This window comes from Tetrao urogallus (assembly GCF_951394365.1).
Source record: "Tetrao urogallus genome assembly, chromosome: 4".
Classification (NCBI taxonomy): Eukaryota; Metazoa; Chordata; class Aves; order Galliformes; family Phasianidae; genus Tetrao; species Tetrao urogallus.
The window spans coordinates 15,793,876-15,899,477 of NC_136817.1; the positions used below are offsets into that span (position 1 = coordinate 15,793,876).

General features: G+C 39.0%; 1 protein-coding gene across 3 annotated transcripts; it reads right to left on the bottom strand.

Moving 5' to 3' along the window:
* Positions 1–18,504: 18,504 nt before the first annotated feature.
* On the bottom strand, positions 18,505–84,233 carry SNCA (synuclein alpha; the record flags this gene model as incomplete). 3 transcript variants are annotated; one of them, XM_079535040.1, is made up of 5 exons in its annotated part: positions 18,505–18,537; positions 19,972–20,061; positions 70,128–70,270; positions 76,113–76,154; positions 84,113–84,233. In XM_079535040.1, the coding sequence occupies 5 exons, from the start codon at positions 84,231–84,233 to the stop codon at positions 18,505–18,507; spliced, it is 429 nt and encodes a 142-aa protein (XP_079391166.1). The 3 variants fall into 3 exon arrangements, with proteins under 3 accessions (XP_079391166.1, XP_079391167.1, XP_079391165.1); XM_079535041.1 differs by having other exon boundaries at positions 19,972–20,058; positions 70,125–70,270; XM_079535039.1 differs by having other exon boundaries at positions 70,125–70,270.
* Positions 84,234–105,602: the final 21,369 nt, after the last annotated feature.

Below are 105,602 nucleotides of genomic sequence, written 5' to 3' on the forward strand. Positions count from 1 at the left end.
ACTGCACTACAAAATTCAATCGACACACAGTTAAAGATGAAATTAATGCCATCAGCACTGCTTCGAAGAAAACATTTATGAAATCTGTGGTTTAACAGCGAAATCTGCATGTGTGCAGTGTAGCCTACTTAGTTCTTATTCAAGTGCTCAGTTTATCTTTGCAGCAAATTAGATAAATAAAAATGAGCTCACACAAATAGATTTGGTCAGATTTCAAGAACACAGTTTTATGAAAGAACAGCAATTGAAGTCAGTGTGATATTTTGGATATCACAATATTTTGCAGTATATGGAACATATTAGGTCTGATAAAACTCAAGTTTTTCCACCAGTGATCCAAAAGTACTTCCAAAAACTTTGTTGATCAAACTGTCAGATAACAAATATGGGTACTATGAAAGTTCTGTGACTGAAAAGCAGTCACACAGAACGCCAGAAATAACCTGAGAAATTGGTCCTAGCCATGAAGTTTTTTTTCTAAAAGTCTGTGGTGCAAAGTACCACATATAGATGCACAGAACATAGAAGACAGAACAAGCTTAGAAGATGGTGGCCTCCACTCCGGAGCAGCAGCTCAGGGAAGACTGCATGATATTTAGAAATTGCACCCTAAGGTCACGGTGTCAGTATAAAGAAAAAAATGACCTGCAGCAGAAAGAGGAGAGTAAGCTAAAGACACTGAGGTAGGTGTTACATACTCCTTTGCAGAGGTTTGGAAAACATGCAGAAAAGACTTTCCACAGTGATCCAGGAGACAAAGAACACACTTTGCTCTTGCAAGAGATAAGGAGAATAATGTTTAGTAAGCATGAAAAATGAAGACTGAAGGGTGATGGGATTACAATGTACAAACACCTCCCTGAAAAGAAACAAGGATTTCCTGAAGTGCTCTTCAATTTAGCAAGGAAGGGCATAACTTGAATTACTTGATGGGAGCTAATGCCAGGGAAAATCAAATAGAAAGTACAAATCTTCATCATGACAGTCATTAATCAAAGCAAATTATGAATGAAAGCAACTGATTCTGCAGCTCTGGATACCTTCATCCAGACAGTGTACCCTGCAGGAGCATATATGAATGCAGCAGAACTCAAACAGTGGCTAAACTAGCATCATAGCCAGAGCCAAGGTAGTACAAAAAGGACTCTCACCATGGTCCAGACACTGAGAGGAGTGCCAGCATCCAGGAGCAGGAGCCATACTTACATCTGCTGGTGATGGATTAGGGCACTGCTTTGTTTTTCTCCTCAGACGTGGACCCTGCCCATATTATCCTGCCAGCAGCACTCACTGAGAAATAACTTTGAAAATGAGAGTTGCGGTCCCACATTCTCTCTGCCTCTCAGGTTTTCCTCACGCTGGTACATAAAATGAAGGGAAAATAGTTGAATGCTCACTCTGCTAGTTCTGTTACCTCCTAAGGGCATCTTTCCTGCTCTGGTAGCTCAGGTCCAAGAGATACCCAGAGCTGCCATTCAACTTCAGGAGCATGAACGCTGTTATGTCTCCAGTGCTTCATAAACACAGAACAAATGGTACCCCTGGAAATTAAAGATCATCAATAAAACAGATGCCAGCTTACTTGCGAGTGGAAACAAGCATTCTCACTGTTCCAATTTTTCTGCAGTATTCACTGCAGAATCTACTTGGACAACAAAGTAGGACATCAGATAACAAATTAAATGTGTCAGAAGCATAAAGATAAAGCTTTCATAGGAAAAGGAGTGGGCACAGCAGTATAAACTCAGCTGTGTTTTTCAAGGGGAACAAAGAGAAACTGTACGAAGACAAAGGTGTCCCAAACAAAGCCCCACGATTTGAGTCAGTTCAGACTGAATGATCACGGCATAAATGATCCTGGCTTCTGGGCAAATCTGGCATCTTGTACAACAGATACAAGAGCCAACTGGACAAGCATCAACTCTGAGAGCAACAGCAGCATGTGCTACAGATGGAAATGACTAATGCTGAGAAGTTCAAGAATGAAATGTTAACCCACACTGCACTGTTTTAGATTTCATCCCTTCCAGCCCTTTGGTTAATTCCTTCTTGGCAAGATTTCCCCAAATTATTCTCCAGGTTGATATCCACGGTTTAGGTCTGATCTGAATGAAAGGTATCTTAACAGAAGGCAAAGCAATGGGAGTTTCAGAAGTCACGTTTCAGCCATAGCAGCTCCAGTCCTGGCAGTAACTCAGAGCATGTAACCAATTAGGACCACTACGGGACCTCTGACCAACAGAGATTTGGCATCTGTATGAAGTGCTCCCCTACCCCACTCTCATTCATCCTTCCAACATGCTGCCTTCTCAGTGTCCTACAGTAACAGGAATATGTTGATGGTCCAAAGCACAAACAAAGGGGTCAGGCATGAACGCATTTTACTTTTTCAGGAAGTCTTCCTGAAGAAGACAGCAACAGACTCTTTCCTCTTCCACAGATCGATTGAGCTGTGAAGAGTTACCTGCAGCACAGTAAGAGATCTGGTATGCTGCCATCTCTGAAACACATAGTGAAGTTTTGCTTATACAAATTCAATTTTTGGTCAGCTACTCTTTCCTAAAGCAATGATACTTGCTCTTGTTCGACACATAATAATGGTAATTTGTATCCTGTGTACATGTGATGGAGAGTGGGGAAAAAATATTTGTGCCATCTTATTCTACTGAAAAAATCACAGAAAGATAAAAGAGTAGCCAACACTTTCCCCTGGGTAATAAGAGTATTTGTGAATTCATGTTTAATCCGTTCTTTTACTTCATTTCTACTGCTTTGATTCTACTTCTTTCCTTCCTGGATGTTACCTAGCTCACGCACAGATCCATGGAACATATTCAGCTGACAGCAGAAGACAGCAGCCATTTTTGACCATGTAAAAAGGATGCTGTGTAATGCCTATCACGCACCTTGCTATAGTGTTCATCTGCGTCAGTGAAGTAACCAGAGGCAGCTCTGTGTTACATTTACCTGGAATAACACTAGATGATGCCTTATGCCATCTCTCCTATCTGTGACAGCCACCTGGGGCAAACACAAAGTTGTGCCCACTCCTTCCCAATCCATGAAGCAGGACACAGGGTTGAAAGGTCCTGTAGGAGATGACTGAGCACTGAACTCACTGCTTCCATATCTCTCCAGGAGAACATCCTTTCTCCACAGAATACATCCGATTCCTTCAGATCCCCCAAGTATGACAGGTTTAGAATAGTGATTGGTGGCATAGATATCAGTCAAGTGTTTCTCATAATTCCTGAATTTCTAAGCAGGTGACAGATCTGACTATGTTAGCACAGACACCGGATGTTTGCTCTTCACTGGACTCAACCAGACTCACTCATGCTTATGCGAAGCAAATCCAGGTGTGTGCCAGGGCTGAGATGACAAGCTGTACTGATGCCTTTAAACATACATGCCATATTGCTATGTTTTTCACAATCTAAAGTATATAAAGAAATAATAACTAGCCAGTATCCAAAGTGCCATTGTCAGTGATGTCTATAGGCAGACAGCATCACTGCTTAAGAGCAGGTTAGCCTTATACTCTTCCAAGGAAGGTGTCCTCAAGCTCTGTAACAATTCCCTTTTCTGGGAGACCCACTGAGCCTTTAGTTTCATCTGAAAAAGATACAAATCTTAGCTCATGAAGAAAAGCTCTACAGCTATGCTTATGCAGGACAATTATTATATTACATAAAATTAATTGACCTTCAATAAATGAAACCAGGAGACATGTTTTACTTTACTGTGCAACAGATTGGTACAATATATTCCTTCCATTTCCCATTACTGTGACAGGAGAGCACTTAGTAATGCAGGTTTGCCTTAAAGTACTATAAAAAGTAAGCATCTGCCACTCATTGATTCCTGGAAAGAGTGTAATACTTGGCTCTCCAAAAATGCCCTCTGAAATAAACAAAAGCAGTTGGTAAATATGGGCGCTACTTACCAATCCAATACTCCAGTGGAGCTATTGGAAAGAATTTTAGGCAGGAAAGATGCGTTTATGACTGGACAGCACTGAGGACATTAGAATTTCAAATACGCACTGAGCTGAAATGTTTATGCACTGCCACAGTCTGATTAATAACATTATCAGCAGGGTTGACAATGTTATTAATTGTAGGGATGAGCACCAGCTGATCAGGAGCTGCTATGGAAGCTGTTTCATCATCTTGGACATAGGGCATCCAGATCCCACTTCTCAGATGCGAAGTCACAGGCCACGAGATGAGAGAAACATTCTTGTTCACTTCATTCTGACCTGAGTCAACTACAGACTAGCTTAAAGGTCTAAAGCCTAAGTTTTAATATCCTTTTCAACCTCCACTATCACATTCTCAAATAGAGTTGTGGTCGCATTATCTGGCTGCTTTTCAGGCTAAACTGCACAGTGTAACTGCAAGAACACAACTTTCATGGCACAGGAAGGGTAAGGCTATGATGCATTTCAAAGCAAACGTAATGTAATGGAAAACACCAGCCCACAATAGAAAAGGGTGGACCAGGAAGCCTTCAAACAGCTGTCACAACGCAGCACAGGCAGGCAGTTCAACTGCCCCATATTAAAGGTGCCTTGTTGAGTACCTGCATGGGTGTCCTCAAGCTACATACTTTGTCAACATACCATAACTGAGAATATGATGAAAAATATATGGGAATAAAAAAATGAAAACAAATTAGTTACAAAAATAAACAGTTTGCTTGGTAAAAAAGCAAAATATATTATTGCTTTAGTATCTGCACTGATCATTTTCTTGACTGCTAACACATCCAACAGTATTACTATAAGAGCAATGGAAAGAAGAAAAATTGAGTGGGAAAACAGAAGACAGGTGCAATACTGTGATACAATGGAAAACACAGCAATGACAGCAAAGTCCTAGGCTGAGGACTTTGAACATTTGCCCAAATGCAACAGCCACATGCACAAAAACAAAGAAAAGAAAATGCTTACCTTCAGTAGGCCTGTGTAAGGCAGGGATCTCCAGCAAAATATCCTTGCCTCCTCTGCCAACCCTTAAATGAGGTCTGCTAAGGGGTGATCCTGGCTCCACTCCTTCTGGTCACATTGCATGCACCTGAGCTCCCCTGGGTTGGCCCTGCCTTCCACCAGGTATTCAATCACTGCTTCAGGCTGTGACTTAGCATTTCTGCTACAGTGGGTAAATATACATGCTAATTTAAATTTTTTTAAAAACACAAACCTGCCATTTTGAGAGAAACTATGGCCTTCCGTTTTTGGTTTGAAAATGAAAGCTGTAAGCTACATCAAAATAAACAACGTAAGTGATTAAGAGGTGCTGTCCTTTACTAAAAATTTATATATCATTAAGGCAGAGAGAGATCTGTAAGAACAAGATATCCTGTGAATTCTCTTTTGTCACTGTGTTACCACCTGGTAATATCAAATCAGGTCATGTAGAGCTGTGCCTGTGCTTCACTGTTACTTAGAGGAAGGAGACAACTTGAGTGATGACACAAGGCTTTCGAAACTATGGCTTACTGAGGCACTGACTGACCAAAAGCTTGTAAAAGTTGGCTTTATTTTTGTGTGTGTGAAAGAATTTAAGCTAACCAGAATGGTCGTGGTCTTCAATTATCATGAGCATTATCAGGAAAAGATCTTAAAAGACTTGCTTTGAGACATGTGTTATTCTTCAGGCAGTCTAAAGTACCAACCAGTCAGTCTTGAGAAATCACAGTGATTTTTTTTTTTTGCGTGTATGTTTAACACATACCCCACCGTAACAGCTGAGTGCTTTTAGACTTCAGTTACAGCCTAGAAAATTAAAAAAAATAAGAAGTTTACAATAAGGTTAGAAGAAAATATACACTGCAAGACAGTGGAATAGAGCTTGCAAAAGGATTTTGGACAAATGAAACGGAAAGCTGTGCACGAGAACAATTATCCTGCAATAATATTTTCTATGATTTATTTTCAAGAAAATCTCCTTGTTTAAAAGGGTGGAAAAAAACATGATTCGTTTTCACAGTACATATTGTCTCATATGTGGTTTAGGAAGTCCTTGAATCCTTATTCTCTCTCTTTTCAAGAGTGGGAGGCAGGAGTTGAATTAGTACCTCTGCTCAGGTCATTGTTGCTCCTCATTTTTGGGACAGGTTTCTTGGTGACTTCTTCCAGCCCTATAGTTCATGGCACCACACCTTCTCCTAGCCTGCCCCAACACACTGGCTGCTCCTCATGTTCCATGCAACATCTGAAAATGAGAGAGGATGTCAAGAACCTACTGCTGCAGAGACTGAATCCTAAATGACAATCCTGCACACTGAACAAGGCAGGAAGAAGCTGCTGTTATCCTTGCTTCACTGATGGCATTGGCAAACAGTGGTGGAGGAGATATTTTAAGCCCTGTGCTCTAAAATAGAAGAAGTTGCCCTTTCTTTCATTGATTTCCTTAGGGGTACTTTTCTCAAGGTACTGATAGAGTACGATACAAACTGTCTTGCTGTAAAGGCAGGAGAATGCAAAGACTACATGGAGACAATCTTTCTGAATGAGACGGAGGTCAGGCAGAAAATAAGACACATATTCAATTGAAATATGAATGGCTGACTATGCATTAATACAAAGGAGGCAAAACAATACTAAGTATTTCTTTCTTTTCTTGCTTTCTTTCTTTTTTTTTTTTTCTCAAGCCCTGTTTGGCTTTGAAATCTTTTTATATGCTTTCATATATAGTCTGATATCTTTTGTTATTAGGATTTCTAAATAATTTTTGTTTCTTTATTATTTTTCATCCCCTCAGGAACAGTTAGTTATTACCTTCTCAGCAGTTCCCAAGATTATTTGCAAATAGTCTTAGATTGCCTGCCTCTGTGAATTGTAGGAGCAAAATTAAGCACTTTGCAGGTAAACTTAATAGATAGAAAGATGCTGGGTAGGCTTAGGAAATGATGGAGTTAGTTTAGGAAGGAAATGAGCTGATAGAAAGAAAAATGTTTTTGCTTCCTTTTTCCTACAAAGCAGTTCATCTCCAGAGAAAAAAATAGCTTTCATCTTCTGACAGAAACCTGCTTTGACAGTTCTTGGGGGGGTTGCCTTACAGAGCATCCTTCAGATGCACTTGTACCTCAGAGTCCTTTACTGATTTCTGTTTGTATTGTTTTTGCAGCTACTGGAAATTTCCTAATGTGTACCATGAGCTGTCCTCCAGCAGAAGTGATTAATGTTTTATACAGGAAACATTCTGGTGGTTTGGGAGGCTTTTTTTTTTTTTTTTTTTTTTTTTGTGCTAACAAGCTCCTGTGTTGGCTTTTCCTCAGAACTGTAGCTGGAACTCTCATTCTGTCACTTCTTCTGCACTACTACGTCACGTCTTTTCACCAGAGTCATCTCTATGATGTTGAGGCTGTACACCTCCTTTTGATATACTTCATCATTCCTTAAAGACACACTTTTATAGCATTTTACCTACCAGCTCTCAGTCCTGCCCTGTGCAGAATTACAATGCACACAGCCAAGAGCTGTGCTGTCCACCAGGTGAACAGCTGGATTTTAAAAGCAGATGCCTAATGAATTGCATCTTTCTCCATTCTCATTCCAGTTGTGTTTTGTTTTTTGTTTGTTTGTTTGTTTTTCCGCTGGACAGGATTAATATTCATTTAAACCCTAGAGGTTATGGAAACTTTTCAGAAGATTAAAGCCTTATATAAGCCCAAAGGCCTCAGACAACTAGAAAACATTTTCACAACAGACAGAAAAAAATGTTGTTTAAAGCAGCAAATAATTTTCCATTTAAAAACAACACCATTGGTAAGATCAGTTTTTCATCCTGTCTGCTATCTCCCCTCTGGGGAGACTCCACTGTTTCACCTTGCTCTTGGAGCTAGGCCTAAAATGCAAAGAGAAGACTGTAAGAGTGAGAAGATTGTAACTGTTCCTTGGAGTAAATTGAACAGTTCAGTCTGTTGCATTACAGAGCCTGGTGTGCATTTAAACCTCATTGAATCCCTTGAAAAATCCCATGATGTATAGAATACTGGCCAGCAAGTCTATTTCTCCTTTTATTACCCTGAATTTTATACATTTTAAGGGTCGTTGACTAAAAATAGTTTTACCCAAGACCTAACCATCAGGTGCTCTATGGTGGTGATTACTGAACCCAAATCAAAACAGTATCCTTGGTATTTCCTATAGTTTCATATAGTAGTAGATTTACAGCTTATGGATACGTGATGTTCTACATGTAATGTTTGTGTGTATATACGTACAGATGTAGTGTTTTTTTTTCAACTGTCCAATATGGCATGGAAGTATAATTGTATACATCGATTGGGGAAGTTTTAATTTTAGCCATCTTTTAACTATCAGATCAATGTATAAGAGTAATGATATACCTAAAAATCATCCTTAATAAACTTAATAGACTTGTTTTGCTAAGATAAGTCATGCATTTCCAACATAACAGAAGCTGAGCATCATAAACTGCTGACCAATGATTATTAATAAAAATACAAGGAAAAAGGGAAAAAGGAAATAACAAAAAAAAGTAATATTTTTAAGAAAAAATACGATTGGAAAACAATTATGAGCTTAACAATGCTACTATTCCAGCCATTTCAACTGATTAAAATATCAAATTGTTTTAGGGAAAATGACACTGGGGAATAGACATCTGGAAAAAAAGAATATCAGCAGAATTATCTCAGCTGAAGACATGAGTAGGGAGGTCAAGCCAATTCTTTGAGTGGCAGGCTATACTGAACAAAGTTTTTATTTGGAAAGCTAACTTACCATTTATATTTGGTAGGCAATCTTCCAGTAATTGGGCTCACTGCATAACTCTTTTTTTCTAATATTTTCAGTGTTCTGCAGAATGGATTTGAGGCAGTAAGACAGACAGTGCAGGAGTCTCTGTCTCCATGACCTCCATGCTGATTCTACAGCAGTTCAGGACTCCCAGCCCTCCATTCAGCTGCCTCAGCACAATGCCTGGGATTGAAGCCCAGAGCAGACAACATGTGCAATGAGCAAAACCTCAGGAAGTCTGAATTTTCTGTCTGAGCAAGTAAGTGAGGTTTATTTTTCAGTTATCTTTGGAGTTAAAACTTCGGTACAACCAAATTAATATGCTTGAGAAGAACCAGACCAGGCTTGAAATAGCCAGTTCAAGGGCTATAAAAAACTGAATTGAAGCAACAGAAACCTTCCCCCACCATGTTTTCTGGACTTCATTCCAGCAAAGAGGTATGTGGGAACTTAGTAACAATGAGAAATCAGCACTGACAAGCCAAAAGCCAAAGCTGAGTTATTTTACTGACTAAGAGCACTTGAGAAATCAAATACTCCATCAGCAAATCTTTTCTCGTTCTAGGATTAAAAGCCGAGTTTGTATTGCAACTCTCCAGCCCTCTCCCCTCTCTCCATTTAGAAGTAAACTCATTAGCCAAAAATGGGAATGGTGATAAAAATATATAAAGGGGTAAGAGTAGGGTAAGAGAACAATAATGCTCCCTTAAACATAGTCTATCTTCAGATTTCCCCAGATGCTAAGGAAAAAACAATGAATTTTATGGAGGCAAAGAGAAAACAAAGATAATTAAAAACAAACTCCTTCACCATCCTGACGCTGTTGTAATAGCTTCACTACAGGAAAACAAAGGAACTACTATCCATGTATGGGGAAAGAAAGTTGTATTTCTCTCAGGACCAGAAATAAGTGATAAGTGTTTTCTGCCTTAATGTTTCTATGCACCAAAGAGATCCTATCCAAGCTATTGCAAGTCTAGAAACATTCTAGTAGCACTGGTTTCCACTCACCAAGCAAATATTGTGTTGACAAAGCCCTGGTATGGTACTTCATGAGTTTTTCCCCACAGTACTGAGAAGTATAAGGACGTTCAAACATTTTAGGTCTGTGGAGAAGAACTATTACAGTTCTGCAGAAACTGATTTTATTGAGCTGGTTCCTTCCCTGTTGCTTTTGCAGCATGAGCACTGTGACTGTGCCGTGTACAGAAATCTGACAGTGCTGAAATAGCAGGAGGCTTCCTCGGAAGTGGCTGAGCCTCAAAGGGCAATTTCAGAAAGCGAGTGTGCTGTAACCATGCATGCCAGGATGTCTTTAAAGACTGTTTGCTTTTATTTTACATTCTCTTATTATTAACAATGCACCTAAGATTTAAGTACTGTACGCAAAGTCTCTGTTGAGAAGTAAAGTCTTTGCAGATGAAACAGTTTAAACCAACAGTTTCCATTCCTGCAAATTTCACCAAGCCACCAGCTCTATTTGGCAGAGCGACTGTTGCCTTAAATAGCTCCTTTCAAGACAGTTAAGGTGAAGCTGGTAACAAGACAGATCTTCCTGGATTGAGTTAAAAAAAAATATCCAATAGTCTACAAAAGCTTTTTAGAAGTGGGAATTTTAGCTTTGTTCCTGTGTTGCTTGCAACTTTATGCCAGGGCCATCCTCTGCCACTGCTTCCCTTCCTGACTTCTTAGAGCCTCTCTTCTTCCTTTCAGCCGGCGATTCTCTTTGGTCAAGCATCTGCCCTCCTTGTTCTGCCCAAATAGCTCTCAAAGCCTCTGCTGTGCTGGCCCTTGGCTTCTTCAATTGTGCTCATTTCTGTAGCTACTTGTGTCTCTGAAGTGAAATGGCCCAAGCCTTGTGTAGGGAACAAATGCATAGCACCTGTCCTCTGAGAAATACAATCTGATACATTGCTGATGCACAACTGAGAAGTACTTCATGCTTTTTATCATTTTTAAATAAAGTCTGCAAGATATTAACCTAAAGATTTGTATTTTTGGATGATAACTAGAGCAAGCTAGCTGACTTTTTTTTCAGAACGTTCACCTTTTGTTTGTTCCCCAAACAAATTGTTGGCAAAGGAGATTAAAATAGAAAGAAAACCCTTTCTTTTCCAGTCATCACAAAAACATCAATTGCTATTCTTCAAACTCTTCAAGAAGCATTTCCAATCAATTTAGCAATGCAATTTAGGTTAAGATGCATAAAAAAACTGAGAAAGTGATCCAGAATACAAAGAATTTGTTCTCCACCTCTCAGCCACCAACAAAATCAGACCTGCAGCCCCACTCACTTGAAGTCATCTTCAAGTTCCAAACAGTCCCTACTGTAAAATATAGTTTAAGTCCAAATAGAAGACTATTCATTTAAGATACTTATCACTCATCTACAGTGAAGGAACCACAAAACTGTAGTTTCTACAAGAGGGTTCCTGCCTTCTGCTCCTTTGCACAGCTCTGTTCCAAGATGAAATAACTATGCTATCAGAGAGATGAGCAGGGCTTCTAACTCATGGAGTACCAATTCACACAGTCTTCTGTTACAAAGAAAATAACAGTAAGTCTCAGTAGCTCCCTCATTAGGATAATTGCTTGCCAACAGGACAGAAGGAATGCTTGACCTATTTATTGTATGTAGCTGGGAATAAAGGTGAACCTCACAGTGCTGCCTTAACCTAAGTTTTCATCTTAGCACTGAGCAAATACCCTAAAGCCCAAAGAAGCCAATCATGACTTGGAAAACCTTGGCTTGTATAAATGTGTTTTCATAGACAAGGTAGTTATTAGGTTCTATTCTATTTTGCAGTCCCCAAATACATGCTGTTAACATTCATCTTCTTCTAAGAATATCAAAGCATTGCAAGACAGAAGAAAAATTATTCTACACCTTCATATATTTAATAATTTCCAGACTTAGGGTCTTTATTACAAAACTTTTGTAGTTAAGAAGAGACAGAAAAATTCCAAATGAGTGAATCTATGTTTGTGCAGTCTTTCAGAAGAGCACATCTGGAGCTGAGAGGGAGACAGAAATTGTGAAAAGAAAAACCTCTAATAGATTGGTTGCATGTCAGAATCTGTCAGCAGTGTGACTCATTTGTACTGCAATAAATTACTCCTTTTCTAGGCTTGAATTTTCCCACTTGATGTTTCACGACAGCACTACATGAAGTAAACCAGCGCTGATCCTCCCACTGCAGGAATGCCATGTGGGGTTAATAATTAGCAATATAATTTTAGAAACGGCTGGAGAAGGGTGGTGCAATGCACAAATAAAATATTAAACAAATAAATAAAAACAAGCAGGAGGTGGATTAGAAATGAATGGCATGGCCTAACTGCAGTATGCTATTTCACATTGTCATCAACGTTTCCTTTAAAATGCCACTTAAGAGCCAAATAGTCCAATTTGAGTGTGACAGGGAAGAGACTTGCTGAAACTCAGGAGCTGATGCAAGAAATATGATTCATTAATATGAAATAAAGGCTTTTGATACACTTAGTGCAGAGTTAAATACTTGTTTTTAGAGCTGCTTAAATAGAGCGTGCCTCTTTTGTTCCATACAGGCAGATGTTGTTTTCCATCTGAGTTACAGACAACATTTGACAAAAGTATCACGTCTTTTAATCAACATTAATTTAAGAAATCAAGTACACTCTCTTTGGTGCGACTGCACAAAAGCACTGAGCAAGCTTCTAAGAGCGTGACCTCCCCTCAAATGTAACAGAAACCAAGAAAATCATGCTAGTCTTCTTCCTTGCCTGTGTCAGAGATAAAAAATTACAAGACTTTTTTAAAGTACCCATATAAATATGCTATTTAAGTAAAGGTGAAGTGTTCTAGGTGACAGCACAATTATCCTTCACCAGAAGGTGCTTAGGCAAAAGGTTTTATCTGTCTGTAACCCTGATATCCGTGTTTCTGTGTCCAGCAGCAAATGACCTAAAGTCTTGACCTGGAAATTCCCAAGATTCGTTAAACTCCTCATCAGCTGTGTAAGACACTTCATTTTGAGTATGCACATATGGCACATACAGCAGGAAATGTGGGGCAGGAAGAGCATCAACAAAGAAGGTTGAGTGGGCACTGCACTTAATATGCAGTGCTTCACCTCCACTGAGTCTGCCTTACTGGGAATTAATCTCATACAATTTTACTGCTAGATATTAGGGGAAAATAAATGGTATATGATCATTTGGTGAATCATTTATTCAAAAAGATCTTGTACCTAATTAGATTCTCTGCTCTTCAGCTCTTCATCTGCTGACCTGAGTGCTTAATAACATTTAGGGAAACATAAGTAGGCATGTTGGTGCTACAAATCGGATGATTTTAAGTTCTTACTAAGAAGAACCTATTCAAAACCTGTACGCCCAAAGTAGGTAAATTTTAAGGTATAATCATGCATGCTGTTGAAAGGTGTTATTGGTGTTTAAGGTACCCTTCCTAACAGCATTAGATTCAGAATTTGGGGAAGTCTTTGTCTACAATAACAGCAAAGATAAATATACACAGCAGTATTTGTTCTGACAAGGAGAATGGGCGTAAATAGTTCTGTACAGATAATAAGGCAGGCAGTTGTAAATTAGATTCTTATTGCAGAGGACAAATACTGGCAAGATATTATAAGAGTATGTGGTGCTAGAAGTAATATGAACAATTTCACAGATTTCCACTCATTTAAATCCCTTAGGGTACTGAATGAATTTTGCCAAAATCTCACTGAGCAGAAAAAAGCGTGTATTGATAAATATATATTTTTTTATCTTTGTATTTCCTTTCTGTTTTGAAACCTTCCAGCTTTTATACATCTAGACTTCATCATAAAACCCATTTTTTTTTTACTCAGCCCTTATATCTCAAAGGGCTGGCATATATTTTATTCAGGACCAGCGGTACCACACTGGTTTTTAGCAATTTACTCACTGAAGCTTAGGACGGGAAACCTGACCTTGCTGTGACATCTTAACACAATGAGCACTGTCTTGTCCTGCTACTTGATGCTTGATTGTTAAACATACTCTCCTGTTTACCTACTCTGGCACCAGCATGCACAATATAGTCAAACATGTACCACAAATAGAGATAGCACAATTACAAGAACATTGTATGGAGAGCCTGTACTCCACCCCCAGCAGGTCAGTCTACAATCTAGTTTTTTTTTTGCAATTGATTCTAAAAAAACATCTCCCTCACTCTCACGCATAGGTAATTTGAGGCAAATAATGAACTTCTGACATTTAAAACTAGCAATGCATGTTTTTTCCCTGCAATGTTGTTGTTTATTTGCATGACACTGGAGATGTGCCAGATGTTCTAAAAAGTCACAAAAAACACATCTTCCCTTCAGCTTTGTAAATAGCAGCAAATCCATTTAAACTCTTTGTCAAATCTCTTTCTTGAACTTGGTATTGGGCTCCTATCACAGTCTTATCTAGGGCCTGTAGGTATTCTTGTAGTAGAGACAATAAATAACACAACCCAAAGTATCTGGGAGTTCATGGATATGTAACTGCTATGACACTGAGATCTGAAATAAGCTGCAGGCCTGCTGAGAATTCACAATCTCATCAGAAAACAGATAAATAACACCAATGAGTTGGCCAATAAACTGTACAGTCACAAACATTGCTTTTCTATTCACCAGTAGGTGAATATGGGTGAATGCCAATGGGAAAGTGGTAAGTCTCTCAGCTTCAGTAATCTTCTCTCTCAAGCAATAGATAAAGACTTGCATACCCATAAAGACTGTTGCAAAGCTCCCTTGAGAAGATAGTCCTGTTTTCAATGTAACTGACTACATGAGGCATCTGTGCCTGAAAGTGTTGTAAAACCCCATACTATTCTTTGTCATTAGCTTCGGGACCAAAAAGCAAAATCCAGCAGAGGGAGGCAGGGCAACAGAAGCTCTCACGCCTCTTATGTTTCTCTGCCTACCCTACGCAGCCACAGGGCCTCTCTAACTCAATAGTCACCATGTCTTTGGATAACAGTCATGGAAGCATCCTGACGAGGATATGAGCTGTGGTCTTTCAGCTATGTAGAAGAAGGGTCAAAGAGCAAAGCTCAGCTCTCCAAGCATACTAGACACAATGACTAAAATAAGATTTTCTACTAAAAGTGACATCTGGCTACAGGGATAAGGTGCAACGAAATTCTTTGAAAATTAGGCAGATGAATGTAAGGAAATGAAATGTGAGACTGGTGAATAGAGAGAAAAAGAATATAAGTTGAGAAAGAAAGATCCATGTTTCCCTGCAAGTTTCTTGCTCATAACAACATCCTTCTTGTTAAATCCCTTAAAGTTAACCAACAGAAACAAATAGGTGCTGTGGCATCTTGCAAGCAGCTCAAACAAGCACAGTTGTCAATTTCACCTGTTCACCCGATACAAATATTAACAGAAAACGCCAAAAATCCACTTTTAAGCCTCCACTGGAGGAAGCATTTTCAAAGCTTTTCTTCCAATGTGGAAGAAATCTCAGCTGACCTAGTTTCCTACCCTGTTTGTTACCTCTTGGCTGTCTCATCTGAGGTCCACCTGCTGTCTCTCCATCTGCCAGCCTTTTTTAGATCAGATGAACCTCCAGAGTTACACATTAAATGTCAGGCAGGCTCGAGAAAAGTTGTTTATGTCTGCTTTTAAGCAGATTGTATTTTCCATTAAAAATGCAGCACAGAGACACTAAAAACTAAGATCTCATTTGTTTTTAGTTAGCATAATTCAAAAACAAGCCTGCTTACATGAAAACTGATGGTATTTGTTCAGAACTGTGGATATCCGTACAGAAAGTAAGTCAGTGGAAATACTCCCTTTGTTTTCAGGGAGTTAGGGAGCAGAACACTGTGTTATCAATTCCACTGTGTACCATCAGTCTGACAAAAAGGTGCAGCACAATCACTACTCCTGGAAATCCCCAAAAGTTTCAAGGATTTTCTCCCTAAATAGCATAGAAAGAAAGATGGGAAATTCATCACATGAGCATGCGCTGCTATGCGGTGCTAAACTTGTGCTGGCTCTACAGACGTTGTAAAGCCTCCATGTTAAGGCAAAAGGAAGCTTCAACGTACGTTGCATCACGTCTTAGAGGTAACTAAGAATTTAAGATTTTTAACATTTTTTGAGTAGGCAGAAACCTCTACCTATCCTCTATTTTCCTCTTGGATGAATTTCAGCCATCAGATGCACAGCCCCGCATGCTCGAGTCTCCCAGTTCTTGGAGAGAGTAGTCTCACCCCTGATCCTCATGGAGCTGATGGACCCTCTATCCGTGTCAGATGATTCTCTACAAGAACCACAAAGTCTAGAGTGCCCAAGATATGAAACCAAGAATGAAGTTCTTGAAGAGATGCAGACATAACACTTCCTGAGTTTAAGACACCGTAAATTACCTTAACTTTTCTACAGCTATCTTGAGGAAATAAAGAGAAGTCACAGTGGGGGGAAGAGAGCATTTCTTGCCCTATTCCTCATGCAAATATAATAACTTGAATGTCATTATAACAAAAGCACATAGCAGAAGTATTAACACTATAATTTACAGTAATAAAAGCATTATTACAAGTGTTCAATTAGTAGCCATTATAAGACCAATTAAGGCTGTCAAAATAGAAAGGAAACAAAATGTGATTTTTCCCCTGGAGAACTAGGATATGGTGGGACTCATTGTTAACTCACAGATTGAGGACAGAAAACTGCTTTCAGTTAGAAATAAAATCTAGACTCCCAGAGAAAAGTGAGCTGAGAGGTACATTGCTCTCCAATAGACATTACTTAAGCCAATATTATCACAACACAGTAGAAGCATTTTTAATACCCTTTAAAAATTTTGAATACAGAAATAGCTATTCAGTTTAGCTTTAGCATCATTCTGACATTTGCAATCCACACGTCATCGTTAATTTCACTGCAGGAAATAAGACAAAAAAGGCATTTACTCTACCTGGAAAGGATGGCTGAACAGCCCTTAAGGAATCTAATTAGAACACAGCTTGTTACCAGAGCAGTGTATCACACTGTGCTACCATAGTTACCAGGATCCCATGGACCATCAGGGTCATCTGAGGGCATGGTGGCAAGAGGCATGAGAACTACACCAAATGCCGATGATACATTTTGAAGGAACAACTTGAAAACTCTGAATAACTTGCTGATATTAGTCTATGAAAGAAAAGAGTCTCTACATGCTCAGAAAATTGTCATGTCTCAAGAATCAATTTATTCTTATTACTCCTTTTTAGAACATGCTGCTTCCCAGATCTTATTTAAGAAGCATGTGACTTATCTGCAATATCTGAGCAACAAAGTAGTTTGACTCCCTAATACAGGAACAACACAGCAGTTGAGACCTGGGAAAGACTAATGTCAGAACTGTATTTTATATCTAGATGCTGTTTCCAGTGTCTGCTGTAGTACACCAGGCATCTGACCAATAATCAGGGTGGCAGCTCTGTTACTGCTTTTGGTGGCCAAGACTCCACTAGCTCACTAGGGAAAAAAAAAACATCCCAAAAGACTGCATCACTGAGCTTTTCTTGCCAATTCCTTCACATAGAAAGATACTTTAACAATATTAATAATTACAGAAGCATGATCATACATTGTATGCCATCCTGCTATTTATTTACCATGGAAGCAAACAATAGACATTAAAATGTATTATAACAGTAAATATGTCTGTGTCGAGAAATTCTTTTGACACACTGTGTCAAGGACTGCAGACCGCAAACTGACTATGGTTTGTTGCAGGTTGCCATGAAAAAGTTCTGCAGAAAAGCAGAAGGCTTTAGTCTTCATTATGCACTTTAAGTATTGCTGAAAATATTCACAAATTGTTTGGAATGATCAAGGAGATGGTAACAGTTTTTAAACAAGAGTTTGATTGAAATTCTTTTGAATAATAATTTTCCCTAGATAGTTTCTCTTGAGGCTTGAGGACAACAATGGAAATTGCAACACCAGTTTTCAAAGCACGTAAGGCCAGTCCTGATACTCACATTCTCCATTCTACTTTTAGTATAGAGCAGGCTTGTTTGCTTTTGTTCCCCCCGTTCCTTCTCAGGAAGCCAGAAAACCTGAATTCTTCAATGCAAGCTCTTGGAGAGAAAATTAGCCGTTATAAATAATGACAAGCCTAGAAATTCATTTTTAACAGGTTACATTTTATTTGCTTCAGTTGAACACCATTATTTACAGACACAAGTTAATAAAACACATCACACAACAATAAGATTTCAACAGTTAATATTTATAGGTGCATAGTTCATGCTCAGTTACTTTTTTTATATATAATACATAACATTTACATAAAGCTTTCACAATAAGTCTTTTCTGCACAGAAATAATAGTCATAGGAAACAAATAAAAATCGTATCATAAACAATATCAAATTACTGACAGCCTATCAACAAAACATGTACAGAGTTAGAAATAAGCAGTAGACACTTAGGTGTTTTTATTTAGTATTTTGTTTTTAACTTTTAAAAGTGAAGCCACAATATCCACAGCACAACAATGACCCTGCCAACCAGCTTTCATTTCAGCAGGAGGGAAATGCTGAAACAAGGTGGATGCAGTCACAGATACTCCAATCATTGCTGATGGAAGACTTCAAAATACACTGTAAAAACTGTAAAAAAATTTTACGACTGGGCACATTGGAACTCAGCACTTGTACAGGATGGGACATCTTTGTTAGTAGATTTCAGGAGATATAAAGGAAGAAAAGATTTCTCATGCTTCAGGTTCATAATCTTGATACTCTTCCTATGAAGGAGAGCAGAAATCAGTGCTACAATTTCAGACAAATATATCCTAACATGTATCTTAACTTTTACTGATTGTCCTAGTCACAATGATGCAGCAAAAAAATAAGGATTTGTGTGTGATGAAAATCTTGTCTAGTATTTACTGTTTTGTCCCATTTTCCAGATACTCTATTTGACAAAGTGTGGCGTTAACAGGAGTATAAGCTTTTACAGTGGTTAACATACCATTCACAGTTATCACAAAGACTTACAGCAATGTATTTGTGACTAATTCCCAGCAGAGAAGGAAAAAAAACCCAAAAAATAACCTGCTTGTAGTTTACCTACACTACTCTTTATCCTTTTTTAATTAATTTATTTTTTTAATCCCATTCATGTGGGTGGAAACAAGCTGCTACGTTTAAGCCGGAATCCAGCAAAACAATTCGACATGTTCTTCAATGATGAAGATCACAAATATTTGAGAGCATGTAACTGGGCTCTTCAGTCTGCTTACGGTGAATTAAATGAGTCTCTTTTTGAAGGGTCAGAAGTGCAAACTGTTTTTACAAAGGCCCACTGCAAAACACTTCATTCCTTACGTGCTTTACTGAAGCAATAGAGGCAGTTAAACTGTATATCTGTGCGGAGCTGTTAACATACATTTTTTTCAGGCTCATTATCTATGTGAATACAGGACTTGATTCAGCTCACTCGGAACTACAAAATGCTCTCTTCTGGTCCCCATTGACATTGCCAGAATTCCGTGAGACAGCCCACGTCAACTCACTTAGGACAGGAGAAGAACCTTTGAACAGCACACCAGGTGCTGCAAATACTCTGGAAAACTGAAGAGCACTCAAAGTTCAGGTGCCCTTTTAAGTCTTTCACTGCATCAATTTCTAGATGCCTAACATCTCTGGTTTTCAGCCTGATTATCTGCACTACTATAAAACTGCCACTCCAAATGCCAATGCATCATAGTATCATATACTGTTGTAAAGTTCCAGAGAGCATAATCAGGATTAGCTCAAAACCCTAAATAATTTACTCCTATATTTGCATTAAGCTGTAAATGTAATAACTATGTTTTACGAAGCATGGTGCAAAGAAATACATTAAATGTCCAACCTATTAAAAGAATCTATGGAGAGGTAGAAGTTTCTCTCCACAGTTTGTATCAAATATGAGAAGAAGTTACTGCTGATTACTCAAAAAGTGAAGCATGCATGTTTTGAAACAAAGATAGTATTTTCTCATTAAACCTCAAGAAATGGATTTTTTTTTCCCCCAGCACTGCACCTCAGAGAGATTTTGGCCAGAGACTTATTTCTCCTTTGACCCTGCAGCTCATAGTACCAGTCTGTGCCACATTAACGCAACTCCAGCTTTCAGTACCCTGTCTTTGCCTTTCTCCTATGGGCTTGAACAGCAAATACCACAACAGATTTACCTCTGGAGGCATTTCATAAGCCTCATTCTCAGGATCCACAGGAACATCAGTATTATTCACCACCCCTTCCTGCAGGAAACCTTCTTCATTCTACATGTAAAACAGGGAGAGAAAAAGAAAATAATAAAGTGTCAGATCATAATAAAGTGTCAAGGGATGCTTGCCCTCTCGTATTCCAAAGCATGTCTTTCTTCCCCAAGTGGAGGATACTGACTATAAAGGCATGCAGAATTAAGAGGAGGCCAAAAGGAATTTGACAGCATCAAGACATGGAAATAAAACAGTAATTGTTTTATGTATTTTGTAATAGGCAGATAACTCATCCTCCCACCCCTTTATTCCATTTTACAGTTTTCACCCTTCTCATATTATATTTCGAAGTGGCCAAAGGAAGAACAACTGTAATTTATTGTATGCTTTTTCCTCCCTACAGTTTTAGTACCTAATGATATAAACATTTTTCCCTTAACGAGTCATAGTTTTAATCCTTTATTATGTCGAGTAGCACCTCACTGTATGCAGTATATGTATGACACACGACACTGCCTCCCACACAACTTCTTACACGCTTCTCTAGAGATCTGTTATTGACCATTAAAGAAGCACTTCTAATGCCCCCTCCCACCCATCCCCCTTAGCAGTTGTTAATGCTGAAGGTCACAGAGAAGAAATGAAAGTTTTACCAGAACAAAGACTGCTGGAGTTAACCCTAGAAAATTGATATGAAAACCAGAAGATTATCTCAGTGGAACTATTTTGACTATACTGATTTATAGCAGTTGTCAATCTACACAGAAAAGTACTAGAAAAATCCTAACAAACTCAGGAAGAAATTCACTGAAAAAAAACCGCACAGTCCTGAGGCTACAAGTGTGGAAAGGAATACAAAATTAATTCTGTCACAAACAAGACTAATGAGGAAACTCTTCAAAATTCATAATTTATAGGACAGTTCCGCTAAACTGAATTTAGGATGTAGATAAAAAATGAACAAAAGAGCACTTAAGTTGGAAACTCACCTTTGCCAGTTTAACAGAAGATATGAAGTAATACACAAAAGCGGCGGCATTAAAACTTCTTTACCTTAATGCACTATTTGTCATGCTCCCTTAACAATTCCTGATGACTATCTTAATTTTATGACACATGAAGGGCATGGAGTGAGCACCACATACTGAAGAAATATTATCTTCACTGGAAAAACTGGATTTAAGACTTTTTCTTCCCTCTGCCAAACAATTATTTGGAATGAACACGAGGGAAGACTAAATAAAAAGGTGCACGCATTAATCTACAATGTTATAACACGTAGCTCAGCACTGCAAACCACTTCCCCATGGTCCTTAACAAGTGTGGTGGTTGGGCAGAATGTTTGGAATGAATTCCTAGTATATGAAAACATACAGCGCATCTGAACTTAATTAACTATCTTCATTGCATTTCCTTAGGTGGACAAATTCATAACGAGCTACTAGACCTCAAGGATACACTGAGATTGATGAAGTACATGCAAAATTTCATATTGAATTTGAAAATGCTTAGCACACAACCAAAATTTCGCTAACATTGTAACTGAATTCAATTAATTTCTTCGCTCTTTTTGATACTTCCTAATCTTTATCCTTTCCTTTAGTCTTCTTTTATTAACTTCTTCATATGAACATTTTGCACATCATAATCATAACATGTATTCAGTACTACTAACAAGTCTACAATGTTAAAACTCTACAAACGCAGGAGAAAAGAGTTAAGTCTTGAAAACCTCATTTTCAGACACTCAGTATCAAATACCTTTTATTTCTCATATCGCCCACACTTTAGATACAATTTTTAAATGATTACTCTTCTTTCACATCTTTATATTCTCACACAGCATTTAGCACTGACTTTCAGCTTAGTCTGCTCCCTCTTTCAGCTGGTACTCCCTTTCACCATTTCCCCTCAGGGATCAGCAGAAGTGTGAAGGCTATTTACTTAATTCCAGGCTCTCTGTGGCGTAACCAGCTGTCCTCAGTCATACTCAATTCTTAGCTTGCTATATCTCTCCATGCAGCAATAGTGACCTTTCCCACCAGAAATCCTGCTCTTCCTCAGTTTGGTCATATCTTTTCTTTGGCACCCTTGCCTGTACATTGACATCTTTAACCCTCATCTTCCAAGCACATTATGGGCAGATTTTATTTCTATTATGTGAATTTCTCTCTCACTCTTATTTCAGACTACTATTATAAGAGTGACCAGCATCAGTTAGCAGCTCTACTGACTGATTTTCCTTTCTGAGAGAAGTTACAATAGGACACGTCTGTTCTCTTGGCAAGAGAAGCACACAGTCTTCTGGTGAAATTCTCATATGTACCCAAGCATAAAAAGATTTAGAGCAAGTCACCAGTGTAACTTGAAAGGTCCAGTAAGAAGACAAACCTTGCTCCTACATGGTATCAGGCATCATTTTTCATGTGGAGGTAAGCAAAACAGTTTGTGCAGAGCCAATGCATAGTATTCTGCCCAGCTCCCACCCCACGTGCTTGCTATAAAGCATGCTTTTTTTTTTGTCTGTGCTGCTATTTATCACAGACAACGTGAATAAATTCCGTAACTGAAAAGACAGATAAACAGAGTTGCTAATACCTTTCTTTAGCCCTGTGTTTTCCAGAATTAATTATTCTGGATGCTCAACATGACATGCAGCATTTCAAGCATAAAACTATCAGAAAATAACAGGACTACTTACAGTTCTACCCTGGTTTATCAAAACGCTCAAACTCCAATTGAGCATTGAGTTTATTTGATGTGCAATATTTAATTACCATATTTTTAAAGCATATTTTCACAGCAATTCATGCCTGATTACTTCTCTGAGAAGTAGACTCAATCCCTACAAGCTTTGACTGAAATAGCTAAATTGTGTGTGTGTGATGCAAATATTAAAGCTGCCTCATCTGACGCATTAGATCTAAGGGCCTTCAGCTCCTTTTTGCTCTCACTCTTATTCCAAAATGCCATTCAATTTCTGCTATCACCCAAGGACAGCTTCGGCTAACAATTGGTGCATCAAGTGAAAGTGTGCCCCAAATTCTCCCAGCGGCTGCACAAGGAACAATAAAATGTAGTTCAATGTTATCTGCAGCAGGAAAACACACAGCAAGTGATACTGCCAGAACTGCTAGTAATAGCAAGGCAAAAGATTTGCCAGCAGAATTTCTAAGTAGAGTTTCAATGCTCATATGCTGCTTGCTTTTAGCTCTGAACTACCCATCAGAGTTACAGAGAAACAGTGATTAAAAGTGGCAGAATTTATCTTCCCAACTTCCTTTATCGAATTCCAATGGTAAGTTCAGGATGAAGAATTATGTATGGCTTCAGATAGAAGAACCAGTAGCACTAATAAAATAGAGATCACAACATCAATATTTTTCAAATTCACAAACAGTATCAAACCAACAAGGGAACTCTGCCTAGTAATGGTTTGTCACCTTCATAACCGAAACTCTACCTCTCATCTCGATGTCACTGCAACTCAGATGAGAATGCTGTTACTAAAGGTTACTTCTGCTATATTTAACTACATAGCACAGGTGGCACATCAGTTTTAATGGCTGCTCTCTCTGCTTCTCATGTATTTTCTCTAAAGTTAGGACATCACAAAAACAAAAAACCTCCCCCAGTAACACAGAGCCGCTTACAGTACACCTTATATCATTACTTATTTCCTTTAGAACAAACCAATGCAATTTTGCTTTCTTGTGATCAATACTTTCATGTCTCAATCTAATTATAGAAGAGGAAAGCCACCTTACAGAACAATGTTCATCTTATTACGAAAAATTTATTTTCTTGAAGCTGCCACTTGTCCTTTTTAAACCATACAGAAAAGCAACTCTAGAGGGAAAACTTTTAGCAGAAAATGTGAAAAGCTAAACATTAAGCATCTGAGAAGTGAAATCAATTTTTAAATTGGGAATTCAAACTTTTTGCAGGTATGGTATTAAAAGAATGGTGAGGTGAATGCCTGCTTGTCCCCCAGAGGCCTCCCTGAAGAATAAGCAAGGTGCCTGTCTTTATCTTGTTTTGAAATAAAAAAGCTCTGGGAGAGACTTGTACTTCAGCATTCTCCAGTCTTCTGGAATCACGTAACTTAGGAATTCCTCCCTTGACAAAGCTTTGAGATTATCAACCTTGGAGAGCCCAAGACCTACCTGCCACCAGACAGCCTTGCCAGCCCTCATTCACTTTCTACAGGAATGAAGGGCTCTCTTCCAAAATTTGCTGTTCTCAAGCAATTTAACAACACTTTGTAAATGAACTTAACAACATAAATGTAAATGGAGAGAGCAGCATGCCATGGTAAAATTGCATATCTGCATGAACCCGAACATCAGTTCTAAACTAAACAGACACAACTGCTGTACAAAAACAGTAAAAGTCAGATATGAAGCGGAACTTATAACATTATTTAGTACAATAGCTCCTAACGATTGACTCCTCCTTCACTATAGGGACAAGCCCTGATAAGCAGTGTGCATGACAGTGCTAATTGACCCACATTTGCAATACAATATTAAGCTAACATTAAGAAAGCCTCCCTTGCCCTTTCTTTGTATAAGCCAGGGAAAAGTAAACAAAAGGGTTTCTCTTATTTCACTGCCTTTTGTTAAAATGACACCCTTCACTCGCTTAACACTCTTGAGCTAGAAGTAGAAAAATTGTTGAAGATTGTCTACACTTGGAAAACAAATCAAGTGGTCTGCTCATGCTCCAGCAGTTTAGGCAGCACCAGGTAGCAAAATGGTAACATTTGGTCTTCTCAGTGATGTGTCTTTGAATGCTCAGTTAGTTTCATCGCAAATAAATAAAATATTTTATTTCAAGCCACAGACAAAAGCAATATTAAATAGAAGCAGCATAACTACAACCTAACCTAGCAGTAAATGCGAGTATTGTAATTTACTATCTCCCTGGGCTATCAGCACTTTTTTTTTTTCCCATTATAAATCCTGAAAAAGTCTTACAATCACATATAGCCTCATAATTACTGGAGAGTAATTCCACCTGGAACACTTCTGTATTCTGAGATAAGTAAAACAGAGAAGCTGCATGGCAGGAAATAAGCATGTGTAACTGCCTTCAGCCAGTTTTCAGATAACCCAAGAAAGGTGTTATCTAGAATCCAACACCAAAGAAGGAAAAGCTTACCCCACTCCCAAGGTAAGGGCCCATTAAAAAACTCCTAGAAGGAAGTAGTATCCAAGTAGAAAATTTCCTTACAGTTGCCAGCCTGTAAATGAGGTTAAGGAGTGGTGCACCCTAGTCATGCAAGTGAATTGTTCACACCTGTGTTCCCAGGGCTGGCTATGCCACCTCACCAGATGCTCAATCACTAGTTCAGGCTGCGACTGAACAGTTCTCATACCCATCTGTCAGCTCCTCTAATGCTTATACTGTCAAGAGGAGACTGCTTGGGAGGTCAGTCCCACTGTTCACCGAGGTAGGAAGGCACCACTGGAGTCCAGACCCCTGCTCACAGGGCTATTCAGGTGCCTGGTTAGGTTTTGACTGTTCCTACAACCTGCAATTAAGCAGGGCTACCTTAAGAATGGTAAAAACCCATCTCATTTTGTTATTATGCACTTGCAAGAGCTTCACTAACAATTTTCATTACATAGTTAATAAGGAAAATCTGGGGATTCCTGAATGAAAGATTATCTTTCAGTTGTTTTGCCTGATGTCCAAACGTATCTCTTGATACAAGATGAATTGCATTTTGCTCTACCAGTGAGGTTAAAATTCCCCTTTGAAAAGGAAATCAGTTATATTTTTTCTTTTCCACCAAATGTCAGATTATTTTAGGGGCTGGATACTGGAGCTAAGTGAACCAGTAACTGCTGTTTCCATTTAATAACTCATCTTTTACAGCTACTTTGACCATAAAGCCCAACTTACCTCAAAGGTGAAAAATCCCTTAACAAAACAGCAAATACCAAACAACACGCATAAGAAAGAAGTGTTAAAATGGCCTTAATTCATTTGCTTTCTTAGTCCTAATGTATTCGCTGTGATAAGCTGATGGGTCAGCTTGCCGGTTTAGTTTATGATGCCCTAAAGTCCCTGCCCACCAGCTACAACAGCTGATGCTGCGCATGGCTGGAAGCCCCAGCTGTGAATGACACAGCACTAGAGGCAGTCTGGTGATTTTATTCCAGTGGCAGCAGGACACGGAGAGCAAATATACCACTGCAATGCCTAGAAAGAAACAAATGTTTTTAATTAACCCTATGCTAAACACCCAGGTGAAGAAAATGAGGAGAAAGCACCATGCTTGCATGCAGCCTGAGTGTAAAGGAATTATCTGTCCCAGTGCATCACTCAGAATACAAATAGTGACAAGTGGCTGCTACTGTCCTCCTTAAACAGATAGAGTGAGTGAAGAAGAGATAAATGTCAGAGCAATAGCATGAGTCCAACATTTTCGTGGACTCCTGCTGGGAATCGTGAGAATGACAAATAAGTGAAAACAGTAAAGACTGAGGCCTCTGGATAGATGAAAAAATGTTATGACTCCCTAAATGTAGTTACATCTATCATGATGTCTACAAGTAAGTGTAAACACCATTCACAAAAGTTTATCAACTGCTGCAAAATCCTAAAATCAAATTTCAATACAACACAAAATGTGTTTATTTTATTTCTTCCTCTTAAAATCCCCCATTTGTAAAGATGGGGCTGAGCTCATTTCAGAATACAACAGGAATATTTTTGTGAGCAATCAAATTTCCTAAAACCCAGATAGGTGTTTTGCTCTAACAAGGCTCATAAAGTTACCCAGTTAAAAGTGCTGATATTTTGTTACTTGTTAAGAAATGTCCGTGGTTGACAAGGCAGGAGCTGCCCATCACCTACGTCAGACCAGCAAGTGACACCCATTCAAAAGTGACAGCCAGTGCACTAGTGACTTCAGTGACATGAAGTTTAGTTTGAGTTTAGTGACATGACTTCAAATAACCAGTTGCGTGGGGCTGACTCAGCGTGCTATTTGTAATGCATGCAAATGCATCCAGAACACACAACACTCCCAGCTTTACAAACAGCTTTATCCTCATCAGCCTTGGAACATTCCGAATCCCACTGAAAACATCAAGCATCCTCAGTGGAAACTGCACTGCTAAGGAAAGGAAAAGCTAGGGCTTTCTTTTTTAGTAGCAGGAATACTGGCTAGCTAAATATCAGATCAGGGGGCATTGTGCAGAGCTGTGGAAAAGCCCCAAACTCTCAGAATGACCAGGGTTACTCTGGCCTCGTGAAAGCTGCACAGACTTCAGAGCTCTCTCAGCAACATCACTGAAGTGAAGGCTGAGAGGAACAAACATCAGATTTTTCCATTTCCTTAAAAACCTTCATATTCACATTGTTAGTGCCACTGCCTCAAGCCCTTTTTACTTTAGTAACAAAGAGAAAGATTAGAGGCTGTGAGAAGAGTCCTTGCTGACTTCTGTTCCTCTCCGTGCAAAACAGCTTAGCAGGTTCCTCGCTGCAATTGTCATGAGCTCCCCAAAATGAACTCAGACAGAGATGCCTGCACTCTCCTCAGAACCCTGTGGGACCAAGGCTGCTTTGCATCCGCCATGCTTGCACAGTAAGAAGACAGAAATCCCTGAGGCTTTACTGAATGGAAATGAGGGACTGGTATTTTGGGAAAGAGCCAACTTGCACTCATCTTTGCAATGAAAAGAAAAAAGAGTGGAGCTGAAATACAGAAGAGTCAGCTAAGCTTAATGGCTAGAGAAATACCCAAATAAAAACAACTGTTTGAAGCCAAAAAGAGAAAATAGAGAAATGAATTCAAGCCAAAATCAAAACAAATAGTCAAACTAAACTATTTTTTTCTCCTCAGTCAGTATAATTTTCCTAGTGGACGTCAGATAACTTTATTTTACTAAAGGCTTTGCTACGTCACACTTGACATTCTCCTGAACAACGTAGAAAAGCATAGGTCAATAAAAACATTTTAGAGTGATTGTAAGTAGCTGTGTTGATGACAGACACTCAAGCAGATAATTCTCAAAATGGAAGTCTCTATCACATATAATTTCACAGACACCCTGTGTTCAATAACACTAACACATTCAATAAGGATTTAGAAGAAATACTGAAGTCCGTACTTACTGTATGTTTGCTCTTCAGCATTAAAGTGGGACAATAAACATCCTAAATTTATTTTAGTGATGTAACTACAATTCAAAACTATCAGGACAAAATTGAACAAGTGACTGAAATAGCTAAGATGCAGCTCAACGTGTCAAAATGCTGCACTTAGGCACTCATCAAAGCAAAGGAAAGCAAACTGTGCACAGAGAAGTATTATGAAGTCAAAGAATAACATTAGCCAACAGTGTCATGTTATTGCAAAAAGGGCAGACCATTCTCTCAAGTCTTAACAAGGCCTAGTGGGTAATTGTCTGGGACAATTACAAGCATGCTTCCTGAATACAGACTGCAGGCTGCAGTATGTGTGTTAAGAAAGATGTTGGGAGATCTCAAAGGAGAACAGCAGGAATGATCATGTCCTGGAATAGGGAGGAAAGATGAAGGTACCTGGCAGGAAAATTGAAGTGAATTAGGTTCGTACAGTCCTAAAGGAATCACCTTAATTTAAGTGTTTAAGAGGTCGGTGTGCTATAGGAGGTGTATGGGATTAGCTAAACCCATCTGACCCGTACACAGTGGAGGATTCTCTGATCTGTATTAATTTATCAAGAATGACCTCCACGTGTGACACCTGAGCTCTGTCTTCATTAAGTAGAACATAATTATTAGATTAGAACAAATTAGAACATAATACTAAATAATATTGATTGATCATATTAACTAAAGCAATGACTTTGAAGTCAGCATAGAAACGAGCAACTATGTTCACACATGTCTCTGTCAGAATTTGTTGGCAAAGATTATTTAAAATAGAATAGTCCCAGTCTATGCTTCAAAGTTACACTTTACTGAAGACCACTTAAAGATCATGATCGCATTCCAACATCCCATAAACTTTTAGTGCAGATAAATTCTACAATTAATTGTACAAGCTCCTCAAGTACACGTTCTCTTTACTAAGAGAATAAATTAAATAAGAATAAGTTCATTTTAAAAAGGTCTCTACCTCCTACAAATATTATTATAATAAGTAGTATTATCTAAAAGAAAAATCTCTGAAAAGCGTTTATCTACAAAAAGCCCCCTGTACTGAGCTGCAGGACCAGCAATCCTCTAGCACAGTGAACAACACTAGCTCTGACTGTTACACATTGCCATGCAGACAGTATGCATTTCAATTCTGTACCACATACATTTTATATGAGTGTTTTCACTGAGCAATTTCAGTAACATGCACCAAATTGACTTTGTAGGTCCCCTTCAACTGAAACTATTCAATTCTAACTTTGATGCATTGCCAAACTTCATATTAAAAAAAAAATTACACTAAGTATAAATGCACACACACAGGCATACACACAAGCACGTATGTGCTTATGAGAGCAGGTATAGAGTTGAATAAAATCCCATTTGCTTTTCACCTAATCGGATCTTTCCAAAACGCAAAATATTATAAATGCAGGATCAAATGCATTTCAGATAAAGTCCCACTGAAGTGGAATATGAGGAAATGGAGAAATGAGGAACTTAGGTATGATGTCTGAGTCATCACAACTCTGAGTGGAGTACCCTCTCATCCAAGCTGACTTTAGAATTCTGCAATATCCATGTAAGAACAGTCACATCAGTCTCTTTATAGCTAATACAGACAGACAGGCAGTTTTAGGGCATAGGATGGGACAGATCTCTACCCACATGTCCACTCTGGAAGGAGCACCTTGAATCTCACAGGGACCTGTTCTGAAACAGAACATATCTAAGTAAAGAGGAAGATGGCTCCATGAGAGATAGAAAGAGGATAGGGTATGAATAGGCAAGCAAATGCAACCAGCACTGATTCATTTGCTGTTAACTCTCTGTGAGGATGAGAGGAGAGCTAATGACAGCACAGTCACGTCCAGATGTTTCATAACTGATTCACAGAATGTTATTCACAGCAGATCAAATATTACAAATGACTACACAATTGACCTGTGTTATCAAATTTATATTCCTCAAAAATTTAGCTTAATCTGAAATTAAGCATCTGAACTATTCAGAGCTTTCACTTGCATTGGGAAGGATTACTTGTCATCTCACTGGTACAAAACACAAACAAACTGAACTCTTGTTTCCAGTAAAAGTAGTAACAATTTACTTATACAAGTAGAAAGTATTATTTAATAAATCTTACTTAGAAAACCATAGAAGACGAGCAGAGTCCTAAAGGACTAGATCCTAAATACACAGTAGCTAAGTATTCCTGTTTTCTTTTTCTCTTCCTTAGACTTCATTACTGTTATCTTTGTTTTTTTCTTAGATAAAGATCTTAGACTTAGATAAAGGAAAGAGCAGATTGAATTCTCCTGCCTTACAGATTGTATGAGAATGGTGTTCAAGGTAAAAATGACCTTTCCCAGACTAAATCTTTCTTTTACAATGTCAGTATAAACCTGGTCAGACCTGTACCCGTGGAGAATAGCCCATCTTTATGAACGTATTTTCAGACATCTTCTACTCTTCCAAAAGTGATACATAGCATAGGAGTCTTTACTACTCCTCCATATATAGAATATCTTCATAGTGCAAGTTTGGAAGGGTCTTCAGGTGTTTTCTAACTCGAACCTCTGCTTCAAGTAGGTTCAACATAACTTAAATCATTCCCAACTGATGTCTGGGAAAGCTTCTTGTTACAAAAATTCCATGGCATGATCATGATTAGTTCCTGCACTCAATTGCTATTACCAGTAGTGTTTTACCTGGTGCCTAACCTCAACCTCCTTTGCATCCATTCCTGGTCCTAATGCCAGTATTTCTAGAACTATTTCCACTGAACACAATTCCCTTTCTCTTTTAGCAGTTGTTTGATACAAGATGGACCATCCCGATGTCATCTGAAATTCAGGAATGAAGTCACTAATTCCAGTCAGTGGTATTATTAAGTAGGCATTCTTTGCTCTTTATGTTGGATGCATGAGGGGATATCTTTGCCCTAACTATGCATACCTTGAACAAAAGAACTTCAGCTTATATATATCACTTGTATTACATATGCAAAAGGTTTTCCTGGTGAGTATATACATACATACTCAATACCCTCTCCCAAAATCATTAACATAGGGTTTCACCTCCTTGCACATGTTCATTCATATGGGGTGGGGGTCTCAAGACCCTCAGAGATGAAGCAAGCCATATTCCTCTTCATGACCACTAGCTGCCCTCCTCTTGCGTTTTTTCCAAGTTGGCAGTTTTAGAGAGATACACTGGAAAGGGCAACCACACTGACCTAGGCATACTGGGCTTCCTGAGTATATAAGGGATGTTCTGCTTAGCATCATGTATGTTTTGTTAGCATTAGCAAGTTTTGTGAAAGCAAGGATTATTTAATTAAGGATATCATTAACTCCTTTCAGTCTCCTCTTCCCTGGACTATGCAGCCTGGTTCTGTTCATACAGCACAGTTTGCTAACCTACTGAGCATCTGCTGTTCTGTCTCTCTGGTGCTTGTTTCACAGATGCACGTAAGGTACTTTTTGATGTAGTCGGGATGCAGCTGCTTGGCATTTGGCAAGGAGTCAAGTAGGTCAGATGCCACTCTGCTAGAGGAGGAGGGCAAGCCCCATCTATCTGTAAAGCAGGAAAACCACTATGTGGATCTCTTCAGCCACAGATGGAGTTCCACAACAGTATTGTTACTAGCACCATTCTTACCAGAAAGAGCCTTCTACAGATAAGCTCTGCCAAAGCATTTGAAATTGATAACTTCTCTTAAATAATCAAAGAAACATGAAAAATTAGTTGTCAGAATTGTTAGAATGACACTTTCCCTCCAGTCACTCCTTGTTATTAGACACAATAGCTTATTAAAATTCATCTTTTAGTCTGGGATCTCTGCATCTGGGAATGAACTGGCGTAAAAGCACAGTGACAGAGCAAAGTGATCACCACAAATGGCTACAGTTCACAAATATCAGTTGGTCACACAGCTACATGGAGCGTAACAAAAGGGAAATGTTCTTTTCTCCACAGCTGCCTTTATGGCTTGAAAGCAGGGACTCTGATCATAATACAGCCATCACCCCACTACTATTTGAACACCTAAGTGGAAAAAAAGATGCATGCTCCCCATACGGATGATGCACAAATAGCAGTTGAGGCAAAAACATGAATTCTGTTCACTACTTCCAGAACAACAGACAAGCCACGTTTATGCCAGGAAATTGTGAGTGAAATAGTACTAGCACAGCAATTGCATTCATTATACCCTTCACTTTGAGCATTACTAGAAAACAGCAAACCAAACCTAAACAAAAAACCTGGACCACTTTTCTCCAAATTATAAATCACATGTGATTTACAGAAGTTCAGTTGAAATAAAGAACAATTTCATTTATGTCATGCCAATGAGGATGATGACCCAAACTTACTTGATATTAATGAAGGGGCTCAGTTAAAATGCTGAGGAGGAACTGAAATAACACGCAGTTCATACATGGCAAACTATAGTTGATACAATTTTTTATCCTACAACTCACATTTGCAGTTCCTGGAATCAAGATTAATGTACTTCCCCAGAGCAGTAAAACATCTTCAGCATTTAGATTCTCACTGTTTACAGCCCTTTCGTATATTAAAGCTTTACAGAGCTTTTCAGTGCTGAGCATGATGGAAAAAAGGCTGCCAAAACCACTCCATGCTTCAGAAAATGATGGTACATTTCCAACATGGCTCCTTGCAATCTGAAAGCAACACAAAATCTGTTACCACCACAAAAAATTTCTTTGCACGCAGTTTGTGTGGTGAAAATTTAGATAACAACAAAAGCCATACCTTGAGAATTACTTATGCAGAACTAAGTGTGAGCAACACACTTGCATGGTACCACAGCCAGATACCAAAGCGTTTGCAAATGCTCAAGCAATATTATCAGTTAGATGCCCAGCTGGTCAGTTTATGCACAAATACTGTTTTAAAATTGAGCCAAATTTATAAAATTATTAAGTGTAATATGAGGCAAAAAGTATAGTTTGCCATAAATTTGGATGATAAATAAAGATGAGGGGTTTGGTGGTAACCAATATGGCTTCACCAAGGGCAAGTCATGCCTGACAAACTTGGTGTTACACTGTTACACTGGAGTTACACTGTTAGTGGATAAAGAAAGAGCAATGGACATCACCTACCCAGAGTTATACAAAGTATTTGATACTGTCCCACGTGACATTCTGGTTAAAAATTCTGGTCTAGAGAAAAATGAATTTGATAGATGGAGCACTCACTAGATAAGGAGTTGACTGGATGGTTGCACTCAGAGTGTTGCAATCAGTAACTCAAATGTCCAAGTGGAGACTGATAATGAGTGGCATTACTCAAGGATTGGTGCTGGGACTGGTATTATCTAACATCTTTGCAGGTGATATGGACAGCGGGATTGAGTGCACCCTCAGCGAGTTTGCAGATGACAATGAGCTGTGTGGTACAGTTGACACAAGAGAAGGAAGAGATGCCATCTTGAGGGACCCGGACAGGCTTAAGAAGTGGATCTGTGCCAACTTCATGAAGTCAACAAGGCCAAGTGCAAGGTCCCACACCTAGGTCAGGGCAATTCCAAGTACAGATACAGGTTGCGTGAAAAATAGCTTAAGAGGAGCCCAGAGGAGAAAGATTTGGGAGCAATGGTTGATGAATGATTCAACATGAGCCAACAACATGCACTCACAGCCTAGAAGGCCAACAGTATCCTGGGTTGCATCAAGAGAAGTATGACCTGCAGGTTGAGGGAAGTGACTTTGACCCTCTGTTCTCGTGAGACCACAAGTGGAACACTGTCTCTATTTCTGGAGCCCCCAGCACAACAAGGACATGGAGCTGTTGGAGCAGTTCCAGAGGACTGGAGCACCTCCCTTATGAGGACAGGCTAAAGGAACTGGGGATCCTCAGCCTGGAGAAAAGTCCTGAAGGACCTTCCAGTAACCTTCCAGTACTTGGAGGGGCCTACAGGAAAGCTGGGAAGGACTTTTTGTAAAGGCATATAGCAACAGGATGAGGGGAAGCGATTTTAAACTGGAAGATGGGAGATTTAGACTAGCTATTAGGAAGAAACTCTTCACTGTAAGGGTAGTGAGACCATGGAAGAGGTTGCTTAATAAGGTTGTGGATGCCTGCTCCCTGGAAATGCTCAAGGCCAGCCTGGATGGGGCTGTGAACAACCTAATCTATAGGAGGCATTGCTGCTTACACCTAGTGGTTTGGAACTGCATGATCTTTATGGTCCCTTCCAACTCAAAACATTCTATGATCCTGTGATAAACAAAATAGCATTTGTCAGTATGTTTTCTTATCTTTTAATTATAATTTTCAAATAATTTCTCTTAATTTTTGTTCCAGTTATCTGACAACAAATATATGCATGACCCCATAATGGGGGGTACTTCAACAGCCGTCACTGAATTATAACTTTTTCAGTGCTCCAGCTTGAAGCTGGTTGTTGCGTTTACTATTTCATGAAAAACATTATTTAGCAAGTGGATTTAATGAGGAATCATGCTACTGAATGACATATTGGCCAAAAATCGTACCACTTAATATGAACTGTGACACTGCTTTGAAATCTGATGTAAATAATTTTATCTAGTGAGATGGACAGGCTCAACATCCATTCACCTGTAGTTATATAATTAAATCAATGAGAAGATAACTTGTCTACTGTATCTATGCGGAAGAAGCTTGTTGATTCACATATAAAGGGAAAGCATTCAAGTAAAGTGTATTCCTAACACATTTCAAGACACTGTGGTAAAGAATTAACATGAGTCAGAGAAATCTTTTGGAAAGGGAATGCGAGACAATATTTTTCCAATTACTACTGCAGAAGCAAAACCAATTAAGACTGAATTTGTTTTTTTTTTTTATACTGCTGGTGATCACCTCACACGAAAGAAAAATGCTCCAGAGCATTTTCTTTTTTTGTGGGTGATACTCCCATTTCCCAACTGAGTTAGACTGAATGTTTATAGCAGGGATAAAGTGTTCTAAATTGGTTTGTATCAGTACAATGACTCCCACAGAAGTGGGAGGATTTCAAGCATTTGACATTGCTTCTCATATTCTTGATGTCACAAAAGCAGATGCGGGAGAATTTAAATTCATTTTTATCATGTTATTTTAAAATCATAAAAGGGACTTTGATCATTCAAGAGCCTGTTAAATATTTAGTAGTCAGAAAGAGAATATTTTTTCCATGAATGTTTAGTCACTTTCAAGTACAATACTCATTTCTTCACATGAATACAATGTATCATCATTTGCCCATTTCTCAAAAAAATCCTATAATTAAAAATTTATGTTTCTATTCAACTTCAATGAAAAGACAATTAATACAAGCAGACACAAGATGGGGCTGTGAACTCTGTGAACTATGCCATCTGTTTGCACAGAACATGTGCACATCTTTCGGACTTTCATGAAATAAACTTAATTACTGTGCCATCCTTCAAAGTTTAAGTGCCTTGCAAATAGTGGCAGAATCAATGCTACAATCTTGAAACATAGGATGCTTGTCCTGTTGGCAGCAATACACTAAAAGCACTTAAGTATGTCAATCCCATTGAAGCGTACTTGATTGTGTTTTACCATACTATGAATCACACACTATTAGTATTTCTTTCATTTTAACCAATGGGCTGAAATTAAGCACCTGGGAGCACTGTGACTCAACTCACTCTGTTGGCTAGGTTTTCCTTTGCTCATAACCTAAGTCAAGGTGGCTTCTTCACTCTCTCACACGCACACTTTCCACTGCTCCTGGCTGCAAGCTGCTTGCTATGTTAATGACTCATCCGCATTGTAAAGCATCCGTTCAGACTTCTCACCAATCAGCTTAAGCACGCTGGGTTTTGCAGAGAGCTCAAACCCTCTTGGAATCGCCAGTTTATGAACAATTTAAGTTTGAGCGTTAACACAGGGAAGGAATTTGGACACCTCAGAGCAGGATGTTGGCAGTGACACTTAATATTCACACAAAATACCTTGTGATCATGAGCCTTTCTTTCATGAGCCCACTTCAGGGCATTTCCTGGATATTTTTCATCAGTCAAAATACTGCTTTCAAAATGTGATTGCTAAACCTTGTGAATGGCCAGGCAGTCACCTCAGGTGACATGCTTGTGGAGAGATATAGTTCTACATCACTGCCTAGTCTAACCTTCCTGCAGAAAAGCCACTATCTCATTCAACAGTGTGAAAAACCTAGAATAAATAACGAGGGCACCGTACTGCAAATACAGTAGAGGAAGAAGAAAAATATCCCTTAAAGCATACTCCAAAAGGCACTGAATGTTCTATATAAATGAAACAAACAGGAAAAAAAAAAAACAAAAACATTTTAAGTTGTGGAGACGAGTGTTTACTTGTAATGGACTATTGCTATTTTCTCCCAATGTTATCATGATGCTATCTCAACTGTACAAGAAATTGGGCACTGCTTGGGTAGGACTTTTCTTTTTGATAATGAGTAAGATAAACTAGAAAGCAAACATCACCATCATAAGCAAGTTAAAAAATATTATTTATATAGCTCTGAGGGTTTTTAGGAGCAAGGTTTAAGAGGCTGAGGTCTGCCCCTTACAGAAGTCAGACTATATACATTACAGAACCAGAGAACCACATGATAACATCGTGAGGCCGAAGGGACTCATAAGGGTGAAAGCTGGGGATCCTCAACCTCCAATTTAAGATCTCTTTGCTCTCAAAAGCTATCACCAACCGCTTTCTGATGTTTGCTCATCCATGCACTTACTTAGTATACATTCAAGATCTGTATCCAAGTTACTGATGAAAACATTAAAAAAAAACACCAGGCCCTGAAATGGAGCCCCGTGGAACAACATAAATGTCTGGCAATCAGCCTGATGTCACTCCTATTATTCTAATCCTTTGAGCAAGTCCCATCAGTCAACTGTTCACCCATCTCATTATGTTTTTGCCTGTATACTGTATATAGTCCAGCTGTATAGTGGACATTTTGTCCAGAAGTACATACTATGAAGAACAGTATCAAAAACTTCACTGAAATGAAAATTACACCACTGGCTTCCCTTAGTCAATTAGGTCAGTAACTTTGCCATAAAATGAGCTTAAGTTCATTAAGCATGACTTCCCCTTGTTAATCTGTTCTGGCTATGACCAATGACTACACTGTCTTTCAGGTGTTCAGTTTTACAGCTTGGGAAACAAGGGGAAGCAGGCCAGCCCATCTGGTTTGCAGCGATCTCGGATTTACTACAGCCATCTCCGCCCCCCTTAGAAGAGCCAGGGCTAAGGCTATAGAGTCAGACACTGTCACTCTCAGCCAAATCCTCCCTGGTCACCCTGTGACATTATGCCAACTCCTCCTTTGTTCCCTTCTGTCTGCTATGGTTGTAGCCCTAACCTCAGCCTGGTGCTGGCAAACATCAATCAAAGATAAATACAAATTCTCCTACTAGCAGGAGACATACATTTAGTATGTTATTCCCTCACAGCAAACATATTAGGTTAGATTCACCGCTTCTTCTTTACACTCCTTTCAATTTCAATTAACTGTTTCTTAGTTATTTCTGCAATAACTTCATTTTACTTTATTTGAAAAAAAATGACTTATTTCTATTACTAACCACAGAATAACTTGGCTTTGCACTGTACACCGAAACAATTTTCACACAAACAAACCCTAGGGTAAAGAGCACTGTTAGCAAAACTGTATGTATAACTCATGTAAATTTACATTCACCCACAAGTCAGGCTGTCAGTTTGTCCTCTGCTGAAACTTCAAAACACTCTCAGTCACGCTGACATCCCAAGAGGCTTTACCACTGAGTAACAAAATAATTCTCCCTTCTAACTTCTTACACTGATCAATGAATCATTTCATATAGAAATTAGAGCTAAGACACAGCAGCTCAAGAAATTTGGTTGATATGTACGTGATGCATCAAGGCTGTATAACAACTTGACATACAGCTTAATATTTATTTATTATCTTCTCTAGGTATTGAAAATCATGTATTCAGCAGGTATATATCAGAGCAGTTGCACTGACTTTCCTACCATGATCAATCACTGTTTATCTATCTTGACTGTATTTTTCCATAAATCATTGTAGATCTATCATTGTAGATCTACATGCAAAATTTGTTAAGGAAGATTTTTATGTAGTTCTAATTGAGCAGTTGGATATAAAAACTAACTGGAATGTAAGCTACTGATACATTTTCAGAGAAGGGCTGATCAATCAGTCACTGTCTCATTTGACTTCTCTCAGTATACGTACACAACAAAGAGCTGAGGTTGTATGCCTGCACTGTAAGTAGATCATTTTCAGAGGAGGCTTTGTTCTGAACAAGCATACTTTTTTTCTTTTTCCCCTCTGAAAAACAGATAGATCCTGCTCAACAGCAACTGATAGTTTTGGCTGTCCACATCCCAAATTCAGTTTATAACGTGGAAGAGGACACAACCAAAGAAACTCTATCAGGATTAAAGTCCATGTTAAGGAATATATAGACAGAAGTTCATGAAAGAACAGTCAATATTTTAAAGCTGATAAACCTCTGTAATGCTGAAGAAAGAGTAATTTGCATCAGGTGTAATGATGAGAATGATCCTAGGAAAGGAAATATGTTCATGTCCATTTGTGAGGGCTCATACTGCTGCTGTTCATCACTTCGTTGGTTTTGCGTTGTGAAAAAAATACTAACAGTATGGAAATCTTCTCTCTCCCTTCTCAGTAACTATTTCTCATTCCACTATAACTAGTTTTTATTTTTCTATGAGACAGTTTTAAACTTTAAAAAAGTTATTTTAATTTTTAAAAATCTGATCAGCAATCTCCACTTCCAGACTATTAACTTGAGTGTATACAGCCCTAATGCTTATCTTAGACTTTCTAGTGCACGAACTCAAAGGAAAAAATGACAATAGCAATGTACATATGTTTGGGAGAGATGTAGACTTCATAGCAACTAAGTATGAAAACACAGATGTTGTTAGATATTTGGTCTAAAACATTGCAGAAAAGTTTGTCTTAACCCCACCAAGATTTTTTCAGATATTTTTGGCCTCCATTAATACTGGCTTTGTGTCCTACAGTCAGGCCACAATATTTACTGCTCTACCTGAAGGCTTTACAGCATCAACTGGTTATTCAGCTGTCACTCTGCAACAAGCAACTAGCCAAGTTTAATTTCAGAAATATTTCCCTGTAGTGTGACAGGCAAGACAGATGGAAATAAATTGCCTTCTGAGCATGAAAATATATATTTACTGATGAAGTAGTCTGGACCTAAGTGAAACAGTTTTTTCTCCTTATGGGCACCAGCTCTCACAGAGTTAGTTTATTTCAGCTCATGCAGTTTGTATCAGCCAAACCAAAGGCACAGATCTTCATAGCTCACTCTGTAAAGGAAGGGCAAAGCTTACCTCTTGCCAGTGACTGCCAGAATCAAAATCCTATATTACAATTAAGACTGGATATACGAGGTTCAGTGAGTAATTCTCTATTCTCATCTCTCTAATGCTCATGTCTTGGAAACACTGCTTTATTTCTTTCAGGTGGACAAGCAGCCACAGCTTTCCCAGTGAAAGTGTTTGTCCCTAAATAAATACCTTTCTGGCACAAAATGGTTGAGCAAAGAAAACAACATACTTTCACTGATGCTACATACAGATGGCATCTCACTGTCAGACAGCAGCCTCAGACCTCAGCTCATCACCAAAAGGGGCTGCCCACAGTTGACAAAAATCCCAACAATTCAGTTAGGCTCACTTCTAGAAAGTCTGTTTTTCTGCCTGAAATACATTTTCTTCTCCCTTCTGTTTTTTTTTTTTTTTTTTTTTAAAGCTTCACGATCACAGACTGCAAACCCAGCAACCATTCGATGGCTGCACAATATTATCTCACTGGCCTTTTCCAGCCTTAATAATTTTTATGATTTGTTGCCTGTTTCTCAAAGTTCTGGTTCTTCTGGCCACTGCCCCCTCAGTTAGAGCCTCAGTCCCAGTCACACCATGCTTTTCAATCTACCAAGGCCAGCTCTCATCTGGTGTCCAGCCAGTACCAACCTGTTGTAATGAATGGTCCCATGCCATCACATAGGAACACATCCTGGCTGCAGACGCTAGAACTTTGGCAGTGACTGGGCTTCTCTTTTCCATATGCTGAATAGATTGTCTATGCTGGTACCAAGTTAAATGGTCAGTGCTGGACCTCTTGCATCACAGCTCCTGGTAGATCAAGTCTGCCAAAATGCGTTATTGACCAGATCTGCGAGAACTCTCAACACTCATTCAGGGAATATCACTGTTTCTGCTCCACCATTTAGATTTTACATTTAAACTGACCCCAAGACATCTTTGTTAACTACCTATGAGGTATTTAGGAACTCTTACCACACTACTGTACTCATCAAAATACTAAAGGAGATTGCCAGTTTTCAAGTTAAACTTTTTTTTTATCCCCTCCCATAACAAATTTCTTTGCTTTATTCATGGCAATCTGACACTACTCACTAGTCCATATCCAACAATTTGTGAATAGCTGTCTTCCTACATAGGAATTTAACAAAGTAATTAACTCTAAAGGCTCAGCTTGTCAAAATTCACAGTGAAATCACTATGCAGAAGTCTTACCCTGAGTTTCCACTGGAAAATTTGTCTGGAGTAGTTCTATACATTCGTATCACAAAACCAGTCTGTCTTTACCTGATATGACTGCCAGAAACAACACCCATTAATATAGTTATTTCACCAGTACGACATACTCTGAGACATTTCCTTAAACTTCTGTGTTTTTAAACAACAAAAGCTGTGTTGACACTTAGGACGAAGTTGCTTAGAGAACAATGTCAGTTTGTCCCTGCCTTCTAAATATAATCAGCTCCTCTATCATAACCTCTCACATACACATCAAATCTGTCCATACTTCCCATACATTCAGAGACAAATTTAACCTTGCTGGGGTAGTATTGATCTGCCAATGCTTCTCTGACATTTCTTTTCCTTTACCATCAGTTTCTAGACTGTATTAAGTTTATCCCCTCCAGTGCAATGTGACTGCTGAGAAAGAGCCTATTTTGAAGTCTGTAAAGTTCATAAGCAAAAGATGTGCTTTGATGCTTTCTCTTCTTCTAAAACTGTACAGCAAGAACTGGCTCCCAGTCTCTACTCTGGACCACTTCTAAATTTCACAGACAACTTAGTGAGGTCCATTTGAAGCATGGAGTGATGAGCCTTGCACCACTACAAAGCCAAACAGTTCCAGAGATTGCCACGGTTCTGAAGTCAAGAGCTTTCCATGGTTATTTAAAATTTCTGTTTCCTTCACAGAACCACAGAATCAAAGTTGGAAAAGACCTACAAGATCACCCAGTCCAACCATAGCCAACAGTTCTCACTAAACCATGTCCCTCAACACAACATCCAAATGTTCCTTGAACACATCCAGGGTTGGTGACTCCACCACCTTCCCGGGCAGCCCAGTCCAGTGCCTGACCATTCTTCAGAGAAGAGAACATTGTGGAGGGAAGAGTTAAAAAGAAAAAATAAAATACTGCTGATACAAAGCAGTGCCTTCTAAGTGCAAACAGTAAGTGCATAAGAAGATGCTTTAGACACCATGACATGACACTAACAAATGTGATCATAATAATCTATGCTTCTGTACTTGGAAAAAGTAACTGCTTTTCTTTTTTGGGGATGGGTGGGAAGGCATTAGTAGGAAAAAATAGCCACAATTTAGGTAATACCCTTTGAAGGGCTATCCTAAAGATATGAAGGCAAGAAAAGCACTCAAGTAACATGAAACACCATCTGCTCTCCTTTAGGCTTCTCAAGAGTAGCAGCATTGTCAATATTGCAAACATTATTCACTCTCCTCATAGTACGGGATGTTTTTCTTATGCTCTCAGCTCTCAATCAAAGTCACACAACTACATTTTATCTAAAAGAAATTAAGAACAACCTGATACTTCGAAAAACTGTAAGAAGTCACAAGCTCAGAAAAAAGCAAGTTAAAACTACATATTCAGACAGTTAAATGTGTATATTTAAACAGATTTGAACCAGCTAACTAATTACGATAAATACATTGATAAGATTATTAATAGATTAATAAGCATACTCCAGGGAACATTTCTCCAAGTAGTTGCCACATATTCAAAGGAAGAATATAGGTCATTGAGTTACAATCAGATTTTTGAATATAGCCACAGAATATTTCCAAGATCTAGTTCTAAGCCCCATTTTAATACTGAGATCGCTTGTGAAATGAATGGGACAGCCTGACTTCATAAGCCACAGCGTTCAAGCACTGTCTCACCTTCATCACAGGTCTCACTTCCTCCTCATTCAAGGACAGCTTGTATTCCTGCCTAGGAGAGAAGAATGAAAACTCTGCCTTTCCTGCATACTTTACACTTACCAGTATTTTGTGCGACTCAGCAGCCTCACACCGTTTTTATTTTTATGCAAAGTGAAGTTTTGCTATTCTTAAGCAAAAAGTATGTCATAGGACTGCCTATTAACAGCACCCAATGAATGTTATGGGCACTGTGCTCCAGCCAGACATCAGCACATCTTCAACTGGCAGGCAGAGAAGGGCAGTCCAGGCCATGCTACTCACAGGTGCTTTTAGTTAGACTTTGCACACTGAGCCCAGAGTGATTTGGACCCCATTCAGTGCAGAGATCACCTGAAGCCAGGAGCTGCTCCTGGAGACACATGCTCAGTTGCATCTGTACAGTAACATCAATCAAAACATCAGTCTAGGCCTTCAGTAAGAGGCAAAAAGACAGCAACAAAGTCCTGTCATTCTGTTCATGTCTGAACTGGAAAGTAAAGGCTGCACTGTGTTACAACTTGTATCTTCGAAAGACTTGAGGACACCATGACTACGTAAGCCACGGAAGGCCCATATCACCAACCATACCCACCAGACACAAAACACAATGTGAAGACCCTCACATAGCCATGCATCCAGGGCTTCCATGGGAGCTTGGGCACAGGTGGTGAGATGCCTCAGGCCAGGATGGAATGCTAGGATGCTTCCCTCATGTCAGCTATGTCTGAATTTTAATAAGGGCACTTCAGAATCTTGTGCCAGTTCTTAAATTCCATGCAGCACTAGGGACTGAGAAGCCAAGTGAGAAAAAGAGAACTGTCAAGTATATTATTTCTTGCACCACATGCTATCATAGTTGATGGATATACCAACGTAACATAACCAACAGCACTCAAGGGAGCATCACCCAACTTCCGTCAACTGAAGGATTAAGTAATTAAGGCTCAGCTTCTCAGGTTTTTGAATTCTCCATTTCTTATTACTTAAAGCACCAAATACAGTTTCAACTGAGTGGTCCTCTAGCTCACCCTGTTTTAACACCAGCCACAATGTCCTGATCCCGCCTAGGACTTGGCATACACATGCTTAAATTAACACACTCACACTGAAGAACCAACACAAGCATACACATGGTACTTCACAGGAAACAAAATGTATTTTTCTCAGCCTCATTTGTGGGAGGCAGTTCTCAGAGTCACTTATCTTTTGCTTTCCTTTTCCTTCATCCTTGTGGATGAATTATCAGAGAGTATTTGGATATTCAAAATGAGACAGCTTTTAGAAACAATTCTCACAAAACACGAAGTTAATTCTCTGAAAAATCAGGCCTTCTTGGATGTCAGTGCAGATAATCTGAAGCACTCAGTTAAGCCGTGCTTACTTTCAAACCATTAATTTTAAAACTTAGAGAGAGATTATGAGATCATCCACTTTGCTCACCTCCAGCTGCTACTGTCACTACAGATGTTGGGGAGAGGAGACAAGCATATGACACATGAGCAATCTATTCTCTTAATTTACTACAAATCACGTCAACAGCTACTATTAACAGTGGTCACCAACACATGCCCAGATGTCATCTCTAAGCTCATTCATCACTGAACACCCAGACTTCAGCATCTTTCTAAAAATAAAACAAACTTCTATTACACTGCCATAGTTCCAAGTTTATATTTTACCAGTCAAAAACACATGAGGTTGAAGTGCTTGGAATTAAGTAAACTGTCCAGAGTCACAGGCATTGTTTTCTAAAAGCCTTTCTATCAGGCTTTATGGCTGCAAGATTTTCATGAGTAGAATCATCGTTTATCTCTTTGGTTTATGCTATTGAAATCTTTAAAATTATAATAAAAAACAAAATGTGAGGCCACCAGGCTTACTACATATCATTTATATCACAGGGATCCCTCTAGCATCACCAAAATCCTTAACTTATATCCAGAAAAAGCTGAAGTGAGAGCACTTAGCAAACAAGCAGCAGTATTAGAAAGCATCTTCGTTTCAGGAAACAGCATTGCAGCAAGTATAGACAGAGCCAAGAACATAAAGAAGAAAAGCACTAGCACCATATAATTTCTATGTTACCAAGCCTTCAATTACCCTGCAGACAATGACCAAATTTCATCATTCACTGTAGAAGAGAGACTGAGGAACAAAGGAAATGTTTTAGAGAGCAATCATGTAAGTGGAGCAAGCAACTAGTAAGAAGATAAAGAATTACAAGAGACCAAATGAGATTGAATCACTGCCCCAGGTTAAAAAAAAAAACAAAATCTGCTGCCCTGTCTTCCTGTAGTGGCATTCCCTGCACCCAAATGAAAACCAGATGTCCTGCTCTTCTTGCCCGTAAAATAGAAACAAGGGACACTATACACTATTTCTCTGCAACAATACTACAGAGAAAACTAACCTTCCTTCCTTGTTCCCTTTCACCCCCTAAATTTTTATTTATTAAGAAAAAAATGATCACTGCATTCACATTTCCAGTTTTCAAATTAGCACTGCAATTTTTTTTTCTTTTTAGTTATCTCCTGCTTATTAAATGTTTCTTTAGAACAAACAATATTTAAATATAGAACATAACTGCTCTATTTGGCATCCAAGAATTAGGTATTAAAAAAGAACAGAACAAAATACAGCTAAGCACACATCACAGCATGATAGACAGTCTAAGAACCCACAGTAAATAGAAAAAACCAATTTGAGAAAAGGAATAAACTGACAAAATCTTTCATCACTAACCCAAATTTCATAGACTAATGAAAGGAAATGTCTCATGGTACTTTTAGTGAAACTACTAAGACCTTCTTCTTAATCATTTTGTTGCCATACCATTTCTGGTAAGTAATGTTTGAACTAAGTGAGGAGACAGATTCTTCAACCACTCAAATCAAATAAAGAAATGTAAAGAAAAACAAAGCTAATGGAGACAGCTTCAGACATTCCTATATTCAAGCCATTTTCCCATCACTTGCTTGTAATGCTTCAATACATGTATTCTCCTAATGCTACTTTTTTTGGTAACAGCTGAGTTACCTAAAAGCTGATGTCACTGCGGGAACTGGACTCTGTTTTCACTTATCACTTTCTAAAAAGTAGATCAACATAGCACAGATTATCAAGCATTAACCTGTCATGCATAGAAGTAGTTTTGGGGCAGAATGGTTCTCAAGGATTGCAGCAAAGATTACAAGCCACTGTCAACCATATCCATGAATTTCCACATTCTGAACACTTCACACTGTGATGTATTCACTTGCGCAAAAGCCTTCAACTTGCTTACAACAAGAGCATAACAAACTCATACATTTTACATACATAGACAAAGCAGAAACATATTACAAGCTCTACAGGTAGGGAAACAGGTCTTATCAAATCCTCAGTAACTCAGTGCAAAGTCTCAGGAAATTTATGATGGAACAAACCCATTCCTTCAACTTCTGCAGCAGTCACTGATAGATTTCAGAACACATCGAAATGCATCACAGGCATTTTAAGTTCAAGGAGTTAGAAATTCATTTTTCCTAGGTATGAGCCCTTGTAGCATTTTAATTCCACAGAAATTACATGAGTGAACGTTTTCACTATGGAAACAGCTAGCATTCAGTATTAACAATTTTGTTTATGAAGGATCCTGGAAGAACCTGGAAAAATCTTCACTCAAACCATGCAACCTTGAATTTTCTTTTCGAATTTTCAAATGAATGCCACTATCCTCATTTCCACAAACAAAAATTACTTAGCATTTCTTTGCAATGCAAATATTTTTTATTTTCTTTTGACATCTTAGGAGGAAGGACAGACTTCACTGAGGAGTCACCACTTGCAAATATCACTCTTTTTGTTAATTTTCTCTTGACCAGTTGTTTGTCGGCTGACAGACTATCATAGAATCATTGGATGTGCTTCTTACCATAGGAAAACATCAAATTCTTAGTGATCACCTCTTAGAAATGTAGCAGCTTCAGAAGTATCTCTCAATTCAAGTAGAGATACCCTGGCAAAGTCTTTAGACGTTCTGTATTCCCCAGTCTCATCATACCATACAATCACTGAATCCCTAGAGTTGGACTAATGACTTCCAACTCCCCTCCAACAAACAGGGACATGCACAGATATATCATGCTGCCCAAGGCCTGGTTCAGCCTCACCTAGAAAGTTTTCAGGGACCAGGCATCCACCACATATCGGGGCAACCTGTCCCAGTGCCTCACCACCCTCACTGTCAAAGACTTCTTTCTAGATCCTGCTAAACAGTCTATCCCCTTCTTTCCTGTAGCTCCCCACTACATAACAAAAGGCTGCTATCATGTCACCTCAGAGCCTTTTCTTCTCCAGGTTGAACAACCCCAGCTCTCTCAGCCTGTCCTCACAGGAGACACGTTTAATCCCTTGAACCCTGTTGTGAGCCTCCTCTGGTCACTCTCTGACAGACCTGTCTTTCCTGTACTGAGGACTCTACATCTGGACACAGTACTGCACCTAAGGCCTCACTAGCACAGAGTAGAGTGGCAGGATCACCTCTGCAACCAGCAGGTCACTCTTCTTTTTGTGCACACCAGGATACAGTTGGTTTCTAGACTTTGAGACCACATCACTGACTCATGTCCAGTTTGCCATCCACCAGAATTCCCAGATCTTATCTGGCAGGGCTGCACTCAATCCTTCCATCCCCCAGCTTGTATTACTAGAGAAGGTTGTCTCAACCCAGGTGCAAGATCTTGCATTTGTGTTTAACCTCATGTGGTTCACCTTGGCCCACTATGCAAGCTTGTCTAAGTTCTTCTAGATGGCATCTCATCCTACTGGTGTGTTGACTGCAACTTAAAGCCTGGCATCATCAGCAAGCCTGCTAAACATGCACTCAAACCCGCTATCAATGTCACTGATCAAGATATTGAAGAGTACTGGTCCCAAAACTGACTCCTGTGGGACACCACTCGTCACTGGTTTCCATCCAGTCATGGAGCCATCAACCATAATTCTTTGAAATCAATCCTGCAGCCAGTTTTGTCCATTGAATAGTCCATCCATCAAATCCATATCTTTCCAGTTTGGAGAGGATGTTGCAGGGATACTGTGTCAAAAGCCTTACTGTGAACTGCTACAAATAAAACCTACCTTTGCATGTTTCACATACATAGCATCCTCAGCTTTCAGCAAGGAAAAAGGACACACGACAGAAAAAAAGCTTTCCTTTCCTAAGTAACAAAATAATGCTGCTTAAGGTAAAGATTTAATTTATTATAATTATTTTATCATTTCATCCCCACTCCCACACCCCCAAAAGCAGTTGTCATTAGGGAAAAAAAACCTAGCTATTTTTCAGGCACTTTCCGCACTTTGTACACCTTGCTGGTTCCATCTTTTATCTGTTGAACTCACGTTTTGCTAGGTGTTTATTTCCACATGCTGTCCCTTTTTTTGAGTAACACAGGTTGCTTCTCCACCATATATTTCTTCCCCCACTACTTTAGCCACTGTTTCCATATAGCTGTTTTGGGTCCATTATTTAGGCTAGCTTACAACCTACATTATCGATTACACTCCCATGCAGACCTTTAAAACATAAAAATAGCCCAACAATCACTTATCTTTAGTGTCTCATTGTATTAAGTACACTTTCTGTCCTCCTGTAATCTCTGGCATATTATCCTCACTTCTGTTCATTGCTCTTAATAAATAATACAGGAAAAAGCATACTATCGTTGAATTCTCTTCTGCTTGAATGACTAAGAGTTATTTTTTTTCCTGCAGGAAGATTTGAAACAGAGTCCTCAAAGCATAGTAAACATACCGCTTGTCATTCATTGGCTCCTCCTTGAGAGATTTGGTAGATGTACAACCAAAGTGAAGCTCTAGGACAAAGCTTCATCTAGTTTCTTGTGTTATTAGAAAAACCCAAACAAAACATTCATAATAGAATCACATACTTGTGGAATTATGCATCAAAACATAATTTAATGGGGGGCAAGTTAATTGAAACATAACAGGTGCTGAATGTTCAATAAAGGCACAGAAACATTAGGCCAATATGGTGGACAACATCTTCTGAAGTTCTCAAATAAGGATCATTCCTTGTGATGTAGCTACTGTACATACAGACACGCAAAATCTTATGGCTTTAAATTCTTTTCTCTGCCTTCTCTCAGATGCTCTATAGCACATTTGTTTTTATAAAACTGGACTTTCATCTATCTTCCTCAGAGGCCTAAAGAAACAAAACACCAATGATGGGGGTTGGACTCAATGACACCCAGAGATCCCTTCCAACTCCTAAGATTGTATGATCTCATAATCTAATTTCAGGGCTACATTGTAGTTTGTGGAACAGTACGTCTTACAAACTAAGCATTGAGAAATTGCTTCTCCAGCAATATACTGCATAATGCAAGACTCAGATTTACTATGTTTGTCGGAAGTCTTTACATACTGTACTTGTCTATTCACACTGTACTGAATTCTCCTTTTTAGAAAAGTTTCCTACATGCTCTCTACTAACAAAGATGACATTTACAAGTCTTACCATGAGCCTTTTTTCTCCTCAACTAATTTTATCATGGGTGGGAGTATGTCAGTTATTTACGGCATGCATTTGGGTGGAGTGTGGGGTTTTGATTGCCAACTTGAGGAACTTTTGTTGTTGGACCTCTTGGCCAACTCCCTGATCATTTAAATGTGGATTAGGCTTACTAACACCAAAAAGCCCAGTGGAATGCATGTTAAAAATACCTATTTTTGGGTAGTTCTAATAAATTTCAAGTTACTCATCTTAAACTTAGAATCTTAATTACAAGTCACTCAAATATCAATGAACAATATCTTAATTTTTAATTCTGAAGCGATTTATTTTACTGCTTCTGAGAAGGAAGCTGTTGCCCTCCAAAACACAGTAAGAAAGAACAACTTAAGTTTCCTTTTTAATTGGAAACATTAAAATTTCTCGAGTTACGTGCAAATAAAGCTTCCCTGAATTACTTTCTCCACATCAATGACAGGGTTCCACTACACAGGCTGCAATATCTGATTTTGACAGAGTACATTATTTCACTTCTTCAAGCAAACACTGCTTTTTCCCTTTCATAGTTTTTAAACTTACAGTAAGAACATCAGATCCAAAGGCAGTCTTCCCTATACTCACTTCTGAGAAGGAAGTAAAATAACCAGGACAAGCCTACATTAGCTCTTATGTTCTAGGTTTTGGAGAACTGATTTTTGTCTGTTTTTCCACGGAAAGTCATCTGCAGAGAACAAAAAAAATCTCAAGGAGTGTTTCAAGTTCATCAGAAGAACAGGTTCTAATTCCTGCCTATGTTTTCCTCATGAAATTTTGGGAAGCTGGAGTTTTAAGGATTAGCATCCCTTCTAGTATTCCCTTTTAAGAGCAACACAATAACAGCATACCTCCAACCATCTTAGTTACAGCACTGCAAACAGTAAACAGCTTCTGAAACCCCAAATCTCTGAAGTCTAGCTACTCTCCTACTACATTTTCTAGGGAATACTTGACCAGACCTTCGGGTGGCGTAAAGTAAGAGTCAGTGAAGATCAATAGACAACCACAGGCAGTCACATGGTACTCTGGCAAAATAATGAGACATCTACCGAGAGCATTTCAGAAGAACTCCACACAGGTCTTAAAGCTACTCTCACAGAACAGAAGAGTAAATCTCCAATTGACTGCATGGATAAAAGATGTAGGCCACCACTACACACAACTGAAAATCCTAGGCCCAAGGGGGAAACTGAATCACGAGCAATAAAACACAATGCACTGTTACGTGACAATCTTTCCTGACAAGTCTGCTTCATTTGCACAGAAATAAAATCGGTGGATTAAGGGGACACAATTTAGCTGATGCATTTAGATTTTAATGAAGCAGACAGTTTTGTACCTCAGAATTTTAAGTAAAAAAAATTTGAATAAAAACAAGTTCAGAATCAAAACTGAAAGCCTAGAAAGAAAGAATACTAATAAATGACAATGCTTCAATTTGAAGGAAGATGCCTCACACCAGTTACTGAAGAGATTTTTAAAAACTTTCTCATCATGATCAGTGGCAGAAAAGATCGTTTACTGTTCACAAGTTTAGAAGTGGTAATGAAGTGGAAGGAATTCAGAGTACTCAACAGATCAGGAACACAAAAATCTAGAAATTGAATCCCAAGAGCAAAAACTGGAGAGTTTATCACAACAGTCCTATATTTTTTGATCAACTCACTTAAATAAGAACAACCTGTCTAGCACTTGGTAGCAGAAAACCTTGAAATTATGAGCCATGTATAATGGTTCCAAATTACAATTCAGAGATGCTACTCGTTCCCTCAACTTCAGGCTGTTAAGTCCAAAACCTAACAACAGTTTAAAGATCATCACAAATATCTCAGTAGTTTTCACTACAGAAGAACCTAACTAATGCCTGTAAACACCCACAATGACAAATTCCCTTCCCAATGAAAGTTTCCAGGATCAGCTGTGACAATTACATCCATAAATACCTGTTAAGTTTAAACTCTTACCAAAATTAATTTCAAATGAAGTCAATTTCCAAATTTTTTGCACCAGAGTATTCCTGAGAAAATAAGTGTATGCAATTAGTCTTGGACTACATGGTACTTTATTATGAAAAAGTTCATAAGTATATAATAACTAAAGATAAAATAACTAAAAATAAGGGAAAGGTTGTCACACAAAAAAATAGCCACTAGTTAATTCTATCTCAACAGTGCACAAGAAAATAATTTGAATACAGTCTTTGCAACATCAGACTGTAAAGGAATCCAGGAAAATGTGTTACGACATGAATCCATCATAAAATACTCTAGAACACTTACACAAATATGCTTCTTACAACCATTTCAATTGAACTCACTATTCCTTTTACATTATCATATACATGAAAAACTACAGCAACTACACACGCAGAAACATATCTGCCAGAGAATTTGCACAGTCCCTTAAGAAAAGCTTTGTGAGTTTGGAAGATTGCCAAACCAATACCAGTGGCCAAATGCATAGTACAAATACCAAATTGAAAATTAAGATAGAGAAATCAATAGGCTGGAACAGTTGGATAGTTTTGAATAATGGATAAATTTACGAGAATTGAACTTTGTTCATACACCATTTGTGGACATAACAGATTTCCTCTTTTTCCTGCATAACAAAGTTTTGAACTATGCACGAGAAGATATATTATAGGAAAAAAAGATCTCTAGCAGGACCAAGATGGATGGGATGGATTATGCTTCCATTTTTCAGGTTTCTTCTAATTATTCAGAATATGACAACAAAACAATTCCACTGAATAAGCTGCAGGAAAGTGTAGACTCTCTCCTTCTGTCCTATTACAACATGAATATTTTCTCAGTAAGAATAAAAACCAGAAACACAGAAGGCTATAAATTGACAACATCAAATGCCACAACCAAAACCAGGCAAAACTTTCTCAGAGAGCATTTAGCTAAGCTGCAGAACTCCTTTCTGTAGGACTACGTAGTTGCAGAGAGCTCCTTGTATGCAAATAAGCACTGGACAAATGAAGGAGTATTGCATAGAAACATACTGCCTTCCATACAGCACTTTCAAGTGAGAAAGTGTTTAAGCAACAAACCCCTGATGGCAAAGGGAGAATATTCGGGAGTGACACTATGACAGCTGATGTCCAGCATCTTTGATTCCTGCTGCCAGTAGTGAATGTTCACTGTTGTAATTTCAGGAATTTCTTGGCTGTATATAATTAGAAGCTAAGTTACTTGCTCTTCTAGAGCAATGGGACGTCATGGCTTACTTAGTATGAAACATTTCCACTTTTATGAAACGCTGTTTTAGACAGATGGGTTTCTAAACTTCTTCGTATATCAAAATCAATATATTCATTCACTCTGAGCTTGTTCATCAAGGCCAAAAAGCTAAAACAACAAAATATCCAGTAGCTGCAGAATAGTTTCTAAACAAATTACAATTGATACTCTCATTCTTAGACATTCCAGATGCAAATAAGGCCATGACAGCACACATTAACAGGAGCTCCAGCATTTAAATTACATAAAACTCTTCTTTATAAATCAACAAAGCCTTTAACACTTAAGAGATTTCAGTGACTTGCGATTTCAACAAGCACAAAAAAAACCCCACCAGTATCCTACAGTGTAGCTCTGAATCCTCTGAAGCAGCAACACCAAGAGATGCAATTGAGTTTGGAAAAACAAGTGTCACATCTGCATTTGACATTGGTCTGTGGACACTCTCCCATGTCTTTGTACTAAAAGCTTTTAGCTAGAAGCATTGTTCAAGGAGATTGCTGCTAAGCTTTGTTTTCTTGTTACTCTAAGCAACCCAATCTTCAAAAGCTGAAGACAGACAGTCATGACCTAAGTAAAATTTTAATTATTTTAAATTTGAAAGGACAAGGGATTCATGAGGTTTGGGATCTGCTTGAGGAGACAGCTGGCATCAAGATTTCTTCCAACATTCAGAAACCACTGACAGCACATATTTTAAAATGCTATAGAACTCCTTGTAAATTTTAACTAACGCAAATAGTCATGAAGAAACACGACACTGCCCAAGTCCAGCATCCAAAACCAGCAATGTGTCCCTCTGGGACCATCCTCTAACTTTACTTATTTTCACATAATGAGCTCAAGCATCCTGCAATGATTATCTGAGGTTTTTCTGCACTCTCAGGCATGGGAAAAGATCTACAATAGTTTTCAGCATGAAAAAGCTTCATGAACATTAGGCTGCTGATAAAGTCTTAGACGATTTAGTAGAGCATCCTCTAAACTCTCTGTAGGTGTCTGAATTGAAATTGATTTGGTGAACCTATAATCACACATATATGTACAGTCAGAAGACATCTGGGCAGCTTGAGTTCTGACTTCTAACATCAGCATTACTAATTGGACTAAGTAATAACTGCATCTTTTTGCCTCCCAGACACCAAGAGAATTCCAGGCTTCCCTCCTCAGATTTCCAACAGACTAGAAGGATTCGTTCTAAAGATGACAAGTGAAATTTAACTTAAGTACTTAAAAATAATCTGCAAGATCTTTAGAGTTTACAAGCAGATAATTTTAGATAACATAGATATTTGAATCCCCTAGTCTAACAGCTTACTCTTCTGTTGCATTTTTTTCTGGGTGAAATTAAAAAAAAAAAAACTCCTAACACAAACAAACCAATACAAAATAATAAAAAGTCTTGAGTACTGTATTTCTCCATCCATCCAAATTATACACTCCTCAAGATAGTTTCAGACAACAGCACAGAGTTCTTCACCCAAAGATTAATAAAAGTTGTTTTGTATTCTACTCACAAAGTTTTATTTAGTTTATAATGGCTTTGAGAGAAGTATTATGGGTGTGCAACAGTCAATCTCTTGAGACTGGGGAGGTGTTTTTGGTGAGTCTGCTGGAGTATTAAAGGCAAAGAGAAGCACCAGCATGATTAAATTCAAGCCAACACTGCCCTGAGCATAGCTTTCCATCGATGCCACCCATTAGGACATAAGCCATTCTCTGCCCCAACCACACAAGAAATGAAGTGATTAATTCTCTACAAGGACACATCTTGAAGCTACTGCAATGAATGCTAAGAGATCAACTAGCATCTCATGGTGCACAGTGTCTTCTAGAATCGAGTAGGACCACACAAATCCAATTATTATAGCATATTTATCACATTTGGATTGAACAAAACAAGTCACAAGTTACTGTTGTCAATTCAGGCTGTCTGACTACTACTTATTAACAGTATCTTCAAGTATTAGCTGACACTAAACCACCTGCTTCAGTTTTTCCAGCTCTTATCCAAAAGATAACCAGACATTTATATGTGGACTTAAGCCAGTCCTGGCTAAATACTGTGACACAGAAGACTGTCAAAAAACACACGTAGAACACTATCACAGTTCATCCTACTTCACGTGAATTCAGGTAGGAAACACTTAAAATACAGATAGCCTAAGGAAACAAAACCATCTCTGTTCTCTTTACACCAAAACACCTTTCTTTCTATTCACAGACATGGGAAAAGACAAAAGCTTGAATATACAATGCTCTACCACCCCGATTTCACAATTGAACAGAGCCTGAAGCTGTTCAAGCTCTGGTATGCTCGGCAACTATCCATAATCTCCATCACTGCGCAAAAAATTGTCTGCTTCTATGACAATTTGAAGTAGCTCTTGTACCTTACTGCATTGCCAATACAAAACATTTAAGCTGGGAAAATAAAGGAAGGAGGAAGGAAAAGTAGAAAATAGTAAAATACTAAGTTACCACTTACTACAGAACTCAAAACTTTATATACCAAGGAGGAAATACGTTAGCAAGGGAAAACACATTGAAAGGCAGTGTATATCACTAACTGTGGCAAGTAGGACAGGCTAAATGGATATTGATAAAGTAGTACTTCAGGAAAGCAAACTCATGATGGTTTGGATGATTCGTATAATAGGATTCCTGTTTTTTTTTTTTTTTTTTTTAATGTGCAGTAGTCCTATGCAGTGCTTGACTGAACACTATCGCACACATTCACAGCTAAAGAACAAAACAGTTCATCTGACAAGCGTACCCTACTCCCCAGCTCCAGTGTTTCCTAATCTTGTTACTAGTAGGCACAATTACATCAAGTACTGATGATTGAGAAGTGGAATACAGTATTCAGAGTGAAATCTGGCCTTGGACCAAAGTATCTCAGATTCTCAGGTGTTCAGCTTCAATACAGCCTAGAAAAACAAAACTGTTGATATGGCATAAGTACTCAAAGGCCAGAGCAATCCTAAACAAAAAGCAAACAAGGTGAACAGAACACAAGTGTTTTAGGCTTGACTGAAAGCATCATTCTTTTGTCTTCTCCCATTTTCCTCTTCTAAATGCACTCTCAAGGAGTGCCAGTCCATGCTAAGATGGCTGAGAAAACAATGAGATAAAACTGGCTAAGGGAGTGAATAAAACTGAACTACAACCTTCATTCATCTGCCACCATACCAGCCTTATCTTTTTACCTCTAATCGTCATCTAAAATCTTACCAGCCTCCAAGATATACTAGGCAGATCAAAGAAATAATGGTATAAGCTGGAATAATAATCAACAGACTTTAAACAGCTTTTATTCATGAAGATAAAGTCTCATTTGATACGATATTGAGATGAAGTGATCAGACCTCAAGAGCATTCTTTCATAGCATCAACATCATGTTTCTTGCAGCTGTAATCTTCAATAATATCTACCTACTTCTTGATGTCTCTGAATGCAACACCTGCTCAGATGATTAACGCTGACTCTCACAGTAAAGTGCAGAGAAGGAAGAACAAAGAACAACCTAATATTTCCAGGTATAATTTCTCTTATATTACAAGTAACATCTCATTTCCAGCCTCTAGAAACTTATTCCTAGAAATAAGTTTATATTCAATATTCAAAAAAAATCATTAAGTTTTAATATTAACCAAAATCTGAACATCTGTGATCCATGGCATACATTTCCCTAACAACAGGAGCTAAGCAGAAATGTGTCACAACTGTTCTGAACACAGAGCCCAGAAAAATCTGTGAGAACTCCATATGGAAACATCCCAAGCACATACAGGGCTTAACAAAACTAAGCAGTCAGTACAGTCAATCTACTTATCTACTTGGAGACATGACTGAAAGCATACTATTGTGCCGAGTATGTCATCAGTTACTCATAAAGGTAGACTCTCACTTCAGGTTTTTATATTATCAGTGTGCTGATTCATTTTTGCTTGTTTTTCTCTTACTTCACGAGCAACTCCAATGTCAGTTCAGCTAATCTGCTCACCAAAGCACTACTGATCAACAGAAGAATGTTACAGTTACTGCTGTTTTTCATGTTAATATATTAACAGAAATTAATCTTGTCTAGCATGTTCAGACAAAGCTGATAACAAATAGAGTGTAGTCACATGCTTCCAGTTAATGTTTTTTTCCTACTGCGTAACCCACTGGCAAACGTGCCCCAAATCTCTCCTGGCAGTATTCCACTGAGTGTGCTGTTGGAGTTTTCTCCACTTTTTTTGAGCTTGGACTGCAATAACTTGTGCTTCTCAAGCTGCACAGTTCAACTCATGCATCACCAAACATGGAGCATTGGTCAGGCTCCCTCACCCCTAAGCTCCTAGCTTAAAAATATAACAGAATATCTTCTCAACTCCTATTCTGTTATCATTCATCCCAAAACAACTAAGAGAACTACAAGCAGTGCCTTACTGGAATAAAGTTCCTCCGACACAACGGGAAATACATGTCTATACTTCTTGCCCCCCCACCTCTCAAATCAGCCTCAGTTTTTGGCATTTGCCATGGTCTATCTTGCCAGAGAAAGAGGCACTCTTTTAACAAAGAGACAGTGTTCAACAGACAGATGGGCGATTCAAAGGACAGACTGCAACTTCTGGGGATGAGCCAGGCAAATCCCTCTCCCATCCCCCTCCGAAGATATTTAAGCACTGTTGTATAGACTTGCTTACATTTGCCTAAGCAACTTGAATACTTCAAAAACAAAGTAAAGTACTCTCTCTCTAAAAAAAAAAAAAAAAAAAAAAAAAAGCAAAATAAAACACACCAAAAAATAACAGCAACAAAACTCTTAAAAACCGAACCTCTGTTTAAAAAGTAGAAAATTTTAAATACTATCGTTTCATAGACAGCTCGGATAAAATGCTAATCCTCCTAATGTCAAGGAAGCCCTTGAAAGAACATCCATACTTATGATCAGCCTTTGGGTATACCTACATCAATTTTCTAAAATAGCAGTAAGTTCTGACATGGGATGCATGTCACAGCCTATAAATTTCACATACGACATCAGGATTATTTTTCTCTGTAATGGTTATGAGCTAATTGATTTCAATACACACACTTGCAAAGCTTGCCAAAGACCAGATATTAAGATGCTACATTAACTTTAAGTACTCAGCTACTGTTAATACTGTCACAAGGCCAGACTTTTTTTCCCCCCCATGCTGCCTTTGTAAAACTTTAGATCCCCTCACCTTTTCAAAGCTTTTAAAATAAAGGCCCCCTTTCAGACCTACAAGCAGGCATGGCTTAAAGTAACAGTGACTTTAGAAATCTCCAGGTCTAAAACCTGCATCTTTTGACAGCTGAATACCAGCTACTGCCAAAGAGCAAAGTGGAGCTGACTGTGGTGTTTAACGCAATGATTGCACACATTTTAGAGCTGCAGGAGGAAGCAGTACCAGAATTAAAGAGAAAACTCTACCTGCTGACTAACGTTGTTTTCCTTTCATAGACACTACTATAACTCATTTATCATAATGAACGTACCTACTTGGCTTGGTAATAATTACCACAAAGAACATACTATCAGGTTAACAAGGTCTGTCAGCAGAAATAAGGTGAGTCAGTAGAGTTCAATAGAGTTTTGCCAATGGATGCTGACAGAAAGGCTATCGAATCATTTAATCATAGAATCCTTGAAGTTATAAAGGGCCTTTAAAGGTCATCTCATCCAAATGCCCTGCAATGAACAGATAGATCAACTTGCCTGCTCCACCCTCCACTTGAAAGTTTTCAGGGTCTGGTCATCCACCACATCTCTGGGCAATGTTCCAGTGCCTCACCACCCTCACTGTCAAAGCCTTTTTCTTTATATCCAACTGAAATCTAATCTCTTTGAGCTTGAAGCCATTTCCCCTCATTCTATCACCACAGACCCTGCTAAAGAGTCTATCCTGTAGCTCCCCACTAGAGGCTGAAAGGCTTGCTGTTAGGTCACCTCAGAGCCTTCGCTTCTCCAGGCTGAACAGCTCCAGTTCTCTCAGTATGTCCTCATAGGAGAAGTGTTCCAATCCTTTAGTCTTTTTTTTTGCGGCCCTCTTCTGGACACTCTCCAACAGGTCCACATCTTTTGTACTGAGGACTCCACATCTGCATGCAGTACTCAAGGTGAGGTTTCACCAGCACATAGTACAGGGGCAGGATCATCTCCCTCAACTTGCTGGCCACTTTTTGGATGCAGGCCAAAATACAGTTAGCTTTCTGAACTGTGAGAGCACATGCTGGCTCATATCAAGCCTGCCACCCACCAGTACCAAATAGTAGCACTCTCAGCAACCCCTTCAGAACAATCTATCAAAACTATCTTTTTTCTAGTAGATGTTAAATCCAAAACGCTCCCAGGCACAGAAAAGCTTAAACTACTTGTACCATTACAGCAGTCTGAGTTAGCAGAGCACAGTAGCTTCAAGGCAATTACCATCGCTACAGGTATCCTGATTAGTAACATTTAGCCACATAAATATGATCCATTGTCCCCCATGTTTCCTTCTCGTGCCTCCAAACCAACAGGAACAGCCAAGTATGATTCCCCTTCAAGAGGCCAGTGAAGGACTCTGTGTTGCTGCTTCACTTCACATAACATACCATACTGGAAATCTAGAGGAAAACACTGAGTTAGGAACCAAGGACTCAGGAAGAAAGAAGCAAACAACTATCCTTGTTTAGATGTCATCAACATGTTTACCACTCCAAAAAGGTTTCAGAGCTAGTCCTACATTTTGCTTTTTATACTAGTTCCATTAATTATTCCCTTGTTTCTTACTCCTGAACACAGCAAGCATTTTCATGATTCCCACCAGCTGCTTGTGCCAGGGGAAGTTCAGATTGGGTTTTCGCAAAAATTTCTCTGAAAGAGTTTAAGTGTTGGAACAGGCTTGCCCAGGGAAGTATCAGAGTCACCATTCCTGGAGATAATCAATACATGTGCAGATGTGGCATTGAGGGACAACGTTAAGCAGGCATGGTGGTGATTGGTTGACAGTTGGACTCAATGACCTTAGAAGTCTTCTCCAACCTTAACGATTCGATGATTATAAAGCACACATCTGAAATGTAGTCAGGGAAAAACCTGCAAAAGAACTGAGACTTAACAACCTTTTATCATAAATGCATAGATGGTGTGTAGGAGGTGTAAAGCAGCATTACTAAATCTGTCAACTTTCCTGTGAATTATGAGCACATCACCCCTTACAAAAATAGGCTGAAGGAATCATTGTGCTGATGACCATGAATAGCAAGCTCACCACACTTGTTTAGACAGCAAGTCAGCTGTATTTGAATATAATCCCTCCTTCAAAGCTACTAAAATAGTTTTTATTATAAAACAGAAAGAATTACACAATTTATTTGAAATACTTGTTTGGAAAAAATTGTTCTCATATTTGAAATCTGTATTTTAAACTCAAAGCCAGCAAGATGAACTAACTGGCACAAAACTTCTAACAGCAGTTTCCAATTCCTGCCTGCTTGTCATGCAGCCCTGTGCTACAGTCTGCCAAAACATTCAGCAGCTCCTCCTCTTTCTCTTAATAAAAATATATTCTCATAATGGGGCTGAGCACAGCCTGCTTCCATCTATCACCAAACACAGAGAATGCACTTCAGATATACTTTTTAAGAACTCTGTGAGGATCAGAACGATATATCTTTCTTCAATCTGAGTATTAGCATGAAACACTTTTATTTACATTAACTTTCCAGTGACTTCTCTCTCAACCAGTTCAAATGCTGCTCTCTAGACAGAAAACAAATTCAGCCTTAAGCTCTGTTTGATCTCTGATCTTTCTCTGCAAAAAGATTTACACAGTATGCCTACCTGAACTCTGACAGCTACACCTGGAGGAACTTGGAGGATATCCATGTTTGTAGCATGCACAACATTATGACCCAATGATTAAACTTGATACAATCAGGAATCTGTAAAGCAGCAGTTGTTCACAACACAAAGTATTACTGAAGTCAGATCAGGGTTAAACAAGCATCTTCAAACCTAATTTTTACATGACTAAGACACACTGAGTGCTAGCTAGCAAATTGAAATGTTTGATGCCCCAGTACAATGTTATTTTTAACTGGTTTCTCTACACCTTATCACTTATCAACTGCAGAGAGATGCATATTTGAAAAGGCTATGACTCCTAGACACTGAAGATCTTGACTCAAGTCAACACTCCAAAACCCAATCAAGCTTAGGGGTTTTTGTCTGTTCTAGTGACTACGTAGATGCATACTTGCTTAGAATTAAACTATGTAGTTCAGTACCTTCGCAGTATCAGCTGTGCTTAAATCACATGCTTAATTATAAACATGAGAGAAACAGTCAGGTTAAAAGAAATCAGAGGCCAGTTCTGAGTACTGCAACTGCTAATGACTTTTTAGAACTCCCAGACTCTTCCCTACATGCTCACACAAAGGTAAAACAAACTCCAAATTTTAACATCGAGTCCAACTGTTCCAGTTGTTCAGATGCAAAATAACTTGAGAGTATTTTGCATCTTCACCTATTACAGGCTGCTCCTCTTTCTACTTGAGGATGATTTATTGAGCAAGGCAAAAGAAGTTCTTTACTAGCTGAGCATGAGTTGACAAAACAAACAAACAGCTCTGAAAGCAAAAAGCTTGGAGGACAATCAATAACGCATCCTAGACACCATATTATAGACACCATAATATCTCAGCCTGCTTCACTCTTGCAAAAACCAGTGTTTCTAGAGGACAACTTCAGCAGCTTACACCTCCACTTTCCACATGGAATATTTTGCATTAGGCCACTGGCAAAGAAAGGTCTGAAATCCACCTTTTCTGACGTATTTCTGAGATGTTTGATGTAGCTTTCTCCAGTAACAAGTTTTAGTCAGTAGATAAATCATGGAAGCTTTAAAAGCAAACATTTTGAGACAAGTACTTTAAAACTGAAAACAAATACTTTGAGACAGGTACTTCAAACTGCTATCAGTGATCCTTACACAGGCCACATCACTTCCTTCAAGGGACAGATTTAACACAGCTGAAAGCAAATGAGAGCCACATGTAAATGCTAGTTTACTATAGAGAAGCTAGGTCAGCATGTCCTCCTTTCTCCTTAGTAATATGCTAGTGGCTTTGCAGAAATCTCATACATCCGCTGTATATCAGCTTTCATCTAGTAACACGAACTCTGCATCATCAGTTTCATCAGTGATCAAAGTGGCCATCAAAAACATATATCATACATCACTGATATTTGCTCATTACCTCTTGTCCTCAAACTCTTTCTGCTGTAATAACTACAGTACTACAAGTAGGTATTCCTCACAAAAGCATGGTGATTTGTTTCCTCTTTTCCCTCTGTTACTCTTTTAGTTTGTTTAGCTCTTAAGATGACATAGGGCTAGTATTCTGAAAGTACAGATTGAGTTCTCCCTCTCCACAGAGAAGTATTTCCTCTACATTTTAGTCCTTATTTTTTTAGTTTATACTACTCTAATCACCACAGCAATCCAGGGCCTCAGTTTGCTGCTTATAATCATAGAGCACCCCACTGAAGCATTCAAAGAATACAGTGACAGACAGAACATGTTGCAGTCCTTTGCCAAAATATCATTTCAGCACCTGCCATAAACTTACACTGGTAGCTAAAAAAAAAAAAAAAAAAATAATAATATACACATCACCAGCAATGTTTGGATTTTACTGTATTAGGAAACAGCCTCAGCTATCTTCACCACACCTGAGAAGATAATGCCTTCCAAATAAAAACAGAATGCATCTCATTTACTCTCCCCGCTTTCTGAGAGTAAGCCAATTAGGCTGAAACATACGTTGGTCAAGAGAGGAAAGGAACATCAAAACATGGCAAAAGGAGACTATTATAACCTAGTAATGTTTGCAAGCTCATCAAGCCTGTACCTCAAGCTGCACAAAAGCACTACTACTAAATGTGCATAATTACCATGGGCTACAAAGAGCCATTTCCCATCTGAAACATCAGAATTACCATGCAACAGTGAGCAAGCAAGAACAAGAATAGTTGGCATGAGTATCACCCCCAAGTGAATTTAAACACATTTCTCTAAGTAAACAGCACCTTCCTGAACATTTAACATGGATTTGAGAACTATTTAAAACTGGAAAAAAATACACTGCTATGAACAGCACATAAAATCCCACAGATGGCTGCATAGGAAAGACTAGAACACCATGAAACAGAATGGGTGCCAGATGAGTCTGAGAGACTTGCACAGCTCTATATGCACACAGCAGCCTGGAACATGCTATGGGGGCACGTCAGGTTAGTCAGGAAGCAAACTAAAGATGGAGGATTTTGGAGGTAGATGAAAGACTGGAGTAAATACCATGAGGAGGAAAGCAGCACAGGCTTGCAAACAAATAAACTCTCACATAAAATGCAAAGTCACTCTCCTGAGAAAACAACGAGAAAGGTCTTCTGCATCCCCTTTCAAAGGTAATGAAAATTTGTCATTACAAAACGATTTATGAAAAGCACATGTACAACTCCTATTGCAGTATACATTTATCCTTTTGAGACCAAGGGACATTGGCATATACAGATTAAGGATGAGGTACTTTATTTCTAAAGGTTCAAAGCTGAATCTGCAGTTAGGCAATTGCTTGGTATGACAGATCAATATCAAGCCACCCAACAGCTTCACAACCTAACTCTTTTGCAGGTAGTTAGGAATTATGGTCAGCAGTAGTGAAGGCAGCAAGTAAAGAATGCCAGCCTGCACTAAAATGTTATCCCACAGCAAGAAATCAGAAGAAAGCAAGAGGCCTTTACATTTAACTGATAGTTGTTTCTGAATTCATGAAGAGCAGTGAAGTCCAGGACATCTAGATAAAACCACACGAGTTATCTCTCCCTGTGCCTCAAACAACTCAAGTTCTATTTCAGTTGTAGATGTCAATACATGGAAAGGCTACATCACTGAACACAACCTTCCTCCAAACACTGCAGTTTTCCCCTGAGAGGAAAAACACTGACAATGTGCCATACAACAGGAAATGTATTTTCTCTGCTAACTAGAGAGGCCAAGCAGAGGTCACAATTCAAAACTTCCCCAGCACCTCCACACTCTGATCAAACACCAAAACTTTATTACTTCTAACTAGAGTCATGCATATTTCAGCACTTATTTTTCCTAAATTTTTATATTTTCCAGTGCAAATTTCTCTAGATACCTCAAAAGTATTTTAAATACTGTTGTCCCAAACTGACATGGAATTGAACTCCTTGTGCCTGGAAGTTGCTGCCAGCATTCATACATGATCACAATCAGGTTCACAATTCTTGACTTTCATACCTCTGAACTGCCTCCATGATTCCTGAGCTTTCCTACTCCAAGAATAGATATCCAGTGTTATGAAAGGGAGATATGACAGTGTACACAAAATCCAAAACCTTAATGTTGTCTAGCTATAGGTGCCTTACATTTTAGAATAAATAAAAGTTTCCTGTATTAATTTGCTTCAAAAACATGGATTAGCTTCTCACAAGTATTTTGTTATTCAATAAGCTACTGGTAACCTTGAGATTAGAAGAGTTCAAACCCCTGTAAGAAAGGACCAGACCAAAAAAAAAAAAAAAAAAAAAATCAATCTAGCTCTCCTGTAGTCAAACAGACAGTTTACTGAGAACTCCCCCTCCTTACTATATGAATTCGAAGGAAAAGCTAACAAATGCTTTTACTTAATAGGAGCCTCTTGTGGTTTGACTAATGAACAATATAGAGCCCCTATTGGGGATTAATCTCTCCCCTCATTCTTCTACTCTTGATCCATCTAACTGAATTAAAAAGGAAACAACACTAAGTCCTGATAAATACCCTTTCTGCTTTGCAGCAGATATTTATACCTTATTCACAGATAAAGAAATGAAGTGGAAAGGGGAAGAGTAACCTTATCTCAAAGTACATGCCCTTCATTAGGGACAATTTAAATAGAAATGTAAAACAAGTACCATCTGATAGATGCCCAGTTTTACCTACATGAGCAGACCCACTTATCTAATGCATCTATCACACTTAGTCTTCCCCAAAGAACACTATCTGGTGGTCATTCTATCACAAATAAAAGCTTTCTGAAAGCACAGATTACTGCTACTATTGCTACCACAGACAAAGCTTAAGTGTCAACATTAAAACCACAGCTGGGCCCACGCTTAACAGCCAAAAATCGCCTTCTCTGCAATTCAAAGACAGAATGGACACTGCTTGCTACACTGAACTACAGTTCAGACCCTCTGGCTACTTGGCAACCTCAGTAGGGATCTAGATTACATACTTGTAATCATAAGCTTGCTCGTTCTCAACTTTGACCTTAGATTAGAGCCACAAAAGGCAAGAATTAATGTAGAGAAGTGGTCCAAAGAAAGCAATCAGACACTGCTGCACCTGCTCAGACTACTTGGACTGCAGCACCTACAGAAAAGCACCAGCTCCATAAGTTAATAAGAATCATAGAATCATAGAATCACCAAGGTTGGAAAAGACCTAAGAGATCATCCAGTCCAACCGTTCACCTATGCCCAATAGCTCCCACTAAACCATGTCCCTCAGCACAACATCCAGCCTTTCCTTGAACACCCCCAGGCTCGGTGACTCCACCACCTCCCTTGGCAGTCCATTCCAGTGCCTGACCACCCTTTCTGAAAAGTAATACTTCCTAATGTCCAGCCTGAATCTCCCCTGCCGTAGCTTGAAGCCATTCCCTCTGGTCCTATCACTAATGACACGAGAAGTTAAGGCGGAAGTTACTTCTGCATTTAACATTGAAGTCTTATTTTAAAGTTCTTAATTCATAAAGTCACCCTTCCTCATAAAAAGCTCTAGAAAAAAGGAATACACCTGCTTATTGTATCAAGACAATAACAGTTAATATCTTATGTATCTTACACTAACTGCCCTGCTTTTTCTTGGGGTCAGCTAGCTAATAGCACAACATGTAATGGGAAGGTGGAAAAACTCACTAATCCCTTTCCGAAGGATGAAATAGTATATTTATATTCAGCAATTTCTCCTTGGAATTTTTGAGCTCACCTGCAGACTGGAAAGATGTGGAACAGTGATTCTGTGTGAATAGTGTGAAATGTAAGTACACAGTATGAAAAAATGCGCAACACATTAAGATAAAAATAGAGAAAGTTACAGTAAAAATGAGGAAGCACCTGTTTGAATTTGTCCATGTTACTTCAGTGAAATACTCAAGTCAGTTCTAAGCTTTTGGATCTTTCAGCATAAGAAAATACATAAAAAAAACCTCTAAGTTTATCTCTAAATTTTTAAACTGCAAAATCTAAGTGGAAAAAAAGCTGAAAAGAAAATCTTTTAAACTAAAGGTGGCAATCAACACTTCTTTGAGGAATACTTAGGAATTCTTACATAGTAATTTTCACATTAAATGAAATTAAGAAGGTCTTAATTATTGAAAAAATGCCTAATGCCCAAATTAAACATCATCCTACTTTACGCTCAATACTTGGTAAATAAACCAGTAAGCTATGTTATCAGCTACATAATTACCAATTTATACATTAACTTCTCTATTATCTGCTACAATAATTTTGTTTTCACAAGTGTTATTCAGAATGCAATGTTATATTAAGAGGCATACTGGAAATAAAAGAGATTTAGCACTTAAAGATACTGAGCATAATCTTAAGGATGATGCTTGGTACCATGGACCTTATTAAGATCTTCAACACAAAATTTAACTAAATCTTCGCAATGTTCACCAAATATTTTGAGGTTTGAACTTGACTGTTAGTTTTGCTGGCATTTCCCAGCTAGAGTAGTATAAATACTATTATTCATCGCAGAAGTCAGAAAACTAAAACATATCTGCTCCTGCAATGCTAGAGGACCAAAAACCAAGAGACAGCATGAATATAGATTTTTCAACATTTAATTACATGATGGAAAGTGAAGCAACAACACCAGAGCAGCAAAGTCCTAGGCTACAGCAAGAGAGGACTAGCTCAAATGCAACAGCAGTGGGCAAAGAAACAAACAAAAGAAGCTGCTTACCTTCAGAAGATCCCAGACATACAGGGATCTCTAGACAGATACCCTCACCTCCACCACCAACCCTTAAAAGAGATCTAGGAAGGGGGGGATCCTGGCTTCACCCCTCATGCTCACTCAGGTACACTGCATGCACCTGAGCTCCCTTGGATTGGCCCTGCTTTCCCACCAGGTGCTCAATCACTGCTTCAGGCCATGACTTAGCATTTCCACTACAAATTACCTACTTGGAAGAAACAAACTTGATAATTTTTATTTTGTTCTAAAGCAATATTATAGAACAAATAATCATTGGTTGTTATACCTTCATATTACCTATACACACACACACACTGAGCTAAAATTGCAATACTCAAAGTATTTCATAGCTTTCTTAACTTAAAAAGAACACGTTCATTTGTACAGTAAACATAATTATTAATCTGACCTTTTTTTTCACACCTTTTACACAATTATTTTAGAAGCACACTGCCACTATACACAGACCTAAGGACATGCAGGCACAGTATAAATATAACACACATCTTATGTCAGTATACCCTAGTATCTCTTTTTGTTGTCTTTTCTTAGCAGAAAGAAGGCAGCATAAAGACACTGTTCTCTTATGCTTCCAGGACAAGTCACAATAATGACAAATAACAAGTATTAATGGTAGTAGACTTTAAAATTAGTCTTCAATTTATAACTAGTTTATAAGGAGTTATCAATTTTTAATAGGTTCCGTGCAACATACTAATATACACTACAAATAATTCTAACAGATCCACGTTGGCAAGACATGAAAACTTTTGAATTCTAGATCATATTACAAATTCTTTGTCATTTACTGAAATGCTACTCAGTGCATTAGACCTTTTAACAGTAATACAAATCTAGTAACTGAAACCATCTTTGCTGCATTAAGTAGTGAGGTTCTGCCAGCATGTATGACCTCTGGGACAATTCTCTGACCAGCACTATCAAGACAACCATGTCACTCACTGTCACAGCAGTCACACTGACTGGTGTAGCCTCAGCTGGATGCCTGTGCCTGCTCTTCATGCTTTAGAGGCTCTATCTTGTAACTTGCACTGCCCACGCAAGTGATGTCTTGCACACAGGATGGCTTACATTGAAGAGGATCTTGAAGTTCACCTATTCCAGCCCCCTTGACATGGGCATGATTGCCAATCACCAGATCAGGCTGCACAGGATTCCATCCAACCTGGCCTTCTGTGCCTCCTGAGATGGGGCATCAACCGGTTCAGACAACCTTTTCCAGCACCTCACCATCCTCTGAGTAAAACATGTCTAACCTAAATCTCCCCTCTTCTAGTTTAAAACCATTCTCCCTTGTCCTATCGCTATCAGAGAGTGTAAAAACCTCAGTCCTGCTTGTAAGCTCCCTTCAAGTACCGGAAGGCCATAATAATGTCTCCCCAGAGCCTTCTCTTCTCCAAGTTAAACAAGCCCAATTTCCTTAGTCTTTCTTCATAGGAGAGCTCTTGGATCATTGCAGCCCTCCTACGGACCCACTCCTACAGTGACATGTTGCATGCTTTAGGACAATCCCAAATAGATGTCTACCAGAAAACACATCTGCTAGAGGCACTGTCTAGCCACACTCAAGTTCAAGGAACGCATTAGTTAGTTGTGGTCTATTACACCCAGTTTAAAGTAGCCTGAGGCTAACACAACCTTAGGAAAGGCTGTTATAGAAAAAGATATACAGAGTTACATTGAGATTTAAACTGTATGACTCCCTTGGCCTTTCCCTTATTTCTGGAGTTCTCCTGCTTCCAAGGCTGGATACAGATGCTGACACTAAATTGCCCCATGTGAATGGGCAGTATTTCTGAATGCCTATGTTCAAACATCACTGGAAAAACCAAGGCATATCCAATATCCTAACTGCACATGAATGCAAAATATACTAGGCTTTAAAATAACTTGACCTGATCAGATTTAGATGACATTTGTGAAATGGTTATTCAATTCCTGCAAGTCCAATAAGGCACAAGATGCAGTAGAGCCTGTGAGGAGCTGTAGATACTGATCAGCTAGCTGAACAGCTATGTGTGTAGCTGACTGAGAAACTCAGTCTAAAAATACCAGTATCAAGAATCAAATGAATGCTTTTTTGTATCTCAAGAACAAAGCACCAGTTCAGAATAACAGAGCTATTTATGGGGCTATGAAATAACACGCATCACAATGTGGATGCTCTTTAATTTCACAGATGTGATTTTATTACATTACAGCCATCATAACTCACATGTATTATAATGTACAGGACAGAACTAAATCAAAGTCCATAGAGATTTGCATCATGTTTTATAATTATAAAGCACTATAAGCTTACATTAAGATGAAAAACATTAGTTATGGTCAATATTAATAGGCAGCTGCATATTAAAGCAACAATGATATTTATGGCATCAATTAAAGGGTTCAAAGAACTACCAGCAAAAAAGATATCCTCAGTGCTAAAGTACCAAAGAGCCAGTGATAAGCATTACCAGAAACTAAGCGCGTACACTACCGTGGTCAGTCCATACTCCTTTGTCCCCCTGGCAAGTTCATTAAGTACTTAAATTTGTAAACCTTGAAAATAGCTTTTATGAAGAACCATTGGCACATCAAAAGCAACATTTTCTTTATATTTGAGCAAAAACGTACTAAAAAGCCCCCCTGGGAAACCTCCTTTGAAAAAGAACAAAACCACTAGTGAGATGTTTTCCAGACCAATCTATCACAGAGGAGTGAATGCCTACCACAGTCTAATACCACTTTCTTATCCTGATTTAAGCAGCAATAATCTTTGTAAGAGACAGAAATACACTATAATAATACATGAGAATAAAGAAGAGCATTTAAGGACTCAATTTTAACAGCACCTCTGGACACTAAATGGAAAAAAAAATACACAATGGAGCTTCAGTTTAAAAATCAATATGAAACCCATATTTCTGCGAAAATACTAGTATTCTTCAGAACTCTATTTTGTCATTATCAACACAAATGCTCATGCACAAAGTAGTATGAAAGGAAAAGTTTGGGGTTTTTCTGGGTCATTTTCATCTCCAACCAATACTAAACGCATTTTAGAAAGCATCATTTCTATCAGCTGCCTAGGGTCACTTTCTGTCTAGCTTAAGTGGAAGAGTATGACTTCAGTACATTAGCAAAAAAAAAAAAAAAAAACACAAACAACACAGTAAATCTTGAGACTGCGCAAATACGTAATGTTCACCTCTGTACTGAAATAGAAAAACCTACAGGTTTCTTTCCCCCCCAAATACAACGAGCTAGAGCAAATTTAATTTCAGAAGTTCAATATCATTCAGAAAAATTCACAAGTTCATGCCACTGTATTCATAGAAGGCAGGGACCGTCCAGCTGGAGTTTGACTTTTAATGTATCTAACCAGTCAGTGGGTTGGTACATGATCCTCTCTGCTTTTTATCTGCAGACAATACCAACTGTGGCATTAAACTTTAGATTCACCTGTTTTATCTTTCAGCTCTAGAGGCTTCCTTTTCAGTCCCAAGTTAGTTGGAGAAAAAAACATTATCTTCCCATTCAATATAATGGCAGTCCTACAGCTATTGGCCACAACTAGAAACTACTAAGTTTACTTCAGTTCTCAAATACTGCAGGTTGTCAAAATGCAAGCTATCAACATCACCATTTTTCTGTTATTCATTTGTTTAGCCCAACCCTCATGCTACCAACTGAGGCAAAATGAATCACTCAATCAGCCCGAATTTAGAAGTGCCACCCATCCTTTACTTCCTCACCCAGAAAAAAGCATAAACAAACCAACCTGTTTAGCCAGCTGATCCTTCTTCACCAAGCCAGTGGCTGCAGCAATATTCCCTGCTCCTTCCACTGTCTTCTGGGCCACTGCCGTCACCCCTGTCACCACAGCTCCCCCAACATTGGATACCTGCTCTTTGGTCTTCTCAGCCACTAAGGATAAACAGAAAATGGAAAAACATCACAGATTTTGGAACTGGAGGCTACTGAGCTTTTCAGAGTCATGTTTATCACTGGCAGCCCAATGTCATGAAAGGGCCTCAAGTGGATTTTCAGTAGTGAAGATTACTTCAGTTAATCTGATCACAGTGGAGCAGGAAAGGTAAAAGCAAGCCTCATCTGTGGCCCTTATTACACCCAACACACAGTGTAATACCTAATTAGTGCACTCCATACAGCACATTTTGGAAATGCATTCAAATTATTTCAAACACCCTGCTGCATGTTACTTGGCATGGAAGACTCTTATTTTAAATCTTAGACTCAAAAGCTTTTGATTACTTCTCTTTTTTAAAATACATGATTAATAATCAAAGCTACTACTGCTTGACCAGAGCATTTCTAATACAGCATTTTACCTGATTTGCTGAGATTTCTGCCTCACTGCTGATCCTTCCATCCGTAACATACAAACTACAAAAAGATTGAATGCCAAAAATGCCTAAGCAAACTGGATTAGTAACTAATTTCAAAGCCTTCGGGAAACAAACTCATTTAGCCTACATATACATCAGCGGCCAACATTCTACCTTTCAGAGTATTACTGGATTCTTTCTGCTCATTCATTCCCAAGGGCTCTTTTCCCTTGCAGCAACTTGCATTCCAGTGAAACCCCTCTAAGAGTAAAGAGATGAGGTGAACTCATGCCTTCAAGTCACAGGATCAGATATTCAGGAAAAAGAGCACTTAAGAAAACAAGGGAATAGTCTTCAAGAATATCCAGCACATAGCTTCGTTACTCTAACTAATTCTGTATTTTCTCCAATCAAAATTCCATCTGATCCATAAAATGCATTCATAACTCTTGCCGCATTCCTTATGAGCACAGGCTTGATATACAGGCTAACCTTTCAGAAATTTTTTGAAGTATATACGAAGAAATGATTTTTTTGCAGATAAACTCGAATTCTTTAACAGCTTACAAAAAAATCAGCTTTATATAGCAGAGGGGATGCTGCATAGATTGCCATGATTGATATTAAGTAATGGCAAAGTCTATAAAGGTAGTAAAATCTCATACCAAGTACAATGTTTAAAGACCTGAACAATAGATATCTACTGACAAGGCAAATGATTTAATGCTTATTCTAACCAGCTTTGTGCGAGAAAAAAATATACACAATTAAAACAGTGAAGATTTCAAGGCATCCAAAGCTGCTGACAAACTCCTAACCTGTTATTTTTCATAATAGCTTAACACTTGGTACAAAACCAGTAAGCTGGTTCTTTAGAAAAATACTGTCATTCAGAAACTAGAGCCACTGACATAAATGAAACTAACTATACACATAGCACAGATTTGTAAGCGTGCTAGTAGGAAAGGTTCTTTTTTCAGTTTCTAAAGAACACAAACACTATCAACATTCCTATTACCAGAACGATTCTGTAAATAAGCTCTAACTTCATAAGCCTTCAGCTATGTAACTCTAGTGACATGTGGAAAACAACAAAATAGGCTTCCATTATTACGTATTTTTTTTTGCTTACACTAAGTAGTAACAAGGGACAAGCATTAAGTGCATATTAATTTATTCTGAATGCAGTGGTCCTACCAACTAACAAAATTAATCTGAACACCAGGTTGTTAAATGACTTTAAGCTGTTAAGTCTTTAACAAATTGATATCTGCTTTGCATCACAGTGCTGAGAGAGTAAATTGGTTTCTGTAGAGCTCTACTGTGCTGTGGCCTGATTACTTGTGACCACCTGTGGAATAAGGAATCCTGGAATGAGATACAATAGCCAAATCAAGGCTAACATTGAAATGGAAGTTCTAGTACTGACTATAACATTCTACCAAAAGTAGTAGTGTTGAAGGTTTTGTTTCCCCTCATCATAGACAACTGGGTAATCAAGTTACAATATTTCAGAACAATTCAAAATGAGAACTTGCTCTTTTCTATTTTGATCATCACTAGTAGGTGAAAGCCACACAATTTCTCTAAATCAGTGACATTAATTCTTACTAAATATACTTTCAAATATGTATTTCAGACAATAAGATTGCCCTAGGTACTTGAAAAATTCATTTATGAAGAAGCCATGAGTAAATTGTGGGTTTTTCAGTTGATACATTTACTCTAAGATACCTGACAATTAAAATGAATGCAACTGGAATACCAGTGACTACGAATATAAAGAAGCAACCCAATATGAACAGTTAAATAAAAGAATTAGGCAAAAAAATAGACCACAATTGATAACTGCTAAAATTGTCTCACTTCAGGAAACTGACATCTGCTAGTAGTACTGAGGCAGAGGACTTTCTGGCCTTGAGCTTTTTTTTTTTTTTGGACTACTAGGACAGTCTGTAAACATCCCATCTTGGATGCTGCACATCTCCATAGACTTGTGCTTGGGAGATGAGTAAGATGCACACGTTACTATACATTTAGAATCAAAGGACTATAAACATGTCAATTAAGCAGGCAAGTCAGATACACAAGCTAGTACCCCCATAAGATCAATAAGCAGCACTACTTTTTCTCTGGAAGTCTTTAGAAAGGGTGACCTGACAAATAACAAGTCTGCAGCATTCCTATTCTGCAATATCTTGAAGTGGCTAAAGCTGGTAAAAATCAGGCCATACTTTAAAGCAGGAAACTCCTTAAACCTTGTTAATTTCTGGGTTTGGAAAGCCACTAACTGAAAAGGTTATTTCATTGATCAGCACTCTGAGGATTATCAGTGTCTTCACCAGAGGGTTTTACATAATCAAAAATAGGAAAACCAGCAAGACCTTGGAGCTCAAATAGTAGGAAAGAACTGAAAACAGTTTCATTTGAATCTGTGATTCTATTTCACATTCAAATGTCTCTAGCCTCTTGAATCATTTCTTTTTTTTCCAGAAAATGTGTTAATGCATCTCGAGTTTCACATCAACATCCTAGCACATATTAAGATCACCAGAACTGGCAAAATCCTAGTCCTACGGGGAAAAAAAAAAGACAAGTAGTCCTTTAGAAGTACCAGCATTATCACTGTGAATTTCACGTATTTAACAGATTTGATTTCTAGAATACCTTCACTAACATTTTTCAGAGCATCTTTACTTTATATTTTGAAAAATCAATCCTGTGAATCCAAATCTGTTTTCATCTCCCCTCTTCTACCTCCCAGAACAGCACCTCATAAGTTTGTTTTATTCTACTGCTCCTCCCCTCCATGTCCAACCAATTCCTTTGTTTTTATACTACCAAGTCCATACTGCTCCATTTTAGAAATTACGTTCTAAGGATTTTACATTAGCTCCTCTCTTCTGTCCTCTGCATGCCCTCTGTCCATTTTTCATTGTTATTCAACAGTAAAACTCCTGTCAACCAGCTGAAATGAGTCAGTATTACGCCAACTGTGGCACAGTAACCATTATTCTCAAGCTATGAGTTACTCATTCCATAAAGTGGATGAGGAACTTTGTCTAAAATTCCCAGTAATATCATTGAACATTGTACTTATAGGCGCAGCACAGAACAGATGTGTTCTCTCTGTTTTGATTTATAGTCTGTTATATATCACGCAGAACAAAATTTAATATATCTTCAAATCTGTCAAAAATCTGTTCTCTTAGTTTAAATTTCCTGTCTCACTATATATATTATATCTGATAAAGATGGAGGGAAAGGAATCTCCCACTAAGCTAGCCTACTACAGAAAATCATTGCTTCAACAAGTTTCTCAAAGCCCAGCTTAGTAAAAAAAATTAACTGTTAACTTGTGTGCAAGAGTTATCTGTTGTTCCCACATCTGTGATAAAATGGGATATACATGCCCCAAACCTTATTCTACTGCAATCCCCTATTGGTTACAGTAATTATCCTACTGAATACTTCCCTTAATTTAGGTCTAACAAGCAGAGATTTGAAGCCTCGTAACAAGAACATAAATTTAGCCACAGCTTAGTTCTGAAGGCCTGTCAGAGATGTTCTCATCAACTGTGCTCCTAAATATACACTTGGTTTACTTCTCAAACATTTGAGTTCTGATATTTCCTGTCAAGTAAAGTCTAACAGTTTATTCTTTGCATTAACCTGTATAAGCACAGATCAGTGATAACCTCGCTGTACAAAAAGTAGAAGAAAAAAAATCCTTTCCTATTCCTATTTTCATTTGCATTGTTCGTTTTTTTTTTTTTTTAGAAGAAAAATACTGCACGTTTTTTGACTGAACATTTTCTTCAAATCTCCACAAGTCTAGTATTTTGCAGAATAAGATTACACATTCTACTCAATGCATTATGGTCAGCTCAAGTTTTCCTGCACTTCACATACATACAGTATTTCCATTCATTCTGCCACTTACTAGTTGCTTCAAATTATTGGTTACTGGTTTCAATTCGTATAATAAATGATCCCTGTAAATCACTTTGAAATGCAAATTCATTCCTTTCCAGTGTAGAAGTACGCATGTAAAGATACATGGCTAGCAATAACTTCAGCATTTGAAAGTACTGTTGCAACAGAGAGATTATGCAGTTAGAAATATTTGAACATCTTCCAATCCATGACAAATTCAAATGAGTTGAACAAAACTCTGAAACATGTTTCATTCCTATAAGCTATTTCCCTCCTGTCTTCCCACTCAGCCAGCTCCTGGGAGACATATTGATGAGTCACAACCATCTTTTAAGAGTGGAGGGAGTGATGGGGCACACCCATACTGTTGTTGCAGTAAGACCTAATCTAAGAAGTCACTACCTGTAGTGGAGTGTTGAAAACAGTTCTCAGACAAGGATGAAGAACCAGTATGAACACCAATAACCAGGTATCAAGTTTGTGGGAATTTTTTTTTTCAGGCACAGACTGTCACAGTACAGCTATGCACTACACTATAGCTACACTTAAGTATACTGGAGGCAACCAGCTTAATGGATGGATATAATCACACAGACTGCAATTAGCAGCAATGACTGCTGCAGACCTTAGTTGACAACTACATCGGAGAAACCCCCATTTTGCATCATGGCTTTAACTGTGAATTATCAAAAAGACTTTTGCACAGACAAACTGATGGCGCCGCTGCTGGCCTTAACTGCAAACCCTCCCAGCGATTTCTCTTTTCTACCCAGCTCTTACAGTCCCTGCTGTATAAAGGAGGTTTCTTCTACATTATTTGCCTCCTTCATCAGTTGCATTAATTCCTTATCTGCTATACTAGCATACATCCTATCTGACTCCACAGGGTCCAAAATCAGCAGATAAATGTCCTTCAAACTTATGCCCAAGTGCTTCCCTACCGTACCTTCCCTATCACTCCCGTTCAGTGTTATTTCTCTTCTCCACTCCCACCTCCAATCCCACTACTCTTCCTCCTCAAATAACAAGCAAACAGAATTGGACAAACACACCAGGCTTCCAAAAATTCTTCACAAGAAAACTAAAGCTTTTTTATTTTCAATGTCACCATGCTTGTAACTTTCCTACATAGAATATTTTGGCAATAAACAAAGAACAAAAAAGAAATAACTTTGATATACTTCTACAAACACAAACTATTTCCTTCTCTTTGAAATCTGTTTTCACTAGCCCTCCAGCTCACACTGGTATAGCTTGACTTTGATTCAGAACACTGCTTAGAAAATCCTCCTCACATACAATGATATTAAACTTAAATATTTCACTGTAAAACATAAAACTTTATGCAGTTTACATCAACATTTCTTTACACTTCTCTAATTTTTCACATTTTACCATCCCTCAGAAGCTTGAACATTCAAAGAAATAAAAAAAATTCATAGAGAAAAATTTAATTAATCAAGAAATTAAGAGAATTGACTTACCCGTTGTGACACCATGAACAACTCCTTCCTTGGTCCTAGAACCTAAACAACGAACAATATTTAGTTGAGAATACTTGCTCTTACATACTGGTAAAGACAAGATGGATAAGATGGATAATAAGGTAGAACGAATAGATAGAATACATACTATTGCACAGTTTCCAAATTAACTCAACAGAAATTCCATCTAAGGGAAAAGCTGAAACTGTCAATTGAAAGCAACTATTTGAACTATAAAAAAATACTGCAAGCACTTCTGCGGTTAATTCCTTGTACTTACTGACTTTCTTGCCATTGTCTTAACAGTCATGTTAATTAAGTCTGCCACTCCACAAACTCACAGGGACAGCTGCACAGAAGTCATTAGGATGTTAATAGTAAGATGAAACTCATGCATGCATTTTCTAAAGATCAGACCCCAAGTTCCCAAAAGATCCTTATAACTTCTAACAACTCTTGCTCAAATCATGGTTTCTAGGGAATTAACAAGCTTTACTGAACCTACAGAAAGACTTAGTAGATAAATTCACTGGGAACTTTTAGAACGGCTAGATTTAGACAAAGAGCAATCTGAAAGGGAAACATGAGGTAGCAGTCAGCACTTAAACATAAAAGTGTCCACGGGGTCAAAATCAAGGCTCACCTAATCCACTGCGCTCTTATCACAGACAAGAATAATCAACAAAGGTACTGCAAACAGAAACCTTAAGCTTGCGCAGCACTGAGAAATATTATAAGACCTGCTTAAACAATTTAACTTGGCACCCTGAAGACCAAGCCGAGTTCTGGAATGCCCATGTAAAAATACCATGATGACGACTTCTTTTTAACTACCAAAAAAATTATACATCATTATTTTTGTGTTCACACGTCACTCAGTATTTCAGACTTTATAATTAGTATTTGACTCACCACTTCTAAGACCTATGTAATTTCAGCATATCACTATATACAAATATATAAACACAAGCTGATACTAGCAGAAACACATGAGAAGATAATGGTAAATCAGCAGAAATACATTAGAAGAAAGCAACTTTTCTCGTAATTCTTGAAAGTAATATAAATACACACTGGAATAACATGAAAACCTCATTCAAGCATACTGTTCACTGCTAGTGCCAATTTGTACAGCTTACACCATGAATTTATGGCACTATTGGATTGATTACAGCATTGAAAAGGCTCTTATATATGAGCAAGAGCATTATTCCATTACAAAATTAAATAACGTTACTGCATCAAGTAAAATGGCTTCCTGTTCCTTTAGACAATAAAACAAGTTAAACAGCTGAGAAACCTTCCTTTACTTTGATTTTCTCTTCCAAAATAAGCAGTTTGTTTTCTCTCAGGGAAAACATCTACTATTGGAAGAAGTATTCATTTTGGTGAATCCAAGGTGCTAATATTTAAAGACCTGTTCTAGGACTTCAATTTCCAATCTTGCATCACCACGAGCACTGAACAGCACTAAAAACACATGTGGAATTTAAGCAGCGACTGGTTCTACTGCCTGCTACAAAGAGACCAAACACCATTTTAGTCTTACAGGAAATCTACTTGAACATTTAACATTAACAACATACTTTAAAACTCATTTGTAGACCTGACCAAAATATCATTCATCTTGCTGAAGTTACTGCCCATAATCCAAGCCATTAGCAAATGCAAACCTGTGAATAAAAATATGCAGTCCCCTAGAGCTGAGAAGGATGAAGGTGAGAGATAGATGGTATGACAGAATTCCCTGGGGACCGCTATAATGCACTTATCTTCAGAGGAACGTCCACAGACTGATTCTTAACTCACTTAACTCTGCTATAAGCACAGCTAGTCTAGAAATGCCAGATCTTTCTGCTGCCAGATTTTTCTTCAGCAAAAGCACAACTTGCTGACCTGTACAGAACAAACACATTTGTGAAAATAATCAGCTAAGCTTTAGTTCAGAACTTACAGTATACATTAGAGCTAAACACTCAACTCTCGCATACTTCAACACTCAACCCCTCATACTTCAGAGGGGACCTGATCCAGGTCTATAAATATCTAAGGTGTGGGGGGCAGAATGGCAAGGCCGGACTCTTTTCAGTGGTGAGTGGAGACAGGACAAGGGGAAACGGCTGGAAACTGCAGCATAGGAAGTTCCGCACAAATGTGCGAAGGAATCACAGAATCACCCGGGTTGGAAGGGACCTCAAGGATCATGTAGTTCCAACCCCCCTGCCTAGCAGGGCCACCAAACATACACATTTAGATCAGGTTGCCCAGGACCCCGTCCAACCTGGCCTTGAACACGTCCAAGGACGGGGCATCCACAACCTCCCTGGGCAGCCCGTTCCAGGGCCTAACCACTCTCCTTGTAAAGAACTTCCCCCTAACGTCCAACCTAAATCTTCCCTCCTTCAACTTGGATCCATTTCCCCTAGTCCTGCTATTGTCAGCCCTTTTGAAGAGTTTACTCCCCTCCTGGGTGTAGGTTTCCTTCAGGTATTAATAGGCTGCAATGAGGTCGCCCCACAGCCTTCTCTTCTCCAGGCTGAACAAGCCCAACTCCCTCAGCCTGTCCTCATAGGGGAGGTGCTCCAGCCCCCTGATCATCTTAGTCCCCCTCCTCTGGACCCTTTCCAAAATCTCCATGTCTTTCTTGTACTGAGGGCTCCACACCTGGACACAGTACTCCAGATGGGGCCTCACAAGAGCCGAGTAGAGAGGGACAACCACCTCCCTGTCCCTGCTGACCACCCCTCTCCTGATGGAGCCCAGGATCCCATTTGCCTTTCGAGCTGCCAGAGCTCACTGGTGGCTCATGTTAAGTCTCTCATCCATCAGGACCCCCAGGTCCTTCTCTGCCGAGCTGCTCTCAAGGACCACTCCTCCCAGCCTGTACAGGTGCCTGGGGTTCTTCCGGCCCAAATGCAAAACCTTGCACTTTGCCATGTTGAACCTCATTAGGTTCACCCGAGCCCAGCTTTCCAGCCTGCCGAGGTCCCTCTGAATGGCATCCCTTCCTTCTACCGTATCAACCGCACCACTCAGCTTGGTGTCATCAGCAAACTTGCTGAGGGTGCACTTAATTCCCTCATCGATGTCATTGATAAAGATGTTAAAGAGCACCGGTCCCAAGACAGACCCTTGGGGGACACCACTTGTTACCGGCCTCCACCTGGACATAGAGCCATTGACCACCACCCTCTGTCTGCGGCCTTTCAACCAATTGCTTATCCATCGGGTCGTCCACCCATCAAATCCACTTCCCTCCAATTTGGAGATGAGGATGTGGTGGGGGACCATGTCAAAGGCCTTGCTCAGGTCCAGGAAAATGACATTGGTCACCTTCCCTTTGTCCACCAATGCCGTCACTCCATCATAGAAGGCCACAAGACTAGTTAGGCATGACCTTCCTTTGGTGAAGCCGTGCTGGCTGTCTCGGATCACATGCTCATTCTTTATGTGATTGAGCATGTTGTCCAGGAGGATCTGTTCCATGATCTTCCCAGGCACGGAGGTGAGGAACTTCTTTACAGTGAGGTGACAGAGCACTGGAACAGGCTGCCCAGGGAGGTCGTGGAGTCTCCTTCTCTGGAGATGTTCATGGCCTGCCTGGATGCCTACCTGTGCGACCTGCTGTAGGGAACCTGCTTTGGCAGGGGGGTTGGACACGATCTCTGGAGGTCCCTTCCTACCCCTATAATTCTGTGATTCAATGGAAGTAGCTGTTTCTCCAGACAGAATTACAACAGGATCTAGAAGAACATTAGGACCTGCCAGAACAGGTCTATAAATAGAACAACTGAATTTGTTAGGGCAGCTCCTGGCTGGGAATGAATGAAAGCAGTCATCCACATTGCTTCCTCCTATTAACTACCTGTCTTTCATTCTGCTATTTTCAAAACATGAATAAACCAGCTCATTATACTCAGCACAACAGTGAGAATAGATAAGTGAGACAAGAAGTAATCTGACACTGACCTATGCCTACTTATTTTAATCAAGAGCAATAGTAGCACACAGTACAATATTTTTCCTCATTATAATAGATATTCAAGTCACTCAGAGAAAACCAAACCCACAATTTTTGTCTTTATGTTATCTGAAACAACAACAGACTCTCTCCATTTCATTACATACAATCATCACTATCAGTTTGTCAACACTCATTTCTGGGCGGTTTTGAGAGATGATTAGAACATAACAAGCAAGCCTTGACTGAGATTCAGGACACGTAGATCTTGTTGTGAAGACACATAAGCCCAAATCAGGGGAAGGATAAATCTTAATACTTGCTCCTGAGTGCTGAAGCCCACTATCCCACCAGATGGACCTCCAGCCCCTTAACTCCTTCACAAAGCTTACCTATTACCACAGGAAAACAAAAAACCTTAAGAAAGTACAGCAGAGGAATTTGGATGGTCCTGCCAAATACATCATGACAGGACTGATCTACTCTAAGGCCAGTTGAGCACAGGGCAGTAAATTCTTCTGCCACAAACTTGTCTCCTGATAAGCTACTCCTGTGTTCTGCGATAGTGTATCATGGCTAGAGAGATCAGATTGGAAACCTCCACTCCTGAGCATGGCACAGACACTCAGAAGTCAACTGAGCACAAACAGCAGCTCCCTGGTAACAACACAGAGCTCAAAGGAACCATTTAGCAGCACATCACTGATCACATGCAAGAGCATTATCCTTAGTCACAGATCTTGGCTTCAAAGTCGTGTGGGTAAGTATTGCCACGTTTTTCTTCACTGCTTCACACCAACAGCTTTTGAAAGATACACGGAGACCCAGTTTTGAGTTTATGATATCTCAGTCCTCCCTCCTTATCAACAATCAGGTCATTCTTTGAACAGAAAAAAGGTTCTGATGCTGCTTCTGTAAGTCAAGATAAAACCACTGTATTTCAGTTGGTCAGCGTTGAAGGACATCAGCAGAGGAACTCCGGAAAAAAAGGAAATAATAAAAACATACTACAGACTGTATTAAAGGACATTCTGAGTATTGGAAAGACAGACAAAGATCATAGAATCCTTAAGAGTTGTAAGTGACTTCTGAAGGCCATCTATTTCAACATCCCTACAATGAACAGGGTCATCTACAGATAGATCAGGTTGCCCAGGATGGTAGGAGGGAAGGCTTATATATGGAAAGGAAAAAGAACCCCATTAATCCTCCAGGAGACTCCCTCAGAGTTTTATGCTTCACACTTGAACCTAAACAGTAGCTGTTGTTAATAGATTCTCACTATGTAGAAGTACGTTACAATCTTTATCATAATAGTTAACCATTCCCTGGACAGAAAGGCACATATTTTCATTTTTTACTTAAATTACACTCCCAAATTCCTTAAGTTCTACTACCTAAATTTATCTCTTAAATGAAAGACCACAGCATCTTGGGAATCTGAACCAAGCTTATTTTTTTTTTTTTTTTTTTCAATCTTACTCATTTTGTAACAGCAATGGGAGGCTGAATGCCACTGAGATGACTGCTGACACTAAAAATGATTAACATGTCCCTCCTAGCCTAATTTTGTCAGACTGTTTGCAAGATGTCAGGTAGCTTTCACAAATAATCTCACTGTCTGTCTTTGCAATTTGTATCTGAAAACTCAGCTACAGAGGCAGAAAGAAATCTTTAGAATCCTTAACACGCTATGCTGCTCCTTCCTTCTGATTATAGAGGTTTTTTTTTTTTAACCACCTTCCAGATTGCAATCATTATCAGCCTACAGAACGAAGAGATTATCACATCAGTCTTTGTTATGCTGTTCAAGAGATGAGCTGCCCCTGATATGTGCTTGGGAAGCACAGAAACATCGCCAGCTCAGAAATGAAGGGGTTCTGGGCAGCCTAAACTCACTGCTTAGGCAGTGAACACAGAGCTGTGACCCAGTTTCAGCCGCCCTCTGCCAGAACCAAGCCCTCACAGGGGCCCCCAAACACCACTACAATTTGCTGAGCCTATTGGTTTCTGCTCCGATTTTTTACTTTCCTTGTTTTAATCCTGGCTTCTCCAGTTGCAGCTGGAGAACCCAAGGAACCAATAACCCAGCAAGTTTATCACTTGGGTCCATTACCTAGTACAACATTTTGAAAACGTAACTATGGAAACCTTGGCTCACCAAACCCAAGCATACACCCAGACACATTACCTGTCAGAAATTCTGAAGAGCAACTCTAACTGAAGTGTTTTCTGCCTGCATCACTGAAACTGCATATAGGTCTTTCTTCCTGAAAAGCATTTATCTGCTGCAGGAAGGTGCTTGCTTCACATCTCTGTAGTTGTATGCACAGATCCTCATTATGGCTCAGGGCTTTGCTGACCAAGGTACTTCAGTTATGAAATAAACAGCAAGCCTGCCCTATGAAGCACAGCCTCAGCAAAAATATCTCTGAAGACAACAAACAGGAAATCTGTTGCCTTTGGGAGGACAGCTAGTTCCAGACATTATTGCCATCAGGAGAAGAGCTCCAGGACAAGGATTATTTCAGCACACAACACAGGTTTCCAATACAAAGAAATCAATGACCCTAAAAGCACACTCAAGATCAACAAAAAAAACGAAGTTTTAAAATAAAGCCATATCCTTAAAATTAATTTTAATATCAAGCATGATTTGCAGTGAAAGTACAGCTATTTTGATGCTGGAAATGAGCAAATGCTCATTTTTAAATAGATTCATCTTACAACTACTTTTCAAATTGACTTCCATCTCTGTTGGCAAGAGCACCAAGCTCAGCTACAGCTCAGCAGGAGAAGAATATATTCCAAATCAGTAGTCTAAACTACGTGGAAAAGAAATAATTTGTTACAGACTGGCATTAAGGGCAAGAGGATTCCCTTGCAACTGCAAAGGATTCTGCAAGGGCAGAAGGAATCCTGGAAGGACATACATAAATATCAGTTCTTCCATTTAAAATACATACCTCTGGATTTGAACTCTGTTCAATTCGGTACAGAAATGACCTGCTGCCAAATTATTCAAAAAAAAGAACAAAACTACAGAAAACAGTCTATTTTCCTTTCTATTCTACTACCATGCAACTGAATTTTACAAAAAATATGGAATTCCTCCAGTTGAAATGACCTTTTTGTATGGTCTTGGCAGTTCTTTTCCTGGACATTTTTCACCATGGCATTTACAAGACAGTATTTTAAGGCCTGAGAGTTGCTAAGCGAAAATGATGATCATGCCATCTACATACCAATGCAGGATTTAAAAAGAACCTCTTCCCTGGTTCATGCAAGGTTCTTGCATAGTCTGGATAAGTCAACTAACATCTCTTCCCATTGTCTCCACTGCTGTTTGGAGGACTAACTACCCTAGCTCACTGACTGTAAAGGTTCTTCTTTGAGAAGCAATGGAAAGTAACTGCTGTGCAGTAAGTATAGAACATCCGGTTAATTTTGAAAGACAAGGAATGGACACCTTATCATTCAAGATGTTACTGTTAAGGATTTTTATTTAGTGAAGAAAGTCAACAAGCTCATTTCTTCACTTACCCTCAATTTATTCCAGGAAAAGCCATTGACATTTCTTATACTCAGTTCCAGAATCAACATCTCAAGTTTCTGCTTTTAAAATCCTGCTTTAGACTCGGGCATTCTACAGGACTCTGTGAAAATACTTCCCATATAGCAAACATCTTGAATAGCACCAGCCAGTAACTTGCATTGTAAGGCCTCTTCCACCAGGCAAGCTTATCCTTTATGACACTACAAAAGCTGCCCCACGATGCAGCCACATACGGCCAGCACAACACAGTGACAACAAGCAAAACAGTGACAGTACAACACCACAAACAATCAAACACACAAACAGCAATCTTCAAAGACCTGGAGCTCAGGTGAATTCAAGTCTCATCCTGTTTACTTTGCAGTTAACCCTCTTCTATCAACAATTACATACTTCACAGAAGAGAGAATTCAGCTCTTTCTTTCAGAATGAGCGGGGCTGTCAGGGAAAACTAACAGCAGCATGACCTTGCTGCCCACCTACCCACATAGAGGACTCCCTCTTTTGTCTTTCCTGCTGCTTCAGCCACTCCTTGCTTGGTTTTCTCTGCTGCTGCTACAACTCCCTCCTTTGCCTTGTTTAGTCCTTTCATGAACACATCCATGGCTGAAGAATTTCTTCACACAAAACTAGGAAAAAAAAAAAGCATGCTTTGAATAACGATTCTCAGGTTGTTTTTTTTTTTTGCCAGCAAAGGAAGAAAATTACATTAAAACTGATTGAACATCAAAATTTTTAAAAATATGTTATTTACACCAACATATTATATAACTTATATCTACATCTCTATCAGCAATATACACATAGCTGTCTGTATCCTGTAGTGCAGATAGAAAAAACAGTTAAAACCAAGCAGCTCAGTTACACAAGTCACCTTTACATCTTCTCACATGCTATCACAGATAGCAAGTCAAGCAGCATGGCTAGAGTAGTCCCTAAAAGGCCTGGGAGTTCCCACAGAAACCTACAGAGGTCACTGACAACGCAGTTCTCATCTGAAGGTGCATTCATTGAAAGGAGCAAGCCCATTCCTTGCCCATCACCATCTCCTCCAAAGGAGTTTGTTCATCTGCTATCGGCAAGATCTAATCCCATCATTTGCTGATGCTCCACCTTCTCATTCAAAGGAAAATCTTAAATACTAGCTACTTCACAAACACCTCTTCTAAATGAGAAACGTTCACTTATTGTTAGAAGAACTGCTAGCATTCCAGAAGGACCTGAGCAAACACAAAACGCTGCTTTTCAGCAACTCTTCATTTTGCGTGCAGCTCACATCACTCTGCCAGTACTTGAGTTCTCCAAAGGGATCCTGCACATGTATCAAGTCTAAGGAAACAAATTACGAAAACGCGAAGCCAAGAACATGCAATACTAACAGCTCTGCACTACAGCTAGCAAACGAGTTCTGTGGCAGCTATACAGCCCCACGCTACAATTAAGCTACAAAGACAGTAATTAAAGCTACCAAGTCAGCATCCCTTCCACAATCCCATCACGACAGACCCTTCCCTCTTCTCCCTCCCCCTCTCAGAAGCGGCACTGCCTGCTAGTTCCTTCCCTCCGCCAGAGGAAGGGATGTCTAGAAAGGCAGTGGGCAGCTTGCTACTAACCCGTGGCAATCAGAAGGGCAGCATCCGTGCCCCAGTGACACCGTGGGCAGCACCGAGAGCAGGTGTGGGAGCACCTGGGTGCAGCGTGGGGGAAAAAAGGCAATACATGGCTACGTGGCTCTGTCCAAATAAAAGAAAGGGCACCTGTGGAGGGAGGAGAAGAAACGCACAGGGCTCTCCTACAAGCAAATCGCTCTATCTATAGGGACTACCCGAGGAGAAGGGGAGGGCGACGTGAGCAGATAGCACCCAACGGCTCCCCCGCACACGGCAGCCGCAGCGCCCGCTGTTTCCCCTCTCGTTCCCTACCTCCTTCGTGCCCAAAGGAGAACGCTCGGCGGTAAAAGCACCTCTATACCCCTGCACCTGTACGCACACTCACCCCAGCGGCTGCCCAGCCCCGGGGGAGCAAAGCCCCTCACGCACTCCCCACCACTTACCGCTGGGTCCGCCGCTGCAGGAAGGCGGGGGGAGGCAGGGAAGGAGGAGGGCAAAGCGCGGAAACCTGATGGGAGCTGCCCCTTCTCAGCACATCGCCGAGTCTCCCGACACCGCCCCGACGGCAGCACGGCGGGCAGCGAGTGTGAAGGAGAGACAGGGTGAGGGGAGGGGAGGTGGGAGGAGGGACCGGGGGCGGTGGGGCGGCTCCCAGCCTTCATCCCCGGCTGGGGAGGGGGAGTGTGCTGCAGGTCGGCTACGCGTCATGACGTGGGGGTGGGAGGTGAGGATAGGCAAAAAGCGAAGGAGAGAGGCTGAGGTCCTGGTCACCTCGTGGCACCACCTTGTCCGCTGTTCGCCCCGGGGTTGAGTCACCACCATACTCAGAAGCAGTATGAGCAAGCTATTGGTAGTCAATTCAGCACACCTGTTTTGCTTCACCCACGGCTCAGAAAACGCCCCCGAGCTCTTGGTTACTTCCTATCGAAAGTCTTCAGGTTGGAGTGATTCGAGGTGAATGCTGCCGTTCTGTCAGGATTCGTGCTCCCAGCTCATTTTCAAGGATGGCGGGTGATTCTTTTACAGAAAAAAAAATATGAGTCTTAGCCCTGCTGCAAAAATACAATAAAATCTTTATCCAAATGAGGATGAGAAGCCTAAACTCCCACCTGTTGGATCCCTTAGTGGTCTCCATTGTACAGACCAGGGCCACTGCTGCTCCCATCTTGCTCTGTTGCACTCAAGTGACTTCTCCCCAGAAAGGGAAAGCAATCACATTTCTCTGTATTGCTGCAGAGCGTAGGCATGAGAAGCCAAATTCAGTGGGAAACAAGGTATTAGAACAGATGGACCTTCAGCATCAGTACATCAGTCAGCACGCTGTACAGATCCTGCAAAAGCTTGCAGAAACAGTTTGTTCTGTCAATGCAATCCAAAGGAGAAGCAGAGCTTGGTACAGATGAGATACAGGGACATGAGCTGCACAAAGCACCTTCAATCCATCATCATGGGCAGGCAGCTGATGGGTCCCTGCTTTTATTTCCATTCTGAGCATACAGTGCAGAGGTTTTTTTTTTTTTTCCAGGTTTCTTAATATTTATCTACTGCTTGGTAAGCTTTCTGGGGATTCACTCCACTACCAGATTTAACCAAGCAAACATTTGGTGATAGGTTGTATTTCCTTGCATCATAAAGTGCTGTCTGAGAGTACAAACCATTCCTCCTTAATTACACCCTCCAGAACATCTTTAACAAGCATCCAGGAGTCGCACTAGGAGGCAGCACATCTTATTCATCATGAGCTGCACATTTCTACTTAATGATGCAAATCTTGATGTGGTGTTTCCTTCTAGCTGTGGGGGAGAAACACAAGCGTAATATTAGACAGTAAATACAAAGAAATAAAAGTCCTATGCTTCCTGCATAGAGACAACATTTTTCTTCCCAAATGTTACAAGCTGCCACGGTTTTATGATTTTTGTTATCAATATCCCACATTGTAACATCACATACAGCACTGGTAGTTAAAGAGTTAATGCTCCAGTTCCATGGATTGTCAATATTTCCAGGTACCTGGTTCTCAGCAGAGAAGAGCTACATATCCCATAAGACTGTCACTGTTCTGTTTTGCATTTGAAGGGGAAAATACATCTGTTCCCAAGTCTGAGATGCTCCTTCTTTTACGCTCCTCTCTGCCATGTGTGCTCCCTAGCCATCTCGCCTTCAGCATTAGCATAAAGCCTTCAGTACTGGACTCTCTCTCGCTTTATTTGATTCCTTACCTTCACTTACAATTACACTGTATTATATTGTGTTATCTTACTGATATATACTTCTGATTAGTAACTGAGTTTTTACTCCCTTAGCCTATTGCTGCTGTTTTTAGGCCTGTCTCCCTAGCTTTTCCCCCTTCCCCTCTCCCAGGGCATGGGTCCATAGCTCCTCCCACCCCATTAATCTCAGAACCAGGTCAAACCAGTCCACAAAACAACTGGCAAAAGCAAAAGCATGCAGGGAATTATTAATAATTGACAATTAATACTGGGTTCAATAATTAAAAGACAAAATTAGTATTAGCATGAGTATGCTTTCATAATAAATAGAAAATATTGCACTCCTTGTGTGAGTGTTATCTACCAGGTTTAAATAAATGTTTTTTTCTCCAGCTTGATAAGGTTCTTTCATATGCATTGCATGATCAGACAGAGGCATGACATTCTAATGTTAGACAAAGTAACAGCCTGTTGGATAATAAAATCACGTGGCCAAAATCAGAGTGGTAGAGACAAGAGGGATCCATTTCCATGGCATAAACACAGCTTTTTGAACACTGCAGTGTTTTTTCACAACTGAAAAAACACTGCAGAGTAAGACTGATCAGTATATGGTGTCTTTAGGTTAAAAAAAAATCATATGTAAAACTTTTCAAGCAGAAACACTGACAAGATGTCCCCTTGAAATAATAAGTTGAAGGCATTCTCTTGTTGATGCAGAATGACTCACATGTGCTCCATGTTCCCACAGAACTTATTTATGATGTTAGAGGAAAGTTACCTTTGAGAACCTGAAAAGCTGCAGAATGAAAAGAACCTGTCTTAGTTTATGGTGACACCACAAAATGACATTAAATGGGCAGGCTATTCACAAGTGACACTTGTTATTCCACTGCATGATCTTTCTACCAATTGCAAGTAATCTGAAAGCTGCCTTAATTTCACAAATTCATTAACTGTGTAGAAATGCTATTTTTCTGCAAACACTTCATTCTCAGCCTTTCTTACAGAAGAGGTTACTATCTGTATTTAGACTAGATGGAAAGTTCAGGCCAATTTCATACTCCTGCATCACACATTTGCAGTTTTGTCATATCTCAGGTCCCTGTGAAGAATGTTTCTCTTGTCAATCATGCTACGCTTTGATAACTCAGAAACATGCACAACTTCAAAAATACTGAAGACAACTTCTATTTTGTATATGGGTAAGCCTGAGACTTATTAATTTTTTTTTAAATACCTAACATATTCACAGGTGCTTTGGTTATAGTCTAATACTTCACTACAAGCATTTGCCTGGCTTGGTGTTCCCAGTGATGTTTACTCAAATGAAGCATAGTCATTGCTACCTACACATATATGCATACTCATATGCATATAAGAGAGACGGAATATTTGTTAGGTATTTATATTAATATGTTTTAACTGAGGCAAATGTATATGCCAAAATATCATGTTGGAGGCAATTATGCGCATAAGTGTGTGTATACCTATTTATGTTTATTTATGTGTACTTCACTCCAAAAGTAATTTTCCTATATCCATGGAAACTACGAAGAGCACAAGAACATCTTCGGTAGAGTAAATTCTCAACTACAGAACACTTTCTCAATATAGTCACCACCATCATTAACTATGAATTTTCACCAACAATGATGATTGGTGATCAACAATGTCTGCATGCCATGCTCAAAAAAGACTGCATGACCATCTGTAACACAGCTTATCTTTCTGGGCATTGTTGTCACGGCTGAAACACACAACCTACTGCCTCACTGTGCTCACATTCACACTGTTTGGTCTCCATAAACATTCAAAAAACATTGATGAACGTCAATGGGTACAATTTCCTCCACATGGAGGAATTGAATTCCACACCTTTGCTTGACATACACTTCCATGTCAGACAGTTTTGTTATACTGCCCCTTCTGCTATCATCTGTTACACAGCATCAATACGTAATGGAATACTGGCAAGGAAGTACAACTTCACCACAACACGACCAACATTCAACTCTGACCTTACTGGCCAACATAATAAAACTGGAAGCATTACTTTTGGAGCAGCCTTCATACATAAAGAAGGTTGAGGTACATCTCAGATACCATAAATATCAGCTCAATAGACATAATCCCAGTAGCTCTTTAACAAATGGAAAAAAGGGTCTGACAGCTTCACATCATCCATATCACAGGCAAAACCAATCCAACCTACTACTCCTTTACTTGCAGTCAAGGTTGAAATTGCAGAAATAACACATTCTTACACGAGCAATGGTAGTGACCCAGATTAATGAATTTGTCCAGGCTAGGCACTCACTGTTTAAGTAGGAAGCAGCTCTGCCCCCGAGACCTCAAGTGAAGCTGTACTCTGAAAAGCAACAGCTCAAGTGCTAAGGAGGCCAACGCTACAGCAGTGTTTCTACTCAGACACGTAGTACATCAAATGAGGCTGACCAAAATATCCCTAGAAAAGTCATTTCTGATTGTTCTGTAAGATGTTTCCCACTACATAGCACCAGTGAGCTGACTGAATGACAGAACAAATAGTCTTCCTCACACGTGATGCAATACATTAGCCCTATCTGATGTAACTGATGGCACCAACACTAGTGAAGTGGGAACTGCCACACAGGATCAGCTCTGATGCCTGTCTAGTTTCAAATTCTGTTTCAGATAGAGGCCAGCACAGAACATATCCAAGGTCAATGATAACATAGTATGCTCTGAAGTAGCCTGCTTCAAATGTAGGTATCTGAGCCAGCGCAGTCACAGCACATTAATTACCTGGATGGCAGCATTTCTCAAGAGATACATCAGGAAAGCAGCAGCTTTAATTAGATACCAGTGTTAGTCACCAGCAAACTACTTAAACAAGTGCAAAACCCAGACAGTAGCATACTTAATTCCAAACTATCTTCTTTCTACAATATCAAAGGGGAGGTAGCACACAAAAGAAAAGTGACAGTTCTCAAACAGGTTGTGGTTTTGTCAGAAGTATTAATAGCCCATTAAAAGCACACATCTGCATCTTTACAGAAGAACCTTTCTCCCATTTTGCCTGCGAAAAAGCTTCATTGCTGCAAGTCTATCTGACACATTCAACAAACAAAACTCGCTGTGCATAAAAGAAATCTTTTATTGAATATTCAGTGTGCGCAAAAATACATATATGCAGCAATATACAGAAAAAGGCTATATAGTTTGATGTTATGCTGCTTTAAATAGCGAAAAACCTGGATGTAAGTATTAAGAATTAAATACTAGGAAGCTTCAGATTCAGATGATACTGAATCGGCAGATACTAATATACAGAACAATTACTGAGTCTGGCTTTAGCCAATAAAGGTTAGGATTTGTTTCAAATTTGAACACAAATGTTTTGTTTTAGCTCACTGCCAAACTAAACACGTATTTACTTCCTGGAGAATTTTAGGTGGAAAAAAGGGTAACAGCTACAGGAATCAGTTGCCCTCTGGACTGTAGAGTGTGGAAGTAACCAAGTCCAAATATTTTCTAACAATCTGATGTTTTTTCTGATACCTGAATTTTGTTCAGGGTATGACAGATTAGAAGCTGTAAGAAAAAAATTACAACATGATTCACTTTACTCTGTCTTGAAGACACACTCAGTGTCCACTGCTGTGCCTCACACCACCAGTAGCTACAGAGCTTAAAACTTTGTAAGAAATCCAAGTTACCATGCCTAAAAAAAGCTGGACCTCCTTTAAAAAGTTTTGTATTATTTGCACAAATATGCTTTATTCACAGACTGGTCTGCTCTCATACAGGCCATCCATCTCTCTACTTGGGCCACAACACAGATTTATCTTTGAGTTTTGAAAAGAGATACAGGACTTGAGCAGAACGTGTGTCTCAGGAGGTCATCTGCATCTCACAGTCCTGCTCAATGTAAAATGTTCATAATTGCCAGAAAGTGTTCTTCACTCAGAAGAATGTATTATCTTGGTTTCATAACAAGATACAAATGGGCAAATGAAGCACAAATAAGTATGTGAGAAGGAGCAGTAAGTGAAACAGTTGAGCCACTCACATAAAAAAATAATCAGGGATCACTTCCTGCATAGGTACCAACTGCCCAGCAAAAATACGAGTTGGGCATCAACTGGGGCTTTTTCTTCCTTTCTCAGTGAACTTAGATTAGGATGGATAGCTTCTTTTCACCTTCTGCTGTAATCTTTTCTCCTGCTTGCTGTCAGGATTCGCAAGCACTCGACCTGTTGCTGACATACCACAAGGTACTGCATTAGTCACTGTAATTTCAAGATTCTTAGAAAAAGCAAGTCTAGTTTGCTGCACGCTTGGAAGATTCTTGCTTTCGCAGTTGTACAGAAGCATCTGTATCAAGATAGATACACTGATGTTAAAGCATCCTTTTGTCCACCACACACACCCACGCAATATCTTCTTTCCATGGTTTCAGGAGTTGTTGCTGCTCTGGTTTGGTTAGGAGAAGCAGAGACAAAGTGCTTACAGCCCACATTAGGGCACTCTAGTAAATAACACTGATTTGACCACAACCTACAATAAGCATTTATACATAAGCTGTTTATAAAAGCCTAGCGTGTTTTCAGTGTTCCAATCACTCTTTAGTAATTTTTATGAACTGTTATTGTCCAAGCACTACATTTTTTAAACCTGTGACATATAGTTCTTGTCACAACCTCCTGCTGCTGTCCTCATAACTACATTTCTAGGTACATTTGAATCTCCCTTAAATACTAAACTCTTACAGAAGTACTTGAAAAGGGCACGAATCAGAACTGTAAACAACTTACTCTTGCTATTGAAAAACAAAATAGTCGTCTTTTTTCTTTGATCAGCTTGAATGCACTGCTGAAGGAAAACAGTCCCCTCCTTAGAAGCAAACAGGTATGTTTTTAAATGAAACAAGCTAGGATGTTTTGCTACTAATTTAAGAAGCTGAACAAATTTGACTTATGCCCTTCACATAAAAATCAGTGTGAAAAACCTTACAGAAGTGAAGGGAATTTAGGGAGTTTTGAAGACTGCACTTCAGACATTACTGCTGTTGTATGTTACAGAAAATATCTCACCCCGTGGGGGTCATCTGTACTGTGAGCTGCTAACACACATCATGAAAAAATGAGACTTTGACACTTCATTAAGATACTTCAGCCTGAAAACACTGTTTCCAATGACTTCAATTTTTTCCTTAAACCAGTTATATTTCTCCCAAACAGATCCTTTTAAACAAGGAGAGAACTATAGTTTCACAGTTTTTATGTTTCCATTATCCCAAACCATCTTCATTTGCATTTAATTTAAGTGACTCCCATTTGATACTACTTGTCCAAATGAGGCTACTAACCTCACAGAACACTGAATCCTCGTAGAGATCATGAAAGTAACTCTACCTACAGCCTGATTTAAAATACTAAATCAACTAAAGTTTTGAAGTTGTTCTGCCTCATTCCTACCCTCAAAGAACCTTTTTGAAGAACATCAATATGCTCCAAAAACAAGTGTGATGTGTGTAACACCTAGACAAAAACAACAATAACCTGTACCTCCACCCTCCTGCAAAGAAAACCCAAACCAACAAACCAAAAATCATATTAATAAAACCTACCACGTTAACCTAACCAATTAACGCAACAGAAAATAAAAACAGCACTTGCAAACTTTTTTGCATAACTCTTCTTTTCTGACAGCTACTCTTGCTTCTGGACTACTTACATTAACTCAATGACTTCAAATTGCAACAAGCAAATTCAGTACAGTTGTCTCTGATCCTTGGGCAGTTCTTCATCCCCATCTTAAGTCTGTTAATTGCCCTACATTCTTCAATACAAACAATATAGTGAATGGCCTACAGACTTTCAGCTCTAGACCTTGTCTCATGAACAGTCAACAGTTTCACAAGAAATTGCAATTTCTTTTCAATTTCCATAAGTCCTTTCAAGGAAGTCATCTCTGGGCATATCAACACTAACAAGGAGCGTGGTAGGATAAAGAAAAAGGAAGTCCACAACATACATATTCTCAATAAAGATTATCTAAACTAGCTCTAATTTAGTTCAATAGACTAACCCAAGAATAAAATAAACTTCTATTTTCACTTAAAATAAAAACCTAGCCAATTTTGAGGCCAACCTATAAGGTCTATCATTAAGTTCAGTAACACAGACAGTTCACTTCAAAAGAGCATTCCTAATTTAAACTAAAATAGCAACATATATTCATTGAGACAAGTCTCCCCTACTAAAATGCTATAAATAAACATGCACCCGAATATACTTTTACAAATATGTTTACTAATTCTGAAAACTACCCTTGTAGTGCAACAGAAACACCAGAAACAACAAAAGAACAACAAAGTCCCAAATTACAACAAATAAGAGCCTGCTAAAACACAAGATCCACAGACATTAAAGAAAATAAACTCTTACCTTCCAAAAACTTCAGATACACAAGTATCCATAGAGAAAGATTCCTACCTCCCCTGCCAACTCTTAAATGAAGTCTGGGAAGGGGTGGATCCCGGCTTCACCCCTCCTGCTCACTCAGGTACATTGCATGCACCTGAGCTCCCTGCCTTCCCACCAGGTGCTCAATCAGTGGTTCAAGCTGTGACTTGGCATTTCTGCTGCAACTCTCCAACAATGAAACAATGAATCCAACAGTGCATTTTGTACAACTTACTTTCCTTTTCTGATTTTCTTGTGTTGTACAAATGCGTATGTATGGGAACTGTTAAGTCATAGCCTGAACCACTGATTGATCACTTGAGGCAAGCACTGAGTCATCCACATAAGCACAGGTGAAGGCAATTCAGCTGTGTGACCGGAAGGGGGTGGAGCCTGGCTGCACCCCTCCTAGACCCCATTTAAGGGCTGACTGCAATTAGGAAAGGTTTTCTTTCTGGAGATTACTTCCTTTGGAGTTTTTTTCTGCAAGCCTAGGACAAAGGTAAGCATTTCATTTATTTTTTATTTTCTCTTTTTCTTATTATAGTTTTTGTAGTTATACAAATTGTAAAATGCTAGCCTAACTATGTTATTCTGCTGATTGAATATTTGTTGGTTGTACAGCATGCAACTGTAGAATTAAAAAATGGAATTTTTTTCATTACAAAGGAAGAGTATTTTTATGGTCTATGTCCTTTGTAAAATATGGGATTGGGAGCATAGAAGACAATACCCATATATTGTATGATAATTTAGTAGACCTTTTAGGGAATTTGCAGTGAAACACAGCTAATGTATTGTAATTATAAAGCAGTAGTATCTTTTCTATGTCTAAGTTAAAAATTTGTTACAATTCAGAGAGGAAACTGGGATTAGTTTTAAAAACAACTTATGCTCTTAGTTTCAAATACTGTGTAAGATGTTATCAGTTTCCATAAATAAAGATCTCAGAGATGATGTAGGTAATATGGTACTCCTATTACACTACCAGTTGCTATATTTAGCAGAACAAGTCTGAAGTGTTTTTCTTTCCAATTTCTTTCCGAAATTGGTTTTTGTAATCCAAGGCATTAAAGAATATTGTGAGTTCTGCTCAGTAAGCAAGCTGCAGAACTGAACCTAAACTACTACTACTTGTTTCTTATAGAGAAATCATTTTATTAGACAGATAAGTGGATGTTATCCATTAGATTATAATTGTTTGTTTTAGCCTTCCTGTGTTAAAGGATGGAACAAACTATTAGCTGATTTACATTTGGTTGTGCCTTTACAGATGTAATTGCTGAGAATTTTGTGTTTTTGACTGAATGTTGAGTAAAGCATTGAAAAGACTTTCTGGGGTTAAATTGAAAAAAACAATATGGCAGAAAAATTACGTAGTATTTTATATTTTGGTATGTATGGTAAAACAGGTATGTACGTAATTTATTTTATTTCTAATGTTATCCTTCTGAGAATATTTGGAACAGAACTATTTGTAGAATAGGGAGTCACTTCAGATGAGAATTTTAGTTATGAGATTTACATACTGGTTGTTAAGGTAACAGAATGAAGAACTTTGGGAGCTTTCATATGAGGCTAACATCTAAGTCAGTGCATTTTGCTTGACTGGCGAGTTCAGTATCTAAAAACGAAAAAAAAAAACCCAAGAGTCTGAATTCTGAGAAGTGTTTATGCATTGGAGAAAACAGTTTGAATCTGCTCAAGATGTTGGACTTATTCAGCCACAACATAACATGATATATTCTTCAATGTGGGTCTTGTAACTTACAGAGAGACTGTAGGCAAGGTTGCAGCTGATTAAGTGTATAAGAGAATAGGAAATGTAGTGGCACAGGACTCTGGAGCTTAGAGCCTAGTAAATGGCTGTAGAGTCAAGTTTCTACTGCTAGGTGCAGTTCATGTTAGTGGAAGGAAGGCCAGGCAGGCTGCAAGCTAGGTTGATGATGATTAAACCAAAAAAACTAGGAGACAGAAGCATGCATGAAGCAAGCTGAAGTCTTGACCTACTTTTATGTGAGACTTGCTAAGTGCTCTATGCAAGCAAATGAACCTTTCCCTACTTAAGCCTAGAAATGTTGAATAGCCTTTACTGTAGAGGGTGCTTTTTGTTGCTTGCAAATTTAGATCTGGAAGCTGTTTGTCAAACTTGTGGTAGCACTGAGTTTTGCACCTGTTTAGCTATGCAGTTTCTCACTCTAGCACATGAAAGTTTGTCTATGAATACCTATGCAGATATGTTGAGAATAGTACATTTGATCTTCACATTCTCAGCTAGAAAGAATTGCCTTAGTGGACTTAAATGAACAGAATTTTATTGTAAGATATATCGTGCTCTTTCCTTACAATTATAGAGGAATACTGCAATTTGCTTTGTTATTCTATTGTTTTTATCTTGACTGCTAAATACACTGCTCCCTCAGGTTGCCCTGTTCTCTCAAGCAGCTTTGGCTATCTGAGTTTTCTTTCTCTGCCATCAATAGGCTGTCTGTCTGAAATTTGTAATCACAACAGCAGATGAAAAGGTTATCAAAGCCTGAATTACAGTTTAAACTGGCAGCATCATTACCCTTCAGTCAATCTCCGTGCTAGAATATATAATATCTTTGTGTACACTCAAGCCATGACCATCTTGAGAATGTGATTTCAGTTCAATAGTGGAGTTCTGTTATGTCCCCAGGTCTACAAGGGACCACATGATACAGCTGCTTCACTAGAAGATACTTCTGATCTGAGCGTGGTATTTAAATGAACCAACATTCTGGATCCTTTTGCTAGCATGAAGAGGCTATTTAAACAATTGCATGGCTAAGGAGAACAGGTGCAGGGCCCTAAGGACACCAGGAGCTGTAGATGTCCTGAATAACCTCATCTATGGTCTCTACTCTGTACTCTTATGCTGACCTAAGGACTGTGACAAATAGAATATATTGCTCACTTTCTCTGCATATGATTTCTCCAGGTACGTATTTCCATGTTCTAGAACTCATACACAAGATGTGATTCTCACCTTCATGTTGAGAGCTGTCCTGTCAGAGATGACTTGTCCCAGTAAAAACCTCATTATCACAACACAGAGAAAAGAAACAACAACCTAAGTAACAATAGGAGACATCTAGCAAGGTTTGATTTAATCATCTCAGTTTTATTTGTGTTTATGTAGTGGAAATACTAAGTCAAAGCCTGAATCTGTGATGGGGCACCTGGTAGGAAGGTAGGGCCAACCCAGGGGAGCTTGGGTGCATGCAATGTATCTGAGTGACCAGGAGTGGTGGATCCCCTGGTTCCACCCCTTCCCAGACCTCATTTAAGGGTTGGCAGTGCAAGTAAGGGTATTGTTTTGGAGATACTGGGATCTTGCTGCTTTGCTGTTGTGCTTTCTATTGTTAGTTTACAACCACATCCCATTTCACAATTAGTCTTGATGCTATCGAAGTCAGCTGCAATTCAAAAGAACAATGATGGGATTGGAAGTTAGAATATATGAATATAACAACACAATATATGGATTTAATAATTTCATTTCTTAAGAAAAATTTCTTCAGGAAATAGTGAAGAAACAGTAGTCCCATTGTAGGAGACTAAAAAACAAAAGAGCTTATCTCTCTATCAAAATATTGTTTACAGTGAAAATCTAAGTTGAACCAGAACAGTCTGAATTTCACTAACATTATAACTGCTCTATGCTAAATGTACTGTAACACTGTATATTACTTCTCTGTGCTGAATGTAACTTATATCATGTATAACCTGAACACAGGCCATGTTTAACATCCTGAGATAGATGAGAGATCAGTCATGCATTGAGTGTCCTAAAATGCAAACAATTCTTACCAAAACAACCCTACTGGATAAATAATGATAAAAATAATGATAATATAAGCATGCTAGAAATTACTATTAACTTGCTCTCATATTTGTGTCTGCAGTATCGCTATTCCCCAAACCTGGTTCAGACAGCAGTGTGGCTGAACACTGTGCCATGCTGCAGACAGAACAGGATATACATGTAATGTAAATACCTGAATGTATTAGATGGCTGTCGTGGTGGGTTGTTCAAAATCACAATGGATCTCTAGCCAGGTGTTGCCATATTAATTTATATACCCTATAATGAATTCCTGAGTGGTTTTAGGGAGGCTGTAGCCTACTGCTTCAGGTATGTGTATTTTGTTGCACAACAACAGCTGCCATCCCAAAGTACTGTTATCTTTTCCACCCCTCCATCTCTCAAATTTATCAGTGAAGAGCGATTGAAACTCGGCAAATGTTCTGGCAGTGGCAAAACAACAGTGAAGCAGATCATGTGGAAATTGAAATGGGACTCACAGGGAGAATTTTATTATTGCAGGGGATGAGCATAGCTCACACTCAATCATAAGCGAGTATGTTAGGCTCTGAGGGTAGCTTATACTCAATTGCAAGCATGTATCTTTGGCTGCCACCTGACAGTAAAATGTGCTACTCAATTCAAGCAGTTTGCAAACCCAGTAATAAGCCATTGTCATTTCATTTTACTGTGCCTTATAAGTTTGTCAAATCTGTATTTCCCAGTGGACCTCAGAGCCCATTTTAGAGACCCAGGGAGCTTCCCAGGCAGCCAGGTGCAGCTCTGTTCTGTTACAGTTTCTTTGGATTTTCATCTGCAATGCATGCCATTAGTGATGAGCCATTTTACAAGAAATGAGACTGTGGTACCCCCCCCCCCCCCCCCCCATCTGCACCTAGAAATACTCCTGGTTAATGGCCTTGTTTATTGGCAAGGCTTGTGCAGGACAGCAGCATGCACTGACATTTTTTTTTGCCCTTCCAATCTCAGTCATCTACTCTCAGTATGACTGTTCTGCCCTCTGTTAACAGTATGTTGCATCCAAATTCAGGACTAGATTGCTTGAATTCTCCTTTATTTTATCACATTTCAAATCTTATTGTGAGCAGAAAGGAGAAGACACCTTATATGCAAGACAAAGAACTTTTAGTTATGTACAAGCCTAAATCATTTAAACAACTACTTTTCATCTAGTCATCTAGTTATGATGGTACTTGCACAGCTCAAAGTATTTGGAGTTAAAAATGACTTGTATACCCTTGCACTGCTCTTCTGTGCATGAAAGTTGGTGGCATCAGGGAGCAGGCAACGAGTTATAGCACAGTCAGCATCCTCTGTTGGGAGAAGTAAGACGTGAATTCTTTCTTGTCGCTTTGGAACTGGGTTAACTGTTATGTTTGCTAACAGTGACTATGCTCTCCTTTCTTCCTTAGTCTCTGACATTATTTTGACATCACATTTGTGTGTTTAATGTGTTTTGTATATCAATTATTTTATTTACATATAATATATAGTGTGTTATATAAAAATTTTGTACATATAATAGCTTTGTTCTTATCTGTTTCTGCTATAACTGTTTACTCAGCTGACAAGGTTTCTTTTGATAATCAATAGCTGACCAGTGCTGAGCTGTTTATAGCTTGGGGCTTCTGATATGATCCTGTGCCGGTGCTTTGGGGATCCTACTCTGATCTTACACCTGTGGTCCTTCATGATGTGTTTCATTTGAGGGTCCCAGACAATTCATTCTACGCATAATTTCTACTTGCTATCGCTGTACGTTAGTTACAGACAACAAGTTTTACATAACATAACAGTAGAAAGAGGAGCAAACACCAAAATAAGTCTGGTAATAGAGATCTGATCAGCAACTAGTTGCTGTTGCCTCCAAAAAAGGCAAAAAAATCTTCAAGCATGCTGGAAGAAGTCCTGGCATTTCAGAAATTTTAGGTGCAAGCAGAGAAAGGAAGACAAGCATCTAGCCCTGTTCCCTGCCTCTGAATAGGAAAGAGTTGGAGGAGATTGACAGTAACTTGCTTGTGCAGTAGGATCAGCTGGAGTAAGAAACTCTGCAGGTATTGAAAGGGCAGGGTTTCTCTCTCTATTAAAACAACACAGAAAAGCAATGGGGCCTTTATCATCAGTGGTATTCACTGTAATAAAACATGTCAAGTTCAGGTCACCACCCTCCCAAGGCAAGAAGTAGCTAGTCAAACTAGTGACTGCTTTGATTTTTCTACATCTCTGAAAGTTTCTTATCATAGAATCATAGAATAGCCTGGGTTGAAAAGGACCACAATGATGATCTAGTTTCAACCCCCTGCTATGTGCTGGGTTGCCAATCGTTAGACCAGGTTGCCCAGAGCCACATCCTTGAATGCCTCCAGGGATGTGTTGTCCCCAGTGGCTCAGGGCTTGGAAAACATCTTTCCTTTTTCAATACCTGAGTGTTATGTAGAAGGCTTAAGCAAATCTTTGTGTTTTCCTGTCAAGGATCAGGGAGGCTGCCTGATCTTTACATAAGCATTTAAAGGCAATCCTAGAAGATAGGTTAGATGAGCTCATACTGCTGTACCTCCTGTAGGAACACTGTGCTTGGTGTCATACTGAGATCTTACACTCCTCAGTAGCTGGTCCTACTTTTCAACTACTAACGATAAAACTTATCAGGTTCAATTCGTTTTAAGTCTAGTTGTGTAGCAGAGTTGATAGAAGGGAGGAAAAGATTTTCACAAGAGCCTTTGAAATTTAAATTCCTTAGCTTATAAAGAGGAACAATTTTACGTTTACTTTTATTCGTTCTGTAAGGGATTTTTATTTCAAAAGCTTTTTCTCAGTTATTCAATTTGTATCTCTTTGTTCCATTTCCCTTTAATCTTGTCACCAGCAGTGACTGCTGTGGCAAATAAAACATACACAGTTATTAATGTGTAGATTTTTCTAGTGGCGAAAAAAAAACCATAAATGTTTTGATGAAACAAGATTTTATTATTTCCTTTTCTAAAAAAGAAACATTTTCTGTAGATCTAGTGACTTGCTCTTGGGGTTTCAGTTGGAAAGTGTGAACGAAAGAAAGAAGCTGGCATGAGAAACAAAAGAAATTACACTTATTCACTTGGTACAAGGATTTTGAGGTCTTCCGTTAAAGGTCAGCTGCTGTTGGCCATTACTTTTTGCTCTTATCTCCCTTGGCCCTCTCTTAACTTCCAGTTTTTCTGTAATTGTTACAACTAAGAAAGCGAGACCTTTCAAACCCAAGCACTTGTTTGACACTTCCTGTGTCACAGTTACTATACATGAGCATACATACATATATTTAGGTTTAGCACTCAAATCCCAAGCTCATTATTTTCTAAATTAGGCTCTTTCAGGCTCCAGTCCAAATCTGAACTCCCAGCAGCTGCAGTACATTAGTCACCCCTCCTTTGCCTTTTGGTTCAAAAAAAAAAAAAAAAAAAAAAATTGCTACAATAGATCTACAATTACTCAAATTGAAGATTACACAGAGAGGTTCCTCTTACTCGCCTTTGGTTTTTCTCCCAGGGCACGTCAAAACTGCCAACTGATTTTCTAGGAATAGAGTTGATGGCATGCGCCAGTGAGAAGTCTCATGAATCTTTTTTACGCATGATGAGGAAAGCTTCTCTATAAATGGCGGAGGGCTTGCTCCTTGGTGATCTTTAAGGTCTTTTCCAACCTGAGCAATGATTCCATGATTCTCCTTGAAAAAGTGGAGTTCTTTAACAAGCCTTGAGTATATTTAAGCTTCACACATTACTAAGTCTTCTGGAAAAACAGTACAGCCTTAAAGTGCAGCATACTCACAGTCACAGAATGAGGTTTTAAATCCAGGTTCAAAGACTGCAGGAAAAGATAAGTTTCAGCTGATTCGTAGGTTTTTGACAAATCTGGGTTTCTAGCTTTTACCCATAGCTGTACAACATTTTCTGACTGGAAAATTGAAGCATGATCTCACTGGACGCATCCACAGATAATTTGCCTTATTTTCAGATGCCAAATTTTAAGGAATGTAGATCCCCAAGTATCTTTACAAGTAAATAAAAATGAAGAATAGCATTATAAAATAATTCTATAAAAGAAACTGAGGATCTTAAATTAAAATCAGTTCAGGAAACTGGCTCCAGCCAGTCACTGCGAATAATATTAATCTCTTGTAAAGGCATTCAGCATCATCAGCTCTTCTACTAAGCCTATGTATGAAACATAAAAACCTGCTTACTGATCCAGGTGGAAAAAACACCTCTCTATCAAGAGAGAGAACTACTTCTACAATCTCCTTGGGGTGTGCTGCAGTTGGTTCTGGTCTGGAATACTCAGCTTATCTCTGAGATACCTAAATTAAGAAGCTGCTATATCCTGCCCCAGTGCACTTGAAGGCATTGAGTTGCCAGCTGGGAAGCACCGGGCAAACCAGCTTTCTTTCCTCACTGAACTACAAAGCAATTATCCAAACAAAACTCACTACAAATCATCCAAGACTGACATTTATTCCTTGCAGTCCTAGGAAAATGCATGCAGGCTTTTTATGTTTATATATGCTAGGTTTTTTATGTTGATTGCTTTTTACACCTTTTGCTCACTGATCCTTCTACTTGGAAAAAGCTAATGGACTTCCACTGTCCCTTTAAGCAACCATGACTCTCCTCCAGACAGAGCTGCTCAAGAGGTAAAAATAAATAAAATCTATTTTTCCGTGAAAAACCTATCTACAGGAAAAGTGAGAAAACAGTGTGGTTGTAGAAAACCAAGTTTGTATATTTGCCATGGAAACAGCATTTACAAGAAACATGGTGATGGGAGGAATATCAACTACTGCCTCAGTGCAATTACTGCAACATGGAGGCTCAGCCGGCTGCTGGTTGCTCCTTGCACAGCCTGACAGAGCTGTCAGTTTTATTAACTTGGTAATTATGGGTTGTTTCTGGCTGTGATGCTTGAGATGCCATGTGTATCCTTTGCTCTATTCAGGAAATACAAGGGGTGAAATAGGAGAAATTGAAGGTGCCTTGATCTGTTATGCTCCCTGCTTGATGCCTTGTTCCTCTTTGGTCACTTTTCCCTTCCCTATTCCCTTTTTGTTACCAAAGCTATAATGGAAGCTTCCTGATTTCTCTTCTCCTCTGTGTGGATGTGAGCAGAAATAAAGCCAAAGCAAGCAATCATTTTGCCAAAGGAAAAAGAAACACATGCTGAATGCAGTCTGCAAAACAGAGATGATTCATGCTCTGGATTAATTAGCAGCATTTGATGACCTGCTCATCATCAGAATAGAGAGGTGTTTAGTTGCTACCACTGTTCAGATAAATGTCATTTTCCAGTCCCCTGCTGCCATGCTGTTTTGAAGGGTTCATCATCTTTCTTTGTGGAACCATCTTCTACTGTGAGAATGCAACCCAGTGCAGGTTTGAACACGTGCTGCCAAGAGAGGAATTATTGCTCCAGTTTTCTGTAAAAGTCCTGGCTTCCTTCTAGCTTTCATAGAGAATTCTTGATGAATTTAGTAGGAAACAAGCAATATGGAAGCTTTTCAGTGCTTATTCCTGGCAGCACTGGTTTGTTTTTAACAGTGTTTCTATTAAAGCTTTCTTGGTAGCAGGTGTGTGGGAGCTTCATATTGCAGACAGGTTAAAAGTGCATCCAAGAAATTTCCGAGCTTCAGAAATGACTGCTTAGTCCACATCTTGCCACGCTCCCCTGAATTAAATGCAATAAGGCAGAGCTTTGACTCCAGGGGTTAGCCAAGGTTTTCTTAGTGTTGGATTTAAAGCTACTTAAGTAACTGTTGTTCTTCTAGGTCTTTGCTGATTTCTAGGCCCTTGGGAATGTCTTTGTCTCCAGAATATTATGAGCATTCCACAAGCTAAATTGACATATACCTGAATTTACTGAAGGCTGCTAAAAGAGGCTGTGATGGTCACTGGAAACCATTGTCTTCATCCCACTTTGGAGGTAGTACAGGGAAGGAAATAGCCAAGGCTAGAGCTCTGCATCAACAAGTAATTTGTTTTGTTCCAGGAAAATCCCAGTGGTTTTGCTTTATTTGCAACTGATTTATTTGCAATCTTATATCAGTTCTGGAAAGGAAACTCTGGAAGCAGCTCAGCTGTAGGCTTGTTTATTTATTTTTTTTTTAAGTAAACCATGCCAGTTTTTACTTTCAAAACCTTAAGGATAGGCTGAAGTTAGAGAAAGCAAAGCAGAGAGCAATCTGTCTCATCTTGGAGGCCTTTTCCAACCTTGGTGATTGTATGATTATATGATTTTTTGCGCAATTACTATTTTTTCAGTGGCTTGTGATTCAGATCCAGCATGCCGCAATCTGAAACTGATATCCGGTGTTTCTGACAGTCCCAGATAAAGAAAAACAGCTTCAACAAATATTAACATTCAATCAGCAGCCCAGACATTTATTAATGAAACTACACTAACAATAAATTTTAATTTAAGACTCTTCAAACGCAGGAAAAACCCTGTTGTAATGAAATCTTCCAAGCAACCAGAAGTCAGATTGTTTTCCATAGCTATCCTGTGCACTGGTAGAAATCTGCGTTTGCTGTACTGACTGTAGAGGCATAATTAACACTTGCAGTGGAGTAACACAAAGCAGAATCCAAGCTTTATTTGTTAGGCAAGTTGATTGTATGAATTCATCAGATAAAATCTTATTTCTAAAATCAACTTGCATTTAATTTGCAAATACAGCCAAGACTTAATTTACCTCTCTTTTTACCTTGGGATTTCTAAAAATATGAGATGACGAATGCAAACTCAGGAAATTGTTTTAATTCAAAATCATAAACGTAGAGCTCAAAAAAAGTATTCACTTGTAGCCTTTAAATAGGCTGCTCATTAGACTGTCTGCTGTGTACTACGTACAAAAGGTATTTTAAGGATTTTTACTAAGAATGAGAAGAATAGAGGAAGAACCCTTTTGTTGTAAAAAGAAACTCTTTATATTGAGCATCCATCTCCCTCTGATCATTTGTGTGTAAATTCCCAATGTTACGTTTAGGCTGCAATTAATGCTAGCTTAGAATGCCATCTTGTGTTACGCAGCCCTGATTGTGAAAATAACTTCATGCTCTGCAAAGCGCTGAAAAAACTGGAAACATGTAGGATAAAATGCCCCCTAAACAACCTTGATTTTAAGATCTTAAACCTTAAATGTTTTATGGAAGAGGCTGCTGGAAATTAAAGTGCAATAAAAGGGAAGGAACTGACTCAGTGATTTAAGATATTCCTTTCAGCCATGTCTGTGGGTGGGATTGAGTTAGTAGATTTAGTGTTATGTATTTAGAGGTGCACAAATATGGGTCTACATTTGAACTAGGTGTCTAAACTAGTGAGCTTCTAACACGATCTGACATGCTCTCAAGTATCCTGAACTCAAAGGGCACGTGTATACCATGGATCATATGCCATCTTTGCCAGGACCATGTGAAAGTATCTTGCGTCAAAGAGGATCTGAAATGGCACCAAGTGTACAATGAAGTTCAACAAGGGGAAGTGCCAAGTCCTGCACCCAGGGAGAAATCTGATATTTCCTATGTGGGTAAGCAGGCACAAGTTACCCAAACGGTTTATGGAGTCTCTTTGGAGATCTTCAAAAGTCACCTGGACTGTCTTTGACAGCCTGTGCTGGGTGACCCTGACTGAGCAGGGTTTGGACCGCTTGGTCTGAGATATGCCTTCCAACCTCAACTGCTTACATTATCTCCATTCTGTCAAAAGTACAAAAAAAGCTGCTCCATCTTGTCTGTGGGCAATATAGATACTGAGAGCTGAACCACATGGTTATCTTTACTTGGTAGTAAAGTCCCCTGTTAACCACTGTCATGTGGTTCCTGG